This window comes from Orussus abietinus, unplaced genomic scaffold (genome assembly GCF_000612105.2).
Source record: "Orussus abietinus isolate OABI.00-Male unplaced genomic scaffold, Oabi_2.0 scaffold81, whole genome shotgun sequence".
In the NCBI taxonomy this organism is placed as follows: domain Eukaryota; kingdom Metazoa; phylum Arthropoda; class Insecta; order Hymenoptera; family Orussidae; genus Orussus; species Orussus abietinus.
Genome location: NW_019394962.1, coordinates 117536 through 261024, shown reverse-complemented (window position 1 = coordinate 261024; position 143489 = coordinate 117536). Strand labels below are relative to the sequence as shown.

At 42.1% G+C, this 143489-nt stretch overlaps 9 protein-coding genes across 14 annotated transcripts; 5 read left to right on the top strand and 4 right to left on the bottom strand.

The window, feature by feature from the left end:
• The first annotated feature begins 62221 nt into the window (after window positions 1-62221).
• LOC105695207 (neural cell adhesion molecule 2) lies at window positions 62222-113500 on the top strand. Its single transcript, XM_012416561.2, has 12 exons — window positions 62222-62379; window positions 63833-64041; window positions 92774-92884; window positions 95940-96143; window positions 106092-106243; window positions 106930-107074; window positions 107159-107289; window positions 108235-108394; window positions 108648-108941; window positions 110421-110729; window positions 112149-112339; window positions 112705-113500. Exons 1-12 carry the CDS (start codon window positions 62222-62224, stop codon window positions 112981-112983), a joined length of 2343 nt encoding a protein of 780 aa, XP_012271984.2. The 3' UTR covers window positions 112984-113500.
• A 126-nt stretch (window positions 113501-113626) lies between these two features.
• Window positions 113627-117836, bottom strand: LOC105695237 (testis-expressed protein 47). Of its 2 annotated transcripts, XM_023433558.1 has the most exons (10): window positions 117710-117836; window positions 117480-117616; window positions 117334-117399; window positions 117070-117171; window positions 116890-117000; window positions 116670-116828; window positions 116408-116576; window positions 114940-115102; window positions 113965-114095; window positions 113627-113847 (listed from the first exon to the last, which is right to left on the bottom strand). In XM_023433558.1, exons 2-8 carry the CDS (start codon window positions 117543-117545, stop codon window positions 115029-115031), a joined length of 747 nt encoding a protein of 248 aa, XP_023289326.1. In that variant the 5' UTR covers window positions 117546-117616; window positions 117710-117836; the 3' UTR covers window positions 113627-113847; window positions 113965-114095; window positions 114940-115028. The 2 variants fall into 2 exon arrangements, with proteins under 2 accessions (XP_023289326.1, XP_023289327.1); XM_023433559.1 differs by lacking the exon at window positions 117710-117836 and having other exon boundaries at window positions 117070-117198; window positions 117480-117509.
• An 887-nt stretch (window positions 117837-118723) lies between these two features.
• Window positions 118724-122806, bottom strand: LOC105695232 (nucleoporin SEH1-A). 3 transcript variants are annotated; one of them, XM_012416603.2, is made up of 6 exons: window positions 122370-122486; window positions 122141-122297; window positions 121788-122049; window positions 121470-121703; window positions 121115-121402; window positions 118724-120274 (listed from the first exon to the last, which is right to left on the bottom strand). In XM_012416603.2, the coding sequence occupies exons 1-6, from the start codon at window positions 122430-122432 to the stop codon at window positions 120100-120102; spliced, it is 1179 nt and encodes a 392-aa protein (XP_012272026.1). In that variant the 5' UTR covers window positions 122433-122486; the 3' UTR covers window positions 118724-120099. The 3 variants fall into 3 exon arrangements, with proteins under 3 accessions (XP_012272026.1, XP_012272025.1, XP_023289328.1); XM_012416602.2 differs by lacking the exon at window positions 122370-122486 and adding an exon at window positions 122592-122806 and having other exon boundaries at window positions 118727-120274; XM_023433560.1 differs by lacking the exons at window positions 118724-120274; window positions 122370-122486 and adding an exon at window positions 122592-122806 and having other exon boundaries at window positions 120546-121402.
• Window positions 122807-123882: 1076 nt separating this feature from the next.
• LOC105695299 (exocyst complex component 1) lies at window positions 123883-128045 on the top strand. Its single transcript, XM_012416748.2, has 12 exons — window positions 123883-124037; window positions 124120-124743; window positions 124852-125006; window positions 125112-125339; window positions 125460-125696; window positions 125772-126012; window positions 126076-126293; window positions 126378-126568; window positions 126757-127124; window positions 127233-127378; window positions 127458-127652; window positions 127781-128045. Exons 2-12 carry the CDS (start codon window positions 124296-124298, stop codon window positions 127931-127933), a joined length of 2580 nt encoding a protein of 859 aa, XP_012272171.1. The 5' UTR covers window positions 123883-124037; window positions 124120-124295; the 3' UTR covers window positions 127934-128045.
• An 87-nt stretch (window positions 128046-128132) lies between these two features.
• On the bottom strand, window positions 128133-129257 carry LOC105695301. The gene is made up of 3 exons (XM_012416750.1): window positions 129058-129257; window positions 128435-128592; window positions 128133-128318 (listed from the first exon to the last, which is right to left on the bottom strand). The coding sequence occupies exons 1-3, from the start codon at window positions 129104-129106 to the stop codon at window positions 128259-128261; spliced, it is 267 nt and encodes an 88-aa protein (XP_012272173.1). The 5' UTR covers window positions 129107-129257; the 3' UTR covers window positions 128133-128258.
• A 763-nt stretch (window positions 129258-130020) lies between these two features.
• LOC105695300 (heat shock protein 68-like) lies at window positions 130021-132512 on the top strand. The gene has a single exon (XM_012416749.1). It carries the CDS (start codon window positions 130234-130236, stop codon window positions 132133-132135), a length of 1902 nt encoding a protein of 633 aa, XP_012272172.1. The 5' UTR covers window positions 130021-130233; the 3' UTR covers window positions 132136-132512.
• A 730-nt stretch (window positions 132513-133242) lies between these two features.
• On the top strand, window positions 133243-134936 carry LOC105695323 (ribosome biogenesis protein NSA2 homolog). Of its 2 annotated transcripts, none has more exons than XM_012416802.2 (2): window positions 133243-133343; window positions 133984-134936. In XM_012416802.2, exon 2 carries the CDS (start codon window positions 134058-134060, stop codon window positions 134835-134837), a length of 780 nt encoding a protein of 259 aa, XP_012272225.1. In that variant the 5' UTR covers window positions 133243-133343; window positions 133984-134057; the 3' UTR covers window positions 134838-134936. The 2 variants fall into 2 exon arrangements, with proteins under 2 accessions (XP_012272225.1, XP_012272223.1); XM_012416800.2 differs by lacking the exon at window positions 133243-133343 and adding an exon at window positions 133351-133881.
• LOC105695324 (ubiquitin-40S ribosomal protein S27a) lies at window positions 133300-135991 on the top strand. The gene is made up of 4 exons (XM_012416804.2): window positions 133300-133343; window positions 135151-135275; window positions 135355-135572; window positions 135737-135991. The coding sequence occupies exons 2-4, from the start codon at window positions 135173-135175 to the stop codon at window positions 135884-135886; spliced, it is 471 nt and encodes a 156-aa protein (XP_012272227.1). The 5' UTR covers window positions 133300-133343; window positions 135151-135172; the 3' UTR covers window positions 135887-135991.
• Window positions 135992-136722: 731 nt separating this feature from the next.
• LOC105695322 (GRAM domain-containing protein 1B) lies at window positions 136723-143017 on the bottom strand. Of its 2 annotated transcripts, none has more exons than XM_012416798.2 (13): window positions 142707-143017; window positions 141431-141734; window positions 141052-141244; window positions 140610-140890; window positions 140289-140441; window positions 139979-140159; window positions 139705-139863; window positions 139279-139400; window positions 138997-139189; window positions 138673-138906; window positions 138302-138455; window positions 137543-137663; window positions 136723-137435 (listed from the first exon to the last, which is right to left on the bottom strand). In XM_012416798.2, exons 1-13 carry the CDS (start codon window positions 142751-142753, stop codon window positions 137307-137309), a joined length of 2271 nt encoding a protein of 756 aa, XP_012272221.1. In that variant the 5' UTR covers window positions 142754-143017; the 3' UTR covers window positions 136723-137306. The 2 variants fall into 2 exon arrangements, with proteins under 2 accessions (XP_012272221.1, XP_012272222.1); XM_012416799.2 differs by having other exon boundaries at window positions 138302-138449.
• Between the last annotated feature and the right edge of the window lie 472 nt (window positions 143018-143489).

Sequence of the window (143489 nt, the reverse complement as noted above, 5' to 3'; positions counted from 1 at the left end):
ATAATTCGACACAGCTGTCAATATAAAAACGAACGTCGGCAACGTAGGCATTTAGAAAAATCGTCTTTATCGACGTTGATCAAGTTCCTCGACGTGTTTCACTTCACCAGCGAAAAATAATGTTTTTCACTGGTTGTTTCGTTATTTTATTCCTCACACAGGTGCGAGGAATTAAGGGCTACTGGTTAAACCTTCGGCTCACATATTTTGTACATTTTCAGGTTTATGGAATGACCGAGAGCGGGCAGACGGGCGCAACCCCGCAAATCCGTATAGGCAATAACTGAATATTACTCCCGGCTTAATTGAAATTTAAATTCCCGAAATCGTGAATTTTCCGATTATTTTCGATTATCACGTACCATTTCATGCACCGTTCGGAATACTAATAAACAATTGGTAATGGCTTTATCGCTGCGATTGTCGGCCGGTGCGGAGAGGGCGTGAGCGTTATTCTCAAAATTACAATTGTTTTGTTACTCCCTATCGTTTATTTGACACGCGGATAATATGTCTCGTATATTGGCACGTCAACGTTCGTACCTTTCTTTAGATTGGGATTGTTTAATTTCAGGGACTAGCGCCGCGATGTTTATCGAAATTAATGTAATTAAAGATAACCCGTTGGATCCACCTTTCATGTTATAATTTTCACTTTTCTAAAATTTTCCCACGTGGAAAGGGACGACCTCGTAGGTTCTCATTATCGCGTGTTAACCCCCTACCCCTACCAAGTAATTAGGGATAATCAAATTCACTCGGGAAAATGTTGGCTGCACTTTAGACACCGAAACTCCGGACGTCGTCCCCCAAAAATCCCGGCGATGATTTTAATATTAACTCACCATTTGTTCGTTATTCCGGAGGGAATCGAAATTCTAAAGTTTAACTCGAGCAAAGCCGGACGAATTCCTGTTTCCGGGAATTCGATCAAATTTGCATGGCACAGTCATAGGAGAAAGGAACTTGAAATTCTAATCCAATTTACGGAGCCCCAAATCAAAGCGGTTCGCATTCCTCGTCCTCCCATATTAATCCCCCACCGCTCAAGAAACAATCATCCCCTTAAAACAAGACAAGGGGATGAAAGGAGATTCCTGCTGAATCAATATAACTTTGCCCCCGCGAAAATGAAATCTCCGTCCCCTGCAATCTTCAAATCCTCTTCAAACCAACAGATTGGACGGCACATATTCCTCCTCGAGCAATGTTACACCCATTTGGCCCTGGAGCAAGAGGGGTTCCAATTTGATTCGAGCAGAACTCACTTGCTTCAAATGGACGTCCTTGATGGTATGAACCGAGAGTACCACACGTGAGGAATGTCGCTGTTACGGTGAAACATCGAAATCTGGAGAATGTCGACTTTCACCGGTGAATGTCAACGTTCACATAGTCGCTTCGTGTATTTTCGAAATATTTGCTAAATACCCTTATTTCTGACTTACACCGGTAAATGTTGATATTCACCGGTGTGTGATCGTCGACACACACTGGAGAGGGTCCGAATGTACAACAATGTAATGAAATATTCGATCTTTCACCGACGTATTTGGTATCTGTTGACATTCACCGGTGAAAGTCGACATTCTCCAATTTGTGCGAGAAATTACCTTACAAAGACGATAACATTTATCGCCCTTTACCTGTAATTAAAAATTACCCCATTCCGCAAGAAACGTTCATCCGCGATTTCATGTCCTTATATGACTTATATTTATCCAGAAAACGGGAGATGTATAGATTCGAAAAAAATGGAGTGATGACCAACTTCTTACACGTCAGTTTTTTCAGTTTTCCTCGATCATCCCAATTTTCTTGCCACTCCTCGATTTGGAACTGATGAGCCATCGACAATGCTGGATTCCTTGCCGTATCGAAAGTGCTGATAAAAAAACGACCATTATTTTCCCGCGGCTTTTTCTAGGCTCGTCAAAGATTTCCTTAGAGATACGTAATTCCAGATCGAGAGAAAGGAAAAAATGACGATAAAAGAAAGCGAGTTTCCGGGAAGAGGAATTCGCAAATGCTCATTTTACGGACGACTGCGGGTTTTCCGCTTCAGGGTTACCACTTCGCGTTTTCACCCTGGATTCAGCGAACGTTTTCCGCTCAAATCGTTATCGCTCTCCTCTGGAACAAATGATGTTTCGTTTTGTGCCTTCTGCCTTCGAAGTTAAATTCCGCGAAATTTTTCGCGAGGATCTCGTAATATACCGTCGGTGCACTCGCATGTTATTTGACATCGCGGGGACATCGAAAAGGCGAGGTGTCGTATTGCTAGCTGAAACTACTACATCCATTCGCTAATGAAACTCTGGCCGCTCGATAATGTATGTATAAACAGTAAATGTACACCGTTAATAGCATATTCACCAGCCGCTGGTTTACGGTGTACCTTGAAACAGAATATTTTGCTTCGCGAAAATGGCGGCCACAGTCCCGGGCTCATTTCTGAGCATACTAGAAGGAAATATTACGAAAGATAATGCTCCATCTGAATTTCACATGATTTTTAACCATCTCGTTGTTACGAATCCAACGAAGAGACATCCGATCCAAAAGCAAAAACGTAGAATGTACATTTGTCGAGGAAATTAAAATGGAACGTCCATCCGCGATCGATTAGGTCGTGAAATGTTCTTTAATCCAAGCTAAGAGAGAATAAAAGGGTATAAGAGATATTTAGTTAGAAAGCTGTTTCACGAAGGATATAAAATAAAAGAGCTTTCAAAATCTCTCAAAATGCCGGACTTTTAAAGGCTGGAAATTTCTGACTTTTTCTTCGCGTCATTTTCAAACGTTTTATAACTTTTTTAATCTTAAATTCTAGTTAGAGGGTGAAATGAAATAGCCTGGTGACCAAATACTCGCTGTACCATTTACATCTATTACCATTTTCATCCTCTTCTAATCTTACTTTGATAAAAACATGTTTAACAATCTGCTCACCCCCTTAAGACAGACTCATCCCGGCTTTCTGGGATGAATTACTTTTTACTAGTGTCTCGTGACTTATCTTTACAACAGTTTAATTGATACATTGTTACAAGTGACAGAGAGATATAGGAGGTGCGGTTTCGGTGAATGGTTCCGTTGAGTAATTGTTCTGCCGATACCTCGACATCCATTATGGCAGGCCGTGCCGTTTGCAGCTACATAGAGCAGCGACTTGAAGGCATTATACAAAAACCCGACAGCAGAAATAAAGAAAGTTAAGAGAGAAGGAAAATATCCAGACGATGTTACATTTCTCCGCAAATGACAAACCGAGTCTGAGTTTTCGAAAAGGGGTAGAAAAAATCCCTCGAATTGGCGTAAAAGGAAGTACCTAGAGAAGTAAAAGTCATGATTACAAAAACCATTTACGTTCCCGAAATTATCAAACAGTGACGACATTTATTAAATGATTTTACTGCGAACTTAATTACAAACTCTAGACAGCATGCTCAAGGTAGCTTCTTAATTCGTTACGGTCGATTTCCCTTATCATTTGATACCATTTATTTTTATAACTAGCAATTAGCTGTTCAATTTTAGTTACAGTTTTACTTAGAGCCGTACATCGCAGTATTCGAGCAATCGACGTAGGTTCGCTCGCCCACGCGCCGGAAAAATGGACCGAGCTTAACGCGCAAGGGAGAACGGGGGAAAGAAAGCTCGGAGAAAAGGAGGGAAAGTGAGCCGTCGGCATGACGACGAAGATCTCCCACGTGATCCCTCGGTGTGTCGCCTGTTTTCCTTTCTCCTCTCGTATTTTATCAGCCCGCGAGGAGCGGCCGAACTAACGAAGAACCGAGCGGGAAATGCGTTTCGCGTCTTAAATCTTCCGTCCCGTGATTTTCCCAACTTCTCCATTCTACAAAGTTTTCTCACCCCAGAAATAAATACCGCATGAAATATTACTTATTATTACTCTATCAAATGTCGATTCGAGATACACTTTATATGCAATACATAAATATACTAATTATCTTGTATACTAAAAGTGAGAGAAGTACGGAATGTTTGTCCCGCTCGTGTAACGTTGCAATTTTCCTGCATTCTGTGGCATCCCAAGCTGTCTGGAATTCAAGGAGGATATCGGTAAAAATGTCGACTGGTATCCTCTCGAGGAAACATTCGCAGCTTTTACATTTTTTTCCTTTCCGAAAATTGTTATCAATCATCGCTGAGTTATATGCTTCTTACGGTGAAGTGGTATAGTGTCGCTGAAGAAGCAGGATGCAGCTTTTCTTCCTTCCTCCTTCTTTCCCTTATTCGATCTATTTTATTCTCCGAGTTTTCCTTATTTGCTCCGGTTCTGGGGCCGGCCGACTAACGAAGAACTCCGCAGAAAACGCGTTTTGCGGCTCCGAGTATTCCGCCGCGATTTCCTCGGCTTTTCCGCTTTATCCGCGTCACTCTTCCTCGCGCGTCTTGGTTTCTCTCTTTGCCTTCCTCTTTCCACCCGTTTATCTTCGGGGACGTCTACGATTCATTCGCGACGCGAACAAGTCTCATAACGTAGTATAAACGCCACTATTAAAAAAAAAAGAGGGAACAGAAAAAGCTGGATATAAATATGGAGAGATTTTCTACAGAAATGGTCCTTCCAACGTGAGATATGAAGCCCGCACGATTAATTAATATTCTGTACATTTCTGCAAAAAAGAAAAAAACAGTTCAAGTTAAATAATAAAGAGGAACATTTTGAATCCTGATAATGCTTCAATGTTATAACTTTTCGCGCGTTTTTTCGAGTCTTGTTCAATTTATTGCTATTCGTTTTCTTTCTTCGTGTATCCACGGAGAGTAAATTGCACGACGACGACATGATCAAATCAAAAATAATATCGATAACACATTTCGTGACTCAGGGTGGACTTCGTTCTGTTTCCTTCATTCAATTCGCACATTACTGGTCTGGACATAATATCTTTTATAGCATCTTTTATACGACAGCTCGTTATTTTCTGGGCGTCGCGATGCCTCCCCCGAACGAAGACTTTATATCACTCGACTTTGTTGCAGAACTTCCTATCTGTAAATGCAACTAAGATTTAATGTCATAACGAGAATATCACTTGTTTCCTGGTCGCATTCACTGAAATGCAAATTATCGAGTACATTTTGATTACACAAAATCTGTGCAATCCAAAACGAGGTAGAAAGTATCAGCATTGATATCGTCCCGATGCCTAGAAATTTAATTAATTTAATTATTAAATCACCAGTACTTCTCCGCTACCGTTTTCCTCTCGTCTCTTCAATTCTGCTATTTATTAAAATTGCATTTTTTGATTCATGTCCATTTTGAACGACAGCCAAGAAGAAACATGTCCAGAAAAGGAGAGCGCCACGATTCGGCAACTGAGGCATAAACAATAGTTGAAGATAGAACATCCGAATACTAAATTTAACACCTATAGATCCTTGGCGATTCTCTATGTTTTGGCGGTGGTCCAAAGTTTGGCAAACTTCCGAATAACAAATGGCGTATCCAAAATGATTCGGAACGATGTTTATTCCTTCTGCCCGTTGTGAAGTGCTTCCGAAGAAACTTCCTCGAGAAAACAGTTCGAGCGATACTTTCCCGCTGCTTAATTGGAATAAATATCATTTACTTTGCTGAAACAAAATTTCCATGAACACTGAAATAGTTCAAATTCGCTTAGATCAAATAACATTTCTGTTTGCCAAATTTATTCGATTAATTTTCTCGCAAATAAATATCGCTGGTAAACTGTGTGAATTAACTTTTGAGATTTCTGTAACATTGATGTCTTTCAATGACAATTACGTACTTAAAGTATGACCGATTATATTCTTGAGTACCGTAATACTTATCTAGACGTATAGTTTAAATTAAATAGCTATATAAGTAGCTAGAAAAAATTAATTAAACTAAGACTAAATTTCTAGTTCCCATTTACTCCATTTTCCTGAGACTGTAGGGAACCATTGCTGTGAAAACTCATTCTATTTAATCCCACATTAGCTGTTTCATGCCCACGGTGCCGTAAAGATGCGAGGTAAAATAAACGGTCGTTAGCACGGCAGCAGTGATTAGCGCCCTGCGATAAGAAATATATTAGAGGCTAAGAGACGAAGATGCGTCAAAAACTCACCATTTTGCTCGCTAAAACTGTGCGAAATAAACTAACAAACTGCTAATGATGCTAGATACCGCTTCTACTTTCCCACCAATAGACAATTCTAATTAATTAAATACCACCGAATTATTTCCTCGCCTTAATAATTCTATCAATTCCCTTCGTATAATGAGAAAAAATGGTCCGATAAAAAGCAACCATCTCTAATATGAAATGACCTCAATAAATCGTATTCCCGTAATATTTACATTCGTAACGCAACCACAGAATTTATTATCGACCAAAGAAAGGAAAACCAGCGAACGGTCATTAAAATCTAAGAAAATCTTCCCAGCGGTAACGAAGTCCCGCGTGAACAGAAAAATTTTCCCCACACGGGAAGTTCGGTTTCGTTCGTCTCTCCCAGATTTTCCCAGGTTCCATCGGCTTCCGGCGAATCGGAATGCTCAATGGACGAAAAAAGCCTCGGAGGGTGAAATTCCGAGGGAAAGTGACGCGACGCGATTTTCACGGGTCTTCCACCTCTTCCGTTTCATTTTCCGCGCGCCATATTCGTTTCATTCTCGCACGTCACTTCCGCTCGCGGCAGAATCAGATTCCGCGTCTCCTCGTCGCTCGTTATTCCCGTCGCGTCGCGGCGCATCTAGGCGCCGATAAGGGACCGAATCGGCGTTTTTCAGCGTCGCAACCTCGTCGCAAAAAAAAAAAGAAAAAAACGAAACACATCTTTCGTCGTTATCAGCGCCTCCCGTTTCCTCCGTCGCTTTTCCGTTCCTCAAAGAGACTCGGCGCCGTCTCGCGCCAAGTACACTTTACGAGGGCATCTCCTGGGTCCACTTGGACGGAGAAATATAATTGCAGACCAAGGACGCAGCCAAGAAGTGGCGTTACACCCCGGGGATGCTTCGCGAGATGTTTTGGCATCGGCGAACACGCGAAGGAATTCTCGTGGAACGTCTTTTCATTGGGATAAACCGCAACTCTTCAACGAGACGATTAACGTCGGCTCTCTTGGAAAGCCCTTCGCCGGTGGTGCCGTCTCCACTCCGAGAATTAGGCCTCTTACGTCCTCTATTTCTTATTTCATTTTATACTTCCTTTTGTCCTCAACTTTTGCCCATTTCGTTCTAATTTACTTGCAGCGCCGCGACGCGTCGCGCCTCCATTTTGGTACCCAAGGTAGACGCTACGGCGCGCAACACTCGCTCGCAATTTCCGTCTCTCCATAACTCCTAGGGACGGGGTCGTATTCCCGTTTCTTCCTTATTTTCTAATCCTACGTATCGGAACGACCCCTCGTAACAGCTGTGCGACATCTTCTCTTCCGAGGTATCTGGAGAACGCCCCGACGCCACCAAACACGTAACGGTGCGCCTCCACATCCATGAATCCCAAAACGCGATCTCTTGTCTCGAGAGACCAACCCCATTGGAAAATTCTCGCCTCGGTTTGATCATCGATCGGTGGCATATCGTCGAATTTGAAATATCGTCAGCCAGGGATAAAATCTCCAGGAAAGATTTCAGACGCTATCAGCGAGCGCTACGGATAACGAGAATAGGTTCCAGGGTCACGAAGAGTGGAGATAGGAGAAAAACAGGCTGCGAAAAGAGAAGCGAGGAAGAGGGCAGTTAATTCTCCCCGAAAGAAAATTACCGCTCCAACTAGGACGTGAAACTCAATTTCGCGCTGCTACCATTTGCAAATTAGCACGCCGGCCCCGATTGGCGCTGCGCCTCGTTTTGCGCTACCCGCCGCAGAGGTTGGAGATTCGATCATTTTTCCCCGGAAAATCCCAACCCGCCGAAACATTTCGCGAAAAACACCGAAATCGAATCAATTGCTAAACGCGCAAACACGTGCGCTCGACTTGTAACCTCAAAAATGGCCTCGCCATTGTTGGAACTGCCTACCGCGGTTTAACTCCCGTTCTCCCTCGTGCTTCGGAGCAAGGAACGCTTCGTGGTTTGCGTAAACTATGCCGGATAGCATGGAATTTCCTAGAATGGCAGAAGAAGCTTTATTGCCCGGGCAACTGCAGAGATGTGATTTCTCTTTTTCTACGGCGCCCACGAATGGAGACATGCTCTCGGCGCCATCTTGGATGTTCGCGAGTGCGCCTCTTATATGATATAATTACTTGCTAACCGATTAGACCACTTTTAATTAAAGACCCGACTTAAGAAAAATCCGACTGTCGGATATACTTGATGGGAAAAACTATCCAGAAAAATCCTTCCGTCGGAATAAATGTTTCTTATCAACCCCTTCGCCGCATCCCCCAAATAGTGAAGAGTCGACGGGCTATTTCTTGTCCCGTTGCCGATTTTCATAATTTTCCAATTTTCCTCGTTTGTGAAATTTTTTTCAATCCTTTCATTTTTAGGACTTTTATCACCAACAGGACCCGGCTCGGTTATCAGGGAATTATTGTTTACTAGGTCCCTTAATACCTCACTCTGCCTCTTTGTTGTCCCTAGCGACATGCAGGAAATGGCGCGGCTGAATTTTAAACCACACCTGCCCGCGGGAATATGCCTGTAAAATGAGTTCTCTGAGTTTTAAAAAGTTTGCCCGGTTTGTTTTTTATTCCACCCTTCTCGGCCCTCTCGCTCTCGCCCCGCGTTTCTTCCCTGTACTTCCCTCCGGCTTCTCCCCGCTTTCCTCCTTCTCTCCCCCATGGCAGGGGCAGAACGCGGATTACGGGGCTACGTTTGAACGTGCACTCGGCCGGAGTTTGTTCTTCCTGGATAACTTTCTCACTTTCGTTCGGTGCGCGATTAACGTTTCCGTCCTCGTGCACTCCCAGAGGCACGTATCCCGATTGCGATGCGATCGACACTCGGGCGAAATCGCTTCCCCCTCGAATCTCGGACAAGCCCGAAGTGACTTGACGATTTCGAAAAATCTATTTGTACCTCCGCCGAACTTCCCGCGAACTCCCCGGGAATTCCAATCGCAGCTCTGCTCATTTTTATTTAATTTCCCCGGCCGTCCAAGGGATCCGACTTGGCAATTTAAAGTGAAGTGAAACATCCTTCAAATCAGTCGATTCGAATACAACACTTTTTTTTAAGGGTATTAGGCCAAACTGTCCAAAACTTTGACACATCAAAGTTGACAAACAAAATGGCGTCGAGCTCTCATATTTTGATCAATATACAATTATCGAAGGCTCTGATATGAGAATCGAAAAGGGTCAGGACAATTTTACGACAATTTAGAACACTCTGGTAATCGATAAACTCGCATTTGAACGGGATAAAGGCAAAAAAAGTGTTGTATGCGCTTCTTTGCTAAAACGATGGGAATACGAGGTCTCGGAGTGAAAATTTAATTGACTTGGAAATCACAGATGGCGCAGGGGGTCCCTCCGCAGTCAATTAGGGCCCAGAAGGCATGAATCCAGAGGATTTCTGGAGTTTTACTTCGATTTCTTCATAATTATTGTACGAAAACGACAGGTGGAATATGCCATTTGGTACAATACACAATATAATTCGACACAGCTGTCAATATAAAAACCAACGTCGGCAACGTAGGCATTTAGAAAAATCGTCTTTATCGACGTTGATCAAGTTCCTCGACGTGTTTCACTTCACCTTAACAAACCTCGAACCACTCGAGCAACAATTCCCTTTGGGACCTTCGGCTTGAAAATCGATTTTATTCATTAGGAATTTTAATAACAGATATTCATATTAAGATATTTATTCGAAATGGATGCGTCCGGCATTTAATGTGATCTACGATTGGGCGAAATTTCATTTCCCTCCCGAGGTGACTTGACGGTTTCAAAAAATCTATTTGTACCTTCTCCGAACTTCTGAACTCCCCAAGAATGCCAATCGCACTTTTCCTCCTTTTTATTCAATTCCACCCCCGTCGAAGGGATCTAACTCGGTGACTCGATAGATTTCGACCTACTGGAGCAATAGTATCCTTACATCGTACATACATCAGGGGGAAATAAATTATTTTAATTATCGATTTTAATGATATCAATACAAGCCTGAATATTCATTTCAAATAAATCTGTACATTTCATGCGCTCCGTATTCCCAGCTTATTTTACTCAAACAAGTGCGTAATTATCACCTTCAATACCAGAGATGGAAACTTGGATATTTATTCGAAACATTATCTTTTTGTACAAAATGCTGTTTGCAATTTGTCGTCGTTCGAGAATTACGACAGACCTGTGTTTAACAAGATCCCGCAGAGAATGTAGATCACTTGCATGGTAATTGGTGCTATTATTGAGGATGCGTTTAATTACATCCTCCAATGCTAATTCGGTTGACGACGCTCTCCAGTATGTAAATATAAGTAGCGGAAGATTATGCGAGACGAGGCAGCGGTTTAACACGAGAATCCTCTTTAAAAAAAGGCCTCATCATAGGTTGGCCTTTGCGACATGTAAAATTCATGACTCCGCTGTTCAAGTCACGTGCTCGTTAATAAGGAACCCTCGTTTTAATTTGTCACCGCTCGCGGTGAAATCATTAACTCGTCTTTGGACGCCTTCCCGAGGTGGAACTACTTTTTTACGAAGTACATAGAAGGGTTGACCACCACCGAGTGGAGCACCTCGCGAAAAAATTTCATGAAGCTTTTAAATCTTGCGAAATACTTTGAAGCAATTTAACTTTACTGTTGACCTTTGAGCGGCGGAAACTTTGAAATTTCGTGAATCGAGCTCAAACTCGGGGAAGTCGTGAAATTTCGTGAAACCTTTTTAAGCGTTATGAAATCTTGGAACCGGTGATGAACCTGAACCGAGAGTATCTTGCTCCCTGGTGGGTTAAAACCACACCGCCTCGGATGAAATATAGAAGTAAAGTAATAAAGAAAGAACGGTGCTAGATGCAAAAATACATATATATATTTTTTGAGCGGCTGCGGTTAAAAAGACAACAGAATTTATTCAGGATTTCCTATTTCCGAAAATCCCGTAAATTCGGGAAAATTCCTGAAATTTTAATCCCGAGGACGAATTGTTTGCGATGGGCGTTAATTAAACAAGCAAAATGGCAGTCTACCGTGCGCCAAATATAAAATTGACAAAACTCATTTATCGCCGTAGCTAATTATTATTTAATCGTTAAGGAGTGATTGCATTCTAATTAATCCAGTTAATAAATGTAACAAACTGAATTCTCGGACTAAATTCTCTACCGCGGATTACCAATATAACATTAATTCTGAATTTACTTTCTAACATTTCATGATTATTTTGTATCGATTAAAATATCGGAGGTTTTGCAAGGTGTGCCTTCTTGAGACAATATCAACGCGATTAATCGCCGAAGCCACCTTTCGGTAAGCCGAAAAAAAATCCCAGCCTTCCTCGATGACATGACAGTAAATCTCGTTACATTAATTCGCCTTATCCTGGGCGCTGATAAGCCACGCATCATAAAATATCTCCAGGATAAACATTTTCAGTGCCTCTATTCCTCTGTCGTAACCATACCCCGTAACGTTAAAACGTACCTCGACCATATCAAAGTACCTATCGGACAAAGCCGAACCCGAGACAGGAACCCGAGCCGCCCTAAAGCGACATTGTAAAATAATCAGCAAACGAATTTCGGGCCCTGAGGTGTAATCTCTGGAGCGTTTAAGGTGAAGTGAAACCCCCTTCAAATCAGTCGATTTGAATACAACACTTTTTTTTAAGGGTATTAGACTAAATTGTCCGAAACTTTGACACATCACTCCTGATCATCTAAGAATTGTCCTGACACATTTAAAATTTGGATTTTTGGAAAAAATGTTTTAACTCAGCCCTCTAGTAATCGATAAACTCGCATTTGAACGAGATAAAGGCAAAAAAAGTCTTGTATGCGCTTCTTTGATAAAACGATGGGAATACGAGGTCTCGGAGTGAAAATTTAATTGACCTGGAAATCACAGATGGCGCAGGGGGTCCCTCTGCAGTCAATTAGGGCCCCAGAAAGCACGAATTCATAGGATTTCTGGAGTTTTACTTCGATTTCTTCATAATTATTGTACGAAAACTACAGGTGGAGTATGCCATTTGGTACAATACCCAATATAATTCGACCCAGCTGTCGATATAAAAACGAACGTCGACAACGTGGGCATTTAGAAAAATCTTCTTTATCGACGTCGATCAAGTTCCTCGACGTGTTTCACTTCACCTTAAGAACCCCCCAGTTAAAACGCCCCTGTAAAGGGCTTTTGAAATCCTCAAATTACACGGGACGGTCGCGGGCACGTGGAGGCACTCGAAACGTGGCCAGTCCGCCCGGAAATAAAAATCATCAGGGTAAATGGAGGCGGAAGGGAAGCAGCGAGTAGCCGAGTTAGCCACGCTGGTTCCCGCGGGAAAGCGTCGCGGGTCGGGATGAGACCGGGATGGGACCGGGCGCGCTAATGAGACGGCTGGGAGATCAGAAGTTCGGCCGGGCTATTCATAAAGGCCCCTCGTCGAGTTTATCCGTCTACTTGGAAACACCTCATCAAGATTCTCGGCGGATCCGGAATTGTTCGCGCGGCGGACTCGAATTACATCTCGTCAGTCGGGTAACGGCGCAATATTCAAATTATCCGACCTCTCGCCGGGCGTCTGCTTGGTCCCGGTCCCGATTCCAGGATCCCAAAGTCACGAACGGCGATCGAGGGACAGCGCTAATGAGAACCTGGGCAAATCGACAGGTCAAACGGTTCCGACTCGTTGGCCTCCGAGAGGACCTTTCCCGATGACGAGTCGATGTCTCCGGATCTATCCGGAGAATCAGATCGATTAATATTGAAATTACCACTTCGCGTGATTATCAGTATTTATATTATATCAATATCATTTCGATATTTCTCGGACTCGAGGATGTCGCTACGATGCTTCTCCGCCTGTACCACCGATACTTGTAATTTTTCGATTAAATTTCTTTAAAAATAAACTCATGTAAACGATCATAAAATTATAAACTCATCTAATAGATTTGCAAACAATGCGCGCCAGATGACTTTCGAATATCAGATATGTATCATTTTCATTATAAAATTGTAAATTTACTTAGAATTTTATAATAAGTATATGCTCATTCACTATTAAGGTAAAGTGAAACACATCGAGGAACTTGATCAACGTCGATAAAGGCGATTTTTCTAAATGCCTACGTTGCCGACGTTGGTTTTTATATTGACAGCTGTGTCGAATTATATTGGGTATTGTATCAAATGGCATATTCCACCTGTCGTTTACGTACAATAATTATAAAGAAATCGAAGTAAAACTCCAGAAATCCTCTGGATTCATGCCTTCTGGAGCCCTAATTGACTGTGGGGGGAACCCTGCGCCATCTGTGATTTCCAGGTCACTTACATTTTCACTCCGAGACCTCGTATTACCATTGTTTTAGCAAAGAAGCGCATACAACACTTTTTTTGCCTTTATCCCGTTCAAATGCGAGTTTATCGATTACCAGAGTGTTCTAAACTCTCGTAAAATTGTCCTGACCCTTTCGATTCTCATATCAGAGCCTTCGATAATTGCATATTGATCAAAATATGAGAGCTCGACGCCATTTTGGTTCTGGTCTGGACTGAGTTAAAAAATTTTCTTGAAAGATCCAAATTTTTAATGTGTCAGGACAATTCTTAGCTGATCAGGAGCGATGTGTCAAAGTTTTGGACAGTTTGGCCTAATACCCTTAAAAAAAAGTGTTGTATTCGAATCGACTGATTTGAAGGGGGTTTCACTTCACCTTAAATGCAGCTCATTTCTTAACGCGTTGGGTGCCTGGTAGCACAATGTGCTTCCAGGCGAAACTTAGAGCGACTGCTCGCGTGGTGCTATATCGCGAGGCTTGGGCGGGCGAGATTAATATGGAAGCCTGGCACTCGGGGAATCAAGTGCAAATTAGGGCTTGGCAGCCAACGCGTTAAATAAATACCGTCGAATCGTTCCACGGCAACCGCGTCGCCTCGTCGGGCGTTCCCTCTTATTCGATTTCTTCCCAGGACGAGTCGGCGTCCATTTGCCTCCGCGTTGACGAGGGATTTCGACGTCTTCGTCAGGCATGGAAATATGCGACGGGCTGACGGGAAGTTTTGTCCGCAGGAAATTTCCATCGCGAAGGATTCCGACGGTTTGGGTTCCAATTGACCTAACCCGGAAAACCAACCGTGAAAATCTGGAATATGTGCTTACAGCGAGCGGATATTAGACTCGTTAGGAAGGAAGACTGACCATGTACTCTAATGGGGCCAGGAATGAAATGGACGGAAGCTTTGTAACGAAGGATTTTTTTTTTTCATTCGTTCAACCCATTCGAGCCCAAACTCCTGTTGTGACATTATTTCCGAGCGTCGAGGCAGTGATGTCAAAAGTTGGTATTCGAATAACGCACCATCTCAGACTTCGAATAGGTTAATCGAGCTCGTTTCGACTCTTTTCCCTGATTTCGCCTCTTCTTCGAGCCGGGTCGACGCCCTCCGGACTTCCAGCAGACGCGGAGGAAGGAAAGTTGACGAGAGGCGTCGACTTCTTCGCCCGAGATAAAAATCCCCGTCTCCGGAGGACATCCTCGGTAGCCCGAATGCAAATGCCGGTCCCCGTGGCGTAAAACCTTCGTCATGAAAGTTTTTCACACCCGTCTACGGCGAGCCTTAAGCCCATTTCAAGATTTCGAATTCTAATCCGCGCGAGACGAAACGCCCAAGGTAGAATTCCCCGGAGTTCATATTCAGGGAGTTCCACGTCCATTCGGAGTTGGGAATAAACTCGAGGAGTCCAGGGTCGAGGAGAAGTGCCGGACACGAAAATAGGTCCCTCTCCAAAGAACTAACACCTTGGACAGCGGGAATGCAAATCCAGTCTGGATGGCGGAAAATCTCCACCGCGGAAGTGCTTACCCCAGGTAAACGTAAGAGTCGTTCCGGGACCTCGAGTTCCAATCCACGTGGCATGAAACATGCAGAGCGAACGCTTTTTCCGTTCGCTTTCTGGAGGGTGCTACTGCCATTTGCAGTCGAGAATATCGAATGCGAGTCCGCGGCCCGAGTGCACTAATCAGGGCCTATACAAATCCGGTGATATGGAACGTCGGTATTGACCCGGCCCTGAAGCGCAATTTCTATGAACGGATCGCAGTAAAAAAAGGTCCTGTTGCATCGAACGTCTCCTCATGTAAATTCAACCTATCGATATCTTCGAAAATCATTTTTTAGGTAGTCCGAGATAGGCGATGCCGCACGTCGACGCGCCGCTCTTCTTTATGGGGTGCGGAAGTACACCATATCGAGGAGCCTTTATCCAGGAGAGCGATAGCAGGTGTCACGCTGTCCGGTGGACAATGCTTGATAACAAAGTCCTCCTCTGGTCCGCCTCGATAAACTAAGACGCCGAAGAGCGATCTACGTATGGATCGTAATGGAGCGATACGTCTACCATCGAAATTCCTGGTCTTTGCGTCGCGGGGGGTATTGGGTCCATTCGGGGCCGGGAATTGCGAGATCGAGTCCAAAGCCCTGGCGTGTGCTAATGGGAACGTATACAAATCGAGGACCGCGATAAATTCAACGTATCTACGGCACCTCGTAGCCCGTTTTCTCCTATTCGACCTCTTCCCGGAAGCAGCCAACACTCGTCGACCTCCGGGTCGACATGAAGTGTCGACCTCTTCCTGGGACGTGGAATTACGTGCTTCCGAGGATCGTTCAACATTCTCGGTAGTGCGACTCGAAATTCCGGGCCACGATGGGAGCTCCTGACACTCGACTCTCCTGGATATTAGGCCCATTTCGGCATTCCGAATTACAATCCGCGTTGCGTTAAATGTCCCCTCCCGAGTTACATATCTGCCGGCTGTTAGGCCCATTCGAGGTCGCGAATTGCGAATACCCGGGAAAAAGTGGACGGCCATAATGGGAATTAATGCAAATCCATTAACCCGGTAGATGCCACGGGGAAATTCGTTCCCTTCCATCGGAACCTTTTATTCCAGGGGCGAGCCATGTCGGTTGCCTCATTGGACGAAAAATGGTCAAGAAAATAAATATGTCGAAAGATCGCATAATCTGATCCCGAAAGCTTAAGGTGAAGTGAAACATCCTTCAAATCAGTCGATTCGAATACAACACTTTTTTTTAAGGGTATTAGGCCAAACTGTCCAAAACTTTGACACATCACTCCTGATCAACTAAGAATTGTCCTGACACATTAAAAATTTGGATCTTCCAAAGAAATTTTTTAACTCGGTCCAGACCAGAACCAAAATGGCGTCGAGCTCTCATATTTTGATCAATATACAATTATCAAGGCTCTGATATGAGAATCGAAAGGGTCAAGACAATTTTACGAGAATTTAGAACACTCTGGTAATCGATAAACTCGCATTTGAACGGGATAAAGGCAAAAAAAGTGTTGTATGCGCTTCTTTGCTAAAACGATGGGGATACGAGGTCTCGGAGTGAAAATTTAATTTACCTGGAAATCACAGATGGCGCAGGGGGTCCCTCCGCAGTCAATTAGGGCCCAGAAGGCATGAATCCAGAGGATTTCTGAAGTTTTACTTCGATTTCTTCATAATTATTGTACGAAAACGACAGGTGGAATATGCCATTCGGTACAATACACAATATAATTCGACACAGCTGTCAATATAAAAACGAACGTCGGTAACGTAGGCATTTAAAAAAATCGTCTTTATCGACGTTGATCAAGTTCCTCGACGTGTTTCACTTCACCTTAATCATTGATTAGGTTGTACAGTCTCTTCGAAACCTCCATGCAACCCCTTATCCGATGTTGGCCAATAAATATCAAACTCTCATTAGGATGTACCAGTGCAAGTACTTCTGGAGATCCTATTACCTAAGTGGTTTATGAAGTGTAATCCCAGCCCACCGTGTAAATTCCTGCAATTTCGTTGTTGTGCAGATTGGAACTCTTTCAGACCACGAATTGCGAATGCCAAGGCAAAAGCGAACCGTTTTAATTGGAATTAATGGAAATTGTTGAAACCTCTGTTAGATGCCACCGGGGAACTCGTTTCCTTCCGCCCTACCGCTTATTTGGGACGGGCCAATGTCCCTCCACCTCTTCCTTTGGACGCACTAAAGTAAATGCTTCTGAAGGTCGTATAATCTCTTCGTTGGCATCGTCCAAAATCCCGGGAGACCACGGAAGGTCCCTCCAGTTCCGTTGTAGGGGGCATTAGGCCCATCCGGAGGGGCAAATAGCAAACTGGAGCTCGGAGCTCGACCATGATAATGAGAACCTATGCAAATCCACCGACACCGCGGAACCTCCGTATGGACGCCATCGGGAAGCTCGTTTTCTCCTTCCTGACCTCTTCTTCATTGGCCCACCTCCGACTTCATCGTCGGATCTGAAAGTACGTACTTCCAGGTGTCGTTTCACCCCCCGAGTAGCGTGATTGAAAATTCTACTCAACATCGGCACGTAACTTAAGCACTTGCAAATGTCAACCCCGATTTGACGCTCCTAACTCCAAACCACGAGGTGGAGGTACTGATGGATCTTAAGGTGAAGTGAAACACGTCGACGGACTTGATCAACGTCGATAAAGACGATTTTTCTACATGCCTACGTTGCCGACGTTCGTTTTTATATTGACAGCTGTGTCGAATTATATTGTGTATTGTACCAAATGGCATATTCCACCTGTCGTTTTCGTACAATAATTATGAAGAAATCGAAGTAAAACTCCAGAAATCCTCTGGATTCATGCCTTCTGGGCCCTAATTGACTGCGGAGGGACCCCCTGCGCCATCTGTGATTTCCAGGTCAATTAAATTTTCACTCCGAGACCTCGTATTACCATCGTTTTAGCAAAGAAGCGCATACAACACTTTTTTTGCCTTTATCCCGTTCAAATGCGAGTTTATCGATTACCAGAGTGTTCTAAATTGTCGTAAAATTGTCCTGACCCTTTCGATTCTCATATCAGAGCCTTCGATAATTGTATATCGATCGAAATATGAGAGCTCGACGCCATTTTGGTTCTGGTCTGGGCTGAGTTAAAAAATTTTGTTAAAAAATCCAAATTTTGAATGTGTCAGGACAATTCTTAGATGATCAGGAGTGATGTGTCAAAGTTTCGGACAGTTTGGTCTAATACCCTTAAAAAAAAGTGTTGTATTCGAATCGACTGATTTGAAGGATGTTTCACTTCACCTTAACGTTGACATTTGCAGCACGTTGGATTTATTTCGCGTGAGTCCCTTCTCCGACGTCCTAACGTAGACCCAGATACATCGACTGAGGTCGAGGATCTTTTTTAGTTCTCTTTTCGATCCGGCTCGTTATTCGTAAAAAAATTGCTCCTCCTTGAGTCCAAGATTAATGGGGAGTACCAATCTCGGAATCGCGCATAAATATCCGTTTTTTGGAATTATTTAACGTAATCGGTAATGTGTCGATTGATGGTTTGCAGTGTAAAACATTCATTATGGAAATTCTTTATTTTTGTCTTTGGAGAAAACCCTTTAGGTAGAAGTTAACTTTCGATTCTAATATCGGGTTCGTTCCGTGAGGAAAGCGAACGAGGGGACAAAGCTTGATCATACTAACGAGGACCTATGCAAATCAATCGACGCGTTGAAATCCCCGTATCGACGCCTTCGCAAAACCGTTTTCTCCACCCCGAGATCCTCCTCGAGGCCAGTTCTTCGTCGACTTTCAGGGCGACCTCCGGGTCGACCTCGTCATCAAGCTCGGAAATACGTACTTCCAAGGATCGTCCAACATTCTCGCCAGTATGATTCTACATTCCACTCCGTATACCGTAAAACATCCACCGTAGAAGTTCTTGACGTTCGCTCCCGGTAGTTGTAACGTAACCCGCGGAGAAATTTCGCGCGGTAGCTCTAAATTTTCAAGAGGCCCTAATCGTCGTGATAAATTCCATTCCCCGGTCCTGATTCAGTTGCGAGCAGAATTTAACCCACTTTAGTAACGGAATCACATTTACAGGGAAAATCTCATTTTTAATTCGGAATTAAATGCAAAATATTAATACTGCAATGCAAATATTAACGATGTAAATTTACATGGACACTTTTATCAGTCTATAACGTAAACGATATATGTATATTAAATTTCTAAACCGTACACTCCCTTGGTAATCGCAACTCGGCGTTACAGTTTTACGTTTCATCCGGTTGTGTCCAAAGTACGTATCTTATTATTCGGGCATCTACAATTTGCTATTGTATTTCCATTGGTTACCCGCTACGTTACTAAATGCAGTGATCATGTGGATTATCACGAAAATAGTCATTAACCCTTTCGTTACCTCGGACGAGATATCTCGCGACCCGATACTGGCCGATCAACGCTTTTGACGAGATATCTCGCGACCCGGTAGTAGTCGATCAACGCTTTTGACGAGATATCTCGCGATCCGGTAGTAGCGGATTAACGCTTTTGACGATAATCTAGCTTTCTAGCACCAATTATTTGACATTCTAGATGAATATATTTTATAACTAATTCTATTCGTATAGCTAAAAGGAAGAAATAAATACAGCTACTACCGGATCGCGAGATATCTCGTCAAAAGCGTTGATCGGCTACTACCGAGTCGCGAGATATCTCGTCAAAAGCGTTGATCGGCCAGTATTGGGTCGGGAGATATCTCGTCCAAGGTAACGAAAGGGTTAAAAGTCATACCGAATTGCTTCGTTACCGCCTTCGAAAGGCTGACCAGGTCACGACTTTATCCACTTGCGGGGTCGAACATTCATTTGTATGTTTCACTGTCGGCCTTCGCGTGCTGACTGCATCGCGTACTCGCTGCAGCATTGTCGACGTGCCGGTGAAAGGTACATACAGGTGAAGGTAGTTGAACGCGGAGACTCGTAAGTGGATGAAGCGTGCTCAAGCCTGGGCGCAGTTTCGAGTTCCATTTCAAGTTCGGAGTGCAAGGCTCACGCGACCCTCCCCAGCTCGGAGGCGCTTCGAAACTTCACAGAGGCGTGCTCCGCCATAACAGCCGTGAAATTCCATTTTACCGGACTGTCGTCTTTCCTTGCGGTCAACGAGACGCGACACATTTTTTGGAAGCTGTTGTATATGCCCCTAGAAGTGACTAAGCCGAGGTGAACATATTTTTATAACTGCAACGATGGAAAAATAATCCTATCTCTGCTCATAGATATACATTCACGTTTAGATACTACCAAACGATCATTTAACTCCTATAGCATAATTATCATTAGGTAGAATAAGGTAATTTTTATAATATTTATTTAAGAGTCCTCAATGATATAAGATTGCCGATCGCGCCTCGATAACTTTATAAACACTTTTTGCAGATTTCTTTTACAAGCGAGGTAGTGACAATTTCATCGGGCCATCTTAATTTCAAGGAAGTGCGATCATCGTTCGCTTCACTCGTGCCGCTGTACATGTTTTATTCACCTCCACTCGCGGGTGTTAAACCGTCGTAAAGATCGAAGTCAGGTATTTCTCCTCCATTTCTCCCAGCATTCGTCTTTAAGCCGCGTCCGAAGTCCTATGAAAAATAAACCGCCGCGACGTTTCAGGGGCGCGGCGAAAATTCGCTTCTTACGACTTCAGCGCCATTAAGGCCGGCTCGGTTATGAATTTTTGAAATTATTCCCCCCCGCAAAAGGGCGAGTTCTTTTCCAGGGGAGGCGAATTTCCGCGCCGTTCCCCCTCGATCACGGCTTAAATTGGAGAAATCCACGATTTCGCGTCTCGTATACCACTCTTGGTGGTACGATTAGAAACCACGGGATATGCCGCTCCGAGGCGACCTGGGCGACGACGACGCCTTCTCCTCGAATTGCGCGATCGCGACTCGCATCGTGCTCGTTACGGCCGCCCTGCAATTCGAACTTGCCCGGATATACGGCCGCGAGTAGTCGTCATCGTCGCAAGAGGTCGTCAGGTGCAATTGCTCCTTGTACGGGCTAATTGAACTTACGTCCGCCTTGCGTCTTACGACGTCAGCTAAGGGATTACAAGTGCAGCGTTGCCCAAAGAAAACGACGAGAAAGTTATCGAACGGCGAATCAACGTGTGAGAAATCCTCATACAGCGTAATAGAGTACCTGGAAAGATATATAAAATTAATGAAGTTGAGAATGTAAGGTGAAGTGAAACACGTCGAGGAACTTGATCAACGTCGATAAAGACGATTTTTCTAAATGCCTACGTTGCTGACGTTGGTTTTTATATTGACAGCTGTATCGAATTATATTGTGTATTGTACCAAATGGCATATTCCACCTGTCGTTTTCGTACAATAATTATGAAGAAATCGAAGTAAAACTCCGGAAATCCTCTAGATTCATGCCTTCTGGGCCCTAATTGACTGTGGAGGGACCCCCTGCGCCATCTGTGATTTCCAGGTCAATTAAATTTTCACTCCGAGACCTCGTATTCCCATCGTTTTAGCATAGAAGCGCATACAACACTTTTTTTGCCTTTATCCCGTTCAAATGCGAGTTTATCGATTACCAGAGTGTTCTAAATTGTCGTAAAATTGTCCTGACCCTTTCGATTCTCATATCAGAGCCTTCGATAATTGTATATTGATCAAAATATGAGAGCTCGACGCCATTTTGGTTCTGGTCTGGACTGAGTTAAAACATTTTTTTGAAAGATCCAAATTTTTAATGTATCAGGACAATTCTTAGCTGATCAGGAGTGATGTGTCAAAGTTTTGGACAGTTTGGCCTAATACCCTTAAAAAAAAGTGTTGTATTCGGATCGACTGATTTGAAGGATATTTCACTTCACCTTAAACCCTGATAAAAAGCTAGCCAAAAGCTCAGGGGGCGAACGTCGAGCTTTGGATAAGCTATCGCTTGCCGGAGTTTGCATGGCGAACCGTCGCTCGGACGTTTATAAGCTCGTTCGGGTTCCATTTATTCTTTCCACCATCGGGTGATGCGACTCTTCGATTTGCCGACCGAAGGAGAAGGAAAATGTTTCGAATGGCGACCGAGGAAAAAGCGTCCCTTCCGTCGACCCGATGACCCATCCAGGTCCCCGCGAAACGGCGGAGAAAAGAAGTGGAGTTTCGCCACGGAAGGAGTACCATGGAACTTCCAACTTCGCCAATGACGAGCGGACGATTTTGCTCCTCGCCTTCCCAACAAGAAGTCGGATCTTCTCGCCCCGGTGGCGGTGTTTAAACGCGGGAAAAAGATTCCTCCGGCTAGGGAGGTCCCGCGATTGTTGTGCTCTTGTCGAAGAACTTCCTGTCTTCTGCAGATGACATTGGCGAATAGTATCCGAGGATCTAGGGCACCTTCGGACCCGATGAAACTTTCTAGCGAGTTTTTCCACCGTGAGGAACGAGTAGCTGCTTTAAGTGCCTCTAGCTTTTCCCGGTAATGGCGCATTTTTGATTCCGATCTCCGGATGGTAATTGGCCGCGGGGGAGGAGAAGCCTAGGAAGGGCAAAGGGAGCACCGGAAGCACCAAGGGGCATTTAATTTCGCTAATGAAAAGTGAACCGGTGCGCCCCCCTTTGCTCGGCAAAAATGTCTGTAAATATCTTGCGCCACTTCTGGTACCAACGAGACGCGGATTCCCTTTCCCGCGGAACGAACAAAGGGAAATAAGACCCTCGCCAGGGAAGGGTTGAAAGGAAGTGCCAAGTTCGTAACGAGGAAAAGTCGACCGCCCTCCCTCCCTCCTCCTCGTTTCGCGACGTTTCCACGATTCGCGATCGCGGAGGCGCGAAACGCAAAAATAATTTGCGCCTCGCCGCTTAAAGGCCCTTCCAAAGTGACCAGCTGTCGTAAAGGGTTGCCGGGTGTCCTTTGTAAACGACGGTGACCGACTAATTGTAAGATGCTGGCGACGAATGCTGGACGAGATTCCTGCCGAGGGAAAGTAACGAGGAAAGCGGATCGAACTCGCGAATGACGAATGGCCCGTTTTGCCGGCCGTTCTCCCAGAAAAAGGACCATACTTCTCGTGCCTTCGGAGTGTCTTTGGCAAGATCGTTGCACCAGGAAAAACCCTCTACTTTTCGAGAATCTCGCCTCGTACCCGCTTGATAGATGGCTACTCGGTTACCCGTGAGCAGGATCTATCTCGGGAACTTAAGGTGAAGTGAAACATCCTTCAAATCAGTCGATTCGAATACAATTCTTTTTTTTAAGGGTATTAGACAAAACTGTCCGAAACTGACACATCACTCCTGATCAGCTAAGAATTGTCCTGACACATTGAAAATTTGGATCTTTCAAAGAAATTTTTTAACTCAGTCCAGACCAGAACCAAAATGGCGTCGAGCTCTCATAATTTGATCAATACACAATTATCGAAGGCTCTGATATGAGAATCGAAAGGGTCAGGACAATTTTACGAGAATTTAGAACACTCTGGTAATCGATAAACTCGCATTTGAACGGGATAAAGGCAAAAAAAGTGTTGTATGCGCTTCTTTGCTAAAACGATGGTAATACGAGGTCTCGGAGTGAAAATTTAATTGACCTGGAAATCACAGATGGCGCAGGGGGTCCCTCCGCAGTCAATTAGGGCCCAGAAGGCATGAATCCAGAGGATTTCTGGAGTTTTACTTCGATTTCTTCATAATTATTGTACGAAAACGACAGGTGGAATATGCCATTTGGTACAATACACAATATAATTCGACCCAGCTGTCAATATAAAAACGAACGTCGGCAACGTAGGCATTTAGAAAAATCGTCTTTATCGACGTTGATCAAGTTCCTCGACGTGTTTCACTTCACCTTAACTTCATGCGCCCCGATTTTAGGATTGACTCTCGAGTTAGGAAATCCGTGAAACATTTTTTTCACCTCCGCTTACTGTAATTAGGAGGGTAAATCCACCGTTTTCCGGTACAAGTAGCACTGTTTACCCGGTAAATGTGTACTCTCGTCTGGTACACACTTGATGGATGACCATTCGCTGGGCAGATGGTCGAGTAGATTTACCTTGGAAACTTAGTTTTATGCCAACAGATTTCGTAATTTACTCGCTACGAGGTAGATCCACATGTTGAGTTGTTCCCCGCACATTCGCGGTGAACGACTCAATATTTTTCACATTTATGATAATATGATAATGTGGTAATAAAATGAGTATTTTCAAGCGTTGCCGTGTTTTAGCATAGAAGCGCATACAACACTTTTTTTGCCTTTATCCCGTTCAAATGCAAGTTTATCGATTACCAGAGTGTTCCAAATTGTCGTAAAATTGTCCTGACCCTTTCGATTCTCATATCAGAGCGTTCGATAATTGTATATTGATCGAAATATGAGAGCTCGACGCCATTTTGGTTTGGTCTGGGCTAAGTTAAAAAATGTTTTCCAAAAATCCAAATTTTCAATGCGTCAGGACAATTCTTAGACGATCAGGAGTGATGTGTCAAAGTTTCGGACAATTTGGTCTAATACCCTTAAAAAAAAGTGTATTCAAATCGACTGATTTGAAGGGTGTTTCACTTCACCTTAAAGCGTAAATTGTCGCGCAGAACGCGAAACTAACTTGCAGGACGTCGCTCAAAGATCCCCGGCTTGCCATGGCGGTCTGGGAAGTCCCTTTGTAAACCCCATCGACCAAGGCGAGGAGAACGAATACTCGGCCCACCCTCTGGCGAATGGCTTTTCCAAGTCGGGGTTTACTGCTCTTCCCACGGAGCGCCTCTGCCCTGACACAAAGGTGTCCCACCAATTATCTCCCAAACGCGAATAATTAGTCGCCGGATGCGAGCCGTTCCCCATTAGGGGCGATATCGCTTTGGTACCAGGCGAGATCGGATCTTCGGATTGTCCGCGCATGCGGCCTTCGGACTCGAAAGAGAGGACAGGCCGGAAACGCGGACGGCCGCATGGCTGGACGACTGGATTGCCGGACGCTCGCTCGATCCCCGTTCCCCGATGTATACATCGATGCCCGCCGACAAATTGTCTACGGGTTTCCGGCCCGAATGCTGTCCTCTGTATCCGCCGATGTCGGCCCTGGCGCACTCGCGCGAAGTTGGAACTGGCTTTAAAATCCCCAAACTCGAGAACTGGGCCATTTTTACTGGACGGAACGCCGAGAGAGTCGGGTTTTAAGGTGAAGTGAAACATCCTTCAAATCAGTCGATTCGAATACAACACTTTTTTTTAAGGGTATTAAGCCAAACTGTCCAAAACTTTGACACATCACTCCTGATCAGCTAAGAATTGTCCTGACACATTAAAAATTTGGATCTTTCAAAGAAATTTTTTAACTCGGTCCAGACCAGAACCAAAATGGCGTCGAGCTCTCATATTTTGATCAATATACAATTATCGAAGGCTCTGATATGAGAATCGAAAGGGTCAGGACAATTTTACGGCCATTTAGAACAATCTGGTAATCGATAAACTCGCATTTGAACCGGATAAAGGCAAAAAAAGTGTTGTATGCGCTTCTTTGCTAAAACGATGGGAATACGAGGTCTCGGAGTGAAAATTTAATTGACCTGGAAATCACAGATGGCGCAGGGGGTCCCTCCGCAGTCAATTAGGGCCCAGAAGGCATGAATCCAGAGGATTTCTGGAGTTTTACTTCGATTTCTTTATAATTATTGTACGAAAACGACAGGTGGAATATGCCATTTGGTACAATACCCAATATAATTCGACAGAGCGATCAATATAAAAACCAACGTCGGCAACGTAGGCATTTAGAAAAATCGTCTTTATCGACGTTGATCAAGTTCCTCGACGTGTTTCACTTCACCTTAATCAATTCCCTGGCAAGGGTTGGGTCGATTTTAAAAGGCCGTCGCATCTGAATTGCGCCAAGGAGGAATGATAGAATTTGTTGCGGTATTTTCTAGTTTTTTTTATTTTTATTTTTTATTAATATTCAGGTGGGAGGTGACGTATAATTGTTGACCTCACTCAATGTGGACTCGGCAAATGGGACATCGACACATCGCGAACGTCGACAAGGTCTCGACGGTCACTTATATTTATGTGTTCCTTGTGATTTTCGGTAATTTCGACTTATTTCGCGAAGGGACGACCAAGAGGCAAATTCTCCACGAAGTTAACGCACGTGCCAGTGACTTCTGATTTTCTGCGCAGTTTCGAGCGAAATTGCGAAAATTTCCTCCAAGTCGCGAGATACCATTTGACAGGCTCTTTACGAAGGGAAGATCGTCTTTCGTAGGTAACTTCAAACGGAAAATCGAGCCACGTCCTCGAGTCTAATTTACACGTCTCAAGAAACAGTCGCCGCAGTTAAGGGCGACGAATTAAACGCCGGTTTATGTCTAGGCAACTTGGATTTAGAAAGGCTACTCTTGCAAATCGTCCAAGTAAACACAAATATTAACTCGAGAGGTTCAAAGCTATATGGCGAAGTGTCAACCGATGTTCCTTAGTTCGTTAGTCGGGCAACTCGCTGCTTGTTCTAACGGAGACCCTTAAGAGTATCTCGGACCCTTGATTGGTCTCATTAATGGATGGACATGCGCGTCCAAATAATCGATTTTCGACGTAGGGTGAACGGCGACCGTCTTCTCCTCACCTGATATAACAGCGATATGGAAAGAATTCAATTTAAAGTATTTCCATAGACGTTCAATTGCGCAGACTTGTAATTACTCTGGGTGCATTTTAATAATTTACCCTCCGCCATCTCCCTAATTTCACGATATTCCTACAGTGCATGAAATCACCGCACTAAAACGTTGACTTTGACAATTACACCCTAATCACTCAGATTTTCAAATAATTTCTCAATGACTTCATAAGTTGCTTGGAAGAAATCGAGAGAACCAAAACCTCGATAATCTCGCGTAATAAAAGCTCAACAAGTCTCCATAAAATACTTAGCAACTAAATTAAAGCCCAACTTGATTTTTGTCCAAGCCAAGTATTTCCGTAGAGAAACCCTTACGAAGGAGAAATGCAATTTTAACTTTAAGATAAAATTTGTCCCTCGTTTATTCTTAAGAAATGTATGGCCGAATAATTTGCAGAAATACACTCCGCGGACGGTATAAAAATATTTCTCATGCCAAGCCCTACACTAGTTACGACTTTTTGCGGAGAGAACGCAGGATGCGTTGAGCCGGAAAAGGGGAGCCACGAAAACATAACGCGGCGCGTTAGGTAACCGCGAGCTCCGGAAGTTGTTTCCGTTTGTGCCGGCACGTTACTAATGGGTGCCGCCTCCTTGGCAGGTCGCAAAGCGGCAAAGCGGCTCGACGATCCCGCGTGGATCAACGTCAGCAAGGATGCGGCCCTTTGCAGGCGGTTTTTAGCAGCAGGAACGTCGGCGAAGCCGCATCCGAGATCCTAACGAGGCGAGCCCACCTTTACCGCGATTCGGCACAGAGAGCTCAAAAATGGCCCCTGAAGCAGTGAAGGAAAGGGAGGAGATGGATAAGAGAAAATAAGAATTTCGGACCGCGGGAAGAAAAACGAGCCAAAGCGGAACCAGGGGGAGGAACTCGCTGAGAAGCGAGGGGAAAGGCGCCGCCACTCCAGGAGAAGGCAAGACCAGGAAGAACGGCGCTTTTCGAGGAGCCTTCCATTCTTAGTCGGTCGCCTTTATCCCGGCTCAAGTGGGACACTTCCTGGAGTTGAAGAAGACGCGCTTGATGGGCTAATCGGCCGGGGCGTTATTTTTCGAGCCGCGTGGAAATTCCTTCGGGATCGCCGAACCTGCGAGGCGTCCCGGGAAAATTGGGCCATCTTCGAGAGAGAGCAGGGAAACGCGTTTCCCGGGGTTCCCCGGGAAAGCCTCCGGGCTCGGTGACGAGCCAATTGGAATTTGACGCCTCTCATCCGCCGATAGGGCCATCAATTTCTAACGCGACCTAACCCCTCGACTGACACTTTCCACGGTGGCACGGTTGAGCCTGGCTTTTTCGTAAGACCCGGGGCTAGGTGTCCGAGGACCTTCCATGGGAATCCACTGACGGATAAACGCCCGATGGATGGTCCGTGCATCCCGCGGAATTTATCAAACTGACGGATGCCCTCGTGGAAGTCAACTATTGCGGCGGCGCCCTGTCACGGCCGTATTTTTTCGTTGCATTTATCATGGGAAGGAGTTACGAGCTCGGATTTTTAAAACGTGCGAAAAACGCGGATTCGGCATCTCGGGTGTGCGCAAATGTTGATAATTATCCCTGTCCGGTATTTATCATTATCTCCTCTGATGGAAATCCCCCGAATTTTTCATAGAGCTTTTGAGTGATCTTTGTTAAGTGGGTTTATCGGTTTAAGGTGAAGTGAAACACGTCGAGGAACTTGATCAACGTCGATAAAGACGATTTTACTAAATGCCTACGTTGCCGACGTTGGTTTTTATATTGACAGCTGTGTCGAATTATATTGTGTATTGTACCAAATGGCATATTCCACTTGTCGTTTTCGTACAATAATTATGAAGAAATCGAAGTAAAACTCCAGAAATCCTCTGGATTCATGCCTTCTGGGCCCTAATTGACTGCGGAGGGACCCCCTGCGCCATCTGTGATTTCCAGGTCAATTAAATTTTCACTCCGAGACCTCGTATTACCATCGTTTTAGCAAAGAAGCGCATACAACACTTTTTTTGCCTTTATCCCGTTCAAATGCGAGTTTATCGATTACCAGAGTGTTCTAAATTGTCGTAAAATTGTCCTGATCCTTTCGATTCTCATATCAGAGCCTTCGATAATTGTATATCGATCAAAATATGAGAGCTCGACGCCATTTTGGTTCTGGTCTGGACCGAGTTAACAATTTTTTTGAAAGATCCAAATTTTTAATGTATCGGGACAATTCTTAGCTGATCAGGAGTGATGTGTCAAGGTTTTGGACAGTTTGGCCTAATACCCTTAAAAAAAAGTGTTGTATTCGAATCGACTGATTTGAAGGATGTTTCACTTCACCTTAACACTCGGATGTATGTGGTTACCGTAGTACTCCTTGGACTTGACTTGGTTAAGCTTATTGGCATTAGGAAATCGATTTCAAAGACGCCTTTCGTGATAAGAGGTTACACGGCGCGTATAAAAATTCCTGGAGGCAACCCGAGACCGTAATTGTATATTGCCTGAGAGATAGCTTGTCAGGGGAACTTTGTCGCTTTAAAGCTCGCTTAACGGCAAATGTACCGTTTAGTTTATAATGGATCTTAAGGATGAACTTTGGTCAGAAAAGTTTGCATTTTACGGGCGCGGAATAGAGGCGTTGATTACGTCAAGTGCGAAGAGTAATTCGCGATCGACCGGAATTTAGTATTGTTTTGCAATTAAATGACGCAAACACCTCCTGTGGATCAATGACTATACCTTAATGTTGCCAGGATGTAGATTTTTCTTTCGTTTATCTTTCCGTATATCTTAACGATCATACTCTTTCGCAATAAGTGCCGTTCCTGAAGTTCAAACGCAATAATCCCCGCGAAATTGGAAACGCCATAAATTGCATAGCAATACAGAGAGAAGGTATGGAAAATAAAAGAAAAAGTAAAAGAAACTTTAAGTAAAATATTTAACACGCGTTTTATTTATCTTTATTTTCGTAAAACTCATGTCGTCATTTTCAGGAATAACAAGTGGAAGATTTGCAGCTTTGCTAGCCCAGCTTAAGAATTAATGGATTCAGACGTTCAAAACGAATCCTCGCGGTGTTAACTAACACCTGGAGCCCATTACAGTGAAATATAGTTATAATCTAGGTTACCATATAACCTACGCTAATCGTCTTTATTAAGGCTTAAGTACGACTGTTTTATCGTAGACTTTCGAAACGGTGAGTTCCGATATCACGGGATCCTCGTGTAAAAACAAGTCAGTATGTTGCGAAGATAATTGGACTTGGCTGCACTGGATTAACCAATCATCCTGATAAATTAATATCGACACTTCCTAGTGTACAGAATGGAAGGTGAGAGCTGAAGCTGTTACAGCGTATCAGGTACGATATCGTCAAATAATTTAATCATTATAAATTAAAACTGAATGACGCACCCATTAAAAAATTATAAGATGACTGGTTACTCTGTATAAAATCAAGTGCTGCACCTACACATTTTAAAGTTATAGTCGAACCTTTGAAATATACCAAAACAGATGACTCCCATCCTTTCGGCTAAGCGATGAAAACGCTCGTAAAAGAAGAAAAGTGCGGTAAACCACCAGTTAATATGATGCTAGATTAACACAGAACAGGCATACAGCGGAAGGAGACATTACAGCCAATAAGAGAGCTCCTTTACGAGTATGCCGGATGTGACGTCTCGTAAAGCGACTCTCTTATTGGCTGTAATGTCAGTTTCATTCTGCTGCACGCAGAGTTTCGAGTCAATCTAACCCAAGAATGTCCATACCGTCCTTTGCTATACAATTAACTCCTGTCCCCACTTTCCCGGATAATTAATATTTTTTAATCAAAGATTGTATTACGAAAACAGTTCTCACCTTGATCGGTATTCCCACTTTGACGTCTGACTGTATAACGAACTCCACTGTTCAGACTTAATCGAACCTATTCTACGTGATTAAAAAAATATTGAAGAAAAATAAGATTCACCCTTCTGTAGGTACTTTTGTAATTAATTGCAATAGACTCTCTCTGACTATTTTTAAGTGCCGAAATGTTCATGAAACTAGATGTTTCTTTCTTTGCAGTGATCGTGGTCTATCGTTTACTCGTCCTGTACTTGCGAGACTCGTCTCAATCTACTCCGTGACTTCTGCAAGAGCAGTCGCACATGAGAACGGCGCCGACTCGACTAGCTTTACCGACATAAACCTCCTGCAGTTCCTTCCCCTTTGCCGTCTTTGGAAACTTTGAACGCAGGACCCCAAAGCTCGGATAAATCGAGCCAAAGAACGCGTTTCCAATGCAACCGCGAGCCGGCACGAAAGCTCCACCATGCGATAAAGAGTATTTCTTTAGATAAGCAATTTTCCTTAAAGACCCTCGCAGAAAGCATCTCTTCCGCGAATTAATATTCCGACATTCAACCTAGACTGTATGATGAGCTCCGATGTGTTCGAATTGCCCCAATGATTAATCAAATTAAATAATTAACGATATACTCTGGTGAAATAAAATCCGTGCATCTCCAGGCATTTTCCTAAAATTAACGACGAATGATCGTCGTTTCGTCCTCACGTTCGGGTGACCAAAATCCCTCTTTTTTTCTTGTTACTTCATTTATCCTGCCAATTGAAACGTTCGTCGGCTTGTAATTCTGAGACCTATCGAAATCCACTCCGCGACTTCTGAAGCAGCGGTCGCGCAAAGGGCCCACTCGACTCGCTCCGTTATCGATATTAACCGGCGCGGTTCCTTCGCCTTTGCCGTCTTTCAGGAACTTTGCAAGCAGGGCTCCGACAACTCGAGCCAGAAAACGCGTATCCAACGTAACCGCGAGCCAGCGCGGAAGCTCCGCCACGCGGCCGAGGGTAGACGGCCGGAACTTGGAGAGAATCGATAGCCAGCGCATGGCCGCGAGGACTCCGCCGCTCTCCGAAACTCGTGGCCGGGGCTTTTCCTCCGGAACTTTCCGCCGAGGAAATTCTCGGCTAACAGGAAATTCTGGAAAACCGTCCCAGCGAAACCGTGGACTCGCGAATCTGCTCCATATACCTGAGAAAAGTCTGGCTGCGCGCCACTTCGGCTTCACCTGGAATACCTGCAAGGTGTCCAAAAGAAACCTGTCTAACAAGGAAGGTACCTGAGGTGGCCCCCTCCGATTTTGTTCATTTTTAAATTTGTTATAGAGGACTACAATCTAAGGGACCCGTGTTTTTTTTTATCGGCGGATAAACACTTTTAGGGGGTGAAATCAGGCTTCAAAGTTGGCCGTGAAAGGGGGTGAGTTTGCTGTTTCATATAGAAGCACTCGACCGATTTTCATGGAACAACCGTCAAAATGTAGGGAATGAAGAATTATGAAACATGCATTTGGAATTTTTCGAAAAAATTCATTTTTAAGGGGTGAGCCACCCCTTTGAATATTTCTTTTACCCCTTACGCAAGCAGTAATTGCTCTATCCAAATGAAACTTGGTTAATTTATAGACCAGAACAATACAAAAAATGTTTCATTTGGATAGAACAATTACTACTCGCGGAAGGGGTAAAAGAAGTATTCAAAGGGGTGGCTCACCCCCTAAAAATGAATTTTTTAGAAAAATTCCAAATGCATGTTTCATAATTCTTCATTCCCTACATTTTGACGGTTGTTTCATGAAAATCGGTCGAGTGCTTCTGTATGAAACAGCCAACTCGCCCCCTTGCACGGTCAACTTTAAAGCCTAATTTCACCCCCTAAAAGTGTTTATCCGCCGATAAGAAAAAAACACGGGTCCTTTAGATTTTAATCCTCTATAACATATTTAAAAATGAAGAAAATCGGAGGGGGACACCTCAGGTACCTTCCTTGTAAGAAATACCCGAATGACTCAACCCTACTCAAACCAGGGGTATTCTGATTTTTTTAACCATCATTGTATCACGAGAGATGAATTAATTTCTATTAATTATTCATGGCCGAATTAAGATACCACTCGTTAAAATCGATTGCTTAATATTTCTGAGTTATAGCCTCTTCGGAATGAATTTGCCTGAGGGCTTTCTAGTTCTCCTGCGGTCCTAGATTTTAGGAAGTTCCCTCTTGGAGAAGATAGGGTAGTGAATTTATTTTAGTGAATTTAAAAATCTCCGTACATTGGATATGAATGTACTTAACTATCCCCATTCTTTTATGAATTTCGTATATAGGAAACCTCGTGGAGGGTGGCTTCGGGATCCATGCTGCGCTTCTCCTGGAAATGTTTCCCGGAAAGAAATTCCTGGGTAATGAGAAGAAGTCGCATCTCGGTGAATTTGCGCGAAGTACCAGAGGAATACCGGCGGGGTACCAGGTGCAGCCACCCGTGTCTGTATGTTCACCTTAAATCTGTATTCCCGGGTGTATTAATGGTGCGGTGCCCTCGCAGAATCCGAAATAAACGAGAAACGTACGCAAAGGAATCAAAGAGGATTCTTTTAGACCGCAAAGTAACCGCATCTCAAAATTAAAACAAACCTTGGTTACCTTAACCCGGCACGGTAATACCGATCATTAAATTCCAATTAATTTATTACATACCCTACTAGCTAAAAAAAAATATAATCACTCCTTCTTTACGTTATCTTGAACAATATAAGGTGGTTTCTGATTTGCTTGATTTTTAGGTGTTGCGATTTTTTAGCGAACGATACATGTGATATACATAACATATATGGATGTATGGGTACCAGTAAAAATCAAGGTACTGATTCGGTACATCGACGCCTCCTTATCCAAGCCAAATTTACCCATCCCTGGTGCACATTTGTATAACGTGGTTTCCTGTAAAACAAGCCACCGCGACCTCGGCTTCCGAAACCGAGCTTACTTATCCTCCGAAAGTTTCCCTCGGCGAAATCCCACGGGTAACGAGAAGAGCGTCGTCCCCGCGAATCCTCGGACATGCACCGGATTCCCACGATGCCCGAGGAAAAGGATTCGGCTTTAGCATCCTAGTAGGTTTACCTTAAAGCTGTTTACCCGCGACTCTTCCGGTACGCCCTAACCCGCGAAACAACTCGCGAAAATCGGGTCCTCGCGACATCGCGATGCGTTTCTTCGACCCCTAAAAAATTGTAAAGGAACAACAGGGGAGAGTAAAACGGACGGAAGAACCACGAAGTCATTGCTAAATTGCCGAACAGTGATCGTATGTTTAAATGGACTATGATTTACCAAGTAATCTAGGGTGAGTGCCACTTAGGGTGAGCGCGTCAATAATCGAACACACATCGGTCAATCAACGCGTTACTCAGTCGTCACGGTTGCATTTACCATTGCACTTCACAATATGGGTTCCATTTCGGATGACGTGAAGGAGCGACATTAATTATTAGGCCTACCTACGCCTATAATTGAAGTAAGGTGAGGGGATCGAAGCTATGTCGGTCTCGTGACGCGTTAACTCGACACCTGATCATTTCAACAGGTGAAGGATGAGCGATGAACAACGAATGAAAATATTCACCTCCCCGGTTTAGGTACCTCGGTACGGGTATTTAACATCGATTACAAAAGTAATTACACCTCTAATCCGAGGTGCTGCAAATCGCCGAAGTGCAGGTGAGCGCCTATAAACTCAGGCCCCGTGCAACGAATAAATAAAAACCATCGTTCCTACTTCGATTTTCTTCATAGGGAATTTCTTAAGGTGAAGTGAAACATCCTTCAAATCAGTCGATTCGAAAACAACACTTTTTTTAAAGGGTATTAGGCCAAACTGTCCAAAACTTTGACACATCACTCCTGATCAGCTAAGATTGTCCTGACACATTAAAAATTTGGATCTTTCAAAAAAATTTTTTAACTCAGTCCAGACCAGAACCAAAATGGCGTCGAGCTCTCATATTTTGATCAATATACAATTATCGAAGGCTCTGATATGAGAATCGAAAGGATCAGGACAATTTTACGACAATTTAGAACCCTCTGGTAATCGATAAACTCGCATTTGAACGGGATAAAGGCAAAAAAAGTGTTGTATGCGCTTCTTTGCTAAAACGATAGTAATACGAGGTCTCGGAGTGAAAATTAAATTGACCTGGAAATCACAGATGGCGCAGGGGGTCCCTCCGCAGTCAATTAGGGCCCAGAAGGCATGAATCCAGAGGATTTCTGGAGTTTTACATCGATTTCTTTATAATTATTGTACGAAAACGACAGGTGGAATATGCCAATTGGTACAATACACAATATGATTCGACACAGCTGTCAATATAAAAACCAACGTCGGCAACGTAGGCATTTAGGAAAATCATCTTTATCGACGTTGATCGAGTTCCTCGACGTGTTTCACTTCACCATAATACAAGATAATTCAGCAGCGATCGGAAAAACTGCTTCTTTTCCAGCAGTGGTTTTCCAACCGAGCCATACAACTACAACCGAGCAAGGTTTGCGGTTTCGCGTTAAACCCGTGTACAGGGCACGTCTACATCCCCTTAAAGCCGTATAACTGCGAGAGCATCCATTAAGTTATCAGAGAATCTTATTACGGGCTTCCATAAAGCATAAACTAAAACCTCGACCCGGTGGAGGTGAGAAGCCGAGGTGGGAAGACCCGGGTTCTGCCGGAGGTCGCAGGGGGCGCAACAGGGGAAGACCACCGAGTGTGCGGAGCGATCCTGCCGAATATCCTGGAGACGCTAATGCCGCGGTAATCCTCCATCCGGTTGGTTTGTGTATCGAGGCTCCGCCAACCTCGGGAGAGCATTGTCATCCCGGTCGGAACGGAGAAAGAGGCTTGGCGAGGGCGCTCTCTCAGGGGAGGAAACACTCCGCAAGGGATGGAGAGAGGAGACCGCTCTCGGCAGCCATGGAAACGAAGCTAAAGCCGAAGAAACTCGAAAGCTAATGCCTGGCGCATGTTCGGCATAAACTCTTTACGGCGGACGCCTCCTGCGGACCCCACGTAAGCTGCTCTGCCACTTTTCTGCTTTATGGTCATGGCGGAACCTGGCGAAAGAGCCCCGAGCTTGATGGCACGGTTATCGATACCTGATTCTTATTAGGATTAGGGGACCGGCTGACTCGACTTCCGGTCGAGAATCGAGCCAAAAGACAGGGAACCGTAATCGCGATAATTTTCCATCCTGGACGGAGGAATAAAATATCTATAAAGATTATACCTCGATTTTGGAAATACATCTTGGAGATGAGTCGAAAAAAATGACCATGCTCCATGAAAAAAAAAAAAAAGAGTTGTACCTCGATGGTCCATTTGTCTGTATTTAATCTTTATTAGGAATACCGAATCGTATCAAACTTTACGATGTGAGTATGGAAGCTATAAGATCCTGACACCAATGAAATTTCAATTTTTATACAAAAAATTGTAAAATATCTATGAAAAAATTTTTAAAAAATTGAAATTTCCCGGGTACCGGGATCTTTCTTATAGCTTCTATATTCATGTCATATAATTTGAAACACTTCGGTAAACCCAGTTCGCGAAAAAGTGTCATAAACGAGACCTCTTTGACAGCGCTTTCACATCCCCTTGATCGAAATATTTTTTGTATTGAGAAACTTTATGGGATCGGGAGGTCTTGCACTGTTAGCGAGTAATCGTAGTCGGGACGTAAGTGTTCCCGAAGAAGATGTGAAAATTAGAACGCCGGAATAATCGCGAGACGATAACGAGAAGATCGAGGCAAGGAAACAAGATTTACGTAGAAGAGCTCTAACACTTCGCGTGCTGGCTCCGTACTTTGCGGCACCCCCGCCCTCTAGGTACACCCTACATACCCTATGTACCCCGGGCCGCAACTTTTGTGCTTTATGACCAAGGCGGAGCGTAGTCAAAGTACCCTGTACTCGGCGACCTGGCAGACCAGGGCTCGCCTCGATCAATCCGCAAGCCAGGAATGTGGGACACTCTCGAAAGGCGTGATTAGGGTGATTACACGCCTCCCAAAGTGCGCGCATTACGGGCCGAAAGTAACTCGTAAGCGAAAAGGGGGCGTCTGACCGGGGAGTTTACATCGGCAAAGGGCAACCGGGGTGCAAGAATTCCGAGGGCGAAAACTACCGAAACAAAAATGTAAATCGACAGGGTAAAAAGTCGTATTTGCATTCTCGCATGGTAGCTCGAATAATTATGCACCCCTGGCATGAGATGAAAATTGTGACGCTAAAACGCAGCCGCCGACCCTACGTCGAGAGCTGTCGTTTTTATACTTTATGGCCGAGGATGAATATAAGGAACCGACTTGGACTCGATAATCCGACGAACAAGGGCTTGTCTCGATCAATCCACGACACGGGGGACCAGAGACACCCTTGCAAGATAGTCGGAATAATCGTACAGCGAGGGCGAAGAGGGCTCTAACGCGAAAGTCATTTTTAAAGGAGACTACAATGGAGACGATCTTGCCTTTATATAGTGACTAGGAATTTTCGACAGAAATAAAAACCAATAAAATGCGATCTAATTCGAGAATCTATGATATCAAGGTACATCCAAAGGTTCCATCGTTTTCTGTTTATTTAAGGTGAAGTGAAACATCTTTCAAATCAGTCGATTCGAATACAACACTTTTTTTTAAGGGTATTAGACCAAATTGTCCGAAACTTTGACACATTACTCCTGATCATCTAAGAATTGTCCTGACACATTAAAAATTTGGATCTTTCAAAAAAAATTTGTAACTCAGTCCAGACCAGAACCAAAATGGCGTCGAGCTCTCATATTTTGATCGATATACAATTATCGAAGGCTCTGATATGAGAATCGAAAGGGTCAGGACAATTTTACGACAATTTAGAACACTCTGGTAATCGATAAACTCGCATTTGAACGGGATAAAGGCAAAAAAAGTGTTGTATGCGCTTCTTTGCTAAAACGATGGTAATACGAGGTCTCGGAGTGAAAATTTAATTGACCTGGAAATCACAGATGGCGCAGGGGGTCCCTCCGCAGTCAATTAGGGCCCAGAAGGCATGAATCCAGAGGATGGAGTTTTACTTCGATTTCTTCATAATTATTGTACGAAAACGACAGGTGGAATATGCCATTTGATACAATACACAATATAATTCGAGACAGCTGTCAATATAAAAACCAACGTCGGCAACGTAGGCATTTAGGAAAATCGTCTTTATCGACGTTGATCAAGTTCCTCGACGTGTTTCACTTCACCTTAAACGCTTACTTATAAAATCGGCAGAACTTCCGGAACGATCGGGTAGATGAAAGCGAAGCGAAACAGCGGCTGATTCATCATTTCCTGATCAACTCCGCAAACTAAGCGATTCATCTTGTCGTGTTGGAATTATTTAGCGAGTACCTCCAAGTTGAAACAACGCATCTCCTATGGCAGGATTATCAGTACGATCCAAGGCGAACATCCCCTCTAGCGTGTATCGGGATATAACCCCAACGTGTAGCTCCCCTATCTCCCTGTATATTCCGTTCCTCCACTTTTGTGTTACAACCACGGAGAAACGCAATTACAGGACCCCCTGCGCGATGACCCGATACGTCTAACCTCGTCTCGATCAATCTCCTGGCTCACGAGGTTGCGGAAAGTAGACCACTCTTAACAAGGAGAGTACTTAGGGAGGGTACGGATAAGACGGTTCTTATGAATGAATCCAAACTAACGACTCATGAATCTTCCTCCGGGTTGACAAGGTGTATGTCTCGAAGTGCACGGCTGGCACCGAGGAAATTACCTTATCCGGTCATCCAACAAGTGCATTACCACCTTCAGGGACCTCCGGGGAAAATATCGATTAGGTGATCTATGTAAATGAGTACACGCGTTTGGCACTCGCTTTTCCACCAGTCATTTGAAAAATGCCCTGAGAATGGACTTACGTAAAATCCGGCTTCCATATTCATGCGATACGTCTCTTTTGGCCATTACGAGGATATTAAAAGGTGCGGTGCATCTCTTCGAGTTGCTGAAATGATGTTCAGGGTCTATTGGGATATGAAACATAGGACGAGGAACTTCATTTTCTTTCCGGGTGCTCTGCTCTTCCACTTGCATCTGGAAGTGCATTATAGGCTAACTAAACTATGACTTCCAAATTCAAGCGATATATCTCTTGCAGTAGGTAGTTATGAAGATGTTCAAGACGTACATCGCCCCTGGGGCTCATCGGAATGCAGCAGACCGAACAAGTAACTCCCCTACATGCCGTTTTCCTACTTTCATCGGGAAACCGTATTACTGACAAGCCTAATTAATCTACAACTTCCAAATTCAAGCGAAGTATCTCTCGCAGTAATTATGAAGACGTTCAGAGCGTACATCGTCGGAATACGGTACACCGGACAAGGGACTTCCCTAAATGCTGTTTTCTCCTTTTCATTGGAAAAGTGCATCATAGACAGACCCAACTAAAATTCCAACTTCCATATTCATGCAGCACTTCTCGCCCGGTTGTTTTGAGGGTGTTCAAGAGACAATACACCTCCTCCTATCGTTATTAGGATGTTCAGGACATGCACCGCCTCTGGGGTCTAACGGAATACAGCACCCAGAAAATAATTCCTCTATTTTCCTGTATATTCTCTTCTTCCACTTTTATCCCCTAGCCAAATCACCTGAAATATGCAGGGCCAGACATGCCTAATTAAAAAAATACTGCCTCCAAATTTAAGCGTTACATCCCTTCCAATCGTTACGAGGACGTTCACGACATATGTGCCCATAATTATGAAAGTGGTCTAAGTCATATATTTTTTGTTTCGAAATTACATTGAATTAATATCCTTTGAAATAATATGGCGTGAAATAACTGATAAACTCATTTTTTTTTTAATTTTGACTTAGACCACTTTCATAATTATGGGCACATATCGCATTTCTTTCAGCAGTTGTGAAAATGTTCAGATCGCACCACCTATTCCCTTACCTACTAAAGTGCATCACGTCGAACAATTCCCATATCTTTTTGTTTATATTCTGTTCTTCTATTTCGATTGAAAAAGGAATTACGGACGGACCCACCTAAGGTACGTCTTGCAAATCCATGCCATACATCACTTCTAGTTATTATGAGGATGTTCGGTGCGCAGTACATCTCTTCCAGCAGTTATGAGGATGTTCAGGGCGTACATCACCCCCGGGGTCTATCGGAATACGGCACACGGAACAAGTAGCTCCCTATGTGTGTACTCTGTTTCTCCATTTTCATCCGAAAAGTGCATTGTAAAACGACCTAACTAAGATCCCGACTTCCGCGTTCGTGCAATGCATCTCTTACGATTATTGTAAGAACATTCAGGGCGAATGCCGCCTGTGGGATTCATCGGAATTCTGCACCCTGGGCGAGCTTCTCCCCTGTGTTTTTATGAAATCTACTCCTCCACTTTTGCGTTTACAAGGGAGAAATGTAATCATGGGATCGCGCGATGACCCGATATGACCCAGCTCGTCTCAATCAATCCGTGGGCTCGCGAAGCCACGGAAACTGGGCCACTTTTGAAAGGGAGAGTCCGCGGAGAAAATATGGGTCACTTATTTCTTCCGGACCTCGGGAGAATAATTATGCTCCGCGACAAAGACACGAGCGCGAGTGCGCGCGAAATTACGACGATAAAGGAGAGCGTACCGGATGGCTCGAACTTCGAGGCCGAGGCCTCGCGCATAAATTCCTTGCATATAAATTCTTTACCCCCGCTATTTGCGCTCATGGCAAAGAGTTTTGCATACGCTCTTTGCCGTTACTATTTGCCGCAACACTCGGGACCTTTGCATAAATTCTTTACCCTTACCATTTGCAGTAATAGCGAAGAATAGCTTTACATAAATTCCGGCCCTTACTACCTACGGCAATATGAAACATTTTTTTAGAACATTCTTCCCTATCCCAGCATGCAGAGGGGAATTTTCCAAATTTTTCCAATTTTTCGGTTAGCTTCTTCATCCTTTATCAACGTCGATAAAGAAGATTTTTCTAAATGCCTACGTTGCCGACGTTGGTTTTTATATTGACAGCTGTGTCGAATTATATTGTGTATTGTACCAAATGGCATATTCCACCTGTCGTTTTCGTACAATAATTATGAAGAAATCGAAGTAAAACTCCAGAAATCCTCTTGATTCATGCCTTCTGGGCCCTAATTTACTGCGGAGGGACCCCCTGCGCCATCTGTGATTTCCAGGTCAATTAAATTTTCACTCCGAGACCTCGTCTTCCCATCGTTTTAGCAAAGAAGCGCATACAACACTTTTTTTGCCTTTATCCCGTTCAAATGCGAGTTTATCGATTACCAGAGTGTTCTAAATTGTCGTAAAATTGTCCTGACCCTTTCGATTCTCATATCAGAGCCTTCGATAATTGTATATTGATCAAAATATGAGAGCTCGACGCCATTTTGGTTCTGGTCTAGACCGAGTTAAAAAATTTTTTTGAAAGATCCAAATTTTTCATGTGTCAGGACAATTCTTAGCTGATCAGGAGTGACGTGTCAAAGTTTTAGACAGTTTGGCCTAATACCCTTTAAAAAAAGTGTTGTATTCGAATCGACTGATTTGAAGGATGTTTCACTTCACCTCAAATCAGCTGATTGTTCATGTAATCATATTCTATAGTCGAGCCGATAAAAATTTTCTTGACTCAACCCAGGATTCTTCTGCGCGTATGTTACGCACTGTCGTCAGTTATTAGATGTAAGGCGTTGTTTATAAATGAAATTTCATTTCTTTCTTTATCCAGTGATAAGGTGACTGAAAAGGTGACACGGTGCAGATGTGGGAAGAGTTATTACCTTAGCGAAATGGCGGAGGAACGCACCGTAGACGCGAAACTCGACGGTAAAGGCGGAGCTTATCGGGGGAATCGGATTTAAAAGCCAGCGCGTCTCGGTGATGTTTAACATAAATTCTTTACGACTAATGTTCGGGTTTACTGATACGGCTCACTCTCGGTCGGCCTTGCGTATGCCGCTCAGCTACTTGGGCACTTTATAGCTTCGGGGAAACATGGTTATACTGCAGTTACAACCTCCCTTATAGACGATGACCCGATAAGGCCGGCCTCGTCTTCGTCAGACGAAACGAGGTGTTGCCGAAAGGGCTAGTTTCGAACAAGGGATAAATCACTTATCACTTATTCGTCATGCCGATCTCCGGGAGCAGTAAGGTGAAGTGAAACATCCTTCAAATCAGTCGATTCGAATACAATACTTTTTTTTAAGGGTATTAGGCCAAACTGTCCAAAACTTTGACACATCACCCCTGATCAGCTAAGAATTGTCCTGACACATTAAAAATTTGGATCTTTCAAAAAAAATTTTTAACTCGATCCAGACCAGAACCAAAATGGCGTCGAGCTCTCATATTTTGATCAATATACAATTATCGAAGGCTCTGATATGAGAATCGAAAGGGTCAGGACAATTTTACGACCATTTAGAACACTCTGGTAATCGATAAACTCGCATTTGAATGGGATAAAGGCAAAAAAAGTGTTGTATGCGCTTCTTTGCTAAAACGATGGTAATACGAGGTCTCGGAGTGAAAATTTGGTTGACCTGGAAATCACAGATGGCGCAGGAGGTCCCTCCGCAGTCAAGTAGGGCCCAGAAGGCATGAATCCAGAGGATTTCTGGAGTTTTACTTCGATTTCTTCATAATTATTGTACGAAAACGACAGGTGGAATATGCCATTTGGTACAATACACAATATAATTCGACCCAGCTGTCAATATAAAAACCAACGTCGGCAACGTAGGCATTTAGGAAAATCGTCTTTATCGACGTTGATCAAGTTCCTCGACGTGTTTCACTTCACCTTAATTGTGCGAAGATATGGATCTCAAGCCGGAGAATTACGAGCAAAAAGCCAAGATTGAACGCGCATGTAACGCGACCCGTCAAGATATTTATCGTCCCGTTCGTAGTAATTCACATTTAATCTAAATCCGATGCGGGGCTTTTCTAAAAAAAAAAAGAAAAAATCGCGTAACCACGACTCGCGTGTTCGGCGGGATTGCAAAATTATCTCCAACATAAATATTTCCAGATATTCACTACGAAGTCTTGAAAGTTATTGCCTGCAATTATTCGACTTATTGGCATTATTTTAAGGACGCGTTGAAATTCGATGGGTACTCGTTAATGCAGCTTTTAGGTATTGAGAGTTAAGCTGGATAATTTCTTGCTGTTCTTTGAATAAATTGTAAATTGATTAATTTAGGCAATTTAACAAACCTTTGGGTATCGAAATTGTTACCGTTAAAAATTACCATTCGTACTTTGATTGTGCCGTACACGAGTCTCCTAAAATTACGGCGAGCTTCCAACTTCGATAATGGCAGCTTATCGAGGTGGCATTATGCTATTATAGAGATTATATTGCATTACGGTGCGTCGCATTCGTACTGCATGCAACATTAACAAATGATCTCTATTCTGCACATAGACTGTAATGTCATATGAGTAATTATACGGTACTAAGCTTCCCATCTCGCGCGTCTCTAAACTCTCACTCGAATCGATAACTATTGCACGTTGATTGCATACTTCGAAATATTATTTTCATATTATTAGCTCAATGTGTATAAAAGAAATATTTAGAAAATATTATATGCCACTAGGGATTGGTTGTTACAACAATGGCGACTGGAAGCAATTGTTTCTCTATGCTCCGAAGAAGGATATTCCAAACTCTATCTACTTTCAGGTTTGAAAACTGAATTTCCAAGTATGTAAATCGACACCTGAGGTTCCGTACCCGAAGATGTTCAGATTTACATCCATGGTATAACATTCGGTTGTAGAAATGGATTCAAATCCAAGATCCGTATAATCAAGTACTTGGATTTCGATCCATTGCTATCGACGGAGCCGCAACCCGTTCCAGCAATGGAATTTCTTTTTTTTCGATATTTTCGCCAAGATGGATTTCCAAAAATCTACACCGATAGGTATCAGAATTCTCACCCCAGAAACGTATAAATTCACTTCTGAATTTGATTTGAACTTGAAATCCGTTTTTCCAGCACGTAAATCCACACCTGAGGTTCCCAAATTGAAAATGCTCAGATCTAGAATATGCCTTAGATTCACCTGTAAAAATGGATTGATGGATTGAATATCCGATAAACCGCAATCGCTGAGATCCATTCCGAAGGCGGTGTAATTTTCTATCTGACAATTTCCCAAGTATAAATTCTGGAAAATTTACATCAACGCTCAACAGTCGTTTAAAACACGAGCGAGCTCAAATCTCATCCAATGTTAACTTAGAAACAAAATTCTAACGCTCTTTGCGTCGAAATAATAAATCTTCAAGTAACCAAATCGATATCTGCAATCCATAGGTCCTTCAGATTTTTAAGGTGAAGCCGATTCGAATACAACACTTTTTTTTAAGGGTATTAGGCCAAACTGTCCAAAACTTTGCCACATCACTCCTGATCAGCTAAGAATTGTCCTGACACATGAAAAATTTGGATCTTTCAACAAAAATTTTTAACTCGGTCCAGACCAGAACCAAAATGGCGTCGAGCTCTCATATTTTGATCAACATACAATTATCGAAGGCTCTGATATGAGAACCGAAAGGATCAGGACAATTTTACGACAATTTAGAACACTCTGGTAATCGATAAACTCGCATTTGAACGGGATAAAGGCAAAAAAAGTGTTGTATGCGCTTCTTTGCTAAAACGATGGTAATACGAGGTCTCGGAGTGAAAATTTAATTGACCTGGAAATCACAGATGGCGCAGGGGTCCCTCCGCAGTCAATTAGGGCCCAGAAGGCATGAATCCAGAGGATTTATGGAGTTTTACTTCGATTCCTTCATAATTATTGTACGAAAACGACAGGTGGACTATGCCATTTGGTACAATACACAATATAATTCGACACAGCTGTCAATATAAAAACCAACGTCGGCAACGTAGGCATTTAGAAAAATCGTCTTTATCGACGTTGATCAAGTTCCTCGACGTGTTTCACTTCACCTTAATGGACGAATCACTGGTACGGTAACCTGGTGACCCTGGGAACCGGGAGAAACACAATGTATCAAGGGTGTTTTAAAAAGGTGATTTCAGGGAGGCAGCCACAGGAGCGACTATAGTAATCGAGGGCGTTCAAAGGCTCTCAATGCGAGGTTATTTTGCCAAGAAATACGAGGAAGCATTATCGTCGAGACCGAGGAGGCGGCGGAGCACTTCGGCATAGGTACTCCCCCATTGTCTTAAGTAAATCGAGCCGAAGTGGAAAGTCATGAACCGCGTTTCTACGGTTCCGCTTATTATCGGCGGCAATAAAGCAAAGAAGAAAAAGAAAAAAAAAGCGAAAGGAGGGGCGCTCATCGCGAGTCAGGAGCAAGAACCCGTCCAAGTGGAGCGAGATGGCTTTCTTCGTTGTTGCCTGGCTCTCGGTCCCGATTATTTCTACGTTCTCTCATTGTCATTCGAGCATTCGCCCCCGACTGCGGAACATCTCGACGTGCGTATTCCCGCGAGTGGGATATTTCCGCGGCTCCATCACCGATCGAAAGCGGCCTCGAGATCGGACGAGGCCCTTGTTCGCGAGGCGCGGCTCTTCTTCAATTTCGAGGAGGAAAATGAAGAATTCGGGGGAGAGAAGGGAACCCGGAGGAAATTGAAGAATCTCCAGACCGGCTCTTGTCGAGACAGCGAGACGTGAGATTTATTATCGCTTATTACTTCGTTCGCCGGAACTCCCGCGTGCCTGGAGAACCTGGAGAACGTGGAGAACCTGGAGAACGGTTCGAGTCCTCGTATATTCACCGAGAATCGTTCCCAGCTAACCGAAACTTTCTATCTTCTTCTGTAACGACCTAGCGCTACGATTTATGCAGAGGACCCATTGCGATGCGGAATAAATAAATAAACAAGCGAGGGAAATAATCGGAAAGGGTGAAATAACCGGGCCATCATCTACGGAACTGCACGCGAAGTGTCTGGACGGTATGAAAGTTGATGGTGTACTGAACATCCGGTAGATAGTAGTGGCTATGGAAGGTAATGGCCACCTCTTTTCGTGAGGAGAGACAATACGAAGCTTGAATTTATTCCGGTACAGACTCGCGTTATCGCAATTCATGTGCGCTTTGATATCGTTACTCGACCTAAGTGAGCGCCCTGGCACTGGCGGACGTGACGATAAAATAATGTTACGGTATCTGTCATATCGATCTAAATTCAGGATCGCTTCCACAGGGAAGAGGACTTCTTTTGATGCCGACACTCATACCGGCCTTACGTTACGTGACACACCCGACGACTGATATTACAACGTAACGTCGCAATAGTCGGAAAGCTGTCACGTTAGTTCAAATACGGAGTCGCCGCAAAATGATAACAAAATTCACTGGCAGGCGTCTAAGTGACAGTCGAGCTTCGCCCCCCGTGCATTACGTACCTCTACATGAATGAACTTATTGCCGCGGTACAACATTTCACCCCAACCACTATCCAGCGATATTGAATACACTTCAAAATGTCCGTAAATCCGTAAAAATCGACTTTAAATTAATTAGAGCTAAGGTTTAGAATTTCATTCATAAGCTCTTGGTCATATAAACCCCATCGTCACCGAGAGTATCCTTATCAAATTGAAACTGCTCGTGGACACCAATGGTATTGATCCAATTTTCGTAATCATAATTATCTCAGTTAATTATTAACATTGAAAGTGAAACAAAGATAATAACATTTTTTAAATACCAGTACCGAACGCGTAAGAGCATCTCGTGAAAGAATAATTAGGATTAATTAACGATATCTAATAACCCTCCTTAACTGATGGCGGTACTAGCTTTTTTTTTTGTAACAGTAATAGTAGTCGTTGGGGAGCAAGGGTACTTATCGCGGAGAAAAGTCGCAATAGAATTTTCGTCAATGCCAGGTGGTTGGAAAAAATGGAACGAGGAAATAAATGTCGGCAGATGATCTTGGTTGATACTTGACCCCTTCGCATGGTCCCCGTAGGTACTCCTGACAGTGCCACCCCCTACACGTGTTTTGCGTGGGGGCACTTTAACGTCTGGAGCTCTCCGAAATGACACATGGCTACGTGCGACGTATTCCAACGCGTCTCGAGGGAGGAAGGGAGAGGGAAAAGAGGTGTCGCCGCACTCGAGCGGCCTGCCCTAACCCAACTCCTTCCTTATGCCATTTAGCTAACCACTCTGGGAGCCTTCGTACCTGTTGCGAGGGTGGCGGGCGAGCCCCTAAAAAACTGGAATCCTCACGGGTCCTCTCCGACCCCTGGTCGCCCTCGTCGACCCAGGACGAGCCCTTCCGTCTCCAAAAAAGGGATGATAATCATCCGATACGGCTGGTCCCGAACATCAGGGTCAGAGCGCGTGGGAGGACTCGGAGATGGGAACGACGGACCCCAATTCTTCCTCTTACCTCGAAGTCCCTGGAAGGACACGGAATAATAATCAGCTACCAGAGCTGAAATCAGGACACCAAGGTCAGAGGGCCTTGAAGGTAGAAATCCGAGATTCCAGAAAAACGGATGATAAATCTCAGGTTTTCCCTTTCATCCCGGAGCCTGATCTCCTGCCTCTATAGCATGTTACCCCAAGAATGTGTAGACCACTGGTCCGGCTATGGGGATGATAGCCCCCTTTCCTTTTTTTGCACCTACCGACAGGGGAGTCCCGATCTCCCAGGACGAATTTTGATCCGCCAGGAGCGAAGGGGCTTTATTCCCAGAAAAATCCAACAAATTCCTAGGCTCTCTATCAATCCCTTCGGTTCTGAAAGCCAGATTTAACGGGGCACGGGTTTTCCTACGAGATCCGAAAGACTCGGTTACAGGAACGAAGAGGCCAATTCGGGCGTGTTAAAAATCCACTCCCGCAAGTTCGGAGCCAAGATGCGAAAGCTTCTCGTCTCTTTCGCCGCTGAGCTCTCCCGATGTATCCTAATTTTTCGGAAGCTTCGTCCCGGAATTTTCCCGCGGACTGTACCCCCGGTTAGGTATCGATCTATCCCCGGCAGAAGCCCTCCGTACCCGAGGTGCTCTTACGATCGTTTTTCGAATACACGAGCTCGGTACCCCCTCCCCCTCAACCCGCCACCAGGGGATGGACCGTCGGAAAAATCGTTGCACCGAGATTCTACGCTAAAAACCGGCGTTTCCTTCTTCTTTCTCTCGGACTTCCCTTCCTGGCCCTATTTCAGCCGCCTTCTTCCTATTTACAGCCCTCCTCGTCTCTGTCTCTCTCTCTTTCTCAACTTTCCCGAGCTCCCTCGACTTCCTTCTGTACTTCCTCCGACTCTCTGCGTTTCTGTATATATGTATATGTATATTTATATGCACGTATATATGTATATGCAGCTGCTTTTGCCTCCACCTTTTGCCATGTGCGCCCTGTGTACGTGTCGGTACGCCGTGCGTCTTCATCTGTGCTTCCCTATCTGGGTACGTGCATTTCTCCTCGCCTCCACTTTTATCTCCGCCCCTTCTTTCGTGCCGACGAAAAACGATTACGCTTTTATTTTGTACCTCCCTTAAGTACGCACCCCCTCGGAACCGTGTCGCCCCGATGTCGCGCTTTATTAATAACGACCTTCGCTTTCACCTGCTCTCCTTCATTTTTTCCGGAAGAATTTCAACCCCGTCCCTCGTAACCGAGAAACTTCATATTGAGTCTTCACGCAACTTAAGGTGAAGTGAAACATCCTTCAAATCAGTCGATTCGAATACAACACTTTTTTTTAAGGGTGTTAGGCCAAACTGTCCAAAACTTTGCCACATCACTCCTGATCAGCTAAGAATTGTCCTGACACATTAAAAATTTGGATCTTTCAAAGAAATTTTTTAACTCGGTCCAGACCAGAACCAAAATGGCGTCGAGCTCTCATATTTTGATCAATATACAATTATCGAAGGCTCTGATATGAGAATCGAAAGGGTCAGGACAATTTTACGACAATTTGGAACACTCTGGTAATCGATAAACTCGCATTTGAACGGGATAAAGGCAAAAAAAGTGTTGTATGCGCTTCTTTGCTAAAACGATGGTAATACGAGGTCTCGGAGTGAAAATTTAATTGACCTGGAAATCACAGATGGCGCAGGGGGTCCCTCCGCAGTCAATTAGGGCCCAGAAGGCATGAATCCAGAGGATTTCTGGAGTTTTACTTCGATTTCTTCATAATTATTGTACGAAAACGACAGGTGGAATATGCCATTTGGTACAATACACAATATAATTCGACACAGCTGTCAATATGAAAACGAACGTCGGCAACGTAGGCATTTAGAAAAATCGTCTTTATCGACGTTGATCAAGTTCGTCGACGTGTTTCACTTCACCTTTACCGGTATTAAATCCTTCGCCCTCTTACGTGAATAGGTTTTAGCCCTGTGGGAAATTTAATTTATTACGAGATTATTTCTATCGCGGCATAAATATCACATGTAAGAAATGTTCACTGTACTGTATTTGGTATTTTGGATGGGGTGAAATGTTCGTAATTTTCATACAATTCGAGGATTTATTCGTACTCGCTAGTTGATGGGAAATATTTTTCACGCGTATGTTTATTATCCTGGGATATCGTCGCTTAGGAACGATTTAATTTTTTCCTATCTCCCCATTCGACAAGCGAGAGTAAAATCGTTCGCACTTCGCGGCGGAGTCGAAGCGTTCGCTCCGTTGAAGTGAAAAGTCACTTTAAAACGAGTGACTCACACAGGCACTATTTTCAAGAGTGAAAATTTCACTCTAGAAAATTTAAAGAGTGCTAGAGGAGATTTTTCGAGTTAAATTGCTCCCTCCAAGAACCGCGATGCCCTGGTGAAGTCGATTAATGTGCTCGAGAACTAGGTAGTCTTTTTGCGCGAGAACCTTGCAAATTAAACTTGCGGATCGACCGATCGCGTGAGAAACATATTCCGATGGTAGGTACTTATTTTTCCAGAAGGTAACGAGGTGGAAATGACTTAACGATTTTTTTTTTTTCGCAAACTACATTGCACGAAAATTGCGCAAAACGACTATGTAAGAAAAAAATGATAACAGGTAGTTATTAAGTCTTTCTGAGCAATGCAAATCGACGAATGCATTTCTCCAAAGTTGTGTATATTTCGACAGATAATATGAATGACTTATCACATGGTACAGATTGCCTGTTTTGTATGCAATTTAATTTCTGTCATTCTCAAGGGAAATTGTTATGTAGATTGGATGGATTTCGTTTGACCGAGTGACATATTAAATGCGATTACCGTACAATTTTTTTGCCTTTATCGCCTTCACTCTCAAGTAAAACACTCCAGACACGGATTTCTGGTAAAGTACCCCTTTATACGCCAAGCCAAACCCATGAAGTCTAAAATGTTCACCGTTAAAGTTCTACTGACGTAACAGCGTACCGAACGTCACGAGCAGAAGACATCCACGTCGCTTGCAGATACGTAGATAAACCATTTTCATCGGAGAGGTATAAATACGGGATAACAGACAATTGTTGTAACGCAATTGACAGTAAACACCTGACCAATGTTCATAAGGTTAACGATTTCAAAATCCGTAAACGGTCAGGTGTCGTTACCATTTCTGGGCCCGCAACAGAAAATTAAATCTGACTCCTGGGGACTTAAAAAAAATCAAGCAAAACCCAACAAAATATATATTAACAAATGGTCTTGAAATCGTTAAAGACTGTTGCAAAAAACAATACATATGACTTATAGAATTAACTTCATTTAATTACGAGTTGATTGAGATGTCATTTTTTTCGAATTTTTCGACACGCATTAAAATCCCCCGGATGAACTTAAAAACCTTGGTATTTTTTTTTATATGAGTAGCGGTTGCGCCAGGAAGATTTATTTTACAATTACTCGTAGACAGAGAAAAGTAATTTCGACGAATGAGCGCAATGTTCTTACCGTATAATTTACTTTCATTTGCCGTTTTATTATACTTTGTACTTTTGTGAGAACGAAATCAATATACATTGAGTCTGAAGTGTTCGCTTTATATCCATTCCCTCTGAACAAAGGTAATTAACTCATTACTACAGCGTGCACTCGACGCCCGCTCCATAGAAATTAATTCTCATCCGCTAAAAGGTGGAAACGCAAAGAGAAATTGAGAAACGCGAATGAAAAGCCATGGAAATTCCGCGTTGGGTACGGAACTTCGGCATATTCATCGATACTTATTGCGGGAATGTTTGCCAATTTTTGGCCGTGTTCGGAGGCACAAAAGAAAGCAACACGCGGCGAAACTCTTTTTCCCGGATTCAATAAATCTGCTCGCCCATTATGCATCGTTTGCGTGCCGTTTTTTTTAGCGCGCGCGTGCATTTATTTTCCATTTATAAAAGTTAATCTTCCACGGCAAAGAAATCTATAAACTTTCCGCTAATGGTGTTCCTATCGAACAAAAATAATTAACCCATTATTTTGCGGCCACTCCGAACCCGCCTCGTGGGAATTAATTTGCAGCCGTCGAGAGGCCGAAATGTAGTAAAAGAAAAAAGGTGAAAATCCAAATTGAGAGTAATGGGGCTTACGAATCGGGCGAAGAACCATAATACGTTCGTCGTGACGTATCGTGAAGGCATTTCCAAATTTATTGCCGCTTCGAAGACAAAAACCGAAATTCGATGCATCAATCTATCAATGCCAAGATATACGGGCAAAATTTTCTATGTATTTATGATCTAATTAAAAAAAAAAATCCCCTTCCTTAATTGTAATAGGATAAATTTGTCAAATCACTCTATTTGCCAGAACTCGCCTGGTAGACTCCTTTCCTATTCAATATCGTATAAGATTGTATATGTTTACATGTTTTATCCTGAAAATATCTATGCAAATTCCAGAGTTACTCGCTTTGAAACCACTCCCGAAGAATTCTGATAACTTGTAGATATATCTGCGTACGGTTTTACTGAAAAGAGCCCATCAGCCGAGTGGGTCAAATGCAAAGGCAAAGGGGAAGACCCGAAAAGAGAGCAAGGAGAGTTGCTTATCGAGGAATTGCTGTACGTCCGTCCTGAACGATTTCAAGGATGTTTCGTGATTCCGGGACACGTTGGGGAACGCAAAAGAAGCAACGCGCACGACCCGAGACCTGCCAAATTCGATAAGTCGACGTGTCCATTGTGGTTTACAGAGCAGAGGAGATGGCGGTGGTAGCCACCCTCGCCGAGGAAAGTAGCAAGGTTGTAGGTGCCGCGTTCGGCGGAATCAGCAACCTGTGGATACCCTGGTGGAGGGATCTTCGTAAAAGGAGATTTCGAGGCGTTAGTGAGGAGGAAAGAGAATGAGAGAAAGCGAGAACAAGGAAGAAGCGACGAGCAATGGAGAAGGGTGGATGGCAAGGGCGGATGAAAGGGCGTCGTTGGTGGAGGGTCGCTGAGAATTAGAAAATTCGAACTAGAGACGAATAAGGGTGCAAGGACACCTAGCAAATGAGATTACGAAGAGGGGGAATCGCTCATTTTTTTATCATCGTTAAAAGGGAAAGCGTGCACGATCCTCGCATCGTGGACGAGGATATAAATTACGCCGTACGCCCTACGTAATTATGCTGGAAATTATATGCTCGCTCTTAATTGTTGGTAATGGCCATGAGTGAGATAACGGTGCCAGGAAGGAAAGGAAGATTACTCTGCTTTGGCGAAAGCGACATTTTACTGGCATTTTTTATATTTTATAAAAGTATTATGTTCTATGACGGTGTTCGACCCGCTATGGATTTGGTATCTTGACTGCTGATAGGAACTAGGAGTTATTGGCGCATTATTGAAATTTTGACCACCTTTGAAATTTTTTTATCTTCCGACGTGGATTCAAATTTTGGAAATCTCAAGAACTGAAGCAACACCTCGCGTTAACGTTGGCAAGAAAATGGAAATTTAGGGGATATGGGAAAAGAGACGTCGGTGAAATGGCGCAGCAGGAAGTCACCTACGAGGCCTCTTAATTTTTGTACCATTGACAAGGCACCGCGAACCGCTCCAAACCAGAGATTTCATAAGTTCGGCCAATTTAGCATGTTCTGCCGTCGACTTCTAGAATTCGACGGGGGAAGCTTACGGCAAGAATATATTTTAATGGGGCGCGCAACAACTTCTCGGTTAATCCCCAAAGCCGGCCGCCATTTGCAGCCGCCTTTATTTCTCTAGCTTTTAATTTTTCCTTCCTATTTACCGTGGCGGCTGTTCTTTCTTTAATGCTTCTTCTTAGTTATCAGACCATTACGCGGAGGAGTTACAGTTTTTTAATGAGGCCTTACAACTCGCTCGGCGGAAAAGAGAACCTATTTCCTAACGTTTTCCCCCGTGTCTACCAGGGAATTACACGTCGTTGCGATTTCCAGATTAGCGCTCTCATCTTTCGCGATAATTGCGAAACAGATGAAAGGGACCTTTTTTCCGAACCGTCGAACGGCTGTAGGCTTTAAAAATAATTTCCAAACAGTAGTCGCCTCCGTTGCCACAGCCATTTCGTTTAATTAAATCAAGCCTTGATGAAAGGGATTAATCATCAGTTACTATCTCCCCTTTGAAACGACTGGGGTAAAAATGACTCGATAGCCCAACAAAAGTGGCCACCATAATCTCATTTCCCGATAGCCGAAACCTCCCGTTCAATCGCGACAATTCACTAATTGCACGCACTCCACGGTCGTCGTTACATGTGAAATTCAATAATTCCTCGTCATGTGAATTTCACTCTATCAGCGAAAATAAATATTTTTACCCCGTACCATTTTAATTCGATACGAGTATCGAGCGAGTGAAACATAAATTGCTTCGCTCTTCGCCGGTGTCGGGGCACTTGCCTCGTTACCTCTCGAGGTAACTTTAAGGTGAAGTGAAACATCCTTCAAATCAGTCGATTCGAATACAACACTTTTTTTTAAGGGTATTAGACCAAACTGTCCAAAACTTTGACACATCACTCCTGATCAGCTAAGAATTGTTCTGACACATTAAAAATTTGGATCTTTCAAAGAAATTTTTTAACTCGGTCCAGACCAGAACCAAAATGGCGTCGAGCTCTCATATTTTGATCAATATACAATTATCGAAGGCTCTGATATGAGAATCGAAAGGGTCAGGACAATTTTACGACAACTTAGAACACTCTGGTAATCGATAAACTCGCATTTGAACGGGATAAAGGCAAAAAAAGTGTTGTATGCGCTTCTTTGCTAAAACGATGGGAATACGAGGTCTCGGAGTGAAAATTTAATTGACCTGGAAATCACAGATGGCGCAGGGGGTCCCTCCGCAGTCAATTAGGGCCCAGAAGGCATGAATCCAGAGGATTTCTGGAGTTTTACTTCGATTTCTTCATAATTATTGTACGAAAACGACAGGTGGAATATGCCATTTGGTACAATACACAATATGATTCGACACAGCTGTCAATATAAAAACCAACGTCGGCAACGTAGGCATTTAGAAAAATCGTCTTTATCGACGTTGATCAAGTTCCTCGACGTGTTTCACTTCACCTTAAACGGCCAAACCTAGAGTACTTCCCCTAGTCAGCAGTCTCAAGACCGAATTTCTACGAGGAAGAGTGAAATTTCTCCGGGGAAAGCCCATAGAAAGTGCATCCGTTAAGATGGGAGCACGTAGATAACCCCTCCACCGTTTGCGAGGCCGTAATCGAGTCCGCCATTGGAACGCTGCAATGGACAAATTGCGCACACGACTCGTCGCCGTAACACGGGAAATTCAATAATCCGGCGTCACGTGGATTTCGATATCGGCCAGGACAAATATTACGAATTTCCCGATACCGCGGGGCCTCGGGGGTCGCGAGCGGGTATCATGAAAATTCAAGGGAGCGCACCCTGCGATATCACGACGGGCGCGTGGGAGGGATGGGATCAGAGATCACGAGGTAGGGCCGTCTTCGGAATGAAAAGTGAAAAGAATAAATCCATTACACGCGTAAATCCGCGGAAAGCCCGAGGTACGCACGCGGGTAAGGACGGGCCCAAAGCCCGAGGAGAGCTCGTAGCTCTCTGAAATTTTTATACCCACTTCGCCGGAAACTTTTCCGCAATTCCGGCGTCGTTGGCTCGCGATTCTCACGGCCGATAACCCGATAAACCGGATAAATAATTCGCGGAGGACGCTCCGGCTACGGGAGAGCCGGATGCTCATCCGCCGATAAGGTATCGATCGCACCAGGTTCTTTCTCGTCCTTTTGCCTTTGCCATCCTTTTTTCCTACATTTTTACCCTCTTTTTTCCCGCTCTTCCCTTTTTCCTTGGACGAGGTCCTAAAGCGGAAAGTTAAGGGGAAGGGCGAGCCTTCTCTACTCGGTTTCCCGCGGATTTCTTCCCTGACCGAGGAATTCCCGATCCGGGAGGGGTGTACCGCGGTCTCTGCAATATCATCCCAGAGATCGGTGCAGGGGATGGCCTCTCGGGGATGTAAACTTCCACAGAGACGAACGGGATTCTCGATATGACCCGAATGCGTCAGTTCCTATTTGCTACCTCGCAGGGGCGTCACGCGCGAACGCGTGGAAACGCGCCTCCCCAAGTTGACGATAATGTATGCTACTTTTGCCGACTTTCCCGAATTCTCGCCACGGTGCTCTTTTCCGAGAGCTTTTCCGAAAACGGACCGCGAATGTTTTACGAAGGTTTTACTCCCCGTCAAGCTTGGCCGAGTCAATTTTTCAAACTCCACCGACTCTTTCCTAGACTCCAGTAGAAAATGTTTACCTCGTACACAGTGGTCTGGTAAAAATATTCATAAAATTCATACACTTTTGGTACATAAGATTGTGGTTTAATTTTTATTTCATACCTTACATTGATAACATATGTTAGGAATGTTCTTTGGAAATGTTATAAAATTAGTACACCTTGTCTGAATACAACTTTCAACGAGAATTGCATAGAATTTCAATATTTTTTTAAATAATTTATTAGGAGGTTTCATGTATTGTACGTAAGAACCATATTTTAGGGAATAATTAAAAACATAGGGTACATTGTTTTTCTCCTATTTGTTAAACGGTTACAATTAATTTTTAGACGGTGACAAATTTCGGTTGTGGGGGCAAACTGAAGTTCGTCCCCGTCAAGCTTGGCCGAGTCAATTTTTCAAACTCCACCGACTCTTTCCTAGACTCCAGTAGAAAATGTTTACCTCGTACACAGTGGTCTGTTAAAAATATTCATAAAATTCATACACTTTTGGTACATAAGATTGTGGTTTAATTTTTATTTCATACCTTACATTGATAACATATGTTATCAACGTTCTTCGGAAATGTTATAACATGGTTACACCTTGTCTGAATACAACTTCCAACGAGAATTGCATAGAATTTCAATATTTTTTTAAATAATTTATTAGGAGGTTTCATGTATTGTACGTAAGAACCATATTTTGGGGAATAATTAAAAACATAGGGTACATTGTTTTTCTCCTATTTGTTAAACGGTTACAATTAATTTTTAGACGGTGACAAATTTCGGTTGTGGGGGCAAACTGAAGTTCGTCCGAATTGGATAAACTTTAAGCGGATTCGCCGGGTTTAGTTAATTCAACCGTAATAGGTTTCCCTAGTTTAACTGAATTTTTACCTTGGTTTTCGCCCGCGATTCCGAATAAAAAGGTTACGCATGGTGGAAGCGTTAGCAATGAAAATTTATTTATGTGGGAATGGTCGAGTGCAGGGCGTACATTTCATGAAAGGGACTACCTGATATTTTTGCCTTTAATAATGCAAAAATGTTTGGCGATTTTTCTTCCGCCCTAATAATGTTAATAATATTAAACAAAATACTTCGTTTGGAAGCAACTCGTATATTAAGAATTAATGTAAATCGAAGGTATTTAAATACTAGCAATTAAGGAAATGAATTCTACACTTGAATTCCCGGGGACTCGTGAATATTCATATTTATTAATAAGGAATATCATTCAAGGCCGGTCAATTTGCCTCGACCTGGCTGAGAGAAATTACAATATTTCCACGAAGAGACGGAAGTTTGCGCCCCGACGTCTTAAAAAAATAATCTCGAAGATAAATATTGTCACACGGCTATGTCTTTCTACCACGAGGAAAAGAAACAATAATATTTGCCGAACAACGAAGCGAGAAGAAAAGACATCGGAACAATTTCGTGGGAATTGCTTTTAAGCGGGATCACCGCGTTGCCCTGTAATTGTGGATATAAATAATAATGTTAGAGTCCGAGAAAGACCAGCAATAAGTACGACTGTCAGGACAAGAGCGGCACTCTTGTAGTTACCTTAAAAATACATCCCGTCACGACAGATGTATGACGACTAGAGCAATATTTTTCTGCACTCCTGGCAATTTTTCTTCCCCCTTAAATATTAACAATATTACCGTAGCTGAGTACTAGATACACTTTTCCCTCGTAATAATGAACAAACCATTTATTACCCGCGGTCACGTGATCGATCAAAAGCACTCAGCACCCTGTAGTCCTTAACACTAATTACTCATGACTAAATAATTACGGCACTAATGAAATGATTAAAGGGCGGCTCCTTGTGAGTGAATAATGAAGAGTGACTCTTTCGCTTCCATTTAATGCATAATTCACTAAAACTGGTTTCCACTTTAATTTTAGAGCCAACTTTCCTCTCCGTGGATCTTAACAATGTCGTCACTCCAAGTTGAGCTCACTGTACCAATTTGCAGAATTAAATGGAATAGTTCTTGATTATCGGCCAGTCGGTATTCAATATCGGGGGGCAGAATACTATTTTATTAGTGCACTAATGGAGCAAACGGGCAGCCAAGTTGTAAATTATCTTTTCAAGCGAAGTTCAAGAAGTTTGACGCGCGATCGCGTGACGGTCTCGGGACCGATGTAAACTTTTTCTCTCATTATGTCTGCCGTAAGTTCACGGAAACAAAAGAATATAACGAAAAAGTTTGGAAACATCGGCGTTACGACCCGTGCAGGTGGTAAAGTTGATTGACACACACATTTTCAGCAGAAGAAGGTGTGCCGTTGAAAGCACCGCTCAAAGTTTCTCCCGCTAAATGTTGCGGAAAAAATGTTGTTGGTCTCATTTTAATTCCCCTCTAAAACGCTTTACTGCTGCCCCTGATTTCAATAATTCGGACGACGTAATAACGCGAACGGAGATAAACGCATTTTCGCACTGGTATCCTCTCGAATTAAATTTTCAGGCAATAAACGGAAGCTTTATTAAAATTTGCTAATTGATGTAAAGTAAGTTACACGAAATTCAGTCAAGGGTTGAGACGTGTACATATGTTTAAGAAATGAGTCATGAGTTGCATTATGTCATCCGTGCATTAAAGCTGATGATAAAGAATTACTTTATGATCGTCACAGGTTATCATCGCACGCAATACATTGATAAAAAGAGGTAGAGAATGTTTCATAGGCAATGTTGGGTAATAAAATCTCAGAGGGTCATAAACGACGTTCATGGCACCATTATTCATTACAATTCGAATTCTAAAGATCGAGCTTGTAGTACGTAACATGCAGCTAGTAGATATGTTCATATTGTATGCATAGGTACATGTCCAAACTGTACATGAGGTGGTTCTCGGAGAGATGCTCGGTTAGTCGAGATACCCCGTGTACCTCAGCTCTGCTTACATATGATAAATAACGTCGGTAATACCGCAAATTTAATTATTAATGTACGGCTTTATTAAGGGTTGCCGTCTCGCCAGCAAATACATGGTTAAAACACAAGACCTTGCACCAAACATGAACATTAACGTATTAGCATTTACCCTGTCTGAGGTCGATTTAATTTTACGTTAAATGCAACCCTTCTTATACAATAATAAGTATTGAAAATATGAAGGGGGTGATGTTAATTAGAAATCAACGAACCTCTACCACGCATCAAACTTTTTAATAAAGTACTCTTTTTGCGGAAATTTCTTGAACTTCCATTCTCTGAACCCAATCATTAATACCATTATCACTACCCTGTCTGAGGTCGATTTAATTTTACATTAAATGCAACCCTTCTTATACAATAATAAGTATTGAAAATATGAAGGGGGTGATGTTAATTAGAAATTAACGAACCTCTACCACGCATCAAACTTTCTAATAAAGTACTCTTTTGCGGAAATTTCTTGATCTTCCATTCTCTGAACCCAATCATTGATACCATTATCACTACCCTGTCTGAGGTCGATTTAATTTTACATTAAATGCAACCCTTCTTATACAATAATAAGTATAGAAAATATACAGGGGGTGATGTTAATTAGAAATTAACGAACCTCTACCACGCATCAAACTTTCTAATAAAGTACTCTTTTGCGGAAATTTCTTGAACTTCCATTCTCTGAACCCAATCATAAATACCATTATCACTACGTACAAAACTTTGTTTAATTTGCCATTCAATTTATTTTTTTTTTTTCTCCACGAAGACGGACGTGGCGATAACTAAAAATTTAAACGACATCGTCCACGCGTCCAACTTTGCGAAACAGCTCACTTTCCATGTATTCTGCTGCCGACTTCCACATGCTGTCACAGAAGACACCGACCGAGTGGACTTGGCGACACTCGATTAGCAAAGTGCCAGAGCGGACAACTTTTAACGAGTCGAAGTATGCACGCACACGACACGCGAGAAGTTCTCGGGTGTCCGGGGATGAAGTGGCACGTCAAAGCTTATTTTCCCGCGTGGCGGGTGCGACAGGGACACTTCCGGCAGAAACTGTTCATTAAATAAGTCGTATAAAACTGGCCGTGCCGCGAGTCGTCCCCGAACGGATTACGCACCTGCGGCACCTGCCGCAACGACACGCATACGAGCTCCCATTTATTACAGGAGGGTGTCGATTTACATTTATAACGACCCTCAATCGCTTAACGGGGCGCATGTTAATTTGTAAGAATCGTGGAATTTAATGCCGCCCTGCTTTTCCCAGGCTCGTTTTACGGTTTCCGTCCGCCACCCCTCGCGAGGCCCCGGGAAATAATCTCCCTCCACTGTCACTTTTCACTCCCTTTCTACGCGTTATTCCCCGGTTTTTCTCTCCTCCCTTCGGTGGGTATTTCTTTGTGCGAAGAGTACCTCCGCCGAATGCGCCACTTCGCAGCCGGGAAATCGGAGAAATGGATCGCCGGCAAATGTGCCGTTAAATGCGCCGAAGCTGTTGCCGAAGGAATGTTCAACCCTTACTTAGGGCGGTAATACAATTCCGATATTCCGATAATTTAATCGCGTGTACACGGCTGGCTGAACTCCGAGGCTCCATTTAACGACACGCCTTGTGTTCCGTTTTTACTTCTGCACTCGTAACATCGTCGACACCAACTCGGCTGGAGAGGAGTAAATCTGGATTCGCGAGGTACATCCGCGAGCTATTCGAATTGAAATAATTATTACAATTGAACGGAATCGAAAATCGAATACGACGCGTTGATTTAAGGTGAAGTGAAACACAACTTGGTAGACGTCGATAAAGAAGATTTTTCTAAATGCCTGTGTTGCCGACGTTCGTTTTTATATCGACAGCTGTGTCGAGTTATATTGGATATTGTATCAAATGGCATACTCCACTTGTCGTTTTTGAACAATAAATATCAAGAAATCGAAGTTAAACTCCAGAAATCCTCTGGATTCATACTTTCTGGGACCCTAATTAACTGCAGAGGGACCCCCTGCGCCATCTGTGATTTCCAAGTCAATTAAATTTTCACCCCGAGACCTCGTATTCCCATCGTTTTAGCATAGAAGCGCATACAACACTTTTTTTCCCTTTATCCCGTTCAAATGCGAGTTTATCGATTACCAGAGTGTTCTAAATTCTCGTAAAATTGTCCTGACCCTTTCGTTTCTCATATCAGAGCCTTCAATAAGTGTATATTGATCGACATATGAGAGCTCGACGCCATTTTGGTTTTGGTCTGGGCTAAGTTAAAAAATTTTTTCGAAAAATCCAAATTTTGAATGTGTCAGGACAATTCTCAGATGATCAGGAGTGATGTGTCAAAGTTTCGGACAGTTTGGTCCAATACCCTTAAAAAAAAGTGTTGTATTCGAATCGACTGATTTGAAGGATGTTTCACTTCACCTTAATATAATTTCTTACCTTGAAATAATTTCTTAGAGACGTGGCGCATTAATTGATTCGCAGGGGGCCTGGGGATTTCAACGCGCCCCTCTTGATAACATCTCGTGTGATTAACCCTTAATCCTTTCGCACCCATGGACGAGATATCTCGTGAAATGATTTGTTACCCGTCCAAGCCGTCGGATGGGTATAAACCACTTCGCAAGATATCTTGTCGAAAGGTGAGAACGAATTAACTGATAAATGCGTATTAATAAAAATGTATATATCAGGATTAACGTGCATTGCATATAACTTCGTACGTCAATTTCTGCAAGAAACAACTCGTAATTACTAAAAAATATAAATAATAGTACTTAGAGTGCTTAGGTAACGCACGCTTGAGACGTCTAAGGTGTTTAGACGTACCAACTTCCGACGTGGCGGTTTCATTTCCCCGGGAAGTAACGCGCCCAACTCGATTACGGTAGCAATTTTTCATCGAATGCTGTAAAATCGAGCGAATCCTTTTCCAGCTCCTCCTGTACGGGCAAACCGCTCTCGGTTGAGCTCCGCGTCAAGTAACGCCGAGCTTTTCCCGATCGATGTGACATTAAATCTGAAAAAAGTTGCCCTCGAAACTTGATAGCTGCGTATGCGATGAAATATTCCGTTTCCCGTAGCCATGTCGGACGTCGCGACGTCACTCGGCGACTCCGCGTCGTTATATTAATCATTTTCACTTTGGACTTTCCTGACGTGAGAACCTGACGGCCGGCGATAATAAAAGTAAACTCAACGTGTGCACTGTTAATTATTAAAAACTTTCCGATTTACCGCGGGGAAACTTATCTTTCCCCTGTCACTGATTTTGACGAAGCGAATTTCCATATGCAACGTCGTTGATTACATACACCGCGAAAAAGAAAATATTGTAATTTTATAACGTATTTTTAGATAAAGTGTATAATATGCAATAAATTTAGTACATAAGCGTACTTATCACAGGCAATTTCAGAAAATTATAACGCGACGTGTTACAACTACGAATTTATTTAGACGGTCACAGAAAATGTATTCCTAATAATTCCTACTTTTAAGATATCGAATTTGTATTTTTTTTTCTCCAAGGAGAGGTGCAAGGATTTTACGAATATTTTTAACAGGACATTTTTGTTTTCACTTTTCGGCATTTCTCGTAAGCATCTCCCATAAAGGTGCAAATCGTGCCGTTAATTTGCCCGCAATTTCAGAAAATCACACGCAATTTCAGAAAATTATAACGCGACGTGTTACAACTACGAATTTATCTAGACGGTCACAGAAAATGTATTCCTACAAATTCCTACTTTTAAGATATCGAATTTGTATTTTTTTTTCTCCAAGGAGCGATGCAAGGATTGTATGAATATTTTTAACAGTGCATTTTTGTTTTCCCTTTTCGGCATTTCTCGTAAGCATCTCCCATAAAAGTGCAAATCCTGCCGTTAATTTGCCTGCTTCAACCTTATCAGGGGATAGGTTGATCCTGGGGGTAAAAGACCCGTCGAAAGTTGGTAGCCGGAAGTGTAACTAATGTTTGATGGTTTCTCTTTTGCAGTCCCGATGTCGCACGTCGTGGCGTTGGTCGGAGACCCCACCTATCTTCCCTGCGACATATCAACGACCCACGAGGGCGACTCGGTGCACCTCGTGCTCTGGTATCGCGAGGACCTGGGGACGTCGGTGTACAGGTGAGCGGAAAGATCGATGCCCCGGGACCGGAGGGTGCGGGAGGGTTGCAAGTATCGGCCCGGCCAAGTCCGAACCAAAGGCTTACGAGCGGCCCGATAATACAATTTCGGGATTTGCGGGGATCACCGTGAAAAATCCCCTCTGTCCCGGTCGGGGTTTCCGCGACGCGGACCACCCGGGCCCGGCTCTGCGACATTTCGAGGAATAACTTAGGTTTTAGCGGCCTTACGACCAAGCGCTCAAGGTGCTCCGATGAAACTCCGCTTATCCAGCCGGGTCGCAATAAGTTTGGAAAACTCCCCGGGAAATGCACGAAATCTTAATGTCATCCCGACTTACCCGATCTCGCGACGTCAATCCCGACCTTGTTTTTTTTACGACAACTTTCGGAAAATTTCCCTTTGATCTGACGGCCGTTCCGATACTCGCATCCGATATCTCGGATTTGCCGATACGTTGCTTGCCATCGATAACCACACTTTTTGCACCCGGGATTATCAGTTAAACTGACCCACCTCCTTTAACTAATACACGACGATTTTCAGTTTCACATCATGCAAGTTCGGCGGTGGAATTAAAATCGATGGCATTGAAGTCCCTTCACGCTGAGACTGATTCCACCGGTGGAGGGAATTTTAGAACGTGTTTTCACGAAGTCGTTGAAGTCGTTGAAAGGGATGCGAATGTCATATGACATTTTTTAAAGTCAGCTCGTTTCTTTCTTTTTCTTACTTCTGTCTGACTTCTTTACCTTCAAATGGAAATTAGTCGCGCAAATCGCGTTTCTCTCGTTACTCGACCCTACGAATTTCTCGCACGAGCGAATTTCGGGCAAAACAGACTCTTGACCTTGTTTCGCGACTTTTCGAGTGGTTTCTCGAAATTCCCCAAAACGCTTTGATCTAACGTCCAAGCATTCATAGTTTTGAGACATGGGGGGTAAAGGAACGAAGTTTGACCATAGACAAAGCCCTTCCGGACCAAAGGAGAAGCTTTCTTTAAATCCACCAACTAGTTGCTAAACTTCTGAATTTCCCTTGAATTTCTCTTCTTGTGCCGAAATCTTCCTAAAGTGAAGAAAATTGAAATCACAAAGCCTTCTTCCCTTGTGGTAGAAAGATGCGTCTGGGGGTGAAGAAAATTTAAATAAAAGCCCCGTTTTCAGTCTTCGCAGGTCTCGCGACCTGTTTTGGGTCAACCTCGAGCGTTTTGTCTCGAAGAAATTATACTTGCGTGGAATTAATTTGCACGGGGAAGAAACAAGTTTCCAGACAGATTCTCGTTACGTCTCTCCTGGCCCCTTAAGTTTACATAAAACCGGGGACGGTCTCAAAGCAATTACGCGAGCGACGATATAAACACCCCCCGCGAAGCTCGAAGTAAGTCGCGGAGGGTGGACAAAAAAAAATGATGCGACGCCCGACGCGAGTTAATTAAATTTCGGTATTTTAGCGTCGACGTGAGAGACCGAGACTTCGGCATCGCGGAAAGATGGTCGGACGACACGGTCTTTTCGAATCGGGCTTATTTCATGCCCGACAAGAAGCCTGCCGAGCTCGGCGTCGACCACATCAAGGAAGAGGACGCCGGCATCTATCGCTGTCGCGTCGACTTCCAAATTGGACAGACGCGCAATTCCAAAGTCAATTTGACGGTTATAGGTGAGTACCGAGATACCAAGTTACGCGAAAAAGTTACCCCCAGGTCTATTTGCAAGCTCGAGCTGCGAATCTTCCCGAAGTCCGCGTATATCTTTCGAACTATCCGACCGAGTCTCTCCTTCCCTGCCTAAAAGTATGGGCCGTAAAGAAAATATGAGCAATCGGAAATCCCCGCAGTTTCGGGTCACCTTAAAGGTAGCTGCACGCTTCACAATAAATCGTAGCGATAAATCCATGCAAACCGACGTGTTCGAGTTTAACTTATCCGTGAATGTCGCGTTAAAAAGAAACTGGATTTAAGGTGAAGTGAAACACGTCGAGGAACTTGATCAACGTCGATAAAGACGATTTTTCTAAATGCCTACGTTGCCGACGTTTGTTTTTATATTGACAGCTGTGTCGAATTATATTGTGTATTGTACCAAATGGCATATTCCACCTGTCGTTTTCGTAGAATAATTATGAAGAAATCGAAGTAAAACTCCAGAAATCCTCTGGATTCATGCCTTCTGGGCCCTAATTGACTGCGGAGGGACCCCCTGCGCCATCTGTCATTTCCAGGTCAATTAAAATTTCACTCCGAGACCTCGTATTCCCATCGTTTTAGCAAAGAAGCGCATACAACACTTTTTTTGCCTTTATCCCGTTCAAATGCGAGTTTATCGATTACCAGAGTGTTCTAAATTGTCGTAAAATTGTCCTGACCCTTTCGATTCTCATATCAGAGCCTTCGATAATTGTATATTGATCAAAATATGAGAGCTCGACGCCATTTTGGTTCTGGTCTGGACCGAGATAAAAAATTTGTTTGAAAGATCCAAATTTTTAATGTGTCAGGACAATTCTTAGCTGATCAGAAGTGATGTGTCAAAGTTTTGGACAATTTGGCCTAATACCCTTAAAAAAAAGTGTTGTATTCGAATCGACTGATTTGAAGGATGTTTCACTTCACCTTAAAGTGATATGATAGAGATATATATATATACATATAGTGCGTAAGATAAAGAAAGAATGCAATTCGCTCTATATCGCCATAAGGTTAAGAGAGATGGAGAGATGATTACAGCGCCGCCATCCGTTGGCTAGCATACTATTTACCGAGAATCGAACCTCCGTATCCTTCTGGGCTTCTATGGAGACTTCGGAATTCTTTGCCATTGTCCGCGGACGTATCGATATCGCGGGCCGCCATGACACTCGGACGTGTCTCGCTCGGGGATGCAGAAACGCGAAAGCTCCGCGCGAAGCAAAGACGAATATACGCGCGGGTGGCCCGGACCCACGCACGGGCGTGCGTATAAATTTATAACCGTGCCCGGGGAGATTTACGGGCGCACTAAAAAGCGACTCCGCGCGACAGTGGCGCCACTGATAAACTCGGGGCGGGCCGATCGGCGACGCGCTCGCCGCTTCCGGAGCAATTTAATCTCGGTCTTGCCGGCAGCTTCGGCGCGTCCGCGCTGCGGGGGACCCGCGGCGGCGGTCGCTCGATTAAGCCCAACTTTTCCGTCCCCGGCGCTTCCGCTCGGAGCCCCTTTAAAATCGAGTCCTGGGACGCTCGCTTTGACGCGCCCTTTCCTTCGAACCGCCCTTCGTCCCCTAAGTGCCCGGCGCGTAATCCGCTCGGAAGCCGCAGCTCTTTCCCGCCGGACAACCGCGGGAAAAGGCCGCGGCCCGTTGACGGAACTCTTTCCCATATCTTTCTATCCGTCACACGTTCTTATCGGTGGTAATTTCGACCCCTCGCTTAAGAAGCGTTTATTTCTTCGCGACCCGATGTCGCTGCATGTAATTCTTACTTCGCAAATTATGATAATTTTGAGAATGTTATTTGGATGAATTTTTTTCGGTTATTTCGATTGTATTGTATAAACAAAGTGATAGCAATACCCTCGCGAACCATTCTTTGCGTCCGGGGACTTCTCGAAAAAGTGCTGAGGCTCGTTGTCAAAAGATTTTTTTAATTTTCTGTCGTAATTTATGAACCTAATTCCTTCGAACATGTCGAGAACGGAATTGTTAACATTTGTAAGAAGGGAGTTCCAGCGAGGAAACATAACTCCTCGTCCTGTACGACAGGGTACAATCGTTACGTGCGTTTATACTCCTTATCGAACGTTAAGGTGAAGTGAAACATCCTTCAAATCAGTCGATTCGAATACAACACTTTTTTTTAAGGGTATTAGACCAAACTGTCCAAAACTTTGACACATCACTCCTGATCAGCTAAGAATTGTCCTGACACATTACAAATTTGGATCTTTCAAAAAAAATCTTTAACTCGGTCCAGACCAGAACCAAAATGGCGTCGAGCTCTCATATTTTGATCGATATACAATTATCGAAGGCTCTGATATGAGAATCGAAAGGGTCAGGACAATTTTACGACAATTTAGAACACTCTGGTAATCGATAAACTCGCATTTGAACGGGATAAAGGCAAAAAAAGTGTTGTATACGCTTCTTTGCTAAAACGATGGTAATACGAGGTCTCGGAGTGAAAATTTAATTGACCTGGAAATCACAGATGGCGCAGGGGGTCCCTCCGCAGTCAATTAGGGCCCAGAAGGCATGAATCCAGAGGATTTCTGGAGTTTTACTTCGATTTCTTCATAATTATTGTACGAAAACGACAGGTGGAATATGCCATTTGGTACAATACACAATATAATTCGACACAGCTGTCAATATAAAAACGAACGTCGGCAACGTAGGCATTTAGAAAACTCGTCTTTATCGACGTTGATCAAGTTCCTCGACGTGTTTCACTTCACCTTAAAGCTTTGTATAGGATGTAAAATGTCACATCAGAGGGGTCAACCTGCCGATAACCTTTTTTTAACTTTCATGTAACATGCAGCTTTGTGTCAAAGCCAAGGGATACCGGGAATAGTTTTCTCGTAGGGCAATACGATTTCATTACGCGTAATTTAGCCGGAATAGTTCGGGAAACAAGTTTGGCCGTGCGTGCCGCATTTACCAGAAAAGCTAGGGGATTCTAAAGGGGGACAAAAGCAGCGTCCGCAAAGTCAAAAACTCCCATGTAGCGTAAAAGCTTTCGCTCGGTGGGACGCGAAATTTACGAGGCGTCGGCAACGGAGTTTAAGATCGATAGGGTTAACTTGACATACGGTGAAAATAAGAGAGCCGGATTGCCAAGCGAAAGCGAGTGCATAATTTATCCCCGGGTGGAGGAACGTCGAAGGGACCCTCGATTAAAGGAAAACTTTTCCTCTCCGTAGATCGTTTCTCGGTCCCTTTAAAATCGGCCCAAGGTATATTCAATTTGACGCGCCCTTTCTTCGAAAGTACGGACGCGAGTACCCACTAAAGTACCTAACGAGAGCGTAATGCACAAAGACGCCGCTTTTTCCCGCCAAACGCGATTTTCGCCCCACGAGAAACGCCAACGAGATTACGCCGCGAGCAATGAACCATTAATCGCGTTACATTTTTTTACCATTCTGCACGTCAATGTTCTCTCATCTCCACGCCCGGGAAAGAACTCTCAAAGGTCTTGTATCGGCTAAATGTTTAAAATTGAAATTAACTTCGCAACATTTTAATTGAGAATTTTCTCATTTAAATACCTTCAGTGATATGCCGATTATTAGAGAGCTTGTCGAGTGTTTCCAAATACATTAAGTACTGTCCAACGAATATCACTCTCTTTAAAGATGCCATATATAATACCAGAATAAAAAAAGAAATGGTCCCTTTGTGCGTCGGTATTTTCATTTCGATTTAGGAAAAGAATTGCAAACAAAATTCATGATGGTTTACTAACAACACAGACGTTATTACGTCCGCAATGTTTATTGAGTCTTATGAATTATGGGCAAATAGAGGTATTAAAGTCTGTCCGCGTTCAGGAGGTGAATAGAGGGGTTGAAGAAGAGGAACGAGAAATAATAAAAAAGATACGAGAAACGGAGTCGTTGTATCTTCGAGTCACGTTCTTTGGATTTCGAATGTCGAAGCAGTCGTGCTTACAAAAGTGGCCGCAAAAGTTCCGCAGACTTGTCGAGGGTGTTCGAGGATCGGTCCGCAATGTACTTTCGTTTCGGATAAGTCGAAAGGTACACCCTGTAATGTGGTGACTCCCAGGAGGAGGACACGAGGACATATCGAACACGAATCTCCTTCTTCCTTTCGCGTCCTTTTTACCTCGAGTAAATTTTATATCCTTTGCTCCGCTCGTGCAATCGAAATATACAAGTGACCGTAAGAATATCGAAACGTAGGAAATCCGAATATTAGCATACCACGAGAAGAAATTAAACGGGCGCAGGAATTATTCATGAAATCTAGAACGTTTAATTATCAGATACGCGAAATTGTCCCATTTATAACGGGAAGATTTTCTCCAGGGTGAGAAATATTTTAATATCCACATTATCGCTTTCCAGCAAACCACGATCGAACGCCGACTTCTCTCTCGCTCTTTCTACATTCTCTATTTCCTGACTAAATCGAATATACACATATATAAGCAAGATTCCATTTTACGGGGTCTCCTCTCCTATCTTTCGGGTTATTTTCGGGAATATACTTGCATCGCGGGACGATATATGCTTGCTTCGCCGAGCGGAAATCCGGAAACGACGTTTCGGGATCCATGATTTTTTGACAACGTTACGAACAATCGCAAACAGCATTTACATCGATGTTCGACATCGACGTAAAAAGGAATACGGACCGTGTTCTTTGCACTGCACGCCAGAAGGCGAATAGCTCCTAGTAGTTCTGATTAATTGTTTTTAACGGCGTTCACCACCAAGTGGGGACGATGACTTCCACCGCTAGATGGCATTAGCATCGAATTCGGTGGGAGGTAACCAAAACGTACTTTCTCGCTCGGATGAGGGAGACGCGACGCATAATGGGCAGTGTTTAGCAACGGGCGAAAAATGTGTGCGTATTTTGCACGTATACAACTCACACAACGGCTAGACGCCTCTGGACTAGGCGCCGAAACGTGCGTGACCCTCGGCCGCACGCACACGCAAGTTGGACGCTCCGCCTAGAGTCGGCAACGGTTGCTAAGGAATGCCCAAATTCCTCGCGAGAAACTTGGAAATCCTGAAAAAGGTGCTCCACGGGGACAACGATTTTGAGCGTATTTCTCAACCGATTGAGCTCAACGAGTGCTCGTTTTAAAGATAAAATGTTGACGTGTGTTTATATGGGAGCGATTTTCGATCAAGCACCTCCTTCCTAGGTAAAAGGGCATTGAAATTATGTCGTTGCACTTTTTTATATGATAATGACCACTTATCGAAAATCGCTCCCATATAAACACAGGTCAACGTTTCATCTTCGATATGAGCACTCGTTAAGCTCGATCGGTTTAGAAATACGTTCGGAATCGTTGTCCCCGTGAGGCCCTGCAAAACCGCTGGAGTGGTGAGCGCCCTTAAACAAGAGTTCTACTGGGATAAAGCGTACGGAGGGAATGCAGCTTCGCGTTACGTTGTTCTAATTCAGACTCGAGGACTTCCTTCGTTCGTTGTAAAAAGCAGAGTGTCCTTTTGGAGTCACGCAAGGACTCGCGGTGCCTCAGAAAAATGTTCCCGCGTTGTGGAAGGGATACAAATTTTTCTAACTTTTACGTGATTGGTTCGTTGGCGGAGATGCCCAAAAAAGTCGCCTCCCACGACTTCGGCAGCAAGGGTAAGCAAAAGGGTAGCCAAGTCGAGGACGGCCTGACCATGCCTTTGTAAGATCACGTACCGTCCGAGGGTATTTTTTATGGTCTTGTCTACCCAGAATTTCGCGAAAGTTCGGTTCCTTCGCATAAAGGCAAACAACATTTGGCGGCCAAATGCACACCGTGAGAAAGCGGAGAAAGTCAAAATTCCCAGGATGGTACGAGGTCTCGTGAAGTTATAACTATGTACTCTAATTACTACACGCATTTTTCTTACGGACGTAACAGACCGTGTATACCGCGAAGGTGCCCTGGGTCGCATTTTTCAGGGGGATTTCCTGCAGGTCCCATCTTCGAAACAACCCTATACTCCCGCAAACGCAATCCGACAAGCCGGTAGAAAAGTACATCATACACGGTGAGTGCGTCCTTTCGCGTGGGATAAGTCCGAAGATACATCCCGCAAGGTAGTCGAAAGGAAGAGGACATCGGTCGGAGCGTGTCCTTTCGTTTGGGATAAGTCGAAGGGTACATCCTGTAACGCGGCGCCTCTCCGGGCGGGATATCGAGGGGGAATCCCAGGACGGATCTCTCGTTCTCACTTTCCCGGCTACATTGAATACGTGCCGAGTGTACGAGGCTCTCGAGCATACGGTCCGAGGGCGGGCACATAAATTCTGATCCGAGCCGCGAAATCCCTCCCCGGCTGGGCGCGCGCCGGGAGGAATAAGTAGCGGCGGAAAAGGCGGGAAAGCGGAAGTAAGAAGTTTATCTCGCAGGCGAGAGAGGAGCTCAAATTCAAACAATCCCACCGCCGGCGAGCTTTCGTAAATCTCGAGCTGGAGGGTGGCGATCCGGCCCGCGAGTTCCGGAGGCCCCGGGGATGTCCCGCCGCCATTACCCGGCACGAGTGCCCCTTGACCCCCGGACGGCGTTTCCGTCGATTCCCCCGACAACGCGTCCCCGGGAAATATATCGCCCCGTAAAGGCAAGACGACCCTCGTGTGCTAGGTATCTCTCCTCCCCCGAAACTTTCCGAAAGGGTTCTCCAGCTTCCGCTCTTCCTGGACCGCTTCCGCGCGCGCCCCGTGGACGGCGCGACCGGGCTGCGGCTTCCAAGAGCTTTCCCAAGTCCCAATGAATTTTTTTTTGCCTCCCCCGAGTACTTCCCCGACGGGGGATTGTTATGGTGGACGAAACCTCGACACCGAAATGCCGTCTCCGGGACCGATAAGCCGATGCGGTCTTATCGGCTTAAAGTTTCGCCGCGGTGCTCCCGGGTTAAGCGAGTGCCTCTCCGCGTGGGTGTCTTAATAGCTTCGCCTAGGTAAGGAAGGAGGTCTAGATGGACCCGAAATCTGCGAATGCTTCTTTCCGAGAGTTCTCTTCGCGTGGGACCGATAAAGGCCATTTTGGGAATTCTACAAACAATTCGCCGGCTTTAGGGAACCCGAACGTTCGTTCTACGTTCGGGCAAGTCATTCCAGAAGTTACGGCAGTAATAATGAAGAAAATGGACTTCGCTTTTCAAACTATCTTCCATCGGTACAAGACATTCTGTCCTATGATCTTTGTTTCGAAAGTATCGTGGTTGACTGAATTTTTAAACGTTTAGTTTGCAAGGTACACCTTTACGATTATATTTCTGACCCTTCAGACTTCGGACTGACAACGAAATCTCCGGATATCAACGGATCGGCGGAAATGTTACGATATCTCTCGGTGGGCGAAACGGTTTTATAAAAACCTTCTCCTCGGATGCCCTCCCCCTCCAGACAGTTATTGCGATATTTTCGTCGACCGGAGCTGCCTCGATAAAAACATGGCATGGCGCGGAAACAGCTCCAGCAATGAATATCCCCCGCAAACCTTTGACGAGTTTCCCCAGCAAATGGCTTCGTTCGAGGGGAAATGACTTCTCCGCAATGCGACCGTTTGATCTCGGAAATTGTTACGACCGAGCTGAATTATCTCATTGATACGATTTTATTAACATTCCCCGGCGAATATTAAAATCGCCTTTCTACAAGAGTCGTTCGCCCTAGCTCTTCCAGAGTGTCCGACGACCTGGTGGAACACCCTCCGGCTTTTATCCCTCGTTCCCCCGTAAAATGTTACGTTTAAAGCCAGTACATGACGTCCTTAAAGGGAGTTAAGGGGGTCGGAAGGTGACTTTTCATCATGTCACCCGGCTGTCGTTTAAATTTCTTACCAGCTCCCGAACAACTTGTTCTCAAGTGCGACATTCCCGTATGGGTTACTTCGCCGAGGTGAAATAACCTAGCCAAAGTGTGCGAGGTCCTTGATAAGACTTAAGGTGAAGTGAAACACGTCGAGGAACTTGATCAACGTCGATAAAGACGATTTTTCTAAATGCCTACGTTGCCGACATTCGTTTTTATATTGACAGCTGTGTCGAATTATATTGTGTATTGTACCAAATGGCATATTCCACCTGTCGTTTTCGTACAATAATTATAAAGAAATCGAAGTAAAACTCCAGAAATCCTCTGGATTCATGCCTTCTGGGGCCCTAATTGACTGCGGAGGGACCCCCTGCGCCATCTGTGATTTCCAGGTCAATTAAATTTTCACTCCGAGACCTCGTATTACCATCGTTTTAGCAAAGAAGCGCATACAACACTTTTTTTGCCTTTATCCCATTCAAATGCGAGTTTATCGATTACCAGAGTGTTCTAAATTCTCGTAAAATTGTCCTGACCCTTTCGATTCTCATATCAGAGCCTTCGATAATTGTATATCGATCAAAATATGAGAGCTCGACGCCATTTTGGTTCTAGTCTGGACCGAGTTAAAAAATTTCTTTGAAAGATCCAAATTTTTAATGTGTCAGGACAATTCTTAGCTGATCAGGAGTGATGTGTCAAAGTTTTGGGCAGTTTGGCCTAATACCCTTAAAAAAATGTGTTGTATTCGAATCGACTGATTTGAAGGATGTTTCACTTCACCTTAAGCAGGTTGGCAGGTGACTAGCCACGTTTTTCACAGGGCATTGAAATTACCTTCTAATTTCTCTCACCTGAGAAATTCTTCCTTGGTTCATCCCGTCGGGCGAAAGAATTCGGATGAAATGTCCAGACGGCCCGAAGGATATGCAGATTCTCTAGGGTTCTAGGACAATATCAGAGAGAATTCCTAGTAAATTTTCGGATGTAAGGCGCCAGGAAGGCGGAAATTCGCCCGCGGGCTGTGGAAATTCACGGCGGAATCGGCGGCCCGTCCAGGGTCCTTTCAGGTCCTTTCAGGACCATCGCGTTAACCGTTCGCGACCTCGCAGTAACTAACGAGCCGGTCGAAGCAATTATTCCCCCCGAGGAATCCAATAAAGGTGGCGTGTGGTAGGAAGGAACCTAGGAAGGTTCGACGTTAACGTGACTAAGGCGCGTCTTTGGACATCCTTCCAGCGTCCTTCGGTGCTCTCCAACGTTCCCCAGCATCCCCGGACATCCTTCGTCGTTTCCTATCACTCTACAATATCCTTGGGCGTTCTCATCGGTGTTCCTCGGCACTGTCCAGCGATCTCCAGGATCCATTAGCGGGTTTCTTCCGGCATTTTCCACCCCCCTATAGCGTTCTTGGGGATTTTCCAGCGTCCTTCGGCGTTTCCTAGCATCCCCAGGCATCCTTTGGCATTCCCCCCGATCTGCAGCATCCTCATGTCCTCCCAGTATCCTTTGGCGTTCATCGGCGATCTCTAGAATCTCTGAGCGTCTTTTGGCATTTTCACCGCTCTACGGCGTTCCTGGGTGTCCTGTAGCATCCCTGGAGTCCTTCGGCATTTTCCTCTGCTCTGCAGGATCCTCGGCTGTTCTCCAGGATCCTTTGGCGTTCTCCAGCATCTCCGGGCGGGGTTCCTTCGACATTTTCCACCTCCCTGCAGCGTCCTCGGGCATTCTTCAGTGTTCTTCGGGGACCTCCAGTGATTCCCAGCGTTCTCTAACGTCCTCCGGCGTCCTGTCCGCAGGATGGGTTTTTAACCGGTGCAATGGAAACAATGGAGGTACACTGATTAAAAGTTCTCTTGGTTACTCGCTCCATCCCGGGCAGCAAGTTTCTTCGATTTCTGCGGTTACCTCCAACCGGACGGGGGGTGAAAAGATCTCGGCGAGGAGATGATTCGCGTTCTCTCGAGTGTCGAACCCACGCCAGGATGGTCGTCGGGACGCCCCAAGGTGCGGGACGTGGGGCACGACCACCCATCCCGAGGATGTTATATTAAAAGCCACGGTTTCAATTTCTCGGGGTCGCCAAGGTGAATCTCACTCGGGTTCACAAAGAACCCCGGCGATCGAGGGAATCGTCGTTAATCTCGCGATTTGTTCCTTTCCTCCCTGCGAGGGGAGAGTGAATATTAGTTGCAAGGGTGGCGCGAAGGATAGAGGGGACACGAGTAAACTAACTAATTGACCGACTTACGAGGCGCTTGTTCCCCGGAAACCCAGAAATTCTCCTTGATAAGAACCTGCCGAAATTTAGACCTATTCAGGGAACACTAGGAACGACTGCGGGTTTTTACAATCACCTGTTAGTAATTTGTCAGGATTTATTGTAAGAGGGTTGGCGATTACTTTACGTATCACGCTCTCCTTATCACAAGTTGTATACCTGAGTTACAGTTGATAAGTAATATAGCTGAAGTGCCCATGTGACCGTGTTAACATAACGTTTAAGTATCGTTGAAACAGTCGGCGGAAATTTATGCAAACCGTCTCTAAACAAGATACAGTGAATTGGTATCGGGTGATAGGTCAGATAGCGATCGATTACTACTATCTCTGCAATATGGGTATGTAAATCGCTAAGCCGCGGTCAGCCGTCACCTCCGTTTCTAGGACGAATGCAGATCATCTAATCGGATTTGGCGAGGAAAAGAAGCGTAAGTAGGTAACTCCAACAAGGTTTCTTTTCAAACCTCGTTTGGTAAGCGCAGGTGTAAGTATCGCTAATTACCGGGGAGAAATTCTTTGGAAATTCTCGTTGCGATTTGCAATGTTTAGGGCCGTTCCCGAAATATCTGAGAGGAAACTCTACTGTCGGTAGGTCTACCTACCGTACATACCTGTAAGTACACCCACCTGTGTACAGATACGAGTAAGTACATAGGTAGCGGGGTACATAGAGGCGCGCGATGCGCGAAGCACCCCCATAACTTTCGAAGGGGATTGTTAATTGAATTTTTTTATCCCTTGCCTATACTCCCGGCGTTTCATTATGCCCCCTTTTTTTGGACCCGGCGTTGTTGCAACCACCGTACAAAGCGAGAGGGTGACTGGAGCTCCTCTGTGTACCGAGAGGCCACCGTCCACGAGAACTACCCCTGGAGTTCCGTAAGGGGTTGTTAAACAAGGCTCTTCAACTTAGACATCGCATCGACGAAAGACTCGACCGAGTCTTGAGATTCTCGGTTCCTTGACCGTTGGTCATTTTCTTGCTTCACCTCCATTTCTGTTTTCACCTCTAACACATATTCTTGAAATATAAAATAATTATGAAACCCGCACTTTCGCTCGTAACTAAAGGAAAAGAAATGTAATGTGCTGACTACTCAAGATGTATTCTTACTTTTTAATTAATTCCGACTCTTTTGGGTAACTCAAGCGAATGTCTTGCGCTTTTAAGGCGAAGTGAAACACCCTTCTAATCAGTCGATTCGAATACAACACTTTTTTTTAAGGGTATTAGGCCAAATTGTCCAAAACTTTGACACATCACTCCTGATCAGCTAAGAATTGTCCTGACACATTAAAAATGTGGATCTTTTAAAGAAATTTTTTACCTCAGTCCAGACCAGAACCAAAATGGCGTCGAGCTCTCATATTTTGATCAATATACAATTATCGAAGGCTCTGATGTGAGAATCGAAAGGGTCAGGACAATTTTACGAGAATTTAGAACACTCTGGTAATCGATAAACTCGCATTTGAAAGGGATAAAGGTAAAAAAAGTGTTGTATGCGCTTCTTTGCTAAAACGATGGTAATACGAGGTCTCGGAGTGAAAATTTAATTGACCTGGAAATCACAGATGGCAAAAAAAGTGTTGTATGCGCTTCTTTGCTAAAACGATGGTAATACGAGGTCTCGGAGTGAAAATTTAATTGACCTGGAAATCACAGATGGCGCAGGGGGTCCCTCCACAGTCAATTAGGGCCCAAAAGGCATGAATCTAGAGGATTTCTGGAGTTTTACTTCGATTTCTTTATAATTATTGTACGGAAACGACAGGTGGAGTATGCCATTTGGTACAATGCACAATATAATTCGACACAGCTGTCAATATAAAAACGAACGTCGGCAACGTAGGCATTTAGAAAAATCGTCTTTATCGACATTGATCAATCGACGTTCCTCGACGTGTTTCACTTCACCTTAATATCTCGCGTTATGGCTGGTCGTATTTCTGAAATACGTTTTTCCAAAACCAGCTATGTGGATTAAATTTTCCTGCCTTGCCTAGAATATCTGCGTTTCATTATACACCTTTTTTGGCTCGGGCGTTGTTACGGCGACCGTATAAAGCGAGTGGGTCACCGGAATCCTGTCGTTGTACCGAGAGCCTGTTGTTCATGAGCGGCCTTATGGCACACTTCTGACAGGGTTGCTGCTACATTCCTCAGCTTATTGTTAGTTTGGCCTCCCAGGGAACCCCGTGATAATATTAGCGAGAGGCTCGTCCCAATTTTGCCCCTTCGAAATCTCATAACAAAGCCGACACCTAAAATCGTCCAGTTCCAACGGTATCGAAAGCAAAAAGAAAACGACGACAAACCACAATATTAATAAAATCTAACTCGGTAAAGAGTGAGATTTGAGGCCCCATGATAAATCCCACGTGAACTTAAGGTGAAGTGAAACATCCTTTAAATCAGTCGATTCCAATACAACGCTTTTTTTTTTAAGGGTATTAGGTCAAATTGTCCAAAACTTTGACACATCACTCCTGATCAGCTAAGAATTGTCCTGACACATTAAAAATTTGGATCTTTAAAAAAAAAATTTTTAACTCAGTCCAGACCAGAACCAAAATGGCGTCGAGCTCTCATATTTTGATCAATATACAATTATCGAAGGCTCTGATATGAGAATCGAAAGCTTAATTTTAATGATTCACAGGTGAATACTCAATTTCTGCCTTTGTGTTAATATGCTGAGTTTTAAACTATTTCATTTTTTAGACCCATAAAGAAAATAAGTCCGGTTAAATATGCCAGATTACTTTAGTAAGCGTGATTTTCCACGATTTTTGTTGTACTTCATCGAATGTTTAAAGACCCAATTATGATTATAAATTTTTATGTTTCATAAAGTAAGATGATATTACCGAATATAATAAATATAACTGTAAAATTTGGAGAACAAAAAACGACATCTAATCACTTCGTGGTATTCCGTACTTCAGTGTCAACTACTCGGTAATGCGCTCCGTTCACAGCGATCACATTTTGACGTCTCGTTGTTTGAGACGCGAATAATTGCCATGGCACCCATGGCTTTGATACATCCACCGAAGATCATTATCGCGACTCAACGATGCAAACGAAATAACTCCGAAACGTTAACCTGGCAGTTAAGGATAAAGCAACGAAGCGAGGAAAAGGACGACACGGACAAGTGTCGGGTCCCTCTTCTTCCTCTAATTACATCTCGTTGTTTCGCGATGCACTCAGCCGAAGTGACATTTAACCGTTAGTCGTTTAACCGTTTCTCCATTTGGCTTTTTGAAATTTCACTGCGCGAAAGTCCCACAGAGTCGGGCAGTAACGGAAGAGCTTTGTCGAGGAAAATGGCGGCCGCGTCGTTTCGCCGCGATGGAATAAACTCACGAGAACGGGAAACGGGACGCAACTTCAACTCGAGGAGAGCCTCCGATTTAACTGTGACTCGTAACCGTGCCTACGTACCACTCGAAGTCTACATTTAATTGAAGATCGTCTGTATTTAACCCTTTGAGAGCGATGCAACTTGATTGCGCCTCATCGAGCAGCGCTACCGCGCCCCTTGCCACTCAAAGGGTTAATCAAAGGAAACCTTTATTTAACCGCGGGAAGCTTTCATTTTCGTTGCGTCTCGTAACGTTTCGTTTGCAACGAGCTCCTTCTCTGCCTGTCCCGGTGACCATCGAAACGGATGGAAAGAATTGAATTAATTAAGACCGAGGACTGAAAGGAACGCCTTGCAAGGACATTTTTCGGAGGGTGGTAACGCAAAATGCAATTCCCTCCTTTATACATTAACAAGAATAATTCAACCGAACCTGTCGAGAAAGTCGATTCAACTTCACAAATTAAACGCAAAGTTCACTTGGCTGATGAGAACTTAGGGGTCTAAATGTAATCTAGGAATGTTTTTCTGGTCCGCTAGTATTTAAGGTGAAGTGAAACATCCTTCAAATCAGTCGATTTGAATACAACACTTTTTTTTAAGGGTATTAGGCCAAATTGTCCGAAACTTTGACACATCACTCCTGATCATCTAAGAATTGTCCTGACATATTAAAAATTTGGATCTTTCAAAAAAATTGTTTAACTCAGTCCAGACCAGAACCAAAATGGCGTCGAACTCTCATATTTCGATCAATATACAATTATCGAAGGCTCCGATATGAGAAACGAAACGGTCAGGACAATTTTACAAGAATTTAAAACCCTCTGGTAATCGATAAACTCGCATTTGAACGGGATAAAGGCAAAAAAAGTGTTGTATGCAGTTCTATGCCAAAACGATGGGAATACGAAGTCTCGGAGTGAAAATTTAATTGACCTGGAAATCACAGATGGCGCAGGGGGTTCCTCTGCAGTCAATTACGCCCCAGAAAGCATGAATTCAGAGGATTTCTCGAGTTTTACTTTTATTTCTTGATATTTATTGTACGAAAACGACAGGTGGAGTATGCCATTTGATACAATATCCAATATAATTCGATATAGCTGTCAATATAAAAACGAACGTCGGCAACGTAGGCATTTAGAAAAATGTTCTTTATCGACGTCGATCAAGTTCCTCAACGTGTTTCACTTCACCTTAATCGTCCAGTGAATGAATTTTAGCCTGACTCGAGCGAACGGGCGGAGTCCCTTTAAATTTTATTTAAATTACTCGATACTCGTTCGAGTACTGTTTATTAGGATCATCCAAGGTTCGATTCGCTCGGGCTCGTGCTATAAAAATCCCCAAACCATGCACGGAGAGAATCGTAGGAAGGGAGGTAATTCCGAGTGGGTCATTTGATAGTTTCACTCCGCCGTGTCTAGTACCGGCGCATTTGAAAGCGGTCCACGGATAATGCAATTATAAAGGTAAAAGCGAGTCCAACGTAGATGTCGCTTAACTTTTATTCCCCATTCGAAGCTATTTCGGTTATGGGGAATTGAGTGGCGAGGAGCGCAATGCTCAATTCATGCATATACTCCATCGCCGAAGGCACGTAAAAGCGGTGTCGGAGAAAATGGCGCGGCCATTTTCTCTCTAACGAATGGAAAACCGGACGGGGTTTCGAACGGGTCCCTGTACCCTTCAATTTCTGACTTGGCGAGCTCGTCACTTCTAATTCTACCGGCGCACCAATCGAAGCTTCGATTTAATTGCTAGGACCGCGCAATCTCTCATTTTCCCGAAGTCTCGTTCGCGGGGACTTCGATGCCCCCATATGCACGGTCGGTGTAAAAAAAAACTCGCGCCAAATCGCCATCAATGGTAATCGTTTAATCAATATATCCACGTTGGTCGAATCACCATAAAACACGGTCGGTGTAAAAAAAAGCGTTTCCAATATCCCACCCTTTTAATCCATAAATATCTTCGACGCCTCCATCTTCCCTTCGCCATTCTAGAATTGAAAGGCGTTAAGGTGAAGTGAAACATCCTTCAAATCAGTCGATTCGAATACAACACTTTTTTTTAAGGATATTAGACCAAACTGCCCGAAACTTTGACACATTACTCCTGATCATCTAAGAATTGTCCTGACACATTAAAAATTTGGATTTTTCAAAAAAAATGTTTAACTCAGTCCAGACGAGAACCAAAATGGCGTCGAGCTCTCATATTTCGATCAATATACAATTATCGAAAGCTCTGATATGAGAATCGAAAGGGTCAGGACAATTTTACGAGAATTTAGAACACTCTGGTAGTCGATAAACTCGCATTTGAACGGGATAAAGGCAAAAAATGTGTTGTACGCGGTTCTTTGCTAAAACGATATATGCCATTTGGTACAATACCCAATATAATTCGACCCAGCTGTCAATATAAAAGCGAACGTCGGCAACGTAAGCATTTAGAAAAATCTTCTTTATCGACGTTGATCAAGTTCCTCGACGTGTTTCACTTCACCTTAACGACGGAACTGTAAAAATATCAAACTCGGATCTCGGATCCGACTAACGGGTATCATTATAACCTATATAAAATGCACATTGTTTTTCTACAGACAACGCGAACGTTTACATTCCATTTCCGGTCTGCCAGATAAACCTAGAACAGGCTTACGACTTAGTTAAAAATCTTCCCTTCGACGTCACGCCGGAAGTCCTGGCAATTTCTCGAAAATAATGTATTTGAACATCCGGAGACAATTTTAGGGGATTTATCAGCTTTTTAATTTTACTAAATACTTATAAAATAGGTAATCCTATATATTGGCCCTCTTCGGGGCGTTTTTCTCGCCTGGAAGCGATGCGTCCAAGTGTCATGGCGGCGCGATAACGGAGAACCATCGTCACCGGAAGTGGCGTCGGCGTCGAAATAGTAACGAGCCCCGCGGACGGAAAGCCGGACGCGATTCCGAATGGATCTCGTCCGCCCTTTAATTTCTGGCTCGGCGAACTTTCGATTTAAACGTCACTTGTAACCGTCACTTCAGATGTAATCGTGGCCGCACTGCGCTCGAAGTTGCCGTTCCATTTCGAGGAACGGCTCGGTCGCTCATTTCCCTAACTCATTTCGTTCGCGATTGTATCTATGCAGAAACCTGCATCGCCTATTGCCAAGACTTGATCAAACATGGCGTGGCTTCCGTAATTTCGAAACCGCCGCTTCGATCTTTCGACGCGTAATGTGCTTTGCGCTTCGGACCCTTCCTCGGTACGTATTAAACGGCATGAAGTTGTTGAATTACCGATATGCGGACAGTGGTACAGTGATAATCCTTCAATGAGATTCTACGCCACTGGTGTAAACTTTCATCAGCAGCCAACGCGCACATTACTAAAATGCACTTTGGAGAACAGCGTTAATCCATGAAAAATGAAATCCTTACCCGACGACATACCAGCATCGATATTGAAAAAAAAAAAGACGTATAACGTCCATTTGCCTTTTTACAGAACTTTCAGGGCAAAGCCGCGTAAATTAAGGTGAAGTGAAACAGGTCGAGGAACTTGATCAACGTCGATAAAGACGATTTTTCTAAATGCGTACGTTGCTGACGTTGGTTTTTATATTGACAGCTGGGTCGAATTATATTGTGTATTGTACCAAATGGCATATTCCACCTGTCGTTTTCGTACAATAATTATGAAGAAATCGAAGTAAAACTCNAGTTTAGCCTAATACCCTTAAAAAAAGTGTTGTATTCGAATCGACTGATTTGAAGGATGTTTCACTTCACCTAACGATCCAGTACATAGGACCGAGTTAAACTCGCATCGGTACCCAAACGTGAATCATATAATTACTTCTTGGAAAATACTTTTATGTGTCATCAATTGATATGAACTACAAGGGACAATCCGTTAAAAGTAGGCTCAGCAGTAAATCCGGGCATTCCCTTTTTCATTTAAAGTCCAATACCTCGCCATCGCAATTGGCAATACCGTATACGGTAATCCGGGGAAAACCAAACTCTGAACCAATGGTTAACCCAACTTTATAGGCGAAACATTACAGGGGTGATTTTTTTTTTCAGGGCACGAATTTCGATACATATTCCCGTGCAATTTCCCACTCCCGGTCGTCTATGGGGAAGGTTTTCCCGCTCGGGAAAATCCGAGGCCACAAGCGCGCTCTTGCGAAAACCCCTCTACCCTCCTGCGAGGTGGAAGCGCGATTAACCCGTAGGACGTATTTCAGTTTTCGATTTAAAGATTCAAATGCAACGAGCGCCCGATTGGTCGGCTCGCTCTTTCTCCTGACTGCCGTTTCTCTGTCGCGAGCGAGGGCGTAATAAACTCCCTCGACGGAAGGACAAGCGTGTGCGACCGAACACGCGACATACGACATGCAGTACACGACTGCATATGGATGCGCTTAGCCCCGTGGATTCGCGTGCCCGGTGGACAGGGAAAAGAATAAATAGGCCGGATACGTTTCGAATCCGTTGTAGCGTCATAAATCTCTTGACATCGGACGTACACGGAGTCATACGGACTCCGTGGACAAGGGGACCGTATTTGCGATTCGTTATTTGTCGACGTATTTTCCAGGAAACGGGACACTTATTCTAGGAAACGCTGCACTCGAGAAAGAAATGTAGAAAATCCTGGAGGTTGATTTTTTTTTTTTTATTCTCACGGGTATATGTACAGCTTTCCATTGAAACCAAAAGTGTAATGCACTCTATGGTGATTATAAGTCCCTTGTGTTCTCCTAACCGAATTTCAAAATGAAAAAGTGCATTCTGAGTATTGGTTACCTGTGTCGAAGTATTAATATCAAGTAAAATAATCTGAACTCTGTTTTGGTCCGACAAGATTTATTGCTAATTTCATACGTAGTTCGGGCGCAATAACGTAACGAGGACCGTATTTGCGATTCGTTATTTGTCGACGTATTTTCCAGGAAACGGGACACTTATTCTGGGAAACACTGCACTCGAGAAAGAAATGTAGAAAATCCTGGGGGTTGATTTTTTTTTTCTCACGGGTATATGTACAGCTTTCCAGTGAAACCAAGAGTGTAATGTACTCTATGGTGATTATAAGTCCCTTGTCTTCGCCGAACCGCATTTCAAAATGAAAAAGTGCATTCTGAGTATTGGTTACCTGTGTCGCACTATTAATATCAAGTAAGAAATAATTTGAACTCTGATTTGGTCACACAAGATTTATTGCTAATTTCGTACGTAATTCGATTGAAAAACGTAACGCGTTTAGTATGATAAGTATAGTCTTATTGGGACACTCTTACGAATTTTTTAATACCTCGATCTTTTTCTGGGTGTGAAAAATCTAGGTCGCTGCTGGGACGAAAAACTTGCATATAGCGGTGCGATTTTCCAAATTTTTGTGTATACGTGGACGGAACTGAAAATACGGTATGAATAAATGGACATAAATTACCGGCATCCCCGTAGGTGCGTTTATACTCGCGAATGGTGTACGCGGAAAAAAAATAAATAAATCCGCTGAATATGTTTCAAATCCGTTGTAGCGTCGTAAATCTCTCGACATCGAAAGCATACCGAATCGCACAGAACGCGTCGTCGCAAAAATCCTATCCCCGATTCATAATACTCTTTTTTCAAGTACAAATACAAAATATATTATGCTTATCTCGGCAGCGACAAATACATTGCAAAACCTAGAAAAACGACGTGGCCATAAAAATGAGATTAATTCATGCCCTAATTATCACTTTTTCCATTTCTACGACAACACTCCACGTTATTATAACTTTCACGATTTTTCCCAAAGCCGGGGGAATTTAAATCAGAACATTAACGCCATCGGTGTTCGTACAGTCGATAAAATTGCCCTCGGGAGAAAACGTTATCAGAGAATATTGTCTATGCTTCGCGTCGATTAATCCCGCGGAGTAGCTCTTTTGTTTACCAGATTTATTTAAATCCACTGCCGAAACTTTTGCGATTTTTCCCAAGGCCGGGTGAATTTAAATTACACCATTAACGGTACCGTCGTTCGTTCAATCGGCGAAAGTGTCCTCGGGAAAGCGTTAACAGAGGAAATTGTCTACACCTCGTGTTGATTAATCCCGCAGAGTAACGCTTTTTTCCCCGGTTGTGCCGGGTGTATCGAAAAACGTTAATTTCAACGAATGTCCCGTTACCGGGTAACAAATGAATATTCAGTTACCCCGGTGATATTTGTTTCGCGGCCGGGACAAAACTCCAGCCTCGGCTCGGCAAACAAATAATTCGCCGGTGGGACTATGCGTTTATTCCCTCCTCTTTAAATGTAGGAAAGCGTGGGCCAGATATTGCCTGCGTGCGACTGTGTTTATCGTGCTCCGAGATATATTTTATGGAATCAGAATTCGGGGTATGCCGTGCGTGCATCTGTGTCGGGTCTGCCGAAACGAGCCCCGGAATCCGTAATACTCTTCGTGGGACACGAAAGTGCCAGAGATGTGCAGCAATCCGTCACTCGAGGGAGGAACCGGTGACGGATTGCCGGAAATATATCTGCAATATCCAACGAGCTCTTCACGTGTCAACGAAATGTCCACACTTTCTGCCACGCCTGGGGATTTCCCTTTTCGGGGTATAGGCCGAGCGATAACGACGAGTGATAGCGCTCGCTTTGTCAGTCGCTCATTGGGACGCCGCGGGTCGCAGACATGTCGGAAATCCCGAGTCCTTGTCGCACTTCGTTTCTCGATTTAAGGTGAAGTGAAACACGTCGAGCAACTTGATCAACGTCGATAAAGACGATTTTTCTAAATGCCTACGTTGCCGACGTTCGTTTTTATATTGACAGCTGTGTCGAATTATATTGTGTATTGTACCAAATGGCATATTCCACCTGTCGTTTTCGTACAATAATTATGAAGAAATCGAAGTGAAACTCCAGAAATCCTCTGGATTCATGCCTTCTGGGGCCCTAATTGACTGCGGACGGACCCCCTGCGCCATCTGTGATTTCCAGGTCAATTAAATTTTCACTCCGAGACCTCGTATTACCATCGTTTTAGCAAAGAAGCGCATACAACACTTTTTTTGCCTTTATCCTGTTCAAATGCGAGTTTATCGATTACCAGAGTGTTCTAAATTGTCGTAAAATTGTCCTAACCCTTTCGATTCTCATACCGGAGCCTTCGATAATTGTATATTGATCGAAATATCAGAGCTCGACGCCATTTTGGTTCTGGTCTGGACCGAGTTAAAAAATTTTGTTGAAAGATCCAAATTTTTAATGTGTCAGGACAATTCTTAACTGATCAGGAGTAATGTGTCAAATTTTGAACAGTTTGGCCTAATACCCTTAAAAAAAAGTGTTGTATTCGAATCGACTGATTTGAAGGATGTTTCACTTCACCTTAAATTTCCTTTCTCGAGGATAGAGCTTGAGCGACAATGACGAATAATAACGCTCGTTTTACGCTCAGTTGCTGACTCGAGCAACACGGTTTACAGGAACGTCGGGGGAGCCATATAACGTATTCCCTTATGAATTAATCACGATTATGAGTAGCGTTACTTCGGCACCTGATCTTCTCTAAAAACAAGGCCGCCGGGATTACCGAGCGGGATTACGTGCGTTGAACTTCCCTGACAGGTACGGTAAACGCGACGGATGACTGCAATGACGATCATGTCATACAACCGGGAACACGCAGTCGACTATGTAGATCCGCCTAAACGATAACTAGGAGTTATTGCGACGAGACTGACAGCCATCGCGGTACTATGTGATAAATGTTGAACTCCCCTCGCAACGCTTTCCCGGCTCTCACGAGTACCCAAGCTGTGAATCGGACCATTAGCGTAACTTAAGGTGAAGTGAAACATCCTTCAAATCAGTCGATTCGAATACAACACTTTTTTTTAAGGGTATTAGGCCAAACTGTCCAAAACTTTGACACATCACTCCTGATCAGCTAAGAATTGTCCTGACACATTCAAAATTTGGATCTTTCAAACAAATTTTTTAACTCGGTCCAGACCAGAATCAAAATGGCGTCGAGCTCTCATATTTTGATCAATATACAATTATCGAAGGCTCTGATATGAATATCGAAAGGGTCAGGACAATTTTACGACAATTTAGAACACTCTGGTAATCGATAAACTCGCATTTGAACAGGATAAAGGCAAAAAAAGTGTTGTATGCGCTTCTTTGCTAAAACGATGGTAATACGAGGTCTCGGAGTGAAAATTTAATTGACCTGGACATCACAGATGGCGCAGGGGGTCCCTCCGCAGTCAATTAGGGCCCAGAAGGCATGAATCCAGAGGATTTCTGGAGTTTCACTTCGATTTCTTCATAATTATTGTACGAAAACGACAGGTGGAATATGCCATTTGGTACAATACACAATATAATTCGACACAGCTGTCAATATAAAAACGAACGTCGGCAACGTAGGCATTTAGAAAAATCGTCTTTATCGACGTTGATCAAGTTCCTCGACGTGTTTCACTTCACCTTAATTCGTAACCACCCGAAAATCTCCCACTCCCTCTCGCCCTCGAAAAAGCCCTCCGGCCGATTACAGAAAGTTCGAAGACCACTCGACGAATATCCCGACGTAATTTTTCAGATTTCCATCCGCGAAGAAGCCCGTACCCCAATTAAAAGAGTTCCCAACTCCGGAAGTTTAGCCCTTCCAGTTCCGAAAGGTAAGCTCGCCCGGCGATTACGAGAACTTAACCTCGACCCTCGGAACTTCGGAGATTCGACAGGATTGATATAACCCGAGGTTTTCGACTACGAGCTGCGAAGAGTAGGTTACCGGCTCTACGTCCAGAATGAAGACTCCTTATCTCGGTCCAGCCATATCCGTCGCCAAAATTTCATATTAAGGTGAAGTGAAACACGTCGAGGAACTTGTTCAACGTCGATAAAGACGATTTTTCTAAATGCCTACGTTGCCGACGTTCGTTTTTATATTGACAGCTGGGTCGAATTATATTGGGTATTGTACCAAATGGCATACTCCACCTGTCGTTTTCGTACAATAATTATCAAGAAATCGAAGTAAAACTCTAGAAATCCTCTGGATTCATGCTTTCTGGGGCCCTATTTGACTGCGGAGGGACCCCCTGCGCCATCTGTGATTTCCAGGTTAATTAAATTTTCACTCCGAGACCTCGTATTACCATCGTTTTAGCAAGGAAGCGCATACAACACTTTTTTTGCCTCTATCCCGTTCAAATGCGAGTTTATCGATTACCAGAGTGTTCTAAATTGTCGTAAAATTGTCCTGACCCTTTCGATTCTCATATCAGAGCCTTCGATAATTGTATATTGATCGAAATATGAGAGCTCGACGCCATTTTGGTTCTGGTCTGGACTGAGTTAAACAATTTTTTTGAAAAATCCACATTTTTAATGTGTCAGGACAATTCTTAGATGATCAGGAGTAATGTGTCAAAGTTTCGGACAGTTTGGTCTAATATTCTTAAAAAAAAGTGTTGTATTCAAATCGACTGATTTGAAGGATGTTTCACTTCACCTTAACCTCCCTTCCCCAATTTCCAGGAGTACCGGCTCTTGAGGCCAGAGGCTGGGATTTAATCCTTAAACAGCCGGGTGTTACTTTCTGCCGAATTGCAGACTCTGCATAGCCTGGTCTCGGATGACTCCGACCAACCCTGGGGTGGGAAATTTCACTCTTATCAGCGCATGACGTCCGTCCTGACTCGGAGGGCTCGCATTTGGGGACGGATCCTCTCTCTGTCTCGCGGTGTTCAACTTCTCGAAGGACTCGTTATATCAGAAATGGCTGAAATCCTTTTCCCTCACGTAGGTCGGCGTCGAAAAGATGCTCCCGATTGACGCGGAAACGTTCGCGGTCGAGCCGCGTAGCTTCGGGGCCGAAGATTTGCATTGACGTGCAAAGGCGAACGTGCCGGTACGCGAGAAAAGAGAGCTCGGTCGCGGGGGTGTCTACGATCGATTTCCCTTGAACCAACCCCGTGTGTCGACAGACCCCGACCTCGGAAGAGGGATGGTCGCACCCCCGCGCCTCCTCTTTTCTCTCCCTCTTCAACCAACTTTCCGACGAATCGAATTAACCGTAAACGCGAAAAAGTCATGTCTCTCCGGACCCTCGATCTTCGATTTCGTCCAAAGCTCGCCTCGCTTTAAATACAATAAGTGACGTCTTAAGGTGAAGTGAAACACGTCGAGGAACTTGATCAACGTCGATAAAGACGATTTTTCTAAATGCCTACGTTGCCGACGTTCGTTTTTATATTGACAGCTGGGTCGAATTATATTGTGTATTGTACCAAATGGCATATTCCACCTGTCGTTTTCGTACAATAATTATGAAAAAATCGAAGTAAAACTCCAGAAATCCTTTGGATTCATGCCTTCTGGGCCCTAATTGACTGCGGAGGGACCCCCTGCGCCATATGTGATTTCCAAGTCAATTAAATTTTCACTCCGAGACCTCGTATTACCATCGTTTTAGCAAAGAAGCGCATACAACACTTTTTTTGCCTCTATCCCGTTCAAATGCGAGTTTATCGATTACCAGAGTGTTCTAAATTCTCGTAAAATTGTCCTGACCCTTTCGATTCTCATATCAGAGCCTTCGATAATTGTATGTTGATCAAAATATGAGAGCTCGTCATTTTGGTTCTGGTCTGGACTGAGTTAAAAAATTTTCTTGAAAGATCCAAATTTTTCATGCGTCAGGACAATTCTTAGCTGATCAGGAGTGATGTGTCAAAGTTTTGGACAATTTGGCCTAATACCCTAAAAAAAAAGTGTTGTATTCGAATCGACTGATTTGAAGGATGTTTCACTTCACCTTAAATGCAACAAGAAACAATTCAAGGGTTGCAATTTCAAAGGAACTCATACCTATCGACGGCACTAATGCTATTCATTTTTCAGACGCGTACAGGAGAAAAATGAAACGAGGAATTTTTTAATCGTAACATATTGTAAAGAACCGTATCGGGTATGTACGTAGCGTGTGTAAGTAGAAAATACTTCGATCTCCAAATAATATCTTAATTTTCTGGGGAGGACGCGGGAGGGATAGTTAAATCGGTATAAAAAATTCCAAATAAACATTCAGCTCAATCGTCCGAATTGATCCAGACCGAAATGGCAATTTTAACCGAGGTTTATTTGCCTCCACCAAACTCGGATTAATTCGGATAAGATCGAACGCGAGTCCATTCGGCTATTCGAATGATCGAACCGGGGGTGGGTTTCGCGGTCGGCGAAATTATTTCCGTTCGTTCGACTCGCCGACTGTCCGAATACCCGAGATGCATACATTTGGCGATACTCCATTCAGAGCCTGTATATTTCCCTCTAACTAACCCCCGTGGACGGGACGAGTTCGGGAAGAGGGATGATGGTAATGTTGCGACAACTCTTCGCGGTATGCTTCGGGCTTTCGCCCGGAAACTAACTTTCCGGGGAATCGAATTAACCGGCGTGGTCCTCTTTCCTGGTATCAACGCGTAATACCTCCTTTTCAAATTCCTTACTCGATTTTCATTTCGATTTGAACCTCGCGTCCGTTTCCCTTTATTCGATTTCCTCCTCAATTTCAGGTCGTGCTCCTTTTTTCGACTTCCCGAGAGTCCCCGAACCCGGGACAGAAACTGACAATTACTTTCGATCAGGTTCACCGTGCTTTTGTTGGCGTGTACCTCCGGTACTCGCAGATTACTGCATTGTACCTGGTATAATGCCAGCAACGATTACAAAATAATTTCTAACAAATCCAACCTTCCCATCCTTCAACCAATTCTTAATAGGTAAAATTACATACTAATATTTTAACAATACAGTGCAAAAATAACATGCGATTATTCTCCATGCAGTACTGGGAGTGTCATCGATAGGAAGTATTTACACACTGTTTCATCCATTTCTTCTTAAGAGGATACGACATTAACTATATTTGTCATTGAGGAACGGAACAGAATTGTATCTAGCGACGTTTTTTTTTTATATGTAATACATCTGGAAGGCAATTCGTGATTATTAACCGGTGAAATGGACCTCCTGAATGGAGTCATTACTTGGCTACTCGGGATAATAGCCTGCTCTGTACTTGTATGGATATGTATATTATACCCTCTTCTGTATGTAATCTATTATACTATAACTACCCCCGCGGACAGAGCGGCTTGAGGGGTAGAGAAATGGCGGTGCTACCGCGACAACCCCGGAAGCGCCCGGAAATAACTTCTCGACGAATCGCGTTAACCGGTATAACTCTCTTTCCCATTATTAATGGGTAATCCTTCGCCTGTCAGATTTCTTCCTCGCTCTTTTGGCCTCTTTTTTTATTCAATTTCACATCTCTCCGCATTACGTGACGTCGACTCATGTCCAGATACGTTCACGATAATTATTCCCACCCAAGAAGAAGCCAAACAGAACTGATAAAAAGTATAACATGCACCCTGCATATTTAATGACAGTGGCAGTACATGATAAAGTATTAGTTCAAATGCTGCTGACTATATTTTCATGCAAAAACTTTCGACTCCATTTTCAAAGTCAGCTGCGAAGCTGCCGTATAGTACTTACAGGGTAAAAAGATCTTCGTGAAAAACAAGTACATTTATTCCCCGTAAGACTCCATGGTATCATATGGCAGTGAACTCGCTGAATAGGTATATAAAGACAATCTAAACATATCATGTAATTGAGGGATCAATAACCAAGACCTTTACTCTATGACCCGAGGGCAAAGGTCTTACTTGTTCCAAGCTTTAGATCATGAGAGCTCGACGCCATTTTGGTTCTGGTCTGGACCGAGTTAATAAATTTTCTTGAAAGATCCAAATTTTTAATGTGTCAGGACAATTCTTAGCTGATCAGGAGTGATGTGTCAAAGTTTCGGACAGTTTGGCCTAATACCCTTAAAAAAAAGTGTTGTATTCGAATCGACTGATTTGAAGGATGTTTCACTTCACCTTAACTGCTGGTTTATCAAAATTCCGCAATAATCCATCGGGGTGGAGTTTGAATCTGCAACAAGTACGAAGACTCGAGCAGTCTCGTTAAGTGTTGGGACGTGAGATCGATCTAACCAAAGCAACCTATTCTTGCTGGAATTTAGCTATTTTGTCCGACAGAAACCGTGGGGAGTCTCCGCCGGTCCTACCGCAAACATACTCGATACAGACCAACTCCTAGGCGGATACAATCCCGATAGAGACGTCGTACAGACCACTTCCAGACCGCGTACAGACTCTATGCGGAGTACGTGCAGATAGTATACAGACCTCGACAAGACTCTCCGTCAGGATCCTCTGTCAGGATCGATGAACAAACCTGACGTGGCTAGGCAAAAGCATGTTTGCCTTTTACTAAGTAAATACCTATTATTAATAAAATCAACGCTGCCGAACAATTATTAATAAATACAGTGCTTCCCGAGAGGTTCGACTACGATACTCGAGAAGACCCTTCGAGATTAATAAGCCATCATGATGAAAACTATTATGAGAACCAAGGGTGACGAGCCAACACCTGTATTTTAGCAATTATGTCGAGAAAAATTAATATTTTAAACAATCGTACACAATACTTGATCTCCACGTTGGTCTAATTAGGTATAAAGATTAACGTCGTTCTCTTAGATGGATCTCGATTTATGAAAGATAATAAGTAATTAAAGACGTATCTTGAGGATGGATTAAAGACCGCCGCACACGTAACGATAAATCGGAATAAATAAAGTGGGTATTCTTTCTTGCGATAAGTCGTTGGAAATGAAATATGCTAATCATGTGGTAATTGTAACACCGGTACGAGAAAATATTCCCAGGGCACGGATCAAAGTCGACCAGTGCTGGGATATTTTCAAAGTGTCATTTTATCACGATCTTAAAGAAAGAACTCGACGACGAATCGAATTAACCGAAATGCCTTTTTCATTAGATCCTTTCGTTTGGCGACTAGTACCTCTCGGATGTATGTACGCACACACCGACACTTCCGGCTCGTCACTACACGAGGAAAAGTATATCAAAGCGAAGGAGTCGTTCGCCCCGCGTTGGATGAATTTTTCATTCGGCACTCCCGCGACCTCATTCGATTTCTGTTTCTCCCTTTTCTTTTTTTTTTTTTCTTTCTTTTTCATTTATCGCCCTGACCTACTGAGCTCTCGCGATCGCCGTCGAAAAGTTAAAGCCCACGGCGAGATTCTGCAACAAGCGCTCGTACATAAGAGAGTTCCGCGTTAAAAGGCGAGAAAAATTTAATAATACATTTTTCTCGCGTTTTAATAATAAATTTGAATATCAATAAAAATTTAATAATAAATTTTTCTCGCGTAAAAATTTAATAATAAATAACTCCACCCTCCATATCGATAAGGGAAACGACACCGATTGAAAGCGATCATTTTATTTACTCACCGTTTCGATACGCCGACCCGTCACAAAAATCCAGGGAACGAGTTAAAACTCCTAATGAAAACCCACGGTGGAGGGGAGTTTTTCTTAAGTAACGAGAAAATTGCCCCTAAAATTTATGGATTTCCGATAGAGCGGCCTCGAGAGGAAATCCGAAAGAATTTAGTGCAAGAAGCCCGCCCCCTCGAAATTCGATCCTCGTGAGCGATTTTTCCCCGCAAGATGCATTAAAGTAGACGAAAAAGTAACATCCACCCTGTGGAAATTCTATTAAACGGATTATTATTAATTAAGTGTCGAATTTTGCACTCAGCCCAAGTGCACCGTCGGTGCGTCCAGGGGCGATTGCCCTGCTTAAAATGTGGTAAACGGCACTTTCGTTTCATTTCGCCGACTAGGACGAGCCGTGCCTCGCTTACATCGATGCATTAACAATTAACGGGCATCGATGAAAATGTTCGTAAAAGCGCGCGCGTCGTCGGCGCATAATTTCGACCTCGGGGCGCGAAGCCCCGCTCTGTCGAGAGTTTTTCCGGGTATAATGCTCCGAAATTGGAAAAACGTCGAGCTTTTCTCCCCGAGCCCGGGTAGAATTTTCAAAGCGAGCCTCGTTATGTCATTGTAATTTTACGGTTTCAATGGAGACTGAAATTCCGCCGAGGGAGTGCATTACTGCATTAATATATACCGCGCCGAGCTGGATGTCAACGAACCCTTGATTACACCCCTGTCCCCCTTTGAAACGACGTAACTGCAGATCTGCCCATTCATATAACATGTACTAATTCCTGCTAATCGTATTTCTCACTTTTGTCCACAGTTCCGCCGCACAAAATTGCGATTTTCGACGAGAACGAAGTTACCAGGAGCTCGACGGTGGGTCCGTACGTGGAGGGCGACATCCTGAAGCTTTACTGCGACGTTTATGGCGGTAAGCATCGAATTATTAAATAATCGCCGGAAATTGTTCGTTAACGAGCCGATGCCAAAAACGACTCGCCGGTGGATTTGTTAAGGTTTTATGAGACGGTCATTCTGAGAGGCGCGTCCTTTCGCGGGGGATTTATTTTCCATGAAAAGTGGACAATGTGGTGTAGAATGCACGCCGGTGTCATGATGTCAGGGACGTACATTGTGATGTTAATTTACCGTGCAGGGTGGTTTACCCAACTTAATGGGTTTGTGTTTGGCTTTACGTGAATAACGTAAATCCCGCGGATTACTACCTACGGCCGCCCTTTTAATTCGATAAGAACGGGTGATTAACCCTTCTGATTATCGAGTCAGGTAAATTGACGCGCGTATCGTGGGGAAGCTTATTTCATTTTTACATGTCTCGAGCACTTATTCCCAGCCGTATACATATCCTGGGATGGATTTCAACTTTTCGCGAATTAATTTATGGGTCGTTGCGCATCCGACAGCAAAAAGTAAGAGAGAGGAAATTCTACATCTCGGGATAACAGGGAAACGACTTTCCACTCGTCATCTGGGTGCTTTTCCTTGTGTGAGAAAAATATGAGAGAAAGGGGGAGGCTGTCGTTCCGGAAGCAATTTTATGCCTCTCCTCCTTTTGCATGTTTCGGAAAATTCAAGATCAACATAAAACCAGCCGGTTACGAGTTCACCAGATGGAAACTCTGTTCCTGGCCATAAAAAATATAAGCTTATTTAATTCAACCTTAGCGACAACGGCCATACCCACTCCAGGATCTTTGCTTAACCAGTTTATTTAAATCGTTTATACAAGCGGAAAATCAATATTTGGAAATAATTTTTAACCTCCAGGAATAATATCCTCCCTGTGGGATAAAATCTTCCGGCCTTCCCAGAGGTGTCAAAAATACTTGTCTTTTTTACAGGGAAGCTTCGTTTAGGTAGCACAATGGTCTTGTTTAAATATCTCGAGTCTCGCTTCCGAATGCTTAATGTACTTCTCTGCAAACACGGGCTACTTAGACACACGATTCGCGGATTAAGAACATGGACCGGCCGTTCCGAATTTACGGCGTCTCTATCGCGCTAAGTGTCCATTTAATCCCGACGAATGTCGGGTAATTGAGTCCCAGGGCAATTATCAAAACGAACCTCTCCCGCTCCAGGTGGCTGCCGCGTGCGCAAGTAACCCGGCAAAACGAGGCGAATAATCTCATTTATAATTTTGCAAGGACGATTGCACCAGACGCGAGTATTTGTTGTGATTTAATGGTCCGCCCAACACCATCCCGCGATCCCGATGTCACCTACACCCAGTGCACCACCCACCACCCACCACCCACCACCTGCCCACGCACGCATTATTGCGTGAAATGTACGTCCAACCCGCGGCGGTGTCGGTGCGTATTGATCAATTTCAATTACGCCCCCGGAATGCAAAATGAAGTGGAATGCGTTAAGCGAAATTAAAAGCCGATCGCGCTACCACTTTTTCGCAGATATCAGATATCGCGTGCTGACCGGATATGTGGATATGATTTTACTAATTCAGGATACTCGTTAATTTCCTCAGTGATTGTCCCTGTTCTTAAGATTTATCGCCTTTGCGTGGTATTTCATCGTTCCAACAGCGTCATGAATTGATAGATATATCTCACAAGGAAGGTACCTGAGGTGTCCCCCTCCGATCTTGTTCATTTTTAAATATGTTATAGAGGACTAAAATCTAAGGGACCCGTGTTTTTTTTACCGGCGGATAAACACTTTTAGGGGGTGAATTCAGGCTTCAAAGTTGGCCGTGCAAGGGAGTGAGTTGGCTGTTTCATGTAGAAGCACTCGACCGATTTTCATGAAACAACCGTCAAAATGTAGGGAATGAAGAATTATGAAACATGCATTTGGAATTTTACGAAAAAATTCATTTTTAAGGGGTGAGCCACCCCTTTGAATACTTCTTTTACCCCTTACGCGATCAGTAATTGCTCTATCCAAATGAAACTTAGTTAACTTATAGACCAGAACAATACAAAAAAAGTTTCATTTGGATAGAACAATTACTGCTCACGTAAGGGGTAAAAGAAGTATTCAAAGGGGTGGCTCACCCCTTAAAAATGAATTTTTCGAAAAATTCCAAATGCATGTTTCATAATTCTTCATTCCCTACATTTTGACGGTTGTTTCATGAAAATCGGTCGAGTGCTTCTATACAAAACAGCCAACTCACCCCCTTGCACGGCCAAACTTGAAGCCTGATTTCACCCCCTAAAAGTGTTTATCCGCCGATAAATAAAAAAACATGAGTCCCTTAGATTTTAGTCCTCTATAACATATTTAAAAATGAACAAAATCGGAGGGGGACACCTCAGGTATCTTCCTTGTCAGAATCGCCGATAGCCATCGATTTTCGAGACAAAACTCCCTCCGGGTTTCTTCCGAGACGCCCAACAGATCTTACGGTCACTTTTTCGCAAATATCGTCCCAAGGATATGAATAAATCATCCCGTTCATACAAATCATACTCCACTCGAAATATGTCGTAATACCCTTCGCTCTTAACCTAGACCACATTTTTCTTTCTTATTTTAAAGAACATACATACGATGTTTTCCGCACTCACGTACTGAGTAATTTCCCGCGAGACGATGTTCCACGTACTCGAGACGGGAAAAGGTACATGTTGGAATCATTGTTGCAGTCAATTTGCGAATCGACGGGTATCTTGTCGATAACCATCGATTCTCGGGAACTTCTGAGATGGGACTCCCGTGGGATCTCTCTCCGGGCATCGGGTTCGGTTATTTTCTCGTTACAAAATTCTTGAAGAAACAACTATACCCCGGGAAACATTGACGATCTTCATGTACATTTCAGAAATGAAAGTTGCACTCGGCGAAACAATTTATATCGCTATTTAGTTGAAATGATGGGCATTGAACCAGCAGACGGGTACCACGTGTCACCGCGTAATGATTAATTTGAATTGCGCGCTCTGATTATGAAGCACAGGTGGATACGATATGAAAAATGACATGGTGTAATCTTTTCACAGGTAAACCACCACCCATGGTCTCTTGGTACCGCAACGACAAGTTCGTCAGCAAACGCGCCGTGGAATCGCGCAAGGGCGTGATGCGCAGTACAATTGTTATTAAAAATTTGGGACGTGACGATGTGCAATCGGAGCTGACGTGCAACGCCACGAATAACAATAGGTCCATACCGCTGTCCTCCTCGGTGCGCGTGGATATGAATCGTAAGTATTTCCCTTGACATCGTTGTCATCAGAGCTCGCGAAATTGCTTTCGAGAAAGGACATTTCCAACTTTTGTTTCATCTCCCTCCAGAGTGTACAATATGGCGCGATTAATATAAAAAGAAAGCTGGTCGAAAATGAAATCTGGAATTGGAATTACCGTCTCGGTTAGACTACCGAGTGTTGAATATCCCGAGTAGTAAAACTCTGGGGGATAACCCTTAGAAATTTGGAGTAGCTTTTAGGGGAGACCTTGGAAAACTGACGCGCTAAGCAACCCCGGTATATGAGTTCCCTCTCGTGACAGCCCCGTCCCGGAAACCTTCTTTCCCCCGAAACGGGGGCGACGTTTCGCCGAAATCGAGGCTGACGTCACGATTTGTCAACCTCCCCGAGCCTTCGAGACATTTTCCCCTCGTCACCTGGAGCTTTATATTTTTTATGCGGCCCCGAGTCCTCGGCTCATCCCGTTAGAAAAATATTTCCCCGTCGGAAAGAAAAAGACCCTTCGGGAGGAGCGATCTTTCGGATAGACATAATCTCCCGGAACGGTCAACAGCTTCCCACGCGTTCCCTCCCCGTTCCCCTCCTACGAAATATTCAGGAAGTCGAGGATTTATCGCGGCACAATATTATTTATCGCTCGAGCGGAGATGATATTCGGGAATGAGCAGAATTGTCATTTCTTAAGGTGAAGTGAAACACGTCGAGGAACTTGATCAACGTCGATAAAGACGATTTTTCTAAATGCCTACGTTGCCGACGTTCGTTTTTATATTGACAGCTGGGTCGAATTATATTGTGTATTGTACCAAATGGCATATTCCACCTGTCGTTTTCGTACAATAATTATGAAGAAATCGAAGTAAAACTCCAGAAATCCTCTGGATTCGTGCCTTCTGGGCCCTAATTGACTGCGGAGGGACCCCCTGCGCCATCTGTGATTTCCAGGTCAATTAAATTTTCACTCCGAGACCTCGTATTACCATCGTTTTAGCAAAGAAGCGCATACAACACTTTTTTTGCCTTTATCCCGTTCAAATGCGAGTTTATCGATTACCAGAGTGTTCTAAATTCTCGTAAAATTGCCCTGACCCTTTCGATTCTCATATCAGAGCCTTCGATAATTGTATATTGATGAAAATATGAGAGCTCGACGCCATTTCGGTTCTGGTCTGGACCGAGTTAAAAAATTTCTTTGAAAGATCCAAATTTTTTATGTGTCAGGACAATTCTTAGCTGATCAGGAGTGATGTGTCAAAGTTTTGGACAGTTTGGCCTAATACCCTTAAAAAAAAGTGTTGTATTCAAATCGACTGATTTGAAGGATGTTTCACTTCACTTTAAATTCGATCCTGCATCCTTTGGTGTTCGGTGCATTACATTCGCTGGCTTCCATTTTTCACGTAGAACTCCGTACTTTCCGGTAATTTACAGCCAAGTATTAAGAGTACATTAGGAAATTGAATGTCACTAAAAAATGCAAATACTTCTCGCGTCATCGTCATACGTTCGCCGTGTACGAATGACCGTCTTTATCATAAGTGATAACACCCACGAGCACATTTCATTTCTTGTATCACCCAAACGTAGTTCCACGTTAATATATGCAGCATAGCCCTAAGGCTATGCTGCACCCCTGTCTTTTTTTTCTTTTTTTATTATCGACCTTGCGTTACCGTACTCCTTTTTCATTGCCCAGAATATGATACATCGAAGTAGCTTGCATCCACGAATGCGTCGATCGAAGACGCGTCGAAAGGTGCACCTTACCCCATCCCCTTGGCCTCCTGGCCTACGTAGGGAAACTCTGAATTTCATTATCCGAAGGAAATTGGATCCCGCCGATCAATTACCCGTTGGTCGTGCCGTCTACCCTCCACCCGCCACTGCATACGAAATCGTTCTCACGGACGATTAGCGATCGGGACTGGACCGAGGAAGGAAAACGGCAATTCGCGTATGCCTGTCCCGAACGAAAGGAGACTCGTGGAAATCTCGACGGCCACCTTCCGTCATCTCACCGAGACCGCCACCCCCGAATTTCCCCAAGGAAATTCCCCAAAGCCCCCCGGCTCGAACTCGCCTTCTCGGCCGGCCTCGTTCCGAGCGTTTTCATTCGCTTTGCAATTCAATCGGCCAAATCCCGAGCAATTTCGGACTCGTCCCTCTCTGGCTCTCTCACCGGGTATCGGCGTCTTCTTCCCTGCCTGCCATTTCTTTCTCTGATAAGGAACGACGCCGATCGCCTCGCGATTGATAGGGGTGCTCCCGCTCGAGGACGAAAACTCCCCTCGCGAACATTTCGTACCGATCGCCACGCTGAATCGGCTTATCGAGGTAGCGACTCATCAGCGTTCAATCTAGTCTTTAGATTAGACGATTATTCCCCGCCGATTGATGGAATCGATCGGACCCTCGGAAAGTGTTTTTCCTCTTGTAAAGGCATCGACGATAGGCGTTAACACTAGGTTTACGGGCGTTTTTTATATACCTGTTTCTACGAGCACCCGTCACATTGACGGGTAAACGAAAACACGGATTTTCTTTAAAAAATCGATTTATTCAAATTAAATCTGTATTAAATAACACTAGGCTTTACGTTTAAATAAATTATTAATAAGTAGTCCTTTTTTAAAAATTATCACGGAAATGATTGGAATGCTCGTCCTCTCATCCTCGGAGTCGGAACTAGAAAGAATGCGCATCCTTTTCTTGCTACGACACCCTTTCAAGAAGTTTTCCTCTTCACTATCCGAAGATCCTTCTATTTCTCCACTTTCAATGCAAACTTTCACTCTCATCTTCGCCTTACACTCCCTGCAACGAAGCAAATATATATGGATTGTTTATGAAATTAGCTAGTCCGTCAATTTGACGGGTTTCGTAGAGATAGGTATACTACATACAGATTTTAATAATTAGAAGGCTTAGGAAAAAATAATTGCGTGTACAAATTCTTTGGATGAAATGATTAATTTACGATACAAAAATGGTTAAAATTGATGCTATGGTTTTTTCGGTATTTCTTTTTGAAGTTTGAATTCCGTCAAATTGACGGGTCCCGTAAACCTAGTGTTAATTGAACGATATCGCAGTCGAATTAAATGGTCGGTTAAAGATCCGATCGCCCTAGACGTTATCCCGACCCGTTGAAATTAGAATTCCAATTAGTGGTCGTTTATGAACGATTACGAACGAGGAACTGTATTCACGGATCGTCAACCATTATTTTTTTATTAGACCTCTGTAGCTGGGTTGTAAGAATTATGTTCAGGTTATGCAAAAACTAGAGCCGTCGAATGTTCCGCCAGGAGCGATACGACCGGGTGGAAGAGTACATCCTTGCCCACTTGCGCGTCCCAATATCGGCCGGCCGATATAACCGCCCGCAACAATGCGATTTTCCGATTAATCGATCTCAGGGGGAAAAGAGGATAATTTCCATCGGAGAATTGATCATTTCCTCGAGAACTCCTCCCGTCCCTATCGAGTAGGTCGAGCGGGATAAATGTCGGCCGATCTTACCGCGGCCACCCCGCCCGCTTCCATTCTCTCGCCACCCACCGCCCACCCACCACCCACCGGCCGCCCGCTCCCTACCCGGCCATCCCTTCCCGAAGGAGGGCGCCCGATCCCCTGCCGTCCACCCCACTCCGTGACACCTTTTTTCATCCAATTTCCCTGTGGCCGAAGCCTCGCGACTTCTTATCCGGGGGCGAAAGAGAGGCCACTCGAGTCGAAGTGCTCTTTCAGGAAGTTCCAGTTCCAGGACGCGGAGGAGACGGCAAATGGCGTCGACGACCGGCGCCTCCTTCGCGGGGGTCCGACCCGGGGGTGAGGGGGCTTCGGAGCCGGGGGTCCCGCGACGCCGATTTTTCTCGGACGCTCGGCCGACGCGCCTATTAATAGCGTCGACGAGCCCCGACGAACGTCGACGAGCGTCGACGCGGAGGGCGATCGATGCCTCGAGGGCCGTCGAGTTCCGTTCGCTTCGTTTCGGGGTGCGCCACCCCCGGGCCACCTCCCGACCACCCCTCGCCCCCCATGCTTTGTCCGCCCCTTGCCGGCATTATGCATGCACGCGACTCACTCGTGATTTTCATTTCGCCGGCGCGCATTGTATTAGAATTTTTTTAATATCCCACCCCCTCCCGTCGGTCACCCTGGCCCCGCCAATACCGACTGTTCGCATAATTCGACGCTGCCATTCGCACTCGGTTGGGCCACGTTCGCGATACTCGTCGGATTCGCGATTTCACGTGGCCGCTCCTGGAATTTCGACCCTTCGATTAAAAAAATACTCCCTCATGGCGAAAAGAACGGTTATCAACAATTTACAAAAATCGGCAACATCGACTCGATTGGCTGCGTCCATTTATTGATATAGATGATATTAATTAAAATAAACAAGCGTCCCATGACTTGTGACGGAGGTCCGTCTATATAGTATGTATAGGCAAATTTTGTTTATGACCACTTTGGGGAATAATAAATCCAGACAATTGATAAAATAATCTCGTTTTATGGGACGTTGGATATTAATTCACGTTTATTCCTAAATCTGTCGATAGGCGTAATTTATTCTGAAATATTTTTAATATCCACCTTTAACAACGCCGATACCGACGCGTCGCATAATTCGTCGATGCCATTCTCGTACCCCTTCTGAGCACGCTCCAGGTATTCGCGATATTCGTCATATTCGCGATTTCCGACGGTCGCAGCTTTAGCCCGACCTCGTAATATTTCAAGCCCTTGCCGGGCCGTCCAATAAAAAACTTTCCGCCTCGCGGGAAGCGCGGCTGGAATTTCTTTTGGAATTATTTTTCGACATGTGTCACGTAGGTACTCAACGAAATGAGGAAGAAACCTAGGTCAGGGCTCTCCTTGTCCACTTTGCGGTGAGGGCCTCTTTTCCGGCAGAATGCTTCGAAAATGCGACTCTATGCCGAAGTAGATATGAGAGACTTTGAAGTGACCCTCCTTCAAATGCGAGATTACCCGTGATAAGACTATCCGTGATAAAATCATGGAATTGACGGAAACTGTTTGCGTGCGGATTTTCGACATTCTCGCCTGCAACGTTTCGGGGATTATTTGTTAAGGTAGACAAGCCAATTATTCCAACGAGTTTTGATACGCATGTCGTGATTATATTTGATATATTAATAATACGTTATCCGCTACAATTAATGTTAAGGCATCGAAAACGTAAAGTTCGATTAATATCGTCGGAGCGTCCTCGTAAATGGATTCTCATTTGCCATAATTTATTCACGTCTGCCAAGTTTAGCAGGGCGGATTAAATCCTTGAGTTTGTCCTGCTTAAAGAGCTGCCAAATATTTTATTATACGCTCGATTGAACGCAATTCGAGTAGACGCAAAAGTCTAAAATTGCTCGCGCGGCACGTCCTAACGTTAGATAAACCCTGAGTCGATTTAGTGATTGAATGTTACCTGCAGCAATTATTAGGCTGAGCTGGGATTTTCTCCAAAGTGTAAGAAAAAATTCCCATAATATCGGGAAAGCTTCGGCTGAACTTTAATTACTTCAAACAAGCTTAGGTTAATTACGACAAAGCCTAAGGAAATTTGCTCACCCAATTAAGTGACATTTAATTTAAATTTCTGAGCCGCAACCCATGACAGCACCATTCGGTTGTCTGTAACATTAATTAGGAAATGTTATTTAATTCGATAATTTCAATAGGATTCTGTTCAAAGTAAATGAATATCGATTCCACATTAATTTAAACACGATGGTTCGATTAAATCATTCCCATGGGTAAATTACGATTTAGTCGATATTAACTGATTATTTATTTCTGAGGGAATTTCTGAGTTTACGTGCACGCGACCACGTGGACGATATTATCAACTATCGCAGGCGATATTGACAGGTTTGCATGCGAGTTTTAAATATTTATCGATAGACTTCGCAAGGATGCGTGATTTTTTTGGGGAATTTATTCGCATGCGAAAAATGGACTCCGTATGGACTCGAGAATCGGGTCCCAGGTGTACGTGTGGGTGCGTAAGGACACATTGCATTAGAATTTTTGTAATATTCGATTCCACTATCGCCGCGGTCACGATCGACTTTCAACTCTCCGTATAATTCGACGATACCATTCGCGTACCTCGGCTAGGTATGCTCCTAGCATTTCCAATATTCGCCATATTCGACAGTTGCGGTCCGAAAAGTATTCCCAACATTTGAATCGCGTATGTGCCACCGAATGCCGAACTTCGAGCACAAACTTCCTCCAAAATTACTCTTAGGATGAAATATGAAATGAACGTTTCTCGATTGCGACTGAACGACGGCTTTGGCGACCAGTATTGTGGAATCGAACGATATCTCGACATTCCTCCCTAGATCAAAAATCCCCGAAACATTCTCGGGCAACTATTTCCTATCTCCCACATTCGGATATCCCAGGAGTGATATTTGATACCAAAGGGAATATCCCCGAGTCTCGCGAATGAACAATAAAAATATCATCAGTCAAACTGCGGGAAATCTTCAAGTTAAGGTGAAGTGAAACACATCGAGGAACTTGATCAACGTCGATAAAGACGATTTTTCTAAATGCCTACGTTGCCGACGTTCGTTTTTATATTGACAGCTGTGTCGAATTATATTGGGTATTGTACCAAATGGCATATTCCACCTGTCGTCTTCGTACAATAATTATGAAGAAATCGAAGTAAAACTCCAGAAATCCTCTGGATTCATGCCTTCTGGGCCCTAATTGACTGCGGAGGGACCCCCTGCGCCATCTGTGATTTCCAGGTCAATTAAATTTTCACTCCGAGACCTCGTATTACCATCGTTTTAGCAAAGAAGCGCATACAACACTTTTTTTGCCTTTATCCCGTTCAAATGCGAGTTTATCGATTACCAGAGTGTTCTAAATTGTCGTAAAATTGTCCTGACCCTTTCGATTCTCATATCAGAGCCTTCGATAATAGTATATTGATCGAAATATGAGAGCTCGACGCCATTTTGGTTCTGGTCTGGACCGAGTTAAAAAATTTCTTTGAAAGATCCAAATTTTGAATGTGTCAGGACAATTCTTAGCTGATCAGGAGTGATGTGTCAAAGTTTTGGACAGTTTGGTCTAATACCCTTAAAAAAAAGTGTTGTGTTCGAATCGACTGATTTGAAGGATGTTTCACTTCACCTTAAATCGACCGCTTCCTAAAACTGATATCCGAATATCCGAGCTCGAAAGTAATGTTGGAAATTTGATCCGGGCATTTGCATGATCCGGATTTTCGGATATCTGGATACGAATCGTTACTACTGATTTAATTCGGATAGACGGATATCCGGATGGTATCTTTGCAGTATTGCAGCCGTCAGTATCTATTTATAACGATATATATATACACGCCGGATGGATATCGAAATACGCGAAACGCTTCATCCCTCCTCAAAACGCGCAGGGAACATTTAGGTCCAAAATGCAGAGTTTCATCCCATTTCGATTTTCCCATTACATTTCCCTTCCCGAGCTCCTTCACCAAATATACCCCGTATTCCCGGAGTTTCATTGAACCGATATAAACTCATAAATCCCACAGTATAATTAGCAAACACTTTTCCATTCACGACGTAGATGCATAACCAAAAATTCATCCCATTATACGGCATTTCGAGGACCGAACCAGCCTGAATACCATTACAACCAATCATGGATAACACGTTGCATTACAACCCCTCCGTCACAATCCACTCCCCAGTACTTCCTCTTACAAGGAAGGTACCTGAGGTGTCCCCCTCTGATTTTGTTCATTTTTAAATTTGTTATAGAGGACTAAAATCTAAGGGACCCGTGTTTTTTTTTTATCGGCGGATAAACACTTTTAGGGGGTGAAATCAGGCTTCAAGGTTTGCCGTGCAAGGGGGTGAGTTGGCTGTTTCATGTAGAAGCACTCGACCGATTTTCATGAAACAACCGCCAAAATGTAGGGAATGAAGAATTATGAAACATGCATTTGGAATTTTTCTAAAAAATTCATTTTTATGGGGTGAGCCACCCCTTTGAATACTTCTTTTACCCCTTACGCGATCAGTAATTGCTCTATCCAAATGAAACTTGGTTAACTTATAGACCAGAACAATACAAAAATAGTTTCATTTGGATAGAACAATTACTGCTCGCGTAAGGGGTAAAAGAAGTATTCAAAGGGGTGGCTCACCCCTTAAAAATGAATTTTTTCGAAAAATTCCAAATGCATGTTTCATAATTCTTCATTCCCTACATTTTGACGGTTGTTTCATGAAAATCGATCGAGTGCTTCTATATGAAACAGCCAACTCACCCCCTTGCACGGCCAACCTTGAAGCCTGATTTCACCCCCTAAAAGTGTTTATCCGCCGATAAGAAAAAAACACGGGTCCTTTAGATTTTAATCCTCTATAACATATTTAAAAATGAAGAAAATCCGAGGGGAACACCTCAGGTACCTTCCTTGTTATTGCAATTCGATTCATAAACCCCGAAGACCGCGGTACCTAATCAAACTTTCATCCCCTTTCGATTTTCCGCAAGGCGCTCTTTCCCGAGCACCTTATCCCGATACAAGTACAGGGGAGGTTTCGAGATCGGTACATATCCAGTGCATTTCGCATTTGGAATTGCATCGCGAGTACCTGCTAGCCAATATCATCTCTTGGCATAATTCGGCGATACCATTCGCAGGGCCTACGGAGACGCCCCGCTGGGGTCGCAATATTCGCGACAGTCAACGTTTATGGGGCTAACAATATTCGTGATATTTGAAGTACGTCCTAGTATAGGCGGGAATATAAACACGCGGATGTACGTCGGTGCACATAGGCGTGCACCTAAGCGCATACAGGTGCAACACATATCCCCTTCGCGTTGGACGCGGATCGTAACGCCATCATGGGGGATGACGCGCCTCGCGAGGGAACTCGCAGTTTTCGGATATAACTCGATTCCCTCGTCCAGCCAACGGCGAAGGAGCGACAATGACATATCGTTTTATAACCAACGGAATTTATCAACGTCGATTCGCGGGGCCGTTTAGCATATTGCGAGGGCCAAGTGTATCAACGTCGGGGCGATACGCCCGCAGCCGCCCCTGCTTTATTCGTTTTCCCCCGACGCTTCCGCTTTTTCTCCGTTCCGCGTTTACGGTGGTTCAACGACACTATCGGGCTTGAAACGCCTCTTTGCCGGGGGTGTAAATTTTTTACGACCTCTATATGATTACCAAGAAAATACCGTAATTCTTCGTCCTGGTCCATGGACAATGTTTCGCGCCCCGACTCGATTATTTACAAGGGCGACACGTGTCTAGCCACCCCCGTGATGTGTTCCAAAGCGGCGGTTCCGGGAGGTAAAGTACAGGCTTCCGATATAAACAATTGCCATTATAGATTAGGAATACCCGCAATAATGCCTGTACCAAATTCCAAGGTAGCGGTCGTCGGGATAGTTCCGAAGAATTTCGGTAAAGGGGTGTTTCTGTAAAAAGGGGGTGAAATTACATCCCCGACTAAATCGAGAATTTACGAGGGTTTAAAAATATGTGATAAATGTAATAAACATGTTAAGAGGGAAATTGCCAGGGTAATTTCAGAGGACCGGAGAAAAGGAGTGCCCCCTGCCCCAGAAAGTTCCCGTATATCAAAGAGAGTTCCGGACCCCCCTTTATCTCCTTGCCCAAAAGAGCTCGAATTTTCTTGTCCCGCATTTTATTACCATTCTCGACAGGGGTCCGCACCTGGGGTTTCGCATCTCCTTCAGGTATTAGCCCAACGTCATTCTCCCTCTCTTGGGGAGTCTTTTAAAGGCCCTTAAACCCCTGGAAAATATCCGGCACGTAAAGGCGCAGCACGAGGATCCGTGTCCGAACCCATTGGCCTTATTCCTCGATATCTAAGATCTGATTCTTTCGTTCCGTAGTCAGCCCCCTGGAGGTGAATATAATCGGCGCAAATCAGCCGCTGTCCGCCGGGAAGCGATACGATCTTCTGTGCACGACTTCCGGTTCCCGGCCGCCAGCGGTGGTCACTTGGTCGCAAAACGGCCAACGTCTGGACGGCTCGAAAGAGACGGTGAGTTATCTTGAAAATTTACCGATGTTTACCTATCATTTACCCGGGATGCGTACGCTTACCTCGGGAACCATCTCGGGGTCGTTCTCCGGATTTTACGAGCACTTTTGTACGTGGATCCGCACTCGGGCATCGCATCCACCTGGACGTCGAATCGGGCCGGAGCTCCTTCAAGATGGCGGCCCCGCCGGGGAGGTCGAAGGGAAGGAACGATTATCCTCCTCGTCTGGCTCCCTGGGAATCGTGGAAATCCCCTCCGAACTGGCGATTCGATATCGTCGATTTCCACCCCGACGTCGCGAAACGTGACGCCACCGAAGCTTCCATAATTCGGATCGGCTAAAACCCAAGTTATAAGCTCTCGCAGCCGGTAGAGCGAGGAAATTGCCATTTCGCGAGTGGCCGCGGCTGGAAAAGAGACCAAGATAAGAGAAGGAATCATCGCCTCCGGTTCGGGAATACATATTAATTATTTTTTGGGGACTTATATGCGCCGACCTCTTGTGTCGATTCGCGGCTTATTCTTTTTTTTGTCACTCCTTGTTGGTTTTTGACGACGTTTCAGATTTTAGGAAGTAACGAGGTATAGGTCGGACTAGGGCAACCACGTTAAGTTTTATACAACGATCGAAGCCGGCGCGCGACGTTTTTCCCTCGTTTTTACGGCTTTCGACGTCATATTTCAGATATCAAGCGACGGTAATACCACTACGAGCGTTTTATCATTCATGGCGACCAAGGCGGACGCCGGGAGACATTTATCGTGTCGCGCCGAGAATCCGATCATGGGCACGGGTCCTCTCGAGGACGGCTGGATATTAGAGATTCAATGTGAGTCTTGCCGAAAGAGTAACTCTTTACTCGCCGGGTCGACGAGAAGTCGATACTTAAGTGTCGCTTGCAATTACCTTTCAGACGTGCCGGAAACGCGGATCCAGCTGGGCACGTCGCTGAACCCAAACGCGATACGCGAAGGAACCGACGTCTATTTCGACTGTCTGATCCGTGCCGAACCCCCGGTTTACAAGGTTGAATGGCGCCATCAGGTATAAATCTTGACAAAATTGTCTTTTAAATATCTGCGGTCTAAAGATTAACGAACAATCGCGTTTGTCAAAGTTAAGGTGAAGTGAAACACGTCGAGGAACGTCGATTGATCAACGTCGATAAAGACGATTTTTCTAAATGCCTACGTTGCCGACGTTGGTTTTTATATTGACAGCTGGGTCGAATTATATTGTGCATTGTACCAAATGGCATATTCCACCTGTCGTCTTCGTACAATAATTATGAAGAAATCGAAGTAAAACTCCAGAAATCCTCTGGATTCATGCCTTCTGGGCCCTAATTGACTGCGGAGGGACCCCCTGCGCCATCTGTGATTTCCAGGTCAATTAAATTTTCACTCCGAGACCTCGTATTACCATCGTTTTAGCAAAGAAGCGCATACAACACTTTTTTTGCCTTTATCCCGTTCAAATGCGAGTTTATCGATTACCAGAGTGTTCTAAATTGTCGTAAAATCGTCCTGACCCTTTAGATTCTCATATCAGAGCCTTCGATAATTGTATATTGATCAAAATATGAGAGCTCGACGCCATTTTGGTTCTGGTCTGGAGTGAGTTAAAAAATTTTTTTGAAAGATCCAAATTTTTAATGTGTCAGGACAATTCTTAGCTGATCAGGAGTGATGTGTCAAAGTTTTAGACAGTTTACCCTTAAAAAAAAGTGTTGTCAAATCGACTGATTTGAAAGATGTTTCACTTCACCTTAAGGTACTGACGATATGGAATATCTGCTCACCAGCGAGATAGATTAATTTCGTTTGCACCAATTGAACACGTTTCCTGGACGTTACCCTTCCACCTACTTTTTCCACGTTTGCTCGTAACTGATGATTCCATATCGATTTGAGAGAGGATTAAAATTTATGTAAATTAAACGAAATGAAGAATCTTCGAGTGGGTGGTTGATACCTTTGCTACTTCCAGAGAAAAACGCTACATCACAATATAGCTCAGGGCATCATTATCAGCAATCAAAGCCTAGTGCTGCAGGGCGTCGTAAGGAAAAGTGCCGGCAATTACACCTGCGTCGGGTACAACAGCGAAGGTGACGGCGAAAGCTCCCCGTTTTACTTGAACGTAATGTGTGAGTACTTTGTAAAAGGAGAGCCCCTCCGTGTCCGTAATTTCGAATTCTCTCAATTATCGATCCACTGGCTGAAAAAGAGAGAGCGAAATAGACTCCCCAATTCCATTTGTCACCCGCTCGATCGGTTCCCACCTGTAAACCTGCCATTCCGAATTTAAGGGCGTCCTTAAAACGGGCCATTTTCTGGAACCAGTTTAACTTGTCTCACTTACTTCTTCTTCTTCTTACAATTTCCTTATCGCTCTTACAGTTGCTCCAACTTGTAAGCCGAATCAGACGAGGGTGCACGGCGTGGCCAAGCAGGAGAAGGCCAACATATCCTGTCAGGTGGATGCAAATCCTCCCGAGGTTGAATTCCGGTGGACTTTCAACAATTCCGCGGAAAGCATCGACGTCGCTTCCGGACACATCGCGCGAGTGGGAACATCCTCTGTGGTGTCTTACACTCCGATGACCGAACTCGATTACGGGACTCTCCTTTGTTGGGCAACCAATCGCATCGGTCATCAGCGAGTTCCTTGTGTATACCACATCATCCCTGCAGGTATGGCACGGCCAATCGAAGGGATCGATCGAAACGAACCGCTTGATTGCCAAAAGTCCTAAGTCAATTTTCCTCTCGGTGGACTCGAGCCAAGATTCCCCAATGTTACGGAGTCGTGCCTCGAACTCGCCTTAAAGTGTTGTGTCTGGAAAATCGATGCGTAAGGACACGACGTACACGATATAAAGTGCAATATTGGCTCGAGATACCGGAACGGACACCAAAATCTTGTCACATCCTTCCCTAGATCTACTGGACGTGGTTGATAAGAGCTCAGCGGATCTTAATTAACATAATGCTTCTCTGCATCCTCTTTCGCTATATATATACCCTGCAGTGCACAATTATCCAGATACACTGTAACAGAAATAAGAGTAGCAGAATTAATTTCGCTTATGACCATTTTTTATCAAATTACAAGTTATTAAATAATGTTAAAGAAACGAGAGCAGAAGTAATACCTCAATTGAATATACAGTATTTCAAGAAAGGTTAAAAATTACTTACACCTGAATAGTCAGGGAAATAGAAACGATATATAGTCGAGGCGAATTTAAAAAAACGAGGAGAAACGAATTTTAATTTGTCACGCGAACTTTACGTGCACTGGTTCGGTATATGTAATTTAGTTAATTGCGTTAATTAGTCCCTCACGAATGAATCCATCGTTTAATTTTAAGATAAAGAGCGACATCACGTAATGCTATAGGGCCAGGGGACATTACCTTTACCGATAATTAAGCACCATGGCGGAAGCCTTATAACAATTTTCATTTCCTTAAAATCCTCTTTCATTCGCCATCGATTAAACTGAACTTGTAGGAGCTTCCTTTCAATGAACTTTTCCGCGAGTATTTGTCCGGCTTCGAGCTTCGGATCGCCGTTAAATTGGTTATCAACGACATCGTCTTCGTCAAGGGATGCACAGATGCAGAAGCATTGATTTTCATGTACCGAAGTACCCTCTCGCACTAAACGACGGCTCCTCTTTAACGAAGAAAATGTAAAACTAATTTGAACTCACGACGAGTTCATTGAGCAAGATAGGAACTGATTCCTGTATACAGGGTTTCGTTTAACTTGACAATTATCTTCTGCCCTCGTTAAGGTTTATGGCGCGAGAAAAAAAGATATACTTCCTTATAAATTTCTGGATTAATAGGAAACATAATACCGACTACCTCTACCCAAATAATTTCTTCCTCCACTATCTTTCGAGTAATTAAAATTAGAATTTTCTTCCAAGTAAAAATAATCCAAAGAAGAAAATAAGAAAAGGCTCCTCGGTTAATCAAAGTACTACGTATTACGAGTACCTCGTTTTAATCGAAAACCGATTCGTGAATTACATTATTGTCCGCTTGCACCTTTACAGTGCTTTAAGGACGTACTTTCGCCCGCAATAAAGCCAACCCGATTTAGACGGAATTCTCGGAGACTTTCCTTTTCTACCGACATCAATGCGATTTCAATGTCCAGGTCGTCCCGACATGGTGCACAATTGCACGACCTCGAACACCTCAACGAACTCGTTTTCCGTGCAATGCTCCGAAGGCTTCAATGGAGGATTACAGCAATCCTTTCTCCTGGAAGTCAGAGAGAGCAACACCCAGGATTTGAAAGCAAATTTGACATCGCCGGTGCCGCGGTTCAACGTGGTTCATCTGGAATCTGGTGCACTTTATCAGGCGTGCATCTATGCGTACAATGATAAGGGCAGAAGCGAGGCCATGGTGGTCCAGGCAGGAACATGGAGGCTGCCCGAAAAGCAGTTGACGTCAGAATCAGGTAAATATATGATTACCTTGGTAAACGAATTACAGGGCCAGCCCTGTGATTTATAACGACGGAAATGCAAGGGAGACCTGAATCTTTCAAGTTTTTACGTCCAGCCTTGGGCATCCGGTCTTGGCACGAGGAAGTCTATAATTTATTAGGGTACGGAGGAAACTGCCCCATCCAAAGAATCGTTCGATATTCCCCGTGGAGGATTTACATTAACCCGCACTTGAATCATTCACTTTGTACACCTTGTCGCGGGCAACTATATTTTTTAGGCCACTCCTAACTCTCCATCAGCCCTTGGGAATATTCTAGCCGAACTTTTTCCTGCTTCTTCTTTGAACAAATTCGTGAAAGTATGGAGAAAGATTGAAGGAATCGAGTATTCGTCATTCTTGTAATCTGCGACATAGTACCTCTCTTTTCCCATACATCGTTCTTGATCGCTCTTGCTTTATGGACTACCATCGGTAGTCAGCTTACGGAATTAATTCAATCGGTCAATCTAGCATCTAACTGATGAAAGAATATTATACATAGTTTTAAGGTGAAGTGAAACATCCTTCAAATCAGTCGATTCGAATACTAACACTTTTTTTTTAAGGGTATAGGCCAAACTGTCCAAAACTTTGACACATCACTCCTGATCAGCTAAGAATTGTCCTGACACATTGAAAATTTGGATCTTTCAAAGAAATTATTTAACTCAGACCAGACCAGAATCAAAATGGCGTCGAGCTCTCATATTTTGATCAATATACAATTATCGAAGGCTCTGATATGAGAATCGAAAGGGTCAGGACAATTTTACGACCATTTAGAACACTCTGNTTGTGAAACGAAATTTCTCTGTCGTTTTACAAAAACGCGTTTTACAATAGATACAAAGAGACAATTTCGATCACACTGATGTAATGAGAGAAACGACTGCTTCTACCTTCTAAATAAATTCCTAATTTTTATAGAATATCAAGAAACACCTAATGTAATTAATGTGTACCACGGTTATTTATTGTGAAACGAAATTTCTCTGTCGTTTTACAAAAACGCGTTTTACAATAGATACAAAGAGACAATTTCGATCACACTGATGTAATGAGAGAAACGACTGCTTCTACCTTCTAAATAAATTCCTAATTTTTATAGAATATCAAGAAACACCTAATGTAATTAATGTCTACCACGGTTATTTATTGTGAAACGAAATTTCTCTGTCGTTTTACAAAAACGCGTTTTACAATAGATACAAAGAGACAATTTCGATCACACTGATGTAATGAAAGAAACGACTGCTTCTACCTTCTAAATAAATTCCTAATTTTTATAGAATATCAAGAAACACCTAATGTAATTAATGTCTACCACGGTTAATTATTTCTCGGTACAGCGGTAACATTTCTCTGTAATCGGTGTGTCTATCTTCAGGTGACGAACCGTCGGAATACCTCAGAAAGAGGCGTCTGGTCTCGACAATAGAGACATCCCCATCGAGAAGTCTGTTGGAACATCCAACAGTTACCACAGTTAGTGGTCATGGCAGTTACGTCGGTTATTGCACCATTCGTAATGGCATGCCCCTTCGAGAGCTCTCAAACTTGTCGTCGAAACACAAAAACGTAAGTTCACATCGCATCATTACGGTCATTTAAAGCCATTCGGTTTGCCCAGTTCGCAGAAAAATATTACAAACAATCGACCCCGCAGATGCCACTGTCGCATCGCCTTAAATTCGGTAACTCCTTATCCGCAATGAATAATACCTTAAAAAGGATATTTTCTAACAGATCGGCTACCTCGTTTCCCTCGAGGAAACATCCTCGACAACTTCCCCCACTTATCCACGTATTCGCTTTTCTTTATAATCTCGAAAATAACAGATTTCGCCGTGATTCATCTCCTTCGGTCGAATCTCCTGGGTAGTTCGGTGGACAGCGTTATAAAATCAGTATATGAGAGAAGTAAAGCACTTTAACGTGAAAAGTTTCAGCCAATGGTGAGCCAGGTGTACGAGAGCGGCATGTGCACCCTGCCCAGGCAGAATTGGTCGAATCAAAGTGTTCAGTCGATGACGATGAGTATGAACATGAGTCCGCCGGTGTTGTACGCCGGCTTGGGTGTAGAGAGCAGGACTTGCCCCGGTGGTTCCATGTTGCCGAAGGAAGTGGAGGCCAGAGGTCCTGGCCAGTGTTGCATCCAGTCTCAGAAGGAAGTCGCAACGGGGACGCCTTTGGTGACGACGAAACGCGAGAGCTCGGTGTGACGCCAAACCCGGGAGCGCGCCTCGAGGCGCACCGACAAGTCTAAGAGATGTTAATTTCACGATAGCCCTACCAAGGCGAGCCTCTCGTTTCCGTTTTAGCGAATGATTTCAGACCCAAGACAGCAGATTACGTCTCTATATGTTCAATCAAGTGCCCTTTTATATTGAAGGAGACTTTGAAGCTACACTTAATGTATATGTAAATGTGAACAATCTACGTATAAACTGTGTGCACGTGTACAAGTGGACCCTGCGTGTGTACTGTAAATATCCCTGGATATGAGAATATTTTATACAGATCAGCTATAGAATAATATATAATATATATATATACATATACGCATACCACTCATCCCACTTTTACTACATATTGTAAAATTCGTAGTCGACGTAAGGACGCGGTATTTGAATGTATATGTATATACATACGTGGGAGTGTTTGTGTATATACGCGTGTAATGACCAGATTATAAAAGGTACACCGATCGAATACGTTGTTGCGGAGGTTAAATTAAATGCGAATATGTGGGAACAAGAGCAAACTAGTGGAAGCTGCGCTGATACGAAGCGATGGCAGCGAGACATATCGTTCAAATTTCCACCGAATCGCGTAATTCGTGCGTTAGCGCGACGAGCTCGTTGCTTTTTGGTAGGCGACATTCGAGATTTTATTCCAAGCATTATCTGTGGCTGTACAGTGTATAAAGCAAACCGTCTTCGAGTGGTCCTCTCCGAACGTTAACGTTGTTTTGAAAATTCCAGTCTTTTGCGGTTTTGGGGAGCTAATCAAAGTCTGCGGATCGCTTTCCTCGGTCTCGACGTTCACGAAACGACGTGGACGTTCTCTTCCCTTAGGCGGAAAATCTGCGGAAAAAGGACGATCGTCAGCGAGCAGTTTCATTCGCGAGTAGAATTATTGCGTTTGTCTGCGACACTAACGAACGCTATGTGAAACAAACTCGTTTTGTTAATGTTCGTTACCTTGTTTCTTTGATTTCACGCCTTCCAGGAAATTTCCCGCAATAGAGTGGACGCGCGAGAAAGGGAAAACTGGAACCGTGAGGGATTTTCCTTCATTTCCGGAAAGCCGCGTGCGACTGCTCTCTTGGATCCTAAAAACGAGAGATCCGTTTTACAAATAAGCGTAGGTTACGTTAACTAAGCCAGATGATAATGTAATATTCTAGGGGACGAGTACGTGTTTCTACGAGCTATCAAAGTAAACGAAGGAAAAGTTAGGAATTTCTACTCTCGTACATAGGTGTATTCTCCGTTTACTAGTGTTAGGCTGAACATTCAAAAGATCTTAATATTTATCTTTAAAAAAGAGATTGTTACTCATTGCCATTGATGGAATTGATGTGAGCACACAACTTAGTATTATCGAAATTAATAATGGGAAAACGGGAGAGAACGAACGCTGATTAAGAGAGGGCTATTACGCTGTTACGATATTTTAAGAAGTGGATACCGGGCTGGAGGGCCCACAAGCCTCCTTCCTCTTGACTTAACTCAACGCGAATCAAACTCGGACTGCCAAGATTCAATCTAAACTTTCGTTGGATACTACGTGTGGATACTCAGCTGTAATAATAGAGTAATTCTCACCAGGCCACCCTCGCATCTATCAACTCCTACCTTTTCTTTTCGAAATCAAAACCATCCTCGACTTCACCGCTACTGGAACCCATGTTATTCAGATTCGAGTTGGAGTCAATTTCAATCACTTTGCGCGAGTTTGTAAATTGAAGCGACTACAGGGCTATGCTGTAGATTCATATTATATACCATATATATATATATAAATATAAATAAATATATATATATACGTTATACAATAACTTACTAAAGATAGATTGCTATTTTCATGGGCCATTATATCCCTTAAACTAAGTGTTGTCAAATTAAGTACCCAGGTAATTTTAATCCCTGTTCTACGTGTTTCGGAGTACTTACGTTCGCGACTGCCAATCGAGATAGGGCCACATTGTTGATAGCATTTGTACATTTCATTATTGCTGCCACTGGCTCTGTTCAGGTGCCCTTTAATTTTTACGAGGTGCTTGCACGCTGAATACGTCCCGAGGCATTAAATCACCTGGTGCTGGCCAAATTTTATCTGCAAAAATCAACCCTCAAATTTAGATATGATTAAACAGACCAATTTGAAAATGCTAGGGCATTGTAAATCCACCTAGATATTCAAGGTTTACAAAAGAAACACAATTTCTTATTTTTATTCGTGAAACTTTAGTATCCACACCTGATCTTTCGTCTATCGAAACAGCAATTATCATATATAATGAATTATTTATAACAGACCCAGTAGAAAAAATAGAAGAAAGTCATTCAATAAAGAATAGAACATCAAAGGCACGATTTTTGGAACATTTTGTAAAGAACTTTTGTGGACTTTCTTTTTCTTCTTATTTCTCTCGGGATTTCAAAGCAGCACCCTCGCGTCGTTTTAGTAAACCCCCGAAAAACAATTACATGTACGAATAATACTTTTTATGATGTAAATGTTGCGTCTCGTGATATCTCTTAATTGTAAAGTCATAATCATACATCAAGTTGATTATCTACAAGAACATTGAATGCGGATATTATCTGCATAAGACCACTTATCCTGATTGTTACATACTGCCCCTTTCTACTGATTTTATTGTTAATAGTATTATAGAGCCAAATATATTAGAAGTCACTCCATGTTTAAAAACAGTGTCTATTTATACGTGAAACGAATACATCTCGATAACACTGTGAATTTTGTTATTCCATTGTACCAAGAACGTGACTTTACGAAATTTTATAATCTTGTATCATAATGATGCATCGTCTAATTTGTCACACACTCTACGAACATTTCTATACCTCTGGAAATGCATCTTATCGGAGTGACTTATAATTTTGAATATGCACTCAACGAAAACGAAGCGATGATATTTGTTTTGTTAATACCTTATAAATGCTAAATTTATTACTAGACTGATCGATACTAATACCGAGTGACTGGACGATTACTAGGCAAAGAAGAAAAAAATGTGGTAGGACTCGACCGATATTGGGGAATCCTTAGACTAATAATATACAGAAGCGCCGATTCATCTATGTATTGCCTATCTTTACATTGTAAAATCTGAAGCCGAACGGCCACTTTCGCTAGAGACATTCAAATTTGTGTATCTAGTTTAGCGTGATTCAACTCGAATTTCATGTAATCCAACATACAAAGTTTTTTTGATATTGTAAATATTCTGAAATAAATAATCGTTTTTATTCAACGATCCAAACATTTTAAGCTCTTTCATGGCAGTAAGGATTTTACTGACACTCCTAAACTGGAGTTAAGAAATGAATACCACTGCATGAATAATACATTTTAAAACTAACTTGCAAAACAAGTAACTTAAATTTCATTTACCATTATAGAAAGATATGAATGGAACAGCGGTGTAGCATTTTAAGTACTCTCGAATATCAGTCAGCACAGGAGCTTTAGATTTGAGTAAGAATTCGAGTACGGTACTTTCAGGAAGGTACTGAGGAACAAGCTCTCCGACGCGATTCAAAATTTCTTCGGTATTCACTTGCTATGCAGAAATTAAATATTTCCATTAATAAGTATTTAATTCGATTTTAATAAACCATCTGAAACGTCAATGTTAATGTACAATACAACTTACATTTCTTTCGCGTGTATCAACAATATACTCGCACAAGTTATACACTTTGGACACACAATTAGACATTTGTTTTTGTAATTCATCGATTCCCGAAGCATCCAATTTATCTAAAAGTGTTGGTGGTTTTGTGAACGTCGTAAACCATCCCGTAAAAAATCTCTAAAATACATAGAAACTAATATTTATAAGAAGACGACAGAAATACTTTGTACATACTCACTTGATGAGCGTGGTAATATACAGGAAGATGAATTACTGTTCCAAAATTTATTTCAAATTCTTTGTCTTCAAATACTTCTTTTAAGTACCTGAATATGATTTCTTCATACGTCTGAGCAATAAATTCTTACATGTGATTCAATGCATTACTTCTCACAAAAAACCTATTTAAAACATTTACCTCCACTAAACAAATGAAACAGTTGGGATACATAAGCAACATTCCTGTTATATTAACATTGTTTTGTTCTGTGGTTAATTTATAAATCACACTGTCCATCTTCTACAATGATTAACAATTTTTAAAGTCCTGAGTAAACATGCCAACGGTTAAACAAAATGTAAATTTAAAATCTAAACAAGATTTAACAAAAAAAAAATTAAATACACTGTCTTCGAAAATGAAGAAAAAACAAAAACCGGAATTAGCAAGGTGCGACTTTACCTTTCGCAAAACTTCACTGGAACACTTGTATTCGCCAATATAAACTAGCCTCGTCATAAATTGTGTCTAAACGATAGTAATGGGCATTTCAATCGAAGCAATTGTATTAAAAGTATTAAAAATATGAATTGCGGAATAATACTCACCCGACCAGCGGCCCGCAGATTCCGTTTGACGACATGTAACAAATTTTTTCTTACTGGTTCATCCATTTCACTTCAAAGAACCTCAGCAAGACGGAAATTCCGATTTAATAACAGCCTTTAATAATTAATAATTTGTGCTGCATATAATTGAAAGTCAAATATATTAGTCCTAGGTTTGGTAAACAAAACGTCATGAAACCGTCATTTAACTGATCTGAAAATCTGCTTACCAATCTAACCAGTCAATAATCGATTGAACGAATTGATGAACCGTTAAATTAATTTCAGTTGTTAAAAACAAGTCATTTGTTTAAGTTGTTTCAATTGGCTCTAACCTCCCACGGTGTATTCAATCACATGTCAAGATTACTGCATAGCCATTGGCGAACTAAACGGCGCCATTGGAATTACCCAATCACGACATCAGCTCCAAGGGAAATAATGCTCGCGCAGTACAAATGTCACGTGACACGTGAATGATTCAAGCGGGAGTTATTTAAAAAATAACGGACGCAGACGCGGTGTACCTTCGGTATTAGTTTCTCTTTTAAAATTACAAGTGTATAATATACAGCTTTTAGGAAGCGTCAAAAACATCATGATGAATAACAGCGAAAATATTAAGGAAACCTTAAATGATCGTAATGAAAATAACTTAAATTTGAAAAAGTACCATTCAGACTGGGAAACTGGCAACAGGTGTAGCGCGGTAGGAGCAAAAACTCACAAAAGTTTTGGATACGTTTTCGATTACAAGGTTTGTAAGGAAAATACAAATGTTATCGATTACAAAAGGAGAAACTTATTCAGTACCACGTACTATGTCTCTAATGCTAATGATTTGCAATCGGAGCATATTGGACTTAATGGAAAAGACATTCATACAACGTCAATGCCAGAAGTATCTTGTTCTGAGAATCTCGGCAAAGGTAATAATTTCAATCACCATCCCATTATCTACTGAAATCAAATAACTTACATATCTTTCAAGAATATTCTGTTTAATACTTTTCCTATTTAATATTGACGTTAAGAACTAAATACTATTACTACCGCTAAAATGATTACATACCAAAACTATCAACTCGTTACATCCACGTTAAATAAATCTATCCACTGCTTTGTGTTTTTTAATCATTATGATTTTTTAATGCAATATATTGTTTAGGTTGCCCTGAATTGTCATCATACACTGAAGGTACTACTTCGGTTGAAGAGTTATCACAAATGAATTCAAAAATGATACGGGAACCAGAGCCTTTATCGAGGTCGACTGATACTCTAACTTTATCTCCAATAAATGACTCTAAAAATGGAAAGGGAACCGATCAACAAACACCGACCCGACATCAAATGTTATGGCACTCTTGCGAGTGCCTACAATTCTTTTTGAGCAACGAAATCCCGATTGTGAATAAAATTTCAAGAAAACGCAAAATACAAGCGTTATACCTTGAAGTTGACCTAAATAGATACAAGTTGGACAAGCCAATAACATGTCATTCAGAATTTCCATCTCTATACCCACAATTATCATCTAAAACATGTAAATCATTGATTGATGATGTTGAAATAGATAACGTAACAGATTTAAAAAGAAATCTGAGTATAACCTCCATCGTAAATCACGAGAAACGAAAGAAGCACGCAATTAACGCTCAACAAGAGAATACTAAAATGTTTAACTGGAACTTTATCAACGGTAAAATATACTTGTCACTAAATATTAATTATCAATCCCTTTACAGTGTTACGTTAATGCAATTGCAGTTTTCATTTTTAGAGAGTACATATGAGAAACAAAGAAACAAGGAGAATAAGTTAAATGATCATAAACCAACTATTCGGATTGGGCTATCGAAGAAACAAAAAGTTAAACCATTGCATCCATGTTTACATGAAAGAATGTGTGAATGAAAGCAGCTGATAGAAACACAAATCATTTGGAAGTAATACCAATTCTCTGATTATTTATCGAATATCATTGATGCCAAATGTCACGCATTTTACGATAATCTTAACTTGTGTTATAATTAATTTTAAACATGCGCGAATTCATCATAAGTACATTTAATGTATTGCGTCTTATCATTACAGCGTTTTTCTAACGTAATATATTCCGCATAATTTATCGCCACAAGTAAAATATTTAAACCTTATAAACAAATAATGTTACTCTCGATAGCAGCGCTTACGTCCTAGAACAGGTGGGTTTTAAATATATGTTATAATAATAACTAGATACCGTACAAAATAAAAAAAAAATACTAGATCTCACTACTCTATAATACTGAATATTTTGTTATCTAAGGAAAACGCTTTTCTTTAAATTGCGTGTAAATAAAATGGTGAAATCTAATTAAAATTAGATTTTTAAGAAACGATATGTCACTCGTAAATAGTCTTAAAATGAAACTTAGTAGTTGCGTATTTCAAAATACAATGTAAATTTCTATTTGATATTCATTTTTTAAATATATAACTTAATGCGGTCTTTGCGTCATTTTCAGAAATGCTGTTACTTTAATAAATTATTGCTGAAAAATATTTGTACTGCAGTGCATTGTGTTGTTGAATGCTATGGTATATTTATATACATGTTGAGCGAATCACTGTATATTTATTTTTTCAATTTTGCTCTGTCTAAAATAGGAGGTGGAGGAGGTGATGGTTCACCTGGATTTCCCAACCATACAGACTTACTAAAACGGCCTTTTGTAACTGGTGGTTGCCATTTATTAGCGATGATAGTTGGTGTAGGTTTCTCTGTGTTAACTGTTGTAATAGTTACTGTCCTGAAATTCATAAATTTTTATTATACCCTTTGTTTAATTGACACGTTAAGCAGTATGATACTGGTAACAAAATAGTACATGAGCACGACAAATAAATAAACAGGCAACTTTCACTTGAATTCATCTTAGACGCATAACAAATTTGACGATTAACACATTAATAGATTATTCAATATTTATTATCATCAAATAAGCTTCTTACCGTTCACTTTTAATTAAATTTTGAATGATCCTACCGGAAAGATAAGGAAAAAATAAAAAGATACTTGACTATATTAAGAATAGTATTTATTTAGTATAAAATAGATTACAAATTCAAAAATCTCAATTGTACAATTTGGCAACAATTACAACTTTACCAATCATGTTTGCATTTGTACAGTAACGTACTGTCTCGGCTGAATCATATATATATCTAAACAAGACTTCATCTTTCAAAACGAAAGATAGAGAAATTAATCGTTGGCATGTCTATTACCAAATTATTCCATAAGTAATGTAATACAGACGTCTGCACAATTATTGGGATTAAAGAAAAATAAGGAAATACTGTACATGAAGTAGATACAAACGAATAATCAGAATATTTAATGTGTTTATTTCTCTGTGCAAAAACAACTTGTCATAGACAAGCACTTCAAAGTATCAAAATAAACAAATTTATTCATTATTTTGGCACGGAAATATTCAATGTACACATTCTGTAAGAACTTATCAAAAATCGATCGATGACATATTACAATCACACATTAAATACTCTGAGCAAGTTTTGAGTGTTTTTTAACAATCTAGTGCCATGGTACTTGATTTGGGTGACTGATGGAACCCAATTTGTAGTACCTGGTGGTCGAAAGTGGTTGTTGAGATCCAATGGAATGGTTTGGAGGTGTCGCTAACAAAGGCGTTTCGGCACTTTGAGCCGAAGTACCATCCCCCTTTAAAACTGCAACACACTTCCAATTATTAATATAATTGTCTTTCCATAATCGGACACAACCATCATCTCCTGAACTGGCTAGGATCGTTCCCATTATATTCCAACACACACGCCATACTGTACAGTAATGGTCATCAAACTGAGCAGCTGTCGTTATTTCAAAACGGGATAAGCCACTTTGAACTGTATCCCTATAAGAATTAAATGGTTACAGTAATACGATAACAACTCTTTAATGATTTAATCAGTTGTACCTACTGTATTGGTTTTAACGTTATAATTCGCACATCTTTCGTAGCTACAGCTAATGTATGAAAACTTCGCCCCAAATTAGGAGCAAATGCAATATCATGAACCGCATCCACAATATTAGATAATGTTTCAGTTTTAGTCCAACGTCTGCTGTTTTCAGAATACTCATAAATAAACACTTTACCACCAGTTGAGGTATTCGAATCATCACTTCCAACTGCCAACATAGGTGGATGTAACCTGCAAACCAATAAAATGTATTAAATTTCAATACTTTGTCATTACTTTCTTGAATTACAAGTTTGTTTTAAAGAATATCATTACCTTGATAACGATGGATTCCATGTCAAACAACTGCAAGGAAGTTTACAACTAATATCGTGCTGTAGAGTCCATTGACTTAAATTCATTACATCAGGAGCTTCATATATTCTAATAACTCCATCCGCACTGCACGTTGCTAGTAAAAGACCCAAAGTCTTAGGTGCAAATTTTACGTCAGTTACAGATGTCCGTGAATCAACTAAGTTTGCTCGGCGAACCCAATGCCGCATTCCTCGTTCTCCAGGCCCTGAGCCTTCTCCAACTGTTAATCGAATTGAGATAAAATAACAACTTCCCTAGTATCTATTTCTATCCATGATCTATTAAAAAATGAATTCATAAAATTAACATACTAATTTCCTCCCATACAGCTGCTGTTCTATCGAAGGAACAAGTCGCAAGCACCTGTCCAAATTCAGGATGTGCCCATGTTACTTTCCACACTGATCCGCTGTGAGATTTCCATGATGCTGTCAAATGCCAATTTTCATGTTCGTCTTCATCCCAAACCTTTAACATATTTGTAATCAGAAACAATGCTTTAACACAATAAATGCTACCCTTGCCCTAACTTCTACTAACATATACATGAATATATAGCTGCATGCATTTTATTTTTAAATTGGTATAACGTTGGAACATCATTGCAGTCTAAAACTGCACCACCAAAAGTCGACATTCACGATGTTAAGTCATCGACTTCCTAAATTAAATTGTAAGTATTATTCGCATTTACACTAATAATTGATATTTAACATTGATTCCATAATTAACATGTAAATACAAATATTTTATGAACTATACCTTGACAAATTGATCACTGGAACAAGTTGCCATACGTTTTCCATAAAAATCGTAAGCAATGTCATGAATTAAATCTTTATGTTCTGCATTAATACTATGTGCTTCGAACATTTTATACGCGACCACAATAATTTTAATTCTACTAAATTCTACTGCGCGACTTTCAGCTCTTTAAATGCAAGAAGTATACAGCTCGTAAGATTCAGCGTGCTCCAAATCAGGAAACTCGGTAGAGTTTCGCGCCAAATATACACAATTACATACGTATGTCAAACAGAGTTGATTTGGGAGATTGCTCACGGGCAAGTTCGCGCGATCGCATCCTGTGCTGCCCTCTGGTGTCGTACGTTACCTTTCACCATTTTTTGCCCCCAAGGGCGGCGCAACGAATTTCTGGTAGGGGCTCGCGTATTCGCGATGGCGGTGTCATCTACCAGTAGCCGTTGACGGCTCACGAAATTTTTCACAAAACTAGGTGTACCTAATCGTTTGAAATTTTATAACGTGAGTATAAAGACCCTAAAAAAGGGTTCCGTAGCCATGAAATTCCGTTATTATAAAGAAATTCCAAAATTGGAATATACAAAGGTGTGATAAGGGACTGCGCATGCGCATGCCGGGGTCGGGGACTCTATATAAGGCCGAGCGCGCGCTCAGAGAATCATTACCCTTTGGTCTTCCGAAGGGTAAACATCGGCTTACCTGCTTCCACCGTAACTGGTTTAACCCCAGTTTTAACCTAAGGTTAAATCTAACGGTTAGCCCCAGTTTTAACCTATGGTTAAACCCAGTTTTAACCCACGGTTAAACCNCGGCGACTTACCCTGTACTCTGCGGCGAGCGTTGTATGGACGGATGAGTATGGTATGCGAGTGGTGCGTTGTATGGACGGATGCGTTTGGTATGCGTGTGGTGTGCTGTATGGGTTATGAAATCCTGGTTCTGCGAGTTCCTGGGACGCCGGGAACTCAACGGAACCAGGTGCCTATGCTTAGGCGGGTCCCAATCGCAGCGGCCTCCTCGTGGCGGGACCTGGGGGATCGGTGTCATCCTTATGGGATGACACCGATCCGCGAACTAGCTGTGAAGTAGAACTCATATCTGTGACCTGTCTCTATGTTTACCGACGTATCGCGCCTTTCGATGCTTCAGTTACCGAGAGGGCAGCACCACGCAATAGTTACGAAGTAGGGGCCGTGGCCACTCTATCTTCCCTCTGGCATACATATGCATGTATGTATGTATGAATCATATATGAGATTCCCAGAATTCTTTGCCATGTATAAAATAAAATGACATGGTGTTTACGGGGCGGTAACAATTTGTGGCAACTTAATTTGAAAATAAAATACAACTTATGAAGTTCCAATGTCTTGACAAAATAAAATTAACGCTTCTCTGGAAGCAGAGATATATGCGATAACCGAAATGGATTTAATACTAATTGTAAGAATAGGTTGCCATACCAATGATACTTTGAAGTAAAGTGCGACCGATGACATAATTAATTCATCGCTTTTGATTTCAGATCACTGATATATACAGTGACGAAGGAGTATAGCTGCTGTAACATAGTTTCTAATTATTTATAATTGTTTATCCAAATAAGTGCCTATACACTAAAATAACCTCTAAGTGTAGTTTATTGGTATACGCAACATAAATATTTAATTCAATTTGTAAGTAAAAAATTAGGAAGACACAATGGCAGCGATTCGTCATACGTTACAAAGGGAAGTGTTTACTCCCAGTGATGAAAAATTATTAAGTGTCTGTCATGTTAGCAAAGCCTACAAAAAGAAGAAAACAAGTTTTCTGTCTCTTGTTACTACCGTCGATACCCCAGGATCTGTGCTTCTTTATCAAGTGAAGAAAAACGACAAGCATATGTTTAAGAAAAAGCAAAACTGGCTCTTGAACGATGTTCAAATAGTGGATGGTATTAATAATGAATCTCTAGAATTAGAACTACACATTGATAAAGTTTATAAATGGTTGGCAACTTCAGCACAAGAGCGCAGGATATTTATTAGTAACTTATATACTTGTTCATGTAGTCTGCCACAAAGACCACAATTTAAGAACATTCCCAAAGATTGGTTGATTGACCCAACTTCAATGAAAGAAAGTGATAGCACTTCATTAGTACCAGGTAAAAGAAAATGTAATCAATGCGTTTAAGATTAATATAAAATATAGAAAACAATTGCAACCAGACAAATGTCGGGTCTATTATTAATGCTAACTATTTTATTGGTAGATCTCCTTACACCAACCATTTCAACAGACTATCAACCAATAACAGATAGTGAAGCTGCAGATTTAGCTGCATTAATGGATGGATGCGATTATGCTGTTTCTAATGCTGAATATTTTATGGAAACACTTTCAAAAGATTTATCAGTTCTTGATGGAGTATGTACATGTCATGTGAAATAATTTTGTTTATTCAATCATTTAGGTTTTACTGAAAATGTGTGATAACACAATATCTGTAATCGTTTTTAAATGTTCAATCAGGAAAACATACAATCTGTACTAGCATCTGAACCTCAGATAACACAGCTGATGAATGGCATTGAAGCTGCTATAACCGAAGCATCGTTAGTGGAAGCTCGACTCACCGCTTATGACGAAGCTCTTGGTAGAATTAGGGAAGCGATGGCTCGAGTAGGGCAGAAAAATCAAGCGATACATACTGCCAATCGCAATGCTAGACTTTTGTTGGAACAGCTTGATGCTGTAATTGTATGTTTATTTGTTATATTATTTTTCTAAGCATAATCTCACAAAATTTAATTTGTAAATTAAGACATATTTACAAGTATCTTAAAATAATGCATTATTTTGGATTTATGTTTCTGCAAGACCCAACTAGATATTCCTGCTAATCACTTACGAACCTTGAGCGAAGCAGAACTCCCGGGTGATCGAGAAGATCTCATCCAGGCAGGAATTGCATTATCAAAAGCAATATCAGCACCCCTTCCTCTTGGTCTTGACAGATTAAATGCTGTGACGGAACAACAAAAACGGCTGGACAAGCTAAAAGCCAAATTTTCTGTTACTGTTGCAAGACATTTGAATAATCTCTTCATATATTTAGTATGTATTGCATTAAGTAAAAAATATTAATTATTTTAATCACAAAATATAATATTTTAAATATATTGTTATCAGGGAAACGATGTCGGAGAAATTTCAGCATCGACTACAGATTTAACATTACCCAGTCATCAAACTGTACATCGAGAATTGGAACCTTACACGGAATTAATGCAATTATTAAGAACACTTGATAATAAGGCATTCATCCAATTGACTAAAGTTTATACGGGTAACATGAGTAAGCTGTATCAAAGAGATTTAAAACTTTTTTTTGAAGAAGCCAAAACACGCCTCGTAACCAAACAAAATCATGGTACGTATATGCTGAACGATTAATTTTAATATATTTAGAACTGAATTGAATATATTATTACAGCAACTGCGTCAAAATCAGGAGGGCAGAAAAGTGACGATGTGCTAACTCCAGCTCCGATTTGCCTATTAAGCTGTGAAGTATGGGAACCACGCGAAGATGGAAATTTACTTGACATGGTTCTTGATCGTGTTCTGTCGCAGTTACAACCTGTCTGTCTTGCAGAACAAGCATTCTGTATATCTTTTCTTCAATTAGATTCTGTTCTTTCACCTTCAAAAGTAAAATATTCTTTTCTAATTTAATTTTTCAAATTAGTACTCCTGAAGTCAACGAGATTGTTAATACAAAATTTCAATCATTAGAGCAACGAGGTTGAAGAAATTGACAATGCCAGCAGTGGTGCAAGGAGTCCTGGATCTGTCACATCAACAGCTAGTAAGAAGCTGGAGAAACAAGTAAATGAAGAAGTCCGTGCAACAATGGCAGCTATATTCCCTACACTTGAATCTGAACTCAACAACTTTATCTCATATCTAGATAAAATTGACAGTTTGTAAGTTTTGTGCCATACTTTTGTTTTCATACATAGATATTAGGTCTACCGGAAAGTTGTATCCATTTGTGCTGAAATTTGAGACGGCACTATTGGACAGAACTTTCTGATAGACCTAATAATTACTGAAATTAGAATGTGGAACATTTTTTTTAATATGCCAAATAATTTATGACGTTACATTTCAGTTGGTGTATGTTTGTACTGGTAAGATTATCGCAGCATGTAATGTCTGCACAAGATACAGGCTCATTTCTATCTATGACATTTGCATCTTCGCTAGTTCAAGTGAAACGAGCATTTGACAAATTCATGCAAGCTCAGCTACAGTGCATAGTGCGGGACAACAAAGTTAATCGCAGACACAAATGTGGAATATTATCATATGTAGAAAATTTTAAGCCTTTTGCCCAGATTGCTGAAAGAATTTTCAAGAATTCTGACAGAAAAGTCGATCTCGACAAATGGTACACCAAGCTAGTTGGTGCGATGTTTGAAGCAATAGTGGCTGATAGTGCTGAACATCACAAGACTCCTCAAGAAGTTATAAAGATGGGTACGCTATATTTTTATTGTAACAATTCTGTAATGTTAGTGTTGATATTTCATGTGGTATTCAAAATGTTGTGTTGAGTTTAATATTAAATTCGATCTTACTTTTCAGAAAACTTCCATCATCTTTATGATCTCCTTTCGCAATTGAAAATTCCGGTTTTGGATCACGAACGAAAAGAGGCTAAACAGAAGTATCAAGATGCATTGCGAGCTTATGTTGTACAATACTTTGGACGCCCACTGGAAAAGCTCAATGTACTTTATTGTTGTAATATTTTAAGACAATGCTCTAATTATTAGGTCTTAATCTAATACCAAAAAAAAATACTTACAGCTCTTTTTTGAAGGAGTACAAGCAAAAGTTAGTGCAGGTGTCAAGGAATCTGAAATTAGCTATCAAATGGCTTTCAGTAAACAGGAACTTCGCAGAGTCGTTAAAGAATATCCTGCGAGAGAAGTGAAAAAAGGGCTAGAAAATCTTTATAGAAAAGTTGAAAAACATCTTTGCGAAGAAGAGAATTTATTACAGGTAATTACGTAAAGCAGGATAATCAATGGACAAAATAAAACTAGTGTTCATTTACCCTGCTTCATCCTTCTGTGTAATTTACAGAACAAGGTACAATTAAAAACATTTACTATCAATTCAATGTTTAGGTCGTTTGGCGAGAAATGCAAGGAGAATTCATAGCACAATACATACACATAGAAGAACTGATCCAGCGATGTTACCCCGATAGCATGATAGCTCTGGAATTTTCTATTCAAGATATTTTAGAATTTTTTTCCGAAATTGCTCGATCTCACTGAAAAAAAATTGTACCAGCAATAAGAAAGAAGTATGTCTTTATAAATAATGTTATTAAATATTTAAGATGTAATATAATAAGTAAGATATATGTAGAATATTTATTTGCAAGTATATGTATATTGAAGTAAAAAAAATCTCATTGAATAGGAACACTTTAAGACCCTCTACTTTCTCAAAGGATATTGATAAAGGATGCGATTAAAGCTTATAACATATTTTATTAAATCTGAATTGGCATCTCACTGCCATTTAAAGTACAATCATTCGTATCAATGACCCAAGTTCTTCACATTCTACAAAACTTAGCTAGTATCATATTTTGAATTATTTGTCGTCCTCAGATGGTGGGAAAGCATTTAGGTATACCAATCCAGATTGCTTTGCCTGAAAAAGATATAAAAATTAATAATTTACCATATCTCATGTTATCACAGAGTAGATAAATTAATACTATCTGCAACAAATTCTGTCAAAGATATAGTGCAGTTAATAAAACATACAAATGCAATAGTGAAGATAAGACTGGCAATGCCCACAGCAAGATGAATGTTGTATCTTTTCTGCTTAGCTTCGTAATCTTTTTGCCATGATCCTTGCGGAACTGGTAGATCGTCCATCGTCACCGGCTTGAAATTTGGATCATGATAAAATCGTGCACCTTGACAGAATAAAGAAAAAATGTTAGTAGAAAATGAATGAATTTGTAATACATTAACAGGATTTTATATTTAAAAATAATGTAAAATAAGGTAAGAACAAAAATTGAATTATTTCAGCCAGTTCCCGTAATCATACATGGAAACTAATTCAAGTATCTTCTATGAGAGACTAAAAACGTCCAATGACATTTTCAATTTAAAGAGGATTACATGGAATAAAATAGGTGCCGTAGTCATACTTAGAAGTGATCGTGGTTTGCATGGGAGCTCGAGATTCGTGATGACATAACACGAGCAGGAGGCATTTTAGTAGGAGAGCATTAGGGAAGTTGAAACGGATCTGGGCTGGAGCTACAAAAACTGCAGAATAATTATATTTCTTACAGCATGCGATAGTTTCCTCGAACAATGCAGCCGTGCCTTTTCTAACACTAAATAATAGTAATACGCAAAATTTCATTTACCTCGCACAGCACCATAGCGAATTACCGGGCGAATGATTTGGTTAAACATTTTAAGGCGTCAGTGACTTCAAAGAAATCCAAATGAGCCCAAGATGGTAAATCTCGCCCTACTGGAATCGATTTATTTTACCAAGTAGCAGAAAAGACCAGCTATTTCTAGAATCGGTAGATAGAGAAACAGACCATCGATCCAAGTAATATCTAGAAAGTACTCGCAACTACAGCGCCCCTTGTCAAGGCCACTACGTAAACACACCTTTGCGGGAAATTTAAAACTTGAATCTCACAATCACTTAGCGCAAAATGTTTGATAGCCAATCATTGCTGCAGTTTGATACAGAAAATAAGAATTTCACATGTATTGGACAATCTGTTTAACGATCCACCACATCGTAAAAGAATTTTCTGGAATGTTTTGGAACGTTCCACATAGTTCGAAACGTTCCAGAAAATTCCAAGGAACGTTTTGAAACGTATCGAGCCGTGAAAAGAAGCGACATAAAGATACTAGAAATTTCAGGAAGCCTTAAAATTATCCAGAATGTTTTTATTTTCATTTTGAACTTATTGATGCATAATACTATTCATTTGCATTTGCAATTCACGCGCCTTCTAATGAAACTATATGTAGCTTTGTAAACTCTTTGGGCCGACGAGTCAATAGAAAAATAATTTTCTGGTTAATTTGAAATGATAAGTCGTAAATAAGGAAAAAAATTAGTACTTCGTTAATAGTTCATGGAGACGCGAGCTGTAATATTCACTTTCATCCTAAAAGCTTATCAAATAAATTAACATGATCACATCTTTGCTTTCCTTGATATCTACTAGTTTGTAAATCACCGATCTGAAATGCGTATTCTGCCCAATCAGCTTCTGCGCATCTCCTTTGCGCAGCGCCAGGATTGGCGGAGTATAAATACGCGTGCAGTCGTGGCGCGGAAGTCACATACGAAATTGAAACGTTTGAACGGAGTGCGGACCGTGCAGACTTCGCTGAGACGCAATATCGTGTTACGAGCGACGAGTCAAAAATATCATCGTATCTTCCGAGATATTGGCACAGGAGAACGAAGTAAATTGCATCGAAGTTTCTGGAGGCGACGGAAAGAGGATTTAAGTGGAGGTACGGAAATCAAAACGAGTTAGAAAAAGCAATACAAGGCAAACGTCAAGATGCCGGCTGTGGGAATAGATTTGGGAACGACGTATTCTTGCGTTGGAGTTTGGCAGCAAGGTAAGGTGGAAATAATTGCTAACGATCAAGGGAATAGAACCACCCCGAGTTATGTGGCATTTACCGACACCGAACGCCTCATCGGAGATGCTGCGAAAAACCAAGTTGCTATGAACCCTGCAAATACTGTCTTCGATGCTAAACGTTTGATCGGAAGACGTTACGATGACCAAAAGATTCAAGACGATATAAAGCACTGGCCTTTTAAGGTAGTGAACGATGGAGGGAAACCAAAGATAGAGGTAGAGTTCCGAGGTGAAATCAAGAAATTCAATCCCGAGGAGATCAGTTCCATGGTTCTGTCAAAGATGAGAGAGATCGCTGAAGCCTACCTGGGGAAGAAAGTCACCGAAGCTGTGATTACAGTTCCGGCTTACTTTAATGATTCCCAGCGACAAGCTACTAAGGATGCTGGTACTATTGCTGGTCTTAACGTCCTTAGGATTATTAACGAGCCAACCGCTGCTGCTCTTGCCTATGGACTTGATAAAAATTTGAAAGGAGAAAGAAACGTCTTGATTTTTGATTTGGGTGGAGGCACTTTTGATGTTTCTATTCTATCGATAGACGAAGGTTCACTTTTTGAAGTGAAATCTACTGCTGGAGATACTCATTTGGGTGGAGAGGACTTTGACAACCGATTGGTAGAGCATTTTTCAAGAGAATTTGAAAGGAAATACAAGAAGAACTTGAGAACCAATCCACGAGCGATTCGCAGATTAAGAACTAGCGCTGAACGTGCAAAACGCACGTTGTCTTCCAGTACTGAGGCATCATTGGAGATCGACGCTTTGTACGAGGGTATCGATTTTTATACTAAAATCTCCAGAGCCAGATTTGAGGAGTTATGTGCCGATCTTTTCCGCTCTACTCTTGAACCAGTTGAGAAGGCATTAACCGATGCCAAGTTGGATAAAAAATCCATTCATGATATCGTACTGGTTGGAGGTTCCACTCGAATTCCCAAAATCCAGTCTCTCTTGCAAAATTTCTTCTGTGGAAAGCAACTGAATCTTTCGATTAATCCTGACGAGGCTGTTGCTTATGGCGCCGCCGTCCAAGCTGCTATCCTTACCGGGGAAGGAAGCACGAGCGCTGCATTGCAGGATGTTCTTTTGGTGGATGTCACTCCACTTTCTTTGGGCATTGAAACTGCTGGTGGGGTTATGACCAACATCATTGAACGCAATGCTCGCATTCCTTGTAAGCAGACTCAAACGTTTACAACATTTGCTGACAATCAGCCTGCTGTTACAATTCAAGTATTCGAGGGCGAACGAGCAATGACCAAAGACAACAACTTGCTGGGAACATTTGAGTTAACTGGAATTGCTCCAGCACCAAGAGGTGTTCCAAAGATTGAAGTCACATTTGATTTGGATGCCAATGGAATTCTGCATGTCACAGCCAAGGATACTGCAAGTGGGCGTAGTAGCGATGTAAGAATCACTAACAATAAAGGAAGATTGTCTCGTGCTGAAATCGATAGAATGCTTGAAGAAGCAGAGCGCTATCGTGAACAAGATCAGGCACAACGTGAAAAAGTAGCTGCTCGCAATCAACTAGAATCTTACGTATTCTCATTGAAACAGTCAGCTCAAGATTCTGGATCCAAATTGTCACAGCAAGATAAAGACACCGTTACCAATTTATGCGAGGAAACTGTACACTGGTTAGATGCAAATCTACTGGCCGAGAAAGATGAATATCAGCACAAGTTGGAAACTCTGCAAAAACAATGTTCTCCGATTATGACAAAAATTCACCAAGGTGGAAAAAGTTCTGGAGGACCAACACAAGGAGGAAATAGTTCCGGGCCTACTATCGAAGAAGTTGACTAAACCCATACTGCATTTACAGTTGTCTCTATTTGTGAAGCTTTCAAGCCAATTATAAATGGCATTTTTTTTATCTATGTTATAAATAGCTCGGAAAAAAAGAGACGAATAAGACTGCAAAGAAAAGAAAAATAAGTATTAAGAAACTGGACAGAAATTAAAGGTGTTCTGTTCCAATTTTTTAAATAAAAATTCCATGTACATCTATTCTTGTTCTGGTCATATTCGACTCTTTTTATTACGAGATATATTAAGTTCCTTTCCAAGGATATAAAAGCTGCTCATTTTTATAATTATATATTTGAAATTATTACACATGTATTTTACAAAGTCATTCATCTTTTTATATGTTTTAAAATAAAGATTCAAGTGTAATTTCATCTTTTTACCTCTCATTTATACTTTCCCTACACTCCATATTTAGCATCATCGAGACCAATTTAATTTCAAGTAAGATTCAAAATGAATTGATACGAATGTGCTAATGTATAAATCCATTGAATTACCATTTTTTGACGTACCTATTTTTAATGCATTTCATATATTTTTTTTTATTAGCATTCGATTAAATTATACATATTCACTTATGTATCTATCGAATGTGAATGGTAAGATGCACACCACAGACTCAAAACGTTTTTTATTATTTTAAATATAACTTCGTACAGAGATGCTGCTTCGTATTATATGAAAAAATGAAATTTTCCGAACGTCAATTTCAGAATCTCAAAGCATGCAAATATCAAAGATGAATTGGGAGATTGCTCACGGGCAGGGTCGAAGTAAACAATGTTTGTTGTCACTGGTTGTCACAGAGTATGAGTTGGAAGCAGAGACGAGGAGTATCCCTGAATTGGGCCGCCATTGGGGGATATCAAGTGGCAAGTGTGTTAGCCGTCCACATGATCCACCAGGGGGCAGTATAGGACGCGATCACGTGACCCTGCCCGTGAGCGATCTCCCAACTCATCTCTGTAAATACATGTTTCTCTGTGATTTCTACGTCGTAGACTAAATCATAAACATCGAGTCTAGCGGAAATCGCTTTCTTATTGGTTTAACCGTCAGACATGATTTCTTAACAACCAATCAAACGCGGTCCTTTTGGTCACGCAGATTCCGGAAGTTTCGAGAGTGGACACGAGTTTTCCACCTTCAAACATCGCGTGAACATAGACTTTCACTTCCGCGGATGTACGGTGCGGTTCTTGGTAAGTTTGCCGAATACTTATTCCGTTTTATCGTATTTATTCGTCTTTCGGACGAATTATAATTATGTTTTAGATATTTATACGTTTTTAATAATTCGAAGTATCAATATCGGTGTATTATCTTAGGCGTACTTTGCTTACAAGGTAAAAAGTAACAAGAAATGTGAAGTGACACTTACCCACGTTTCGATGGTCTACACACGTCGCGAGTGCTATGAAATAAGATGTTCGTAAAGTATCGCTTATGGGAATAGAGTAATTATCACAAGTTAAATCGAATCACTAGGAAGTAAAGGATTACATGTAGATCTATTCTCTTCATAGAGCTACTTCTTGGTTTTTAATTTTTTACACGAAGTATAAAAAGTTTTATATTAAAAGTTAGGTTAAAGGATTAAGACCGGTTTTTTCCTGATACATATCGTATTGTTCTTATATTGATTAAGAGTTTTAACACAGAAATTTTACATTATTATTCATAATGGAGAATGTCTACATTGAATGTAGGAAACAAACCCATTGACAAGTAATAAAGTAGGTAAGTGGTTTGCTGTATTTAGTTTATTTTGTGAACTCTTATGTTAGCGAACACTATGTGTTCGCGTAAAAAATATAAACATCTAATTTTTCTGTTCAATAGACCAAAGTGGGTGGGATCGAGCAAGGCCCTCAAAAGGATTTGGAACGAAAACTGGGATAAAATAAGATAACAACATGCCACAGAACGAGTATATTGAAAGGCATCGGAAATTGTATGGCAGGCGTTTGGATTATGAAGAACGCAAGAGGAAACGAGACGCACGTGAACCACGTAGACGTGCTGAACAAGCACGTAGTTTACGGGGCATTAAGGCTAAGATATTCAACAAGAAACGTCGAAATGAAAAGATTCAAATGAAGAAGAAGATTAAGGCTCATGAAGAGAAAAAAGTCAAACAGAAAGTCAAGCCTACTCCAGAGGGTGCATTACCAGTTTACCTTTTGGACAGAGATGTCACATCTCGTGCAAAAGTTTTATCTAATATGATAAAACAAAAACGTAAAGAAAAGGCCGGAAAATGGGATGTGCCGATTCCAAAAGTAAGGGCACAGTCTGATTCAGAAGTGTTTAAGATAATGAAGAGTGGTAAAACAAAACGCAAGTCATGGAAGAGAATGGTTACAAAAGTTACATTTGTTGGAGAAAATTTTACTAGGAAACCACCAAAGTTTGAAAGATTCATTAGACCAATGGCTTTGCGATTTAAAAAGGCACACGTTACTCACCCAGAATTAAAGGCTACATTCTGCTTACCTATAATTGGAGTTAAGAAAAATCCAAATTCACCAATGTACACGAGTTTAGGAGTAATAACCAAAGGAACGGTTATTGAAGTAAATATTTCGGAACTAGGGCTGGTGACACAATCTGGAAAAGTTGTTTGGGGAAAATATGCACAAGTGACGAATAACCCGGAAAATGATGGTTGCATCAATGCAGTTTTACTAGTATAACTTCCTACAATTGGATTTCAATTTTCTGAAACATTAAATTTGTAACTATGATACTGAATGAAATTATGAATAAAACCAATGGAATTGTTGAGTATGATATAAGTGTTGTATTTTTTCTATGATATACTCCCTCCTAATATGTCCGTCATGTTACCTTAATCCTTTATAGAAATATCAGCAATTTGAAATAGGTACAATAGTATCACTATAGATTATTATTACCCATAACTGTCAGCGCATTATGATCAAAATACTCTTGATTTACAAAGTTACTTTATAATAATTGCAAATAAAAATAACAAAAATGTTGCAGGTTTTATACAAAGAACTTCACCATGCAGATTTTTGTAAAGACTTTAACGGGGAAGACCATTACCCTTGAGGTTGAAGCCTCTGATACCATCGAAAATGTCAAAGCAAAGATTCAAGATAAAGAGGGTAAGATTTATCTATACTTTTTGTAAATGATTGAACGAACATTCACAAAATTTCATCTTGACACCTTTGTTTCCTAAAGGCATTCCACCTGATCAGCAGAGGTTAATTTTTGCTGGTAAGCAGCTTGAGGATGGAAGAACTTTGTCGGATTACAATATCCAAAAGGAGTCAACGTTACACTTGGTATTGAGGCTGAGAGGTGGAGCAAAGAAACGTAAGAAGAAGAACTACTCGACTCCAAAGAAGATCAAACACAAGAAGAAGAAGGTTAAGCTTGCCGTGTTAAAGTTTTACAAGGTAAACATAGTTTTACGACTTTCAAATTAAATAACATTCCTTTTTCAAGATGTGTATGTCTGAAATGGAATGTATGACTTAAAAGATTTTTTATATCTAAATTGATCTTGTTATAGCACTAAGTTGTTCAAACCACTAATAAAAGAAATCTTACGTGTTAATAGGTGGATGAAAATGGTAAAATTCATCGACTCAGACGTGAGTGTCCTTCTGAACAGTGCGGGGCAGGAGTCTTCATGGCTGCCATGGAGGATCGGCACTATTGTGGAAAATGCGGTTATACTCTCGTTTTTAACAAACCCGAAGACAAGTAAATGATGAGTACGATAAACATGAGATTGATAACTTTGACCAACCGCCATTTGTTAATACATGTATGACAGTAGATATTACATGAATAAAGTATTTGTCGATCTCAATTGTTCGTGTATATACTTTATTTTTACTCGCTAAATTTACAGCCGTGTATACATACTCGTCTCTTATTTAACTTCGAGCAACATTGATTGAATGGAAAGAAAAAATATTTCTCATCTGTATGCAGCTACACGGAATTCTCTAGATGCACTGTGCGTATTAATAGCTCAAATGCATGCAAGAGTGTAACGGTAATATTTAAAATAGCGTAATACACCCTAGATACAATAGATGGTAGTGGACTGGCAAATGGATATCAAACGATTTCACAATGAGCGCATTTTTCATTACTGTTTACAATATTGTCAAGAGGACATAGGTGATACATTAACGCATGATATTATACACATGTTTTTAAAAGTACTATTAAACTTAAGTCATATTTCCAACTTAATTCTGTAGCTTTTAAAAATTATGGAATACGGCATAGAATAAAGTAACTACAATTCAATCGATCAAAAAGACAGTAGTAGCATTTTTTAGTACCTGTATCGACATTACTTTAACAACTTAATTGATTATTCCAAGCATCTGTATCTACAATAATTTTTTTTATTATAAATTATCTCGGAGAAAAGTATTGCTATCAATTGTATCAAGTTTGTGCCATAATAATATGTACATATTGTGGTATAGTAGGAGCTCACAAAAATTGACTGATCAACTAAACTGTGAATTATTAAAATTTAATTCGCAGTATGGACTTATCTTTCATAAGGCTGTTAAGTTATGATTTCATAACAGAATTTTATTTTATTTCCACAATTAATCGAAATAAGATAATTGATTAATAATTGTGGAAGCACAAGATATACATCCGCATGTCTACATGTACAGAAATTTATTGACTCGTCAGTACCAAGAAATTAATAAAATATTTTACGTCCATCAACACAATGAACGCACCTAAATAAGTAATTAATTGAGGTACTAATCAAATTTCAACATTTGATGCTAAGTAGAATTTTACTTTCATTGATAAATGAATTTCGATTTAATACTAACTACGGGTTTAAATTGAACCCGGGAACATACATGATTTTAAGTAAAATACAAAATAAACGCACTTTTTGGGAATTTTAGTTTCCTTGATGATTTAAATTATTCAGAAAAGGAAAAAGGTAACAAGTTTTCTTAAATATTTTGGCCAGTATTTTGTGATAGCCACGAGAATAGGAAAGGTCGTAACTTGTATCAGAAAGAAGCTTCTCTCAGCATATGTCAAATATACTAAATGAACTTCAAGGCGTTCTGTGTTTACTGCTTTCGTAACATTGGAACTTACGGAATATGATGGAAAGATTGGATATATTGCTATTACATTTCAGGGTTATTACTGCGTTGCTCACTGCGGGAATTCTTTACACCTGGCTTTAGTACAGAAAACATTTTTTCCGATGCAGTGGGGTGAATACTCATCTGCAATTCCGTTAGAGACTCTTCCGTCTGGAAGAGAATTAAAATAAAAAATACCGCATGCAAAAGGTAATAAATTTTCATTAAAATTCCAGTCCACTTTCTTGTTAATCGAAACAACTAGAGAGGAGACTGACCTGTCTAAGTAATTGCGAGGCAGTATGTAGTACCCTTTGCCATTTCCTCATTTCCACATTATGAAGACTTTCTTGTTGCTGCAACAAATTAATCCAATCCTCCTCCGTTTTCGGGGCATTTCTGAAAAAAGAAATTTCAATTTTATCGAATAAACTCATTGCTCGGTGCAGAACGACTTCCAAAAGAACTTAATACATCAAGCTGGTGACTTATAAATAAACAATGCAATATGCGTGTATGATTCGCGGGACTTTTTAAAACGACGCAAAAGCTTTTGTTACTTCAACGATCCTTCGGAAAAGAAAAGGATAGTCTTCAAATGGTTAAGCAAGTCGTACCTTCGGAAACTCTACAATCAAACTTTCTGGCAAGTTTCTTGAGCTTCGTTTAACTGTCACTCTGCCAATCGACAGGTTGCTTTGGGCTTAAATCTCGCACGGAGATCATCTTCGGGATCGGTGTTTTAACTTATCTAGGAGATTTCATCGACAACGAATCCTGCGTCACGTCTCATAAAGGGAATTCTTTAGAAAGAAGACTTTCATAAAGGATATGCTTTTATTCTGTTTATTTTATTATTAAGGACATACTCTTGTTCCGTTTAAATCATAACAAAGTAATTTTAAGACTCCACGTAAGGCCAATTCGATAACTGAGGTGACGCCGGATATTGAACAATCCTAACGTTTCGAAATGACAATGGTGGAAATGGATACTTTATGATGAGACAAGCAAATCCTAACAAAATGTTTACATACTTGAGAACGTGTAGGTCCATTATGGTATAAGCGGCTGCCTCCTCCAATCCCCATAATTTATAGTAAAGTAATCCATTAATTAATGTTAAACACAACACGGCTACTAACAAGACCCAGCTCAATACATTGCTCGTATCGTTTCGAACTTCTGAAACTACAAAAGATAATTATTATCCTACATTTTTTTCTACTTCTAGTTATACTACATTTCTACATTAATACACTATATAATATTCTACGTATAAAGGGTGATCCGAAATTCTTACGTCGGTGCTCAGTTTAAGAACATTTTTTAAACTTTCAAGATTAATAGTTGAGGGTGATACACGTAAAACGAAATGTGGAAATTTAAAATCTATTTTATAGCATACCGTGATTGCTATGAATGTGAGGTAGTTCCGCTGCAGTCACCGGATGAACTACCGACGAAAGCTCCGGAGGGTGAGCTTGCAAAGCAATTCCTGCAGCCGTAACGCGTCTTCTTCTTCTGGCTTTCCTTTTTATTCCACCGCTGATATTCACTTCTTCGCATTCCACGCTCAAAGCCTTCACTAGACTACTGAAATACTCATCTAATCCCGCCCAGCAGTTTTTCTCAATTAAACCTGATTAAATATAAAAAATATTATGATTACAAATCGACCCAAAAGGGTAAAGCAATGCTGAAAGTAGCTATACTAAGTGCGAGTACTTACTTCTTACAAATGCCCAAACACTCTTTCTATACTTTATTTGTGCAAAGATCGTTAGACTTGTTTCATTCTCGGATGTACTAAGCATACAATAGTGCGTTAAGACGCTGAAAGAATCGGCATAAGGAATACCGGAATTTAAACTTTCTACATCGATACAGTAAAGAACACCAGGTTTGCTACACGGTAGCATTATCTGAAATATTTGAAGCTCGTTTTTAAATTGATAATATATATATTAACAAATAAATAGATTATAATATGTAGTTATAGGCTTCTGAATACCTGAGTTTCCGTAACCTGTGACGTTCTGGGACCCATGGATTGGTTTAAAGACAGGATTAAAGAAACATTTCTCATTTTCTGCCCTGTCTGATTATTTTGTACCCATGCAGATTGTACCAAATCTTAAAAGTGAAATATATAAAAAATATAGAACGTGCATGATTCCTATACGTATTTTTAAATACAATACGCTTTTGAATTATAATTTGCTGGACTTTCAAATTACGTATTATGCCAATGTCTATGTAATAATTGATGCAATATTAACACCGCTTAACCATCAAATACTGCTGGTTTAGGGAATCACTGTATATCTCTAAACGTAACTTTGTATAAAATATTTCACACATTCTATTAAGGTAATATAAGACATTAAATAATCCATTGTAAGAATGAGTACATATAATAAATTAATTACAACTTTACCAGTCGTCTTTCGGGCTGTATGAAAGTCTAAGAAAAATTTAGAACTTGTAAAGAGAAGAGTGAACAGCTGATCAATGTGGACCGGCAATGTGACTTTCTGCAGCTGTCGACCTTTATGGACTGACGTACAAGTCGGAACTCCACGAAGACCAACTTTCACTACGTCAGAAAATTAAAAGAGGTATAAAGTGTGTTAATGTATTCATAATCAACGGAAATTAATAACACGTCCATGGTACAAAACGTAAAATTACAAGGCACGTTAAAAACTTACAAGCATGTTTTTCTGCTTCACTCTCAGTAGTATCACTCAAATCTGTTGGATCTAAAGCTGATTGAGGTCTAGATTGTTGAACTAATTGTGGTGGCTGCTCGCAAGCAGTTTCCTCAATCTGTTCAACTACAGGTTCAGTCACAGCTGGTACTGGACTATCCATAGTTGATACCGCTTCAGCCTATTGAAAAACATTAAACGTGAACTTAAATTCAAGGGTGTCTCAGTCTAATCGTGTACAAAATGTAACAAATATAGAACGGTGAACTAGATAGTAAAAATAAATTTAAAGAACAGTTTATCAAAATACCTCCGAAAAAGATTCTACCGATAAACGAGTTGATAACTTTTCGTCTTCGGTAGCAGATGTCGGTGGGACATAATCTTCATCATCTGATGTTAGTCCTAATTCCGCTCCGTAACTGGTGTGGACTAATTGCCACATTTCCGTTGTACTCATTGGCTGAAATAGAATGGCAAAAGCTTATTACATCAACTTGTACATAAAAACTCCATTCTTCTTCAGCAATCATATACATAATTTTCAATCTTTTACAAAATAATGATACAACAAATATGTCAATTTTTTTAGTCATTTCTATGTAATTCCGTATAAATTAAACGGTTATACCTGGCCTATTAAAGCATTTTGCCAAACACGAAATAACATTAGATAAGTCTTATCTCTCGCCCCAAACGTTGTTAAGAAGAATTTGTCAGTTTCGGTGGAGATTAGAATAGCATTTGGAATAACAATTGCTGTCTTTTCTTTGGTGATTGACGTAACGTCCTTCCAGCGTAATGACACTAATGTTTCCCATGTAAAAATATTTGCATAAAAGCATACATAGTTTTGTGTGACATATAATCTTCCATGAGCTAATATTTCTCGCTGAAGAGCACACGAATAATCTAAAACAATCATACAAAATGAAGGCAATCAATTACAGCATTTGTACGACGCCAAAGAATGATAATTCACTTTTAAGGCTCAATTTGTAGTTGTTTTCATTTTTGGTACTTGTCTAATATTTATTACTACATAAATATTAAAAATAACATTTTACACTGACCTACAACTAGTCTCTCATCATCTGGTACATCTTTAAATATCTTTTTAAAGTCTTCCGAACGAGATTTATATGTTGGATAGAGAACACTATACCACGAAGGTTTCTTTTTGCTTCGCTCCCTTGGTTCTTTCTTTCCTTCATTTGCAGAATGTTTAACAGGTTCAGCCGAGTCTGACGATCGACTAGTGACTTCCTGTAAATATGTATGCATCCACTACGGTATTCTAATTAATATTTTTATCAACACTAGAACAATCAGTACATTTTTCGTCTTTGATGTGAAATCTGAAATATTTGTCAATCTGCCAGGTTTGATTGGTCCAGTGTTAAATCAACAATTAGTATTGAACGACACTACTGATGCCAGAATCATAAATACCTGAATTTGCTGATCCTCTGATTTGCTTAAATTTATTGACCCTTTATGAGACGAGTAAGAACTAGAATTTTGCTTGGCAAGATCACGTTTCGTAAAAGATCGTGGGCTTGGGCGAGGAGACAAATTAGGACTAAGACCAGGACTACCTCGATCTGTTCCTGTCGTAGAACCATGATCTTGTGCATTCTCACAGGGAATACCATTTCCTAGTGTTCCAGGAGAATCTTGACTGCCTAACGATGACGAGTTTATGCTACTAATTACCTCATGACTTGAAATTAACAAGTTTTCAACAGATTTGTTCCTGAAAAGAACATGATTGTATACTAATTAAACGATAATTAATATTTCTATAGAATGCTTTGTACATTACATAGCGGAACAAATTCACATATTTTGGACAGAAAGTACTTACAATGTAAAAAATTTAAGAAACATTATATAATGTTTCACAAATTTTATACACACTACCAACAATACAAAGAAAGAATGCTAGCTACTCTGTGCAGAACGTAATCCACCATTGAATGGAACAAAAGCACTATCAAAGTTGAATGACTAACCCAGGTCAGAAGTACAAAATAGATACTTCAGAAAAACTGTTTAAGATAAGTCTTCTGGAAAATGATTCATACTTTCAGTGATATCGAAAGGTGATAACCTTTCAAAAGAAAACATTTATATTTCGCCATGGTTGATATTATCTCAAAATATATAATTACACGTACGACCGAGGGTAAGAGTTTATTGAACCTTGCATAGTGCAGTCACATTATGAAGTCACAATATGGCAGTTCTCTCATTTATGAGAGGAAAAGTTTTCGAAATTGCAAACTTAAAGATTTTCGGATAATACATATGTACCAAAGATATAAAAATGAACATGTGCCATTGAAATATTTCATATGATAAACAATATTTCACATGGAAACACCAATTTGCGTTCTTAGGAAGGGAACATCGATGTAAGTAAATAATACAAGAGAAACACAAAATTGCAATCTTTAAAAGAATATAAATTCTCAAAAATGATTTAAAACCGACTTCCATAATCCATGAAAGATAAGGATGTATTAATCACGCAAAATGGATCCATGCTGAGCCAACGAAGTGCATTCGCTAGAAAAGCAACGGTTATACGATAATGTGAATGATTTCAAACCTATTCTGTTTTAAATGAAGTAAACAAGTGGTGCAGACGTTAAGTGATTGAATTTTCCAGAACGTAGTCCATGCATTGCATTAGAAAGAGTGCACCCGAGAGAAAAATACTTACATTCTCGTAGGAGAGTGATCTGAGACGGATTCTATCTCAAAGTACATAATATCTGCAGAGCGATGCGGCGGAAAGCTCAGCTGAGCGATCTGTCATCCACCGCATCCTCGATCCGTCAACCTTTCGACGCATAACTCAAAGAAACCGACATGACCGCCGAAAGAAAGCGCTCACCGATTAAGATCCAAAACACTCCAGAACTTGACCCTTCGGCAATGATCGATCACGGGATTCAAAGAACAATGCTCCAATAACTGCTTTCCGTGAACACCAGAAACAGCAATGACACGTTTGCGAACGTTCGGTTCGCAATGTGTGCCAACAGAAATGGAAGAACGAGCGCTTTTGAACGTAGCTCGCAAACGACGGAGAGCGTCAAGACTCCTTAACCTAAAATAGTACACAAAACACCGTTTCCTTTCCTCATGAAAGGATGCGAATGAAACCTTCTTTCTGACAGGACATAATTTATATCGATCAGTTTTTCTTTTTTTGCAATCTTTCTTCGCGTCAGACAATGGTTCTGATAGAATGATAAGAATTATGTACCCTCAAATAACGCCCTCTGTTATGAACTAGGCACACGAGCTTAAACGTTATCAATGTTTTTATTCATTATTATTGGAAATCGCACACTAGATTGGTTCTTTCCGACGTATTCTAGATGTCTATTGGTAGGCTAAAGGTACATTTTCACTTACCTCGTAGCTACAAAATTGCTTGCAACAAATCGCTACGATTGGTTAAAAGTAGACGATATCCCTCATGGATAATACACAAGAA

What these genes read in the sequence shown, in the direction of transcription:
- LOC105695237 (XM_023433558.1), bottom strand. Translation starts at nt 117,545, where the DNA reads ATGGATGAACCAGTAAGAAAAAATTTGTTACATGTCGTCAAACGGAAT. An exon ending in CCAGTGAAGTTTTGCGAAAG is followed by an intron (nt 117,172 to 117,333) that starts GTAAAGTCGCAC and finishes TAATCATTGTAG; the next exon opens with AAGATGGACAGTGTGATTTA. An exon ending in TATATTACCACGCTCATCAA is followed by an intron (nt 116,829 to 116,889) that starts GTGAGTATGTAC and finishes TATGTATTTTAG; the next exon opens with AGATTTTTTACGGGATGGTT.
- LOC105695301 (XM_012416750.1), bottom strand. Translation starts at nt 129,106, where the DNA reads ATGTTTAACCAAATCATTCGCCCGGTAATTCGCTATGGTGCTGTGCGA. An exon ending in TCGCTATGGTGCTGTGCGAG is followed by an intron (nt 128,593 to 129,057) that starts GTAAATGAAATT and finishes TATTCTGTCAAG; the next exon opens with GTGCACGATTTTATCATGAT. An exon ending in TTATCTTCACTATTGCATTT is followed by an intron (nt 128,319 to 128,434) that starts GTATGTTTTATT and finishes TATCTTTTTCAG; the next exon opens with GCAAAGCAATCTGGATTGGT.
- LOC105695207 (XM_012416561.2), top strand. Translation starts at nt 62,222, where the DNA reads ATGTTTGATGGTTTCTCTTTTGCAGTCCCGATGTCGCACGTCGTGGCG. An exon ending in GGTGCGCGTGGATATGAATC is followed by an intron (nt 96,144 to 106,091) that starts GTAAGTATTTCC and finishes TTCGTTCCGTAG; the next exon opens with TCAGCCCCCTGGAGGTGAAT. An exon ending in AGGTTGAATGGCGCCATCAG is followed by an intron (nt 107,290 to 108,234) that starts GTATAAATCTTG and finishes TGCTACTTCCAG; the next exon opens with AGAAAAACGCTACATCACAA.
- LOC105695323 (XM_012416802.2), top strand. Translation starts at nt 134,058, where the DNA reads ATGCCACAGAACGAGTATATTGAAAGGCATCGGAAATTGTATGGCAGG.
- LOC105695300 (XM_012416749.1), top strand. Translation starts at nt 130,234, where the DNA reads ATGCCGGCTGTGGGAATAGATTTGGGAACGACGTATTCTTGCGTTGGA.
- LOC105695299 (XM_012416748.2), top strand. Translation starts at nt 124,296, where the DNA reads ATGGCAGCGATTCGTCATACGTTACAAAGGGAAGTGTTTACTCCCAGT. An exon ending in ATAATCTCTTCATATATTTA is followed by an intron (nt 125,697 to 125,771) that starts GTATGTATTGCA and finishes TATTGTTATCAG; the next exon opens with GGAAACGATGTCGGAGAAAT. An exon ending in AAGAAGAGAATTTATTACAG is followed by an intron (nt 127,653 to 127,780) that starts GTAATTACGTAA and finishes TTCAATGTTTAG; the next exon opens with GTCGTTTGGCGAGAAATGCA.
- LOC105695232 (XM_012416602.2), bottom strand. Translation starts at nt 122,702, where the DNA reads ATGTTCGAAGCACATAGTATTAATGCAGAACATAAAGATTTAATTCAT. An exon ending in CCAGTGATCAATTTGTCAAG is followed by an intron (nt 122,298 to 122,591) that starts GTATAGTTCATA and finishes AATATGTTAAAG; the next exon opens with GTTTGGGATGAAGACGAACA. An exon ending in ATAACGTTAAAACCAATACA is followed by an intron (nt 121,403 to 121,469) that starts GTAGGTACAACT and finishes TAATTCTTATAG; the next exon opens with GGATACAGTTCAAAGTGGCT.
- LOC105695324 (XM_012416804.2), top strand. Translation starts at nt 135,173, where the DNA reads ATGCAGATTTTTGTAAAGACTTTAACGGGGAAGACCATTACCCTTGAG. An exon ending in AAAGATTCAAGATAAAGAGG is followed by an intron (nt 135,276 to 135,354) that starts GTAAGATTTATC and finishes TGTTTCCTAAAG; the next exon opens with GCATTCCACCTGATCAGCAG. An exon ending in CCGTGTTAAAGTTTTACAAG is followed by an intron (nt 135,573 to 135,736) that starts GTAAACATAGTT and finishes ACGTGTTAATAG; the next exon opens with GTGGATGAAAATGGTAAAAT.
- LOC105695322 (XM_012416798.2), bottom strand. Translation starts at nt 142,753, where the DNA reads ATGTACTTTGAGATAGAATCCGTCTCAGATCACTCTCCTACGAGAAT. An exon ending in TGTTTGGGCATTTGTAAGAA is followed by an intron (nt 138,907 to 138,996) that starts GTAAGTACTCGC and finishes ATATTTAATCAG; the next exon opens with GTTTAATTGAGAAAAACTGC. An exon ending in ATGGACCTACACGTTCTCAA is followed by an intron (nt 137,664 to 138,301) that starts GTATGTAAACAT and finishes TTCTTTTTTCAG; the next exon opens with AAATGCCCCGAAAACGGAGG.